Source organism: Leptodactylus fuscus, chromosome 2 (genome assembly GCF_031893055.1).
Source record: "Leptodactylus fuscus isolate aLepFus1 chromosome 2, aLepFus1.hap2, whole genome shotgun sequence".
Lineage (NCBI taxonomy): Eukaryota > Metazoa > Chordata > Amphibia > Anura > Leptodactylidae > Leptodactylus > Leptodactylus fuscus.
Genome location: NC_134266.1, coordinates 159384738 through 159528916, shown reverse-complemented (window position 1 = coordinate 159528916; position 144179 = coordinate 159384738). Strand labels below are relative to the sequence as shown.

Genomic DNA, 144179 nt, shown 5'->3' with positions numbered 1-144179 from the left:
TCCATTCTAGCTGTCTCACTACAGAATTGGCTAGAATGGAGTTGCTGCTGGTAGGTTCGTGGTCTGGGTATATTCTGTAGTTGCTATAGGTATGTCCTCCCTACAGCAACTCCATTCTAGCTGTCTCACTACAGAATTGGCTAGAATGGAGTTGCTGCTGGTAGGTTCGTGGTCTGGGTATATTCTGTAGTTGCTATAGGTAGGTCCTCCCTACAGCAACTCCATTCTAGCTGTCTCACTACAGAATTGGCTAGAATGGAGTTGCTGCAGGTAGGTTCATGGTCTGGGTATATTCTGTAGTTGCTATAGGTAGGTCCTCCTTACAGCAACTCCATTCTAGCTGTCTCACTACAGAATTGGCTAGAATGGAGTTGCTGCAGGTAGGTTCATGGTCTGGGTATATTCTGTAGTTGCTATAGGTAGGTCCTCCTTACAGCAACTCCATTCTAGCTGTCTCACTACAGAACTGACTAGAATGGAGTTGCTGCAGGTAGGATCATGTTCTGGGTATATTCTGTAGTTGCTATAGGTAGGTCCTCCCTACAGCAACTCCATTCTAGCTGTCTCACTACAGAATTGGCTAGAATGGAGTTGCTGCTGGTAGGTTCGTGGTCTGGGTATATTCTGTAGTTGCTATAGGTAGGTCCTCCCTACAGCAACTCCATTCTAGCTGTCTCACTACAGAATTGGCTAGAATGGAGTTGCTGCAGGTAGGTTGATGGTCTGGGTATATTCTGTAGTTGCTATAGGTAGGTCCTCCCTACAGCAACTCCATTCTAGCTGTCTCACTACAGAATTGGCTAGAATGGAGTTGCTGCAGGTAGGTTCATGTTCTGGGTATATTCTGTAGTTGCTATAGGTAGGTCCTCCCTACAGCAACTCCATTCTAGCTGTCTCACTACAGAACTGACTAGAATGGAGTTGCTGCAGGTAGGTTCATGGTCTGAGTATATTCTGTAGTTGCTATAGGTAGGTCCTCCTTACAGCAACTCCATTCTAGCTGTCTCACTACAGAATTGGCTAGAATGGAGTTGCTGCAGGTAGGTTCATGGTCTGGGTATATTCTGTAGTTGCTATAGGTAGGTCCTCCTTACAGCAACTCCATTCTAGCTGTCTCACTACAGAATTGGCTAGAATGGAGTTGCTGCAGGTAGGTTCATGGTCTGGGTATATTCTGTAGTTGCTATAGGTAGGTCCTCCTTACAGCAACTCCATTCTAGCTGTCTCACTACAGAATTGGCTAGAATGGAGTTGCTGCAGGTAGGTTCATGGTTTGGGTATATTCTGTAGTTGTTATAGGTAGGTCCTCCCTACAACAACTCCATTCTAGCTGTCTCACTACAGAACTGACTAGAATGGAGTTGCTGCAGGTAGGTTCATGGTCTCAGTATATTCTGTAGTTGCTGTAGGTAGGTCCTCCTTGCAGCAACTCCATTCTAGCTGTCTCACTACAGAACTGACTAGAATGGAGTTGCTGCAGGTAGGTTCATGGTCTCAGTATATTGTGTAGTTGCTATAGGTAGGTCCTCCCTACAGCAACTCCATTCTAGCTGTCTCACTACATAATTGGCAGGAATGGAATTGCTGCAGGTAGGTTCATGGTCTCAGTATATTGTGTAGTTGCTGTAGGTAGGTCCTCCCTACAGCAACTCCATTCTAGCTGTCTCACTACAGAACTGACTAGAATGGAGTTGCTGCAGGTAGGTTCATGGTCTGTGTATATTGTGTAGTTGCTATAGGTAGGTTCTCCTTGCAGCAACTCCATTCTAGCTGTCTCACTACAGAACTGACTAGAATGGAGTTGCTGCAGGTAGGTTCATGCTCTGGGTATATTCTGTAGTTGCTATAGGTAGGTCCTCCCTACACCAACTCCATTCTAGCTGTCTCACTACAGAATTGGCTAGAATGGAGTTGCTGCAGGTAGGTTCATGGTCTGGGTATATTCTGTGGTTGCTATAGGTAGGTCCTCCCTACAGCAACTCCATTCTAGCTGTCTCACTACAGAGCTGACTAGCATGGAGTTGCTGCAGGTAGGTTCATGCTCTGGGAATATTCTGTAGTTGCTATAGGTAGGTCCTCCCTACAGCAACTCCATTCTAGCTGTCTCACTACAGAGCTGACTAGCATGGAGTTGCTGCTGGTAGGTTCGTGGTCTGGGTATATTCTGTAGTTGCTATAGGTAGGTCCACTCTACAGCAACTCCATTCTAGCTGTCTCACTACAAAACTGACTAGAATGGAGTTGCTGCAGGTAGGTTCATGGTCTCAGTATATTCTGTAGTTGCTATAGGTAGGTCCTCTTTGCAGCAACTCCATTCTAGCTGTCTCACTACAGAATTGGCTAGAGTGGAGTTGCTGCAGGTAGGTTCATGGTCTGGGTATATTCTGTAGTTGCTATAGGTAGGTCCTCCTTACAGCAACTCCATTCTAGCTGTCTCACTACAGAGCTGACTAGAATGGAGTTGCTGCAGGTAGGTTCATGTTCTGGGTATATTCTGTAGTTGCTATAGGTATGTCCTCCCTACAGCAACTCCATTCTAGCTGTCTCACTACAGAATTGGCTAGAATGGAGTTGCTGCTGGTAGGTTCGTGGTCTGGGTATATTCTGTAGTTGCTATAGGTATGTCCTCCCTACAGCAACTCCATTCTAGCTGTCTCACTACAGAATTGGCTAGAATGGAGTTGCTGCTGGTAGGTTCGTGGTCTGGGTATATTCTGTAGTTGCTATAGGTAGGTCCTCCCTACAGCAACTCCATTCTAGCTGTCTCACTACAGAATTGGCTAGAATGGAGTTGCTGCAGGTAGGTTCATGTTCTGGGTATATTCTGTAGTTGCTATAGGTAGGTCCTCCCTACAGCAACTCCATTCTAGCTGTCTCACTACAGAACTGACTAGAATGGAGTTGCTGCAGGTAGGTTCATGGTCTGAGTATATTCTGTAGTTGCTATAGGTAGGTCCTCCTTACAGCAACTCCATTCTAGCTGTCTCACTACAGAATTGGCTAGAATGGAGTTGCTGCAGGTAGGTTCATGGTCTGGGTATATTCTGTAGTTGCTATAGGTAGGTCCTCCTTACAGCAACTCCATTCTAGCTGTCTCACTACAGAATTGGCTAGAATGGAGTTGCTGCAGGTAGGTTCATGGTCTGGGTATATTCTGTAGTTGCTATAGGTAGGTCCTCCTTACAGCAACTCCATTCTAGCTGTCTCACTACAGAACTGACTAGAATGGAGTTGCTGCAGGTAGGATCATGTTCTGGGTATATTCTGTAGTTGCTATAGGTAGGTCCTCCCTACAGCAACTCCATTCTAGCTGTCTCACTACAGAATTGGCTAGAATGGAGTTGCTGCTGGTAGGTTCGTGGTCTGGGTATATTCTGTAGTTGCTATAGGTAGGTCCTCCCTACAGCAACTCCATTCTAGCTGTCTCACTACAGAATTGGCTAGAATGGAGTTGCTGCAGGTAGGTTGATGGTCTGGGTATATTCTGTAGTTGCTATAGGTAGGTCCTCCCTACAGCAACTCCATTCTAGCTGTCTCACTACAGAATTGGCTAGAATGGAGTTGCTGCAGGTAGGTTCATGTTCTGGGTATATTCTGTAGTTGCTATAGGTAGGTCCTCCCTACAGCAACTCCATTCTAGCTGTCTCACTACAGAACTGACTAGAATGGAGTTGCTGCAGGTAGGTTCATGGTCTGAGTATATTCTGTAGTTGCTATAGGTAGGTCCTCCTTACAGCAACTCCATTCTAGCTGTCTCACTACAGAATTGGCTAGAATGGAGTTGCTGCAGGTAGGTTCATGGTCTGGGTATATTCTGTAGTTGCTATAGGTAGGTCCTCCTTACAGCAACTCCATTCTAGCTGTCTCACTACAGAATTGGCTAGAATGGAGTTGCTGCAGGTAGGTTCATGGTCTGGGTATATTCTGTAGTTGCTATAGGTAGGTCCTCCTTACAGCAACTCCATTCTAGCTGTCTCACTACAGAACTGACTAGAATGGAGTTGTTGCAGGTAGGTTCATGGTCTCAGTATATTGTGTAGCTGCTATAGGTAGGTCCTCCTTACAGCAACTCCATTCTAGCTGTCTCACTACAGAACTGACTAGAATGGAGTTGCTGCAGGTAGGTTCATGGTCTCAGTATATTCTGTATTTGCTATAGGTAGGTCCTCCCTACAGCAACTCCATTCTAGCTGTCTCACTACAGAATTGGCTAGAATGGAGTTGCTGCCGGTAGGTTCATGGTCTGGGTATATTCTGTAGTTGCTATAGGTAGGTCGTCCCCTACATCAACTCCATTCTAGCTGTCTCACTACAGAATTGGCTAGAATGGAGTTGCTGCAGGTAGGTGCATGGTCTGGGTATATTCTGTAGTTGCTGTAGGCAGGTCCTCCCTACAGCAACTCCATTCTAGCTGTCTCACTACAGAACTGACTAGAATGGAGTTACTGCAGGTAGGTTCATGGTCTGGGTATATTCTGTAGTTGCTATAGGTAGGTCCTCCCTACAGCAACTCCATTCTAGCTGTCTCACTACAAAATTGGCTAGAGTGGAGTTGCTGCCGGTAGGTTCATGGTCTCAGTATATTCTGTAGTTGCTATAGGTAGGTCCTCCTTGCAGCAACTCCATTCTAGCTGTCTCCCTACAGAATTGGCTAGAATGGAGTTGCTGATGGTAGGTTCGTGGTCTGGGTATATTCTGTAGTTGCTATAGGTAGGTCCTCCCTACAGCAACTCCATTCTAGCTGTCTCACTACAGAATTGGCTAGAATGGAGTTGCTGCAGGTAGGTTCATGGTCTGGGTATATTCTGTAGTTGCTCTAGGTAGGTTCTCCTTGCAGCAACTCCATTCTAGCTGTCTCATTACAGAACTGACTAGAATGGAGTTGCTGCAGGTAGGTTCATGGTCTCAGGGTATTCTGTAGTTTCTACAGGTAGGTCCTCCTTGCAGCAACTCCATTCTAGCTGTCTCACTACAGAACTGACTAGAATGGAGTTGCTGCAGGTAGGTTCATGGTCTGGGTATATTCTGTAGTTGCTGCAGGTAGGTTCTTGGTCTCGGTATATTCTGTAGTTGCTATAGGTAGGTCCTCCCTACAGCAACTCCATTCTAGCTGTCTCACTACAGAATTGGCTAGAATGGAGTTGCTGCAGGTAGGTTCATGGTCTGGGTATATTCTGTAGTTGCTGCAGGTAGGTCCATGGTCTGGGTATATTCTCTATAGGTTAGTCAGTATAGGACCTATATCTTATGATAAGCTCCACCTACAGTAATATTACTAAAACAAACATACATTTTAAAAAATATATATTTTATTGAAATAAAACCATCTGCGCAATCCTCGTCCATTTTAAAAAACAAAACAATAAACAAACAAAATCCCACCTCCACTAGTTATCAACCCCCCCCCCCCACACACACACACACTTACCTGTCCTGGTCTAGTATTACCTGCTCTCATGGAAAAAAACAGCCACTGTCGTCTCATGTGATGGTGTTACTAGAGGTAAGATAGGATCACATGTGCGCCAGGCTGTACGTTGTTTAAGGAGGAACTTTCACAGAATCTCGCGCTCTATCGGCTTTCCCGTTCTGTGTCACCAGTGAAGAGCTATCAGTGCTGGTACCGTAGCTCTTCACTGTCAGAAGGGCGTTTATGACAGTCAGGAACGCCCTTCCTCCCATCAGCGCCTATAGTGCTGGACTGCGAGAGCGGGCAGGAACGCCCCCCCCCCCCCACTACTAGTCTATGGACGAGTATTATCCCCAGGAACCTTCTCCACCATCACATAGATGACAATCAGGGATCTGACCCCATTCAGACAGGTGGCAGCCTGCCCAGAGACCTATGGACAAGTACTATTAGGAGAGGGAGGGGGCGTTCCTCCCCGCTCTCATAGTACAGCGCTATAGACGCTGCTGTGAGGAAGGGCGTTCCTGACAGTGTCAGAAACGCCCTTCTGACTATGAAGAGCTACGGTACCGGCAGTGATAGCTCTTCACCGGGGGCACAGATCGGGAAAGCCGATAGAGCGCTGAATCCAGCACACTGTCGGCTTTCTAGCAGTATATAAAACCGCATGTGCCCCAAGTGACGAAAGGTCCTCTTTAAACACTGTGGAGAGTGAGCAGTGCAGAATGTTTATGCATACAGCTCACACCCTGGCTATAAAGGCTGGGACAGTAGGATGTGGGGGCCATTCTATTTATAATGCAGGAGGAGTGAGAATATATTTAACACAGGGGCACTACTGTATGTTATAACTTCAGCATCCCTGTGTTATGTAACCAGAGATACGTGATTTACTCTGCTTACACCCAAGCAGCCCCCTTCCCCAACCACCTACTTCACACATGCAGAAACACCCCAGGGACTCCACACACACTAGAAAAGTGGCACTCCCCAAGAACCCCCTCCACCAACACACAGATGACAACCGACCAGGGACCTGACCCCATGCACACAGGTGGCAGCCTGCCCAGGGACACCCACAGCCTCCCCTCACATAGAGGCAGCACCCCCCACTTACATGAAGATAGCACCCCACACCAGACAGCAACCTCTAAGGGATCCCCCTTCCCAAGGCACAGACGGCAGCCCCTAGGGACTGGAACCCAAATCATACAGGCAGCCCCCCAGGGTCCAGATCACAACAGCTCACAGACAGCAGTCTCCCAAGTACCGGAGATCCTAGCACACAGATGCAGGCCCCCAGCATACAGGTGGCAGCCCCCCCCAAGGACCGGACCACCACCCTCCCCTAGCACACAGGCAGCAGCCGCCCATGGACCGGACCCTCCCCCCAACATACAAGTGGTAGCCTCCCAGTGTCTGGATCACCTCAGCACACAGGCAGCAGCTCCCCAGGGTCCAGATCACAACAGCACACAGGAGGCAGCCCCCACGTCCTGGATCCCCCTACCTTACAGACGGCAGCCCCTGCGCCCCTCTCAGGATACAGATGGTAGCCCCCCAGGGACTGAAGCCCCCATCCCCCTCAGCATACAGCAGAAGCACTCTAACACATAGGTGGCAACACCTCAGGTGCCGGACCCCTCCAACTCACAGGTAGCATCCCCACACGCACACCGGTGGTAGCATCTCAGAGCCCATCAACAACCCCCGCCCACATACAGGCAGTATTGCAGGAATCCCCCATTTACATGAAGGCATCACCCACATGACCTAAACACTACAAAGCAGTACCTCGGAACCTCTGCCACATGCCCACAGGTGGAAGTACCCAAGGGGCCAGCACGCCCTCACACACACAGGTAGCATCCCAGGGACCTCCAAACAAGGACACAGGTGGCAGCACCCTGGGACCATCTCCAGAACTCCCTCTCACACACAAGCAGTGCCCCAGGAACCCAACACACAAATTCAATACCCCTGGGATCCCATACAAACGCATGCAGCAGGTCCCCTGCCCACCATTACATGCAAGCAGCACCCCAGGGATGTTTACTCCCCCTTTAGATGCCAGCAGAACCCCAAAGGCCCCGCCCCTCCTTCAGATGCAAGCCGTACCCCAAAGACCCCCTGCTCCCCTTAGATGCCAGCAGTACCTCAAAGACCCACTGCCAGGGGCGTAACTATCGTGACCAGCTAGAGATAGCCGGGGTCCAGTACCACTATGACAGCGGTCGAGGAAAGCCTGGTTCCCCGACCACTATATATATTGTAAATGAAAAGGGGCACCGGCATGTTGCCAGGCCCTTTTTCTTTTTTTCTATGTAGATTGTGCGCCCCACATAGGGCTCACAATGTACATTTTTTTCCCTATCAGTATTGCTTTGGAATATGGGATGGAAATCCATGCACACACAGGGAGAACAACATACAAACTCCTTGCAGATGTTTTTTTTTGCCCTTGGCAGGATTTGAACACCAGGACTCCAGCGCTGCAAGGCTGCAGTGCTAACCACTGAGCCACCGTGTGGCCACCCGTCAGGCCCTTTTTCAATAGATACTAACCCAGGGGAGGTGACTTAAAATAATAAATAGATATACTCACCTCTCATGGGCTCTGCATACTCTCTGGCGTCTTCCATCATGTGCATGAGAATAGGCCCCAGCAGTCGGATGGAGCGCAGCGGTGTAATGACGTCAGTGTCCCCCCACATGACTGCTGATGACCAATCACAGGCCTGAACAGAGACGTCGGGAAGATGCTGAAGACAGCCAGAGACAGGATGCCCAGGAAAGGCGAGGATTACTGATTGTTATTTTTATTCACCTTCCCTGGGCCTCCGATTATTATACTCTGGGGTCTGAGGAGACCACGGTGTAGAATAATATCACCAGAGCGGAGGGGGGCTGTTGGGAGCATATAATACTGTGGGGGAGAGGCACTGCTGGAGATATAATACTGTGTGTGTGTGTTTGTGTGGGGGAACACACTACTGGGCATGTAATACTGTGGGGGGGGACGGGACACTGCTGGGCATGTAATACTGTGGGGGGGGGGCACTGCTGGGCATGTAATACTGTGGGGGGGGCACTGCTGGGCATGTAATACTGCGGGGGGGGGGGGACACTGCTGGGCATGTAATACTGTGGGGGGGCACTGCTGGGCATGTAATACTGTGGGGGGGGCACTGCTGGGCATGTAATACTGTATGGGGGGACACTGCTAGGCATGTAATACTGTGGGGGGGGCACTGTTGGGCATGTAATACTGTATGGGGGGGACACTGCTGGGCATATAATACTGTGGGTGGTGGGAACTTCTGGGCATATAATAAATACTGCGTGTGTGTGTGTTTGTGTGTGGGGGGGACACTGCTGGGCAAGTAATACTGTGGGGGGTGGGAACTTCTGGGCATATGATACTGTGCGGGGGAAGGACACTGCTGGGCATGTAATACTGTGGGGGGGGCACCGCTGGGCATGTAATACTGTGTGTGGGGAGGGACACTGCTGGGCATATAATACTGTTTGGGGGTGGGGGACACTGCTGGGCATATAATACTGTTTGGGGGTGGGAGACACTGCTGGGCAGTGGCGTAACTAGGAATGGCGGGGCCCCATGGCGAATATTTGACATGCCCCCCCCCCCTTCCTGACCGACGACCCCCCGCCGCATTCCTGCACGCGCTATTATGCCCCATAGTGGTCCCTGCACACAGTATTATGCCCCATAGTGGCCCCTGCACACAGTATTATACCCCATAGTGGCCCCTGCACACAGTATTATACCCCATAGTGACCCCTGCACACAGTATTATGTCTCTTAGTGGCCCCTGCACACAGTATTATGTCCCATAGTGGCCCCTGCACGCAGTATTATGTCCCATAGTGGCCCCTGCACACAGTATTATGTCCCATAGTGGCCCCTGCACACAGTATTATGTCCCATAGTGGCCCCTGCACACAGTATTATGTCCCATAGTGGCCCCTGCACACAGTATTATGTCCCATAGTGGCCCCTGCACACAGTATTATGTCCCATAGTGGCCCCTGCACACAGTATTATGTCCCATAGTGGCCCCCGCACACAGTATTATGTCCCATAGTGGCCCCCGCACACAGTATTATGTCCCATAGTGGCCCCTGCACACAGTATTATGTGCCATAGTGGCCCCTGCACACAGTATTATGTGCCATAGTGGCCCCTGCACACAGTATTATGTCCCATAGTGGCCCCTGCACACAGTATTATGTCCCATAGTGGCCCCTGCACACAGTATTATACCCCATAGTGGCCCCTGCACACAGTATTATGCCCCATAATGACCACCCATGAACAATTATTATACTCTGGTGTCTTTTCAGACCCCAGAGTATAATAATTGGAGACCAAGGGTGATACAAACATAAAAACCACTGTAACTTACCTATCACCCACTCCGCTGCGGTCTTCGGTGGTGTCGGCCACCTTTAATGACGTATGGACGTCACATGACCCGGGCCTAGTTGTGTGACGTTTATTATGTTCGCTTACCTTTCCGGGGCCTCCGATCATTATACTTGGGGTTCTGAAAATGGTATAATAGTAGTATTAAAAAAAAATAGTATAATAATAGTGCTTGGGGGCCCCGCGGTGTCACTTACCGATCCCGGCCCCTGCCGGTAACAGCCTATTAAAAAAAGAAAAAAAAAGGCAGGGGTAGCGGCTGTCGTCAGGCCCCTAATGTCCTATAATACTGTGGCGGGGGGGAGGCACTGCTGAGCATAGATGCAACCCATGCAAATACAAGAAGTATATACAAACTCTTTGCAGATGTTGTCAATGGCAGGATTTGAACCCAGGACTTCAACGCTGCAAGGCTACAGTGTTTACAACTGAGCCACCATGTTGCTCCTCTTATCTAATATAGTGGTATTGTCTTTGGTGCAGCAGGACCAATGCATGAGGCCATGTCAGGTGCATAACAAGGGCACAATGCATGGGAGCTGAGTACAAGGGGGCATTAGGAACAATGCATGGGAGCTGAGACTAAGGCAGCATTAGGCACAATGCATGGGAGCTGAGTACGAGGGGGCATCAGGCACAATGCATGGAAGCTGAGTCTAAGGCGGCATTAGGCACAATGCATGAGAGCTGAGTCTAAGGCGGCATTAGGCACAATGCATAAGAGCTGAGTATAAGGGGGAATTAGGCGCAATGCATAGAAGCTGAGTACAAGGGGGCAATAGGCACAATGCATGGGAGCTGAGTACAAGGGGGCATTAGGCACAATGCATGGGAGCTGAGTACAAGGGGGCATTAGGCACAATGCATGGGAGCTGAGTACAAGGGGGCATTAGGCACAATGCATGGGAGCTGAGTACAAGGGGGCATTAGGCACAATGCATGGGAGCTGAGTACAAGGGGGCATTAGGCAAAATGCATGAGAGCTGAGTACAAGGGGGCATTAGGCACAATGCATGGGAGCTGCGTACAAGGGGGCATTAGGCACAATGCATGGGAGCTGAGTACAAGGGGGCATTAGGCACAATGCATGGGAGCTGAGTACAAGGGGGCATTAGGCACAATGCATGGGAGCTGAGTACAAGGGGGCATTAGGCACAATGCATGAGGGCACAGTGTAGCTAGACAAGGTGTAGCATTGGAGGGGCATGTAACTTTGCCCTGTGATCTCTATCTGTCCCTCTGGATTGAAGACAATCATTTTTAGGTAACATATTGTGATGCCACTTCCATGTAACACATTTCAATGACAATTTCCAGATGTTTAAAGAGGACCTTTCATCAGATTGGGCACAGGCTGTTCTATATACTGCTGGAAAGCCGACAGTGCGCTGAATTCAGCGCACTATCGGCTTTCCCGATCTGTGCCCCGGGTAAAGCGCTATCGGTCCTGGTACCGTAGCGCTTAACAGTCAGAAGGGCGTTTCTGACACTTAGCCAGGGATGCCCTTCTGCCCTGCAGCGCCTATCGCGCTGAACAGTGTAAGCGGGTGAGTGAGCAGAGGGAGGGGGCGTTCCTCTCCGCTCACACAGCACAGCGCGATAGGCGCTGCTGGGCAGAAGGGCCTCCCTGGCTAAGTGTCAGAAACGCCCTTCTGACTGTAAAGCGCTACGGTACCGGGACCGATAGCTCTTTACCCAGGGAACAGATCGGGAAAGCCGATAGTACGCTGAATTCAGCGCACTGTCAGCTTTCCAGCAGTATATAGAACTGCCTGTGCCCAATCTGATGAAAGGTCCTCTTTAAGAGTGGTTAGCGCAGTTTACAAATCTTTCTGAAAAGCTTTTTATTTTTATTAACACTGCATCAATCTTAAATCTAAATAATATCTCTTGTGAATTCATAAGATTTTTTAAGGACCAAAAAAATAAACTTACTTTTTGTGGTGTCTACTAGAGTTTTTTTCCATTTCTCCTTAGATGAACCGAGTGTTGAAAAAGAAAGAAGAATCAATTATACCAGCCCACGATATAATACGTTATCGCTGTGAGCTGAGAAACGGTATTAACTCATCCTCATACAGATTGGCTGAACAGAAATGACACTTTCTTGTGTTTCTGAACGCCAACATTAATTAGAAATGATAATGGGATGAGGGGGCCTGGACAAAAGACAAAATAAACACTCACCGGCCACTTTATTAGGTACACCATGCTAGTAACGGGTTGGACCCCCTTTTGCCTTCAGAACTGCCTCAATTCTTCGTGGCATAGATTCAACAAGGTGCTGGAAGCATTCCTCAGAGATTTTGGTCCATATTGACATGATGGCATCACACAGTTGCCGCAGATTTGTCGGCTGCACATCCATGATGCGAATCTCCCGTTCCACCACATCCCAAAGATGCTCTATTGGATTGAGATCTGGTGACTGTGGAGGCCATTGGAGTACAGTGAACTCATTGTCATGTTCAAGAAACCAGTCTGAGATGATTCCAGCTTTATGACATGGCGCATTATCCTGCTGAAAGTAGCCATCAGATGTTGGGTACATTGTGGTCATAAAGGGATGGACATGATCAGCAACAATACTCAGGTAGGCTTTGGCGTTGCAACGATGCTCAATTGGTACCAAGGGGCCCAAAGAGTGCCAAGAAAATATTCCCCACACCATGACACCACCACCACCAGCCTGAACCGTTGATACAAGGCAGGATGGATCCATGCTTTCATGTTGTTGACGCCAAATTCTGACCCTACCATCCGAATGTCGCAGCAGAAATCGAGACTCATCAGACCAGGCAACCTTTTTCCAATCTTCAATTGTCCAATTTCAATGAGCTTGTGCAAATTGTAGCCTCAGTTTCCTGTTCTTAGCTGAAAGGAGTGGCACCCGGTGTGGTCTTCTGCTGCTGTAGCCCATCTGCCTCAAAGTTCGACGTACTGTGCGTTCAGAGATGCTCTTCTGGCTACCTTGGTTGTAACGGGTGGCTATTTGAGTCACTGTTGCCTTTCTATCAGCTCGAACCAGTCTGGCTATTCTCGTCTGACCTCTGGCATCAACAACGCATTTCCGCCCACAGAACTGCCGCTCACTGGATGTTTTTTCTTTTTCGGACCATTCTCTGTAAACCTTAGAGATGGTTGTGCGTGAAAATCCCAGTAGATCAGCAGTTTCTGAAATACTCAGACCAGCCCTTCTGGCACCAACAACCATGCCACGTTCAAAGGCACTCAAATCACCTTTCTTCCCCATACTGATGCTCGGTTTGAACTGCAGGAGATTGTCTTGACCATGTCTACATGCCTAAATGCACTGAGTTGCCGCCATGTGATTGGCTGATTAGAAATTAAGTGTTAACGAGCAGTTGGACAGGTGTACCTAATAAAGTGGCCGGTGAGTGTATGTTTCTATGAAGGCATGCCATTTCATTGTAATATTACAAAGACTCAGTAGTAGTCAGATTTTACAGAAACAATCACACATTTTGTGCTGTTTCTGTAACTGCCATAGAAGTGAATTAGTTATGATAACAGTGTATAACAGTGACGTATGCCGTTTACTTAAAGGAGTTGTCCAGGCAAAAATTGACAACCTTTTTAATTTTTAAATCAGCTGGGGGTCACGTAAGCGCTGAAGCTGACCAGCGGCTTCAGCGGAGCTCCGGAAGAGACCTGTTCAGCAGAAGGACTGGACTGCATCGGGAGGACACCTGTGCTTCGGGGACAGGTGAGTGAGAAATTTTTTTATATATATTTTTCACTGCCTCAGTTGATATAAAACTTAAAGGCTAGCGTTCACAAATTGATTGTTCAGATCTTTCAGATTCCTCTACCCTGTAAGCCGGCTCTCTTCCTGCTCCATCTCTCGGACCTCCCTCTGCGGTCTTATCGCAGATCTGCCCCGCGACACATGATTAACGCTGCTAGGACTTGTATTCTGGCTCTCTGGAAATCGTCTCGCCCGTCTTCTATCTATCACTGGGTCCGTAAGGTGGATGAAATTCAGTGTATGGGGAGGGGTGGGGGCAACACGGTGGCTCAGTGGTTATCGCTGCAGCCTTGCAGCGCTGGAGTCCTGGCTTCAACTCCCACCAGGAACAACAGCTACAAGGAGTTTGTATGTTCTCCCCTTGTTTGCATAAATTTCCTCCCATTCTACAAAACGTACGTTATGATCCCTGTATGGGGCTCACAATCTACATTTAAAAAAAAAAAAACCCGAATCCAGTGTATGGAGGACCTTACGGGGTCCCTGAGGGACGCACGTGACGCCTTTATGGAGGTTTGGACGCCATGGATCCTCTTCCAGGGTACTCGACCCTACTGAGACCTGGTGGGTGGAGGCCGTGCTGACGACCTTGCTCCCATGTTTGGAGCCGTGGCCACTTATTGACCCCTGTACACCTCCTCCCTCCCCCCCGGTTTTTTATTTTTTTTTATTTCTTTGTTTGGCTGAACGTGGTTTTTATTTGCAATGCGTATACTGATTTGCCCTTTAAGGGTGCATTCACACTGAGTATATGCTCGCTGATTCTGAACGTGTAAACTCGTTCGGAATCAGCAGCGTTAAAATAGATCCCATTGCTTTCTATGGAAGCCGGCATACATTCGCTCCCCATAGAAATGAATAGGCTGCTTTTTTCCCTATTGCTTTCAATGTAATACGCGCGTAAACAGGAGCATGCCTTGAGCATGTCTCGAGCCATGGACGCTGGCTCGAGCCAGTGAGCCATAGATGCTGCCTCAAGCCATGGACGCTGTGGCTGAATCAGCGCGGAATCCGCTTCTTTTGTACGCCACTAGTTAGCAGAAAAAAAAAGTGAGCAGCTCCCATTGAAGTCAATATGAGCCATTTTTGCTGGCAGATTTTGAGGCGGATTCTGCATCAAAATCCACTGACAAAAAACTCCATGTGAACATACCCTAAGTCACGCATGCAGTCTCTTTACAAAATAAAAGAAACATGATTCTGTTATGTTATTTACCTCACTTCCCGCCAAGAGCAGCTGCTAGCGCCCTCCTCTCACCTCCTGTTCTTTCCAGCTGCAGTCAAAGAAGAGTTTTTAGACTCCACCTCCAGTCCTTGCTCTTCCCATTCTGTGTCTGTAGCACACCAAGAGCGAGGAGAGATCAAGTAATTCTGCACTTGACTCACTTTATTAACAGACAGAACAGTCCAGGGTGGGCCCTACTGGGTGAGTGGTCCCTCCTGCTTCTCCCACTTTAGCTAGCCTATGGTCTAGGGCAGGGGTGCCCAATACGTTGATCGAGATCTACTGGCCGATCACAAAGGACGTATGGGTCGATCGCGGCCGCCAGGGATCGCCGGTGTCTGCTTGTTCACAGTGCAGGCTGAGAGTCGACTCTCAGCCCGGAGATAGGTAAGTAAGAGTGTTTTTTTATGTTTGTATCCCCCAGAGTCTCCGATTATTATACAATTAATAATTGTTCATGGGTGCTCATTATGGGGTATAATACTGCGTTCAGGGGCCACTATGGGGCATAATATTGTGTGCAGAGGCCACTATGGGGCATAATAGAGAGCGCAGGGGGGTCAGTTGGTCGAGGTCTTCGGTGTCGGTGAGGAAGGGAGGGGGCCCAGTATCAATAGTTTGCCATTCCTAGTTATGTCACTGGACAGTACCCAACAGATTGCTCTGTCCCTTTCGCTGACACAGTAAACTAACATCAGTCAAACCATCTAATAAGTGTTCCAGCAGATATCACAGACAAAAGAATGAGGCATATTAAATCTCAACATGCCCAATCGTTTGTTCTTAGGTAAGATAAGAAGCAGCCAGAGGAGTCTAGTAATGGCTCATTCCCCTCTCACTATTGAGAACACATGTATGGTGGTGAGGTCAGGAGGAATAGCTGTTGCTCAAACAAGTATTTGGCTATTGAAGTTGCATGGCTAGCTTCAGCATTTGAATACAGATTGTGGGGATAACGTCTATCCTTAGGGAGAGACCACCTTCTCAGGTGTGTGGAGACTTATACAGCCATAGTTGCTCCACTGCAAGGGAACATGGGAAGAATATGCAAATCTGTCTCCCAAGATGTAAACAGGGAGAAAGTGCCTCTGTTATGCTGCCCTCTATAGCAAGCACCCTGAACAACATGGGAAGTCGGGCATGTTGTTCAGGGTGCTTGCTATAGAGGGAAGCATAACAGAGGCACTGTCTCCCTGTTTACATCTTGGGAGACAGATTTGCATATTCTTCCCACATTTGAATACAAGCATGAATTCTGCAACACAGGATTCATTCCTTGATGAACTTAAACTTCGCACCAAGCCTGTCTAAATGTATTCCATTATCCATATTCCTTACATAAATGTTTATGATTTATTTTACAGTACCAAATCTTAAAAGTGCTATTTTTTTGTTGTGAGGCTGATAACAGGCAAATCTCACTCTTAATACAGTATATTGGATTATAAATATGTATTCCTCCAAGGTTATGTCGAAGACTTCTGAGTAAGGGAGCCTTCACACGGACTTTATGCTCGTTCATTCTGAACGTAAACTCGTAAACGGCGTAAAAAACAGATCCCATTGACTTAAATGGGTGCCTGCATACGCGGGCTACCCATTGAAATCAATGGGAGGCTTTTTTACCTATTGCTTTCAATGTGATACGCGCGTATCACATTGAAAGCAATAGGTAAAAAAGCCTCCCATTGATTTCAATGAGTAGCATGCGTATTCCAGCACCCATTGAAGTCAATGGGATCTGTTTTTTAATATAGAAAACAAATTATGTGGTAGTTAGCTAGAAAGGATGGATGGATGGATGGATGGATAGATAGATAGATAGATAGATAGATAGATAGATAGATAGATAGATAGATAGATAGATAGATAGAATTACGTTTTAAGGCCTTAAAAAATGTAACTCTTTGAAAAATATAAATTTTTGGAGTCCCCATATTCTGACACCTGTAATTTTTTATATTTCTATATATGGGCTGAATGAGGCATTGTTTTTTGCAGGGCTAGAAGTACTTTTTATTTATACTGTTATGGGGAATGTCTGATGTTTTGATCACCTCTTATTCTAATGTTTATAAGAGGTGAAATGGCAAAAAATGGCAGTTCAACTCTTTAGATTTTTCTTCAAACTATGGCATTTACTACATGGAAAAATATTTTTTTTTATAGTTTTATAAGGCATTTTCAGACTCAGGGCTACCTAATGTTTATGTGATTTACATTGTCTGTGTATTTACATATGTGTTCAAAGAAAAGAGGGGGGTCCCGAATCCCAGGAAATCCCTAGGGGTCCTGAACCCCAGGAGGTTCGATCTCCAGTACAATACACTACAATGCTATTGCATTGCACAGTAATATAAAATAGATAGTCTGCCTAGGGCTTGTGAGCCTTCAATAGGCCTCCAGCTGTCTAGGAAAGAGATGGCTGCACCCAGGTCTTGTCATGGGGGCAATAATTCTAGCCAAAAGGGCAATGAATCTATAGGGCTAATGCCCATGATCAGTGCAGGCACTGAGCAAGAGAGATTGATAACAGGCAAATTTTACTCTTGAAATATATTGGATGATAAATATGTATTCATCCAAGGTTAGATCGAAGAATTCTAAGCAACAATGAAATAAAATGCGACTCAAGGATATAAAATACCACATTGTTAATAGATAAAACAAATTATGTGATAGCTAACTAGAAAGACGGAGGGATGGATGGATGGATGGATGGATGGATGGATGGATAGACAGACCGACCGACAGACAGACAGACAGACAGATAGATAGATAGATAGATAGATAGATAGATAGATAGTTTAGATTATCATAAGATCATCTTTGCTACACTAATATGACTAAAAGCAAGCAATTTAAAATATATTTAATCATCATCCCCAATCCCTTACGTGTTGTGCATAATTTAGTACATACTTCCTGCTAGCAATACCTTCTTTAATACCTTTGGGCTCATTCACACGGAGTAAACACCAGCTTATTCTGAATGTAAAACATGTTCAGAATCAGCGGCGTATAAAGCAGTTCCATTCATTTCTATGGGAGCCGGCATACGAGTGCTCCCCATAGAAATGAATGGGCTGCTTTTTTCACTACGAGCACTCCCATTGAAGTGAAGGGAAAGTGCCCGCGTGTACGGCTAGCTCTGCTCATGCCGAGCCGTACACGCGGGCACTTTGCCCGCTCGTATCCTGGCTCCCATAGAAATCAATGGAACTGCTTTATACGCCGCTGATTCTGTGTTTTACGTTCAGAATAAGCTGGCGTTTACTCCGTGTGAATGAGCCCTTACTTTGTAAATGTTCGAAATTTAGCTAGAAATTAAAATGTGTCGACCTATACTTCTCTCACCGCTCCATTCACCAAGAACCCTGTGATTAGCTAATAGCCAAAATGTTAGTGCTGTACACTGTAGTTGGGTGTAACAACACTATACATATCAGGTATGAGCTGTCCTGCTCCACCTCATTATAGGTTAAACACACTTGTCTGATTTCTCTTTATCAGTTTGCCTTGTTACTATTTGTAATGGTTTGGTGTGAATATAACCTAATATGGATATGGAGTGTCTTTTCTAAAATAAAATTTGATCTGTCACACTAGTGTGTATACACATACATATATATATATATATATATATATATATATATATATATATATATATATATGTAATGGATGTACATTTTATAAAAATAGTGATTGTTCATAAACAGTTCCCCATTATAAATAATAGCACCTGCTTATTAATAGTTATCACCTTATAAACAGTAGTCTGTCCTTAATAGTTGCTGCTTAATACTTATTAATACTATTCCCTTAGAGCAGGTTCACATCTGCGCACATTCTCCGCGTTGTCGGCAGAAGACGGAAACCCGGCAGTCAGTGTCTGCCCGTGAGTGCCCATGAGCGTCTTCTGTTCTCCGTGGCGAAACCGTCGACTTTGTGTCTGCTTAAAAAAAACGGTTTCACCGCGGAGAGGCAGAAGATGGTCACGGGCGGACACTTTGCAAACCCATTCAAATAAATGGGTTTGAAAACTGACTGCTGGTTTCCGTCTCCTGTCCAGTTTCTCGGGCAGAAGACGGAAACTTGAAAGCAGAGACCGGGCGCAGGTGTGAACCCGCCCTCATAAGTATTTCCATCTTATAAATAATAGCTCCCACATCCATATAAATAATAGTTCCCTTTATATATGATAGCCCGTGGTTAAAATAACTGCCCAATTAAAAATAACAGTCTTCTCTTATAAATAGCCCCCCTTACAAATAATAGTTGCCTGGTCTTATAAATAATATCTTGCCCTTACAATTAATAGCCCCAGTTATAAATAATAGATCATGGTTATAAATAACCATCCCCTCATTATAAATAGTAGTCTCCCTTATAAAAAACAAAACAAAACATAGCCCCTTATAATTAATATCCCTTTATAATAAGTAATAAGTAATAGTTTCTCCTTATAAATTACAGTCACTCATAAAAAATAATAGCGCCGCCTTATAAATAGAACCCCTTATTATTAAGAGTTCCACCTTATAAAAAGTCCCCCTTAATAACACCTTCCCACTCCAGCCATTTTTTTGGTTTTCGCCTTTTAATCCCAGCCTTCTAAAAGACTTCGTACAAGTCGTACAAAATTTTTGTGGGACAAATTGTATTTCATAATGAAACCATTAAATATTCCACACATTTTGATATTGGGAAGTTGGCAAAAAATTCTGAATTGGTTAAATTTAGAGGAAAAACTGCATTTGTGCAGCTTTCTTAGGGCAAGTTCAAACGGGGTTTTTTGGACCAAATTTTGATCTGGGAATCCACCTCAGAATCCGATCCAAAAAAACGGCTACCACGGCTAGCTGCGACTGTCATGGCATTCCGCTCCAGATTAGGCCCAAATGAATGGGCTTATTTGGGAGGGAGCATCGCGCTGCGGACACCTGCGGCTGATTCAGCCGTGGAATCCGTGGCAAGAGCAGGGCAGGGCAGCTCACTTCTTTTTTCTGCAAGCGGAAAGAAACTGCTCACGGAAAAAGGAAGTGAACAGCTCCCATTGAAGTCAATGGGAAGCGTTTTTTTGAGCCGGATTCTCAGGCAGATTCCGCTTCAAAATCCGGTCCAAAAAACCCCATGTGAACTCACCCTTATTTTGTTTTTAAGGAATTTTGTGCAGCCAAAATGGTATATTACATACCTGCCTTTCCCTATACCAGATCAAAAAAATAAATAAATACTAACCATACACACATAAGTTATTCCTGTCTTCTAAAATGTATGAGTACAAACTCATAAAAATATTTTTATGATATGATAAACACCATAGCACTGTTTCCTCTACCATGAAAATTGGAGATCCAGGGCATGGTAGTGACTTCTCCCGCTGTATCCCCTATAGCTACACCCTCATAACATCAGCTATTATGGTACCCAATAATAAAGAGATCTGCTGTGTGTCACAGTGCCCCCCAAATACTGTACTGTACTAAGAGACAATATATAGTGCCCAAACAGCGGATCACCTCTCCTGAGATATATATATATATATATATATATATATATATATATATATATATATATATATATATATATAGTTAGAAGGTGACAGGCAGGGTTCTAGAATCACGTTATGTATCCTCCAGGTTCTTCACATAAGTCTGGTGATAGTATGGTTCAGTGCTGCTGGGGAGTAGGCCTTAGCAAGTGAGAGCTTTTTTTAGGGATTTTTGGGTACCATCGCAGGTTTATACCAATTTTGAAACCATTGCAGCTCTTTTTACAGATTTCAGGGAAGTAAAGGGAAATAAATTTGACGTGGACTATTGGAGTAAAGAGCGGATATTCCACCAGTTAAAATCGGTCCTTTGTAAACAGACAGTTTTGGTTACACCTGAATTTACTAAAGAGTTTATGGTCTGATGTGGGGTTAAGTGCAGAATTGTCACAGGTGGTTGGGGGTGAAGAACATCCAGTCACCTAATTGAGCAAGAAGCTTACAGTCCCTCATACTCCTTCCCGAGAAAAACTGGGTGACAGGCAGGGTGCTGGAATCAAGTTATATATCCCCAGGTTCCTTCACTCTGGGCAGGTCCTGGGAGAGTGTGGAGCACCTGGGTCTGTGCAGGAGTACTATAGTCTGGTGAGAACTGTGGAACTGTGTGTTATCTTATTGTATTCGTGTGGCAAGCCACATGTATAGTTAGGTCTGGTTTTGTATTAGCTAGAGCTGAGACAAGAAAGTTTTGATTGGTGTTTTGCCTTAAGTTAAAGGGGTTGTCCGGGATAAAATGATCTTTCTAATCTAAGCACCTGGCACTCCAGCTCTATTGCGCAGGTGTGGGCACCAGACAGACATCAAGAAGAGGAGGTGCCAACTGCCCAGAATAAGTGAAGTCCTGTGCCTAGAAGATCCTGCCTGGAAGACAGGTAAATATGGTGGGGTGGGATGATTGAGTTAGTTAAGAAGGGCTAGTACTGGGCAAGCTATCTAAGGAAACAGGGAGGGGGTGCGAGTGAAAAAGGGAGGGAGAGAGAGAGGGAGGGAAGTGGTGTGAGTCAGCTTTGAGTGAAGCGCAAGACATTATGGTAGATGTAGGAAAACAGAACAGGAAGCTACCCATATAAAGAAATGCAGAAGATGAAAGGAACTCCCACAGAAACCCAGAAATCACTCAAAACACTGCTAAAGGTATTTGGTTGCACTTATTAAACTATTAGCAGTAACAGACCTTTTTTGCTCAGAAATCATTTGAATGGGAGCCGCACGTTTTTTTTCCCCTGCTAGTGTTTGTTTCCGCTAGCGGGAATAAGAAGCGAGATGTCCCTTCTTCCCACGGATTCCACGGTTGAGACAGCCGCAGAGTCCACGGCACGAGACTCCTTCCTGATTAGGCCCATTCATTCGGGCCTAATCATGAGCGGAATGCCGCGACTGAATGCTGGTGCAAGGCATCGGCATCCCGTCGTGGCTAGCCGTACAGAATTCACGCGACGGAATTTGGTTTTTGCTGTGTTAACATACCCTAAGCGTTCAACTGGTGTTATTCATTAAATGGAGTCTACCACTTCCACAAGTGTATTCAGCTGTCACCACTGTTACAGAGTACAATACAGTGAGAAACAATATATCCTTGTTATGAATGTAACTTTTGTAAAATTGGAGACAAATAACTTTAGGCCCGGGGCCCCCTGTAGAATAAATATATCTGATGCGGACAGAAACCACCTTGTTTTTGTAAATTGGAGCATGTCAATTATTCCTACGGAAACAATGGTAAAAACAACAACAGGTACATGCTGGGGTTACTAACTATTCTTATTAATGTCAGGCATTTGGGGTTATTAATTTAGTTTTAGTAACTCCATATGTCTCACATTAATAGCAATTAACTCCATCATGTCCCTCACATTAATCCCTGTGTGGCTCACATAAGGGTTACTGATATGTGAGACATATGGAGGTACTAATAAACGACCTATTAAGATATTTACTTAATTATTGCTTCCATATGTCTCACATATCAGTATCCCATATGTAAAGCACATGGGTTAATGTGAGGGACACAATGGGGTTAACTGCTATTAATATGAGGCACATGGAGTTGCTAACCTGTAATGCACATGACCACGATTTTTATCCACAACTGTGGATAAAAGTACAGACCTATACATTTCAATTGACCCATATATACAGCCATTTTTTTGTGGTTGTGTATCTGGGCCAAATTGAAGAGCTGAAAATTATGGAGCAGGTCCTATATCTGTCCTATACATACCCTATATCTGTCTGTATTTGTGGCCCTGTCAATTCATTTTGATGAGGTTTATTTCAACCAAAGCTAAAAATGGCTACAGAAGGAATGGGAAATATATAGGAAGCTTCTTATATGTCTACCTTCTGCTCAATGTACTCCTAACTTAAGCTCAGAAAAACGCAGCAAAATATGCAACAAAAAAGCTGTGTTTCCACAATGTGGGGGCCTCAGCCTTAGGCTAAAGACCCACATTGCAGAAACAGCTTTTTTCGTTGCAGATTTTGCTGTGTTTTTCGAGCCGGAGCCAGGAGTGGATTGATCAGAAGGGAGACATATAACAAGCTTCCTATATATTTACCATTTCTTTTGTAGCCATTCTTGGCTTTGACGGAAAAAAAAAAACGCAGCTAAATCTGCAACAAAAAAAGCTGCATTTTTGCAATGTGGTGCCTCAGCCTTAGTGTGATTCTATTGGGTGGTGACACTGTAACCAGATGCAATTATAGCCAAATCCAGTTCCTGGGCACCAGTGACCAGTCACATTCGTGTAAGTATGACACCCATTAATTCCTGGCTGGGGTTTTGCTGTTACTGCACCGCCAAGAATTAAATGTCAGTTAAAAAAAAAAAAAAAAAATCCGGCCTCCTCCACCCCTTAATAGCCGGCCAACTCGCACCTTTTCCTCTCACCCATGACAGTTCTGTAATGGACAAGAGGAAATCCTAATACCGGCAAGATTTTTTCTTTAATGACTGTATAGAGAGTATAACTCTGTATACAGTATTAAAATTACCATAGGCATGTGATCATCTGACTTCTTCCAACTCATGACAGCATCATAAGGCGCTATCATAAATTTGAGGAAATCCACTTACCGGTGTAGTACACATGCCCATGATTAGACAGGTCCTACTACTGCTCCTACTTACCACCGTCAGCTGTGCAGGTCTTCTACTAGCTGGGTCCATTAGCGATGTCCAGTGGTGTCTTCCTTAGCTGTGTCCTCTTCCTTGAAGATGATTCTCTTCAATCCAGTGCCAGTCTTCGGTATTTTTGAAGAAGATTCCTGTCTTCGGTCTGTCTGTCCGTCTTCTGCCAGGAGCTCAGGGGAAATTTGCTCTGGTGACACTAGAGCCGGTGTCTTGCAGAGGATTCATCAGGTGATGAATGAGAATCCTCTGAATTTGGCTTGATCTTTTGCTGGTATTCGTCTTTTCTTAGCCTCTGCTTTCTCCATTTTGGCCAAGTTGAAGCTTTTGGCGTCGCCACGAGCTACTGTTGGCTCTGGGATGTATGGTGGGGGCATCCGGAGCGCTTCCACAGAGGCCCAATGAATATCCTGAAAGAACTGATGGCTACGGATGTTGCCATTCACTCCTAAGCGCCTTGCAGGATCTTTCAGGAGGAGCTGAAAATGAGAAATAATATTATGAATATCTACAAATATCTTGCACACAAAAAAAATACAATCTCATTTATTAATACAATGATGGTATAATGACCAGTGTGATGATATTTGTGCATAATACAATGGTGGCATACTGACCTGTGTAATGATGTCTTCAGCGCCGGAGGGCATTGAGGTGTACTGTGTGGGATTGTACGTACACTCACTGGTAAGCATCATATTTAGGATGATGCCAAATGAATACCAGTCCACTCCGGCGCCATATTTCTCCTCTGCGAGCATCTCAGGAGCGATGAAGCCTTCAGTTCCAGCAAGTTCGGTGGCTGTGCAGTCTTCAAACATGTTCTCCAATGCGAGACCGAAATCCGTGATCTTTATGTGGCCCGACTCAGCCACCAAGATGTTCTCGGGCTTGAGGTCTCTGTGGATGACGCCTTTGTGATGTAGAAATTGGATTCCACAGACGAGCTCGGCAGCGTAGAATCTTGCACTGGGGATGTCAAGCCGCCCCTTCAGCTGCAGGAGTTGATCGAAGTCTCCGCAGCGCATATACTCCAGGCCTAGTAGAATAAGCATCTTCGTCTGAAATGCAAAGGCCGGATGGATGAGGAAGGGGCTCCCAGCTGCCAGCCGTAGTACTCTATGCTCAACCCACAAATCCTCCTCGTTGCTAGAAGACAGGAGGGATCTTTTGCTGATGATCTTCACAGCATACATGTGTTGGTTCGAAGCATCCTCAGCCAGAACGACTTTTCCAAAACTTCCTTGCCCGAGTATACGATGGAATATCAATCTGTCTCTGATGTTACCGGAGATTGCACTTCTAGAGCAGGTTGGCCGGACGCCGCTGTCGTCTGTTAGAGGGGAAAATAATAGGAAAAATAAGAAGACAATTAAAACATGGTAACAGAAATTCTTTATTTATATCTCTGTTAATATTAGTGGAACCATCTTATTCTGATTTCAAAACCTGGGGATTATACAGAGAAGCGCTCTGCTAAATAGACAATACTAATCTATTAATGCAGATGGGCCCATGGGGATTTGAACCTCCGGTCTTTTAACCTACAACTCCACATAACCAGACAAATGTCATTTTTAACTGTATCTGTGTCCTCAAAACCTGGATGTAAGGACATTATTGTACTATAAGGGAGTATTAGCTTGCTCAAAGGTATGGCACTATTTTACTCTCCATGCGCATTATCCTACCTCCATGTACTACACCACTGTCCTCCCTCCATGTACCACACCACTGCCCCCCCCCCTCCATGTACCACATCGCTATCCTCCCTCTGTGTACCACACCACTTTCTTCCTTCCATGTACCACACCATAGTCCTCCCTCCATGAACCAAATCGCTGTCCTCCCTCCATGTACCACACCGCAGTCTTCCCTCCTTGTACCACACTACTCACTTTTATCTTTCTACTATATCACTGTCTTCCTTCCATGTACCACACCGCTGTCCTCCCAACATTTACGACACCACAGTCCTCTTTCCATGTATTACACCACTGTCTTCCCTCTCTGTACCACACCATGGTACTCCTTCCATATACTACACCACTGTCCTCTTTCCATGTACCACAACGCTGTCCTCCCTCCTTGTACCACAACACCATTTTTAGCTTGGAAAATTCACTTCATCACTGAAAAAAGCACTGTATACCTGAAGCCACCACTACGGGGAGCTCAGTCCATAGGATTTAATACAGCTGTCATAGAGCTCTATAGAAAGTGTAAAATTTCTGTGCCGTGAGCTCCCTCTCCTGGTGGCTACTGGAAAACAATTTCATTCTGTTGGGAAGCTGGAGAAGGTGGCCTGTGCCATGTGTCAAACTGTTTTTAGAACAAGCGGGTTAAATCCATTGAGAATAACAGTGAAGGCAGACACATTCCCTACTACAGTCATTTCAAAAGGAGTGCTGGTGATAGCTAAGTGCTATATTTCCGGAATTCCTATTGAAATGAATGGAGTGTGGGTGAGTCTGCATGTAATGCTATATGCTCGATGGGAGTGAAACATCCCCCATTCTCAGCATTGAAAGGGCAGGGGGGTTCTGACTGCAGTGATCAACAGTTTATGCTCTCTCCTATGGAAAGCAGATATACCTATACACACAGCTATATACATATACACACTTATACATAGAGACACATATACAAATGCACACATACATATACATACACACAAACACATATACACACATACATATACATATATACACAGACACATATACACACAGACAAATCTTCATGTGACTCTTCTCATTCAGTAAGCAGTATTGTTACCTATTATCAAACAATTGTGGGTTTTATTCACATACATAACATTACTTTGTGTAAGTGATATTTTAAATAAAGTTAATAAAAAAAAACCCTGACAACTGTTACTAGATGATATTGTCATTTTGTCAATAAAGTTTACTATTAGAAATAAAAAAAAAGCAAAGCATCCATAGAGGAGACATGGAGGAGATTGTGGAGCTGTTAGGCCACAGACATGGTGAGGTGTTGTAGTGATATATTGTGGATGTTCTGCCCCTCAAATTACTATTCACCTGTCACATACCTGGACAGCACTAACTGGATACCAGAGGTCACATGATGTGTCTGGTGGGTCATGACTGAGACTATGACTGATCATAGGGGACTTGTAAGTGAACATGAAGTTAACAAGAGGGCTGTTTAAACTATAGTTGCCAATCCACCCAGGAAATGGGCATGGTCAGACACAAGGGGGCATAGTTGGTGGGCATTCCTGGGTGTGTAAAGGTGTTGTCAGTTGGTTTGTGGTTGGGCCAGGGGGAGGGGCTAAAGTCTCCCAGAATTTTGTTGGCAACATAAAGGGGTTTCTAGGCCTATGATATTGAGCTCACCTCCTCTTCTCAGAAAGTGACATCATATCTATGCTGCAGCTCAGTCCCATTCAAATGAGTAGGGCTCAGCAGTAGCATGGCTATGTGACCAACAGATATGATACCACTGCCTAAGAAGAGGAAGTGGAGATCAGTATCCTAGTCCTGGACAACCCCTTTTAGACACTTATTTGTCTTAATAAGTTATATGGCTGAGGTAACATGCACAGGGTCGGACTGGGATGTCTAGGGCCCACCAGTGGAATTGTTTCTAGGGGCCCACCGCCAGGACCCTGCAGATCAGCGGTACCGAGACAGGGCGGTTAAAGGTAATAACATGTTGGGAGCCATGCTACTCACGCACTATACCATGCGCACTACATATACCTACTGCTACAGCCTGTATGGCAAGTGAACAGCATGGCTCCTAGAAATGTTACCATTACTAGTAGCTAAAGTGTCCTGGAAGAGCTGATCTGCAGAGGTCCTGGCTGTTGTATCATCACAGATGTAATATTGATGGCCTATCCTAAGGACAGACAATCAATATTAGAAAGATGGATAAATCCTTTAAAGTGGTTGTCCAGGAATTGGAGCAACTCATGTGGTGGGCGTGAGGTGTAAAATAAAAAACAAATAAATAAAAAAAGAATACTCACCTGTCCCCGGTGCTCCGTTGTCCGCCAGTAGTGTCCATTCAGTCTCGTACTGGCACTACTTTCTGGGAGTCCTGCACCTCATGTGATCGCTGAGACCAATTAGGTACAGGATTTCTAGAAATGAAGCCATGAGACCAAACAGACACTACCGGCGGACAACGGGGTGCTGGGGACAGGTGAGAAGGCTTTTTTTTTTTTTTTTTTTTTTTTTTTTACACCTCCCCGGCAGCTACGACAGTGATCACTCCAGTTTATAGACAACCTGTTTTAAGGGGTTGTCTGGGCCAAATATTTTATGGCCACTTCACTGGTCCCCCATAATGTATGGGGTACAGAGATGGGGCCATTATATTGTGTGGGAGCAGTGATGGGGTAACATCCTGTGCAGAAGGGGGATGTTAAACTGTGTGGGGCATATTAAAGGGGTTGTGCAGGGTTAAACTTTTTTATGGCCTATACTCAGGATAGGCCATAAATACCTGAAACCTCACATTGCAGAAACACAAGGTCTTTGGCTACTACAGAAAAAAAAAAAAAGTGTTTTACGGAACCAGCAAAGTGAATGAAATTTAATCAAATTTACCTCATCTGCACACTGCAGGAAAAAAAGATGTGGAACAGCCACAAACTCTAAAATGTGCGCGCTTCTAAAAACATGGCCGGTTACTTTCAGCTGCGCAAATGGGTGAACGTGCAGGGAAAATGCATCAAAAGCTCAATAAAAAAATGCTGTGGAAAAAATACATTGAGATTCGCCGCTTTTTTTTTTCCACAGCTATTTTTTTTAGCTGTGTCTCGCTGTTGGGCCTCATCCTTATTATCTCAATATACTGAGCATCCTACTAATATTATAAATGTGAAAGTTTGTGTGTTTGGATGTTTGTGAGTTTGGATGTTTGTTCCTCAATCACGCTAAAACGCCTGGACGGATTTGCACATAGTTTTCCCTTGGGATTGAAACATAGGCTACTTTTGGTGCCAATAAACCAGGAGACTCACAAAAGCAGGACTCCTAGTCCTCAACAGTTTTGGAAATTGCAGTGTGTCCGCTGTGTGTGTTTTTCTGCAATGTGTGGATGGGATTGCACTCACTATACACCTACATACTCAGGCCTGGTTCACATCTGCTTCCAGTAATGCATTTGGGGAGTCCGCATAGGGACCCTCCCAAACAGACTACCAAAGAACCATAGAACTACCATAGAACATGCGGATAGAAAAGTGCTTCACAATCTACTTTCCTGTCCACATGACTCGTGCGGACACCGCACGGAAAGCACACGGACCCTATTATAGTCCGCATACTTTCACTGCACACCGCTTGCTAATGCGTTTGGTAATCCGTTCGGGGGGGGTTCTCATGCAGACTCCCCAAACAGATCACCGAGCGCAGATGTGAACCAGGTCTTATACATATACCATATATACAATACTATAGCACATATACATTAATATACATTCATATACCATATATAAGTCATATATATACTTGTGTGAATACTATATATATACAAATATATACATACACATTATTATAGCATACTGTATACACTCACACATACCTGTATACAAACATACAGAACTCACTCAGTATACAAGACACATACTTTACACAAATGTACACACATATACATATTAAACATACAGATTTTACCAAAAGAATTTACTCACATATTCCATTGCAGCAGATGGCTCCTGTCTTCCCCACACGCTGCAATGTGTGTGAGGAGGAGGGGGAGGGGGGAGAGAGGGAGGAAGTGCATGCGGGCAGCAGGGGAGACCTCATAGGAAAGCAGCTGCAGGTAAGTGAAGGAAGAGGCCATTAGCTGATGCTGAAGCTATACATGCTGTCCTCCGATATATACAGCTTTAGCATCAGTTAATTGGGGCCCCTGTGTGTGGAGGCAGATGCATTGGCCAGGTGCCCGGTTGGGGGCCCCTGGCCATCCCGATCGGGCCCCGACCAATGCATCTGCATTGATAAAATGAAAACTTTCAGTCAGGGCTCGGGGCCCATCGGGGAATTCCCCGGTTACCCGGCGGGCCAGTCCGACCCTGAACATGCACCTTGAAGGGGATGTCCAGGCCTATGATAGTGAGCTCCACTTCATCTTTTCAGGAAATGACATCACACTCATGCTGTAGCTCAGTCCCATTCAAATGAATAGGGCTCAGCTTCAGCATTGTCATATGACGAACAGACGTAATGTCATTGCCTGAGAAGAGGAAGTGAAGATCACTATCCTAGTCCTAGACAACCCCTTTAAGATGAATGCTACCTCACCTATATAACTTATTAAGTCCAGGTATATGATATTGAGCTCCAGTTACTCTTCTCAGGCAGTGACATCATAACCATTTGATACGTGACCCTGCAATCGCTGAGCCACATTCATTTGAATGGGACTGAGCTGCAGCTTGGCCATGTGAACAAAGGACATGATGTCAATTCCTGAGAAGAGGAAGTGGGGCTCAGTATCATATACCTGGATAACCACTTTAAATTGTAGGCAAAAAATATGGAGTCATTGAAATAAAGCATTATGTGAACAGACATCTAACATTCCTATTAAGTTGCATGTACAGACAGCTGAAATTTCAGTCATATAAACCAGTCACTATAAGTATAACCATACAGTCAGTAATATTAGTGAGTGATGCATCATGTGAACAGGCACTTAGTATCCTCCACTATATTGCATGCACTTACTGCTGGATTTCCATCAAAGTGACCAGCATGGATATACGTACAATGACATGAGTACATGACGCGTTGTGTGAACAAATACCGAGTGTCCTCTACAGTCTGCATGCACAGAAAGGGAAAACTTCAACCAAATAAAATATTTATTATAAACAGAAAAATATACATGCAATGCCTTGTGTGAACAGCTGCTTAGAATCCATACACAGGTAACGCAAAACTTCAATCAATTAAAACAGTCATTCTAAGCATAAATATACATGGAGTAGCATCAATAAATAACTTGTCATGTGAACGTGCACCTAAAACCACCACAAAATTGCATCAAACTAGCAAGTAGGCCCAAAAGGCAGTTCATAATGTATCACAGATTATAAAATGTTTTAGTCCAGGAAACCCCTATAAATGGAGTCGGTCCAGTCCTAAATGTCTCCAAACCAATATGCACGTGTCAGATGATTTGTATGGCCATGAGAAGATGATCATCTCTGCATCACTTTACTGGTTTGTGGACCATATTATAAGGCCCTTCTTGGCTCTGTTATTGTGTTTTGGAAATGATAGATTTTATTTCATGGTGAATGCCCTAGTACCCCTAGTATCTAAATACCCTGACCAAGGCAGAATGCCATGTTACTACCGCCAGTTAACTTAGCCCCCAGGGTACATGCCCCGCTAGCACTCTTCCTCCTTACCCACTAGTCACTGTACAGCTGTAAAGGTGAAGTGTAAATCTAGAATATTCTTACTTCTGGTTGTATCAGTGCAATAGAAATGGAGAGGTGCTAACCTGATACTACGAAAATAGCCCTATAAATAAATTATATGTATGTATGTATGCATGTATGTATGCATGTATGTATGTGTGTATGCACCTACCTGAGGCTCTCTGGTCTTCGGGCCGGTCTTGGGGCTTCTGGATATCTTCACCGGCCTTCTGTGCTTCAGTTGAAGAGGTCTTGATAAATCTTCTCTTCTTGGCACATTTCCGGTGGGTAGTCACATCTTCCTTCTCATCCTGAATGGTAGCAGACATCTTGGAGGAGCTGGGTGGGACGGTTCTTTTCCTCTTCTTAGATGTCTTCGTATCTTCATCCAGTAGGGTCAGGACGGTACATCGCTTCTTCTTTCCCTCCTTCCTGATGATGAAGTCCTTTTCTTCATCCTTCATGTCCTGCTCATCAGCCGATGAGGACAGGACAGCACGCCGTTTTTTTGGTGCTTTATCCATGACGCTCTGTACATCAGCCGATGAAACAGAGGTAGGTCTTCTTCTCTTCACTCTTCTCCTCCTCAAAACAATCGCCGCTTCCTCCAAATCCATGAAAACGCTTTCGAAATAGTCAGTCGATCCTCCAACGTCGCCAGTCAAATCCAACTGTCACTGTCACCTGCCAGTCACCGTTCATGCACATACATCAGAATGGCCGCACGGCTGGCACTGGTCAGGTGATCAGTAACTGACCATTACAGCTCAGCCATTGACTTATATTATACATTATACATGAACTGATATGTTCTAATACATTGTAATGGATTTCATTTTAATTCATAGCAAAGTAAATGTGGCACAAACATCTGCCATATTTATGTAAGATGTGTTCTGTGACATGTATGACAACTGTAATACAAATACATTACATGGGAGACCAAACAACATGTAATGGTTACGCTAAGTACAATGCGGTGAGAAATGGCCAATATATTATCTAGCATGCACGATGGGGTGAAATTTGGTGGGATTTGCTCCACAATTTGCTTTGTGAAATATAATTCTATACACTATTGATTTATGAGCCCATTTTATCTCTTTTACTGAGATTTGGGGTAAGGGGTTGGAAATGTAGACGGCTATCCAGGATACCAGGGGGTGTAAACACCTAAGTGTAGGCCATGAATAATTGATTGTGGGGGCCAAGATACAATGCATGGTATCAGAAGCAGATGCTCCAGGCCCTCTATAGTGCTGGGGAACCATTACTGCAGCTCATAGACATCAATAGGAACTGAGCTATATGTAGTAAGGGCTCGTTCACACGGGCACAGAGGGGGAGGATTATGGTGTGGAATCCACGTCATAATCCGCCCCCTCACAATGGTGGTCTATGTAGACAGCTAGCGTTAGTTTTTCTGTTAGTGGTTTTTTGCCGCTAGAAGAAAAAAGAAGTGTCATGACCTTTCTTGAGGCGGATTCTGCTCCAGGAAGTCAATACAAGTGAATGGGAGGCAGAAACCGCAATGCGGTTTTTGGCACAGTTTTTTAAGGTCCATTCACTGTCCATTCACTGGGAGAACCGCCTGGCGTTTTTTGAGGTGGTTTTACCAAAAACCGCTCCAAAAAACACCTCAGTGTCCAAAAACGGCTTCCTAATTCCTGAAGTGTTTTTTTTCTGAACCAAATTACACCGAACCAAATTACGCTACACAGTATTCACATGCAAACTAACCCTAACAGCGCCTGCTTCAGCTCCTTGCACTGTATAGTACAGGAACTAGACCTTAGCCCCTGACCAATAAGATATTTAAAAAATCTCTCTTAGGCTGGGGTCTCACATTGCGAAATCGCCACAATTTTTAGTACTTGCAGAATGGAAGGGATTCTGACTAGAGAGGACACGGGACACTCATTTTTATGATTGTAATGGTGGAACTCCAGCAGTCAGACACTTATCTCCTATCCCGGTGATAAGATGCATAGACGATGAATCAAGGTGAGAATTCTCAGGCAGTTCTCTTCCATGACTCTATGGGCAGTATTTCCATGACATACTGTCTATCCATGCAATTACAGAACTTCTTGAGGAGTGGGGATAGGGGCCATTTATCTAGAAGACCAGAACCAGTGAACTGATAATGGAACATGTCAAAGGGGAGGGAAAGATTGAAAAGGAAATGGCAAGAACTACAATGAACAGAAAGAGAATAGAAGGTTCCAGACAAAACCAGCAGTTTATGTATAATATCTATTACACCCCTATTCCCTGATGGGAGTACAAATAGCTAAGGAACCCCTCCCCAGATTTTGCCATGGGGCCCCACTATAAATTATTATGCCCCATTTTCTGGGGTATTTCAAGCCATCAAAGATCACAGAAGAAACAGCGCACACTAGACCTTCCTGCAGTGCTATCATCAGGTATGAGCACATCAATGTAGCAGAGCTGAGCTGGTCATTTGGCACAATGTGCTGTGGTGTTCCCTTAGGTTCCTGAATAATAATAGCACAGCCATATCTGTATTTAGTGTAGCATTAACAGACACTATGAACACTCTCTCCTTAGACTCTGCTACATGTTTTCTGGGGCCACTCCGGGCTCAGGTGGTTCTGGACTGAGGTGCAGACGATTATCCAAGACATCATGGATTAGTTCCTGACTGACAATCCCTCTTGGATACTCCTTCATCGCCACAACATTTTCCTTGACAGGTACAAACACTCTCTCCTTAGACACCTCCTAAATACAACGAAGGCCTGTATTCCTGTGAGATGGAGATCCTCTGAGCCTTTCTGAGCATGTGTCACTTTATATGGGCCTCTGACGATTCCACAATGGTTTGATAGAGTGAATCAGATCTATCATGTGGAGAATCTTCTCCACATCTCCCCTGAGCGTGCAGCTCACTTTGAGAGGATATAGCACTACAGAATCGCCTTTGTCTCTTCATCAAGGTACAGGGACTTGCTGGGTCTTACCAAGAACCCCCTTTAATGGTTTGGGGTTTGTATCAGGCTCTGGGACAACCTAGCCCCCCTTCTCTTCTACTTCTACATTTTTGCCCTCCCACTTTTTTTTTCTTCTTTTCTTCTTCCTTTTTTGCTCTCCAATCATTATTGCTTATTACAAGCATATAGTTTTTCCTACTGACCCCTGTTGTGCAGTTGGGAGGGAAGTCCAGAGGCTGAACCGCATCTATCATTTCTTAAGATAAGATAATCCTTAAGATAAGATAATCCTTTAATAGTCCTACAGTGGGGAAATTTCAGTATTACAATATTTTGTGACTCTAGCAGACTGCCCATTTGAGACGTACTCATGAGACGGGTTCGAGCCGCTTGGGTTCCTGCTCCGACTACCTTTCTGTCCTGTCTTTCTGTGCTTCATGGCTTTTATTGCACTGTTGTACTGAAATTGAAATATTTCACGGAAAAAAAAAAAAAAAAAAGTTTGTTAACCGATTAACCATTTCAGCAGAATTAAAATAATATGGAGGTGAAATTTGGACCTTTTTTTTTTTTCTCAATTAAACATTTAATTAGCCCTAAAATTAACACAATCACGAGGTTAAAGGAGAAAATGTTTGGGCACAAGGCAGCATGAGGAAGGGAAAGAGCGCTACTGGGTGTTTGAAAAGCAGATTTTTTGGGAATAGTTTTTAAGTGCCATGTCTCATTTGCAGAGGCCCTAGCGTACCAATAGAATGGAAACCCAAAAAGGTGAAATTACACCCCTCACAAAATGTATGAATGGGTATTTTGGCCCCACAGCTGTTTTACAGATTTTATTAACACTGAGATATGTTAATGAAAAATTACTAAAACGTCACTTTATCCCCCAAAGTCTTCATTTTTGCAAGAGCATAAAGGAGAAAAAGCTCTTCAAAGTTTGTTACACAATTTCTCCTGAACACAGGAATACCCCATATGTGGTCGTAAACTGCTGTATGGGTATATGGTGGGTCTCAGATTGGAAAGAGCGCTATTTGGGTTTCAGAGGGCAGATTTTGCTGGAATAGTTTTCAGGGGCCATGTCATATTTGCAGAGCCCCTAAAGTATCAGTACAATGGAAATTCCCCAAGTGTAATTCCATTTTAGAAACTACACTCCTCAAGGAATTTTTCAAGGAGTATTTTCATTTTGAGCCCAAGAGTGCTTCCCAAAAATTAATGTACAAAGTCAATATTGAAATTTTTAAAGAAATCTGCCATGTCAGTGTCCAACGTATTGTGCCCACTTTGGGCACACAGCAGGGCTCAGAAGGGAAGAAGAAATGCGATTTTTAGCTTTTGGATATAGATTAAGACTAAGGGCCCCTTCACACGGAGAATACGCTGGCTGATTCTGCGTTTAAAACGGATCCATTGCTTTCTATGGGAGCCGGCATATGTGCGCTCCCCATAGAAATGAATGGAAAAAAGCAGCCCATTAATTTCTATGGGGGGCACACGTATGCTGGCTCCCATAGAAACCAATGGGATCTGTTTTAAATGCCGCTGATTCGGAACGTTTACACGTTCAGAATCATCCAGCGTATCCTCTGTGTGAAGGGGCCCTAAGGCACCCAGGTTCCTTCTATTAATTTGTACTTTAGTGTAGTTCTGAACTCAAATCATTTGTGTTGGATTGCTGTATCATTGACCATTGGCCTGTTGCTTTAAATTTGCTTATCTTCTGATTTTGACTCTGACGATACCTCTTGGATTGACCTTTTGGCATGGATATGTTCACTCTTCTGAGTCATTCCTCTGGTTTAGATGTCCCTTCTGAGTTTGCTGTGGGTTCTGGTTTGACTTGAGTTTGTAAAATGTTTATTTCTTATACTAGTTTCTGTAGAGATAACTTGGGTCCAGATTCAGCACAAGCCACATAAAATATGTGGCTCTAAGTCCCCGTTCATACAAAGAGCGGATTTTGACCCTGAGAGTGACACAGTAAGCCACGTCACAATAGGGCCAAAATGCGCCTGCTCCGACTGTCGCGGCTTCCGACAGTCGTGGCTTGCCCCTCCGGAGTAGGCTCAAATGAATGGACCCAGTCCGGAGGGTGCTGCCGTGAGGCAGACGCTGGGGCTGAATAAGCCGCGGAGTCCGCCTGAAGAATGGACAGCTCGTTTCTTTTTTCCGTGAGCGACAACATGCTGCTCACGGAAAAAAGTAAACTAGCGGTCTACATAGACCTCCATTGTGAGGGGGCGGATTATGATGTGGATTCAGCGCCATAATCCGCCCCTTCTTGCCCCATTTGAACGGGGTCTAACATATAAGTGTTTGAATTGGCCTCTCCTCCAGCCTCAGCTTCTATGAATTAAATACATATTCCTCTGTACTCATAGTCTGAAGCAGTGAGGAGTGTATGCATAGAGAACAGAAAGTAGAATTCAGTGCAGAATTTACAGAAAGGAGCCAACATCTGCTAATAAAGTATATTACAAAAATTATCAATGATATAAATACTGTCAGAAAATGTTTTGAATATTTAGGTAAAATTTAAAGGAGATGGGTAGTAATTATACAATAGGATAATTGAGAACATGTCATTAAAAAATCTGGTCTACATATAGTCTTTTTTCTCCTTCAATATGATTATTTACTAAGTTTAATACTAAAGTATTGGCTATTGCTTAAAAATATATTTTAACATGAAAACCCATATTTTGAATTCTTATACTGTATGAAACTTGCCATAGAACATATAGACAAAATCAGCTGATAAGAATCTGTTGTATGCTTCAATTTATATTAGATACGGATAAGCATGGCCGCTGATAGGCCAGTATTACTGCTACCGGCGTCAGGGGCCCGGTCAAATTGAAAAACGGGGGGGCCCGGTTTCCGTGACCCACAGCAGTCATTGTGCCCAGTGAGCAGCGCCGAGCTCCAGCTCCTCGCACAGGCGCAGTACTACCCGTATTGAAGCCGGCGAGCGGGTAATACTGCAGGCTCACGCCTCACACAGGTGCAGTACTACCCGTTTTGAAGCCGGCGAGCGGGAGTACTGCACCTGTGCGAGGAGCTGGAGCTCGGCGCTGCTCACTGGGCATACCTCCCAACCGTCCCGATTTCCGCTGGACATTCACAATTCCGGTGACGTGTCCCGCGGTCCCGGTTGGTGGGAGGTACGTCCCGATTTCAACTCAGATCTGCGTCTGGAGGACGCAGATCTGAGTTGAATACATATGCGGCTAAAGCAAGGAGCTGTCACAGTTCAGCTCCTTGCTTTGCCTCGTCCTCCGGCTACAGGCTGTGTAAACGCGATGTGATGACGTCACATCGCACCTACAACAGTATTAGCGAGACTGCGGAAAGAGCGGCGGGGGAGCGAGGAGAAGGTAAGTGTAATATGTGTACACATTGAGGTGGAACATGAAACTGGGGGCAGATGAAGGAGAGGACGGCATGACACTGGGGCAGAGATGGAGGGACATGAATCTGGGGGCAGAGATGGAGAGGACATGAATCTGGGGACAGAGATGGAGGAACATAAATCTGGGGGCAGAGATGGAGGGACATGAATCTGGAGGCAGAGATGGGGGACATGAATCTAGGGGCAGAGATGGAGGGACATGAATCTGGAGGCAGAGATGGAGGGACATGAATCTGGGGGCAGAGATGTGGGGACATGAATCTGGGGGCAGAGATGGAGGGACATGAATCTGGGGGCAGAGATGGAGAGACATGAATCTGGGGCAGAGATGGAGAGACATGAATCTGGGGCAGAGATGGAGAGACATGAATCTAGGGGCAGAGATGGAGGGGACATGAATCTGGGGGCAAAGATGGAGGGGACATGAATCTGGGGGCAGAGATGGGGGGACATGAATCTGGGGGCAGAGATGTGGGGACATGAATCTGGGGGCATAGATGGAGGGACATGAATCTGCTGGCAGAGATGTGGGGACATAAATCTGGGGGCAGAGATGGAGGGACATGAATCTGGGGGCAGAGATGGAGGGGACATGAATCTGGGGGCAGAGATGGAGGGGACATGAATCTGGGGGCAGAGATGGAGGGACATGAATCTGGGGGCAGAGATGGAGGGACATGAATCTGGGGGCAGAGATGTGGGGACATAAATCTGGGGCAGAGATGGAGGGACATGAATCTGGGGGCAGAGATGGAGGGACATGAATGTGGGGCAGAGATGTGGGGACATGAATCTGGGGGCAGAGATGGAGGGACATGAATCTGGGGGCAGAGATGTGGGGACATGAATCTGGGGGCAGAGATGGAGTGGACATGAATCTGGGGGCAGAGATGTGATGACATGAATCTGGGGGCAGAGATGTGGGGAAATGAATCTAGGGCAAAGATGGAGGGACATGAATCTGGGGGCAAAGATGAAGGGGACGGGGCAACACGGTGGCTCAGTGGTTAGCACTGCAGCCTTGCAGCGCTGGAGTCCTGGTGTTCAAATCCCGCCAAGGGCATAAAACCATCTGCAAGGAGTTTGTATGTTCTCCCCGTGTTTGCATTGATTTCCATCCCATATTCCAAAGACATACTGATAGGGAAAAATGTACATTGTGAGCTCTGTTTGGGGCTCACAATCTACATTAAAAAAAAAAAAAAGATGAAGGGGGCATAAATCTGGGGGCAGAGATGGGGGGACATGAATCTGGGGCAGAGATGGGGGGACATGAATCTGGGGGCAGAGATGGAGGGACATGAATCTGGGGGCAGAGATGTGGGGACATGAATCTGGGGCAGAGATGTGGGGACATGAATCTGGGGGCAGAGATGGAGGGACATGAATCGACTCATTGCCTAAAGATGTAGAGAAAAATTTAAATTTAATACATAATTGGTATGTCGCAAAATAAAGTAGTTTTAAAATGGGGGGGGGGCCCAGACACTTAGGCTGTATGGGGCCCCAAAATTCCCGATGGCGGCCCTGCGGATAAGGCTGCTTACTTGATGGGCATCAGCTCCTCTGAGTTGGTGAAGGGGCTGTTGCATCCCAGGGTGAAAGTGGGCAATGAATATTAGACCAAAGGACAAACTGTGGAACAGGTAAGATCACCACTTAAAGGGGTTGTCCCGTCACAAGGATCCTATCTATAATGCTTATTAATGTGAATGTAAGACTTTTCCTAAATACACTGCTTCAGCAAAACTGCTTTGTTTGGCCACTATCTCACTTTATTCATTTTTTTGTGGCCACAGCCCTGACCTAGCTGCTCCTGAGTCAAGTGATGTGTCAGCCTGCTCTGAGGGGGGAGGGAGGAGGGGCTAACTGCAGGGGAGAGAGCTTGGAGGGGAGGGGGGGGGGGGGTAGTTTACCCTTTGGGGGAAGGGGCCGCCAATACAGGGTTAGACGCCGGCACAGGTGAAGCCAGCAACATCGCTATGCTTCTGCCCTGCATGAAGCCAGCAGCGGCAGAAGCGATGCTGCTATTCCGGGGGGAGGGGGGGGCGGAGTAGCGGAATAACAGCATCGCTTCTGCCGCTGCTGGCTTCATGCAGGGCAGAAGCATAGCGATGTTGCTGGCTTCACCTTTACCGGCATCTAACTCCCCGGCATCCGCTGTAATAGGCGGATGCTGGGGACTGTTAGATGCCGGCACAGGCACATCGCTATGCTTCTGCCCGGCATGAAGACAGCAGCAGCAGAAGCGATGCTGTTCCGCTCTGCGGTCACATATGCAAAACCAAGCGGCGAGATGCCACCGGCCCTGCGTGCAAGCTCATACACCAGACTAACCTTCACAATGCGAATACCGACCCGCAGGGTGTCGGGTCTGTATTTGCATTGTGAAGGCTAGACTGGTATATGAGCGCGCACGCAGGGCCGGCGGCATCTCGCCGCTTGGTTTTTGCATATGTGACCCCGCCCACCAATGACGAAACAAAGCCGGAAGACAGAAGATTTTAGAGGAACGAAGACGGGTGAGTATGCGACGTGGGAGTACCCCTTTAAATTTGTACACATTAAAACTGTAGACATAGATGCCACATGCTTTGTACATTTCTTTGTGTGTGTCAGCACAAACAGCAGTTATAAACTAGACACGCTGGGGGAATTTATCAAGCCTCTTGCACCAATGTACTATAAATTCTGCCCCCAGTAAGGAGGAATTTATTATTTGTGTCTTGTTACCCCTTTTTTAGCTGCATGCACGTTTTTTCCATGTATATTTCCATGAGCCTAATTTACTAAAAAAAAGTAGTGGCACCATTTTTAATTCTGACCCAATGCTGAGAAAATTAAGCTTTTTCAGAAGTATGCAAATGAATCCGCAAGTGCTACTTAAAGTGTTACTTTAAGTACTTACTTGTTGAAGTGCCTTGGCTCTCATCAGTTGTGGCTATCACCAGGAAGGGTACACATACCCCCTCTAGCAGATCTCCATCTCTCCACTCTTATGCCTTCATACAGCAGAATGGGTCTTTGAAAGGATGAAGAATGATTTTTTTTTTTGCTATGGTCTGATTTTATTTTAATGTGTTATGAAGGGTTTGATGTCTGTGCCACTACCCTTTTGCCATAACCCACTGCTTTGTTATCACCCTGTAATGGAGTCCCCCTGGTTGATGTCTCTGCATTTTGTGTACACTTGTTCATATACTTCCTACTAGAATAAGACATCCTTTGATGTACTTTGCTCATTAAACATGGCATTGAAAATGATTAAAGCTTTGTTTCCTAAAATCTTTCTTACATAGGTTAATTATGCAGTCAGTGCATTGGCCAAAGGTATCTATGACCGAATGTTTAAGTGGCTTGTAGTCCGTATAAACAAAACACTGGATACAAAGTTGCCCAGACAGTTCTTCATCGGTGTGCTTGACATTGCTGGATTTGAAATTTTTGATGTAAGTCATGTATTCCAAGAATCAAAATACGGTAAATCAAAAATCTAAGTTTCCATGAGCACTTATAAATGTAAAGATGATTCATCCTCAATGAATACCCTATTATGTTTCTAGTGCTTAGGTTTCTGATTCTAGGTTTGCACATTATTGTTTAGGATTGTCTCACAATATATGCTAGGTGTTCATGTGCGGCATACCTATTTCATTGTTAAGCACTCTTTTCATAAGCAGTATATTATATCTTTACCACTACACATATAGATGAAGTAACTTAAACTAAGTAAACTAATTAGCACAGTCAAATAATTTATTTTTATTCAGTTTAACAGCTTTGAACAACTTTGCATCAATTTCACAAATGAAAAACTGCAACAGTTTTTCAACCACCATATGTTTGTGATGGAACAAGAGGAATATAAGAAAGAAGGAATTGACTGGGAGTTCATTGACTTTGGCCTTGACTTACAGGCCTGCATTGACCTAATCGAAAAGGTAATGACAATACTTTAAAGTTACACTTTAAAAAATAATAATAATAAATTATGTGACGTTATTATGCACAGAAAATATACATTTTTAATTTATTTGGCTATATACATATATATATGTACATATATCTTATCATATCTTTTACCTGATAGCCCATGGGGATTTTGTCAATCCTTGAAGAGGAGTGCATGTTTCCTAAGGCTACAGACATGTGAGAGTCAAATCCTCTAATCTTGTATTTTGGCAGCCATCTTGTACTCTTTCACATATAAACTGTATAAGTATGTATTTTTCTGCTTAAGTCAAGGAGGCCCTTTGTTAGACTTTAAGGAATGTGATAATGAACGTTAATGCATAGGTTGCTAATCCTTATCTCTCAAGGGCCTCATTTTGAGAAGATGCAGCTGACTTTGTATATCTCTTATCTCCTTTACATGATGTATGGACACATAACCAACAAAAGTATTAATCTTATGGTATCTGGGCACTTTGTCATATTTTATGGTATATGAAGGTCACTTAGAGTGTGTACAGACACAGAATCTATGTAGCTCATTGTTAATTAAGTTGCAACATGTCATCTTATATCTTTTGCCATGATATATACATATAGACAGTCTGGGATGTTGGCTCACACATAAGTATTTTGAATCCTTCTTTGTTTCATGGGAAAGTCCATCCCAGTGTGGAAAATTATAATGAGATGCAGATTATAATGAGCCTCAGCCAATAGTCATGTGCCAGGCTTATCTTATATCTCTATGACCAATCATGTTGTATTGATTAGAATAGCCAAGCCAGCTCTTTGTCTGTAATGTGTTTAAACTACCTTTTTCTTACAATAAAATTAGAATTCACTTGGTACACCATCAGCTGTGTGCGTGTGACTTCTGTAGGCCTGCGATCTAATCTCTAATTAGGACCTCTACAACATACGGAGGGATCCATTGCTGTCCCTATCAAATCTGGCGTCCCTGGGTGGGCTTGAGAGATAAGGAGAAGGTTTGCTGATCTCCCGGACAACCAATGATTACAGTAGTTCTTGGAACCACAGATTCACAAAGTCAGCGCTGCAAGGTAAGAGCTTTTATCTTACCAATTTGATCTGTGTTTCTAAGGACTTTGTTTTCCTGTCCGAGTGTGAGGTAAACACATATGTTCCTTATATAAATATCTCAAGCTTTTTTTGCAAGAACCTAAGAGCAGTATGTTGTATGAGTGTTAAGTAGATGGAAAATTGGGCTGAAATTGTTCTGCTGACTTGTTGTGGTTGTGCATTCGTTGTATTTCTCATTTGGGTTTTGTGGAAATTGACTAGTCACGTGATAAAGGGAAATAGTGATCCCTGGAATCCTCTAACTGATCTTTAAAGTCTCCATTGAATAAGATACAGTATATGTTGTACTGAGGAAGTCTTATAGGAATTTGGGGCAGGATAAGACAGTGGGAAGGAGGAGAGGAAAGAATTCACGCAGAACAGAATGGGAGGAGTGCAAAGTCAGTCAGTGTGGAAGTCAGCCCAAGAGATAGTTGTAGAAAGAGCAGGGAAGAGAGCAGTTGGAAGAGGATGCAATAAATTGTTGAAGAAAGCAAAATGTAGTACAACTGGGCTGCTAAACAGCAGTCATTGGGAAGAATTTGCCTCTCAATACAGAGGCTGGGTTCAGGATCACAAGTTGGGTGAGATATTGGATAGTTGGATGCAGGTAAGCAGGGAAATAGAAAGGGAGGGTTATAGGAGTAAGGAAAATAAGGGAGTCATGTATTATGCTCCCCCGGAGAAAAGTCCGCCTCCCTATGGGGAAAACCCTGCACCATTTGCTTCAGGTAATCCTGACAGATGGACATGTATTAGATGTGGTCAGAAAAATCCTGATTGTCAAGAGGATTGTTTCAATTGTGAAATACCCCGTCCCAAGCCACAAAAAGGCTTATACCCTGTTATAACTAGAACTGTGTATGTCCCAGGGGATGTAGTGCCACAACAGGAGGAGGAGGCAAATGTGGCTGCAGAACAAGCCGACTCCACTGAGGCAACCCCTTCTCGTCCCCCCAGGCTTCAAAGTCCTAGAAGGACCGGAGCCCAGGCTAGACTTGTTGTTGATTATAAACCCTGGTCTCCTTCTGAGCAAACTAGCCTGATCTCCCAGTTACCTGACCCTGTCACTAGACCAATGCCTTTTTACCGACATATGGTACAGATTCAGGCCACATATAGTGCCACTTGGAGTGATCTCGCCCCCCTTATAGCTCTTAAAGCTGGGGAAGCCATGGGTAAAATTATAATGGATGCCATTACAAGCACTGAAGTTGAACCTTCTGAAGCCATGATAAGAACTATTGCTTCTGGTAACAACCTCTGTAGAGGACTTGGGCGATGGGCATTGGATAAATTAAAAGAAACGTCCATAGCTCTCACTGATGTGACCCAAGAGAAAGGAGAGTCTGTGGAGCAGTATTTTGCTAGATTGCAGCAAAGGTGGAGTGATCTAGGCTATGATGACATGGGTGGGATGGGAGAATCCCTTATGGCTACTGCTTTTGTTGAAGGTCTTAAACAACCCTTGCAATCAAAGTTAAAAGCTTGTAAACCAGAATGGCGGCATAGTGCATCCCCTCCCCTATTACAAGCTGCCAAGAGCCTTGAGTTAGATCACAGGTCCGAGAAGGAGAAAAAGGTATTGTTTGCCTCCAATAATCAAAACTCTGGCCAAAGAAAGTGCAATAAACAAGGAGGCAAACAAAAACACATTTATAAGTGTCATCATTGTGGGAAACCAGGTCACTTCAGAAAGGACTGTAGGTCCTTCAAGGCTGGAAACCCCCCAGCTCAGGGCACTGACCAATGTGCTAACACCCCTCAATGAAACATTGGCAACCCTGTACCAGTCCTCCCTGCAAAAACATCAGAAGAAGGTGTGGCAATATACATGAAAGGGGAGGTATTGGGGGAAGAAATCCCCTTCTTAGTGGATACAGGGGCTGCCATTTCTGTTATTAAAGGATGCCACATACCTTATGATCTGAGGACTGGTCAATCTCAATCTTGTGTTGGATTAGGGGGAAAAAGAATTGTTTTAAAGGAAACAGTGTCACTCAATCTGAAGTTTAGAGGGCAAAATGTTGTCACCAAATTGCTTGTTAGTGATGATGTACCAACTTCTCTCATTGGTACTGATGTGTTAAAGGTGCTTGGTGCCAATATCAAATTTGATCCTAGTGGGGAGGTACAAGTAGAAACATCAGCTACTGCCACTGATGAATTTTGTATGCTGGCTGCCTCATTGTCTGAGTCATTTCCTGTTTTTGTACTAACTGAGGAGGAATCCACCCAGCTTTTCCAGGTGCCAGAAAAACTATGGGCTTTGTCCAAAACTGATATCGGCAGGCTGCAAGTGCCTCCGCAGATGGTACATTTGAAACCTGGTTGCACTCCTCCTAGAATTAAACAATACCCTCTGAGCATTGCCCAAGAGGATGCTATAGGTGAACAAGTGGATGAGTTAGTACGACTGGAAGCTTTAAAGGAAACAAGGTCCCCTGCAAATACACCTTTGTTTCCTGTAAAGAAAAAGACTCCGAAAGGTGCCCCAGATACATACCGCATGGTTCATGATCTAAGGGAAATCAATAAGGTGACAGTGCTAGACACACCTGTGGTCCCAAATCCACACACATTGCTAGCACAGGTACCCCCCGATGCTACCCACTTCTCTGTCATCGATCTCGCAAATGCATATTTCAGTGTCCCTTTGGATCCTAAATGTCAATATTTGTTTGCATTCACATTCAGGGGTAAACAATACACGTGGACTGTCTTACCACAAGGGGCACAAAACTCTCCCAACATGTACACACAAGCATTGCAGTCTGTCCTGCAGTTCTGGGACCAGCCACTAGGTGTCGTACTTCTACAGTATGTTGATGATTTGCTTCTTTGTGCAGACACGCTGGCAAAACAGCTACGATCAGCCTGCTTACATTCCTAGCGGACAGCGGGTGTAAGGTATCAAAGGATAAGCTGCAGTTTTGTAAAACTAAGGTTGTATTTTTGGGTCACTGTTTGTCTCATGGTGCTAAACATCTCACTGAGGAACGCAAACACGCTATTCAAATGTTACCTGTACCCAGTGGCGTAACTAGGAATGGCGGGGCCCCGTGGCGAACTTTTGACATGGGGCCCCCCCCCATCCCAACTGACGCCGAAGACCTCGACTGACCCCCTCCTCCGCACTCTATTATGTCCCTTACTTACTTGCCCCTGCACACAGTATTTACCCCAATAGTGTCCCCTGCACACACAGTATTAACCCCAATAGTGTCCCCTGCACACACAGTGTTAACCCCAATAGTGTCCCCTGCACACACAGTGTTAACCCCAATAGTGTCCCCTGCACACACAGTATTAACCCCAATAGTGTCCCCTGCACACACAGTGTTAACCCCAATAGTGTCCCCTGCACACACAGTGTTAACCCCTATAGTGTCCCCTGCACACACAGTGTTAACCCCTATAGTGTCCCCTGCACACACAGTGTTAACCCCTATAGTGTCCCCTGCACACACAGTATTAACCCCTATAGTGTCCCCTGCACACACAGTGTTAACCCCTATAGTGTCCCCTGCACACACAGTGTTAACCCCTATAGTGTCCCCTGCACACACAGTGTTAACCCCTATAGTGTCCCCTGCACACACAGTGTTAACCCCTATAGTGTCCCCTGCACACACAGTGTTAACCCCTATAGTGTCCCCTGCACACACAGTGTTAACCCCTATAGTGTCCCATGCACACACAGTGTTAACCCCTATAGTGTCCCCTGCACACAGTGTTAACCCCAATAGTGTCCCTCTGTGTACACCCATAAACAATTATTATACTCTGGGGTCTTTTCAGACCCCAGAGTATAATAATCAGAGACTAAATCGGGAATAAAAACATTAAAAAAAAACCCCACTGTTGCTTCTTACCTGTTCCCCGGCTCCTGTGCTGTGCTGTCCTCCTCTCGCGTCCTTCGTTAATGACGTCGGACGTCACATGACCCGGGAAGCATGCCGGGTTCATGTGACGTCAGAGACGTCAGACAGCAGTAGGACGGAGGCCTGGCAGGATCGCGGAGAGGTAAGTAACAGTTTTTTATGTTTATTACCTCTCCCGATCCGCCGGTCATTATACTCGGGGGTCTGCAAAGACCCCCGAGTATAATGATAGCCTCTGTGGGGCCCGCGGTGTCACTTGCCGATCCCGGCCCAGCCAGGATCGGCAAGTGAATAGGGCCCGTAACTGCCTATTGAAAAAAACCGCAGCGGTAGCGGCTGTCACCGGGCCCCCTAATGGCCCGGGCCCTGTGGCAGCCGCTACTGCTGCTACCACGGTAGTTACGCCCCTGCCTGTACCTACTTCTGTGGCAAAACTCAGAACTTTCCTTGGACTGGTTTCATACTGCAGACGTGGATCAGGTCTGCCTCTCTTCTAATGCAGCCACTGTATGACTGTCTCTCATCTACTCCTTTCTCCTTATCACTCCAAGCTGAGGAGAATTTTCACTCTTTGAAGCTCTCCATTCTTTCTTCTCCAGCTCTTGGAACTCCTAACTATTCTATTCCTTTTTCCCTTTTCTGTACTGAACTGTCTGGTCATGCCTCAGGCGTCCTCACACAGCGGCACGGTGGTAGACCCAGACCTCTGGGATACTACTCTGTGCGACTGGACACTGTAACCCGAGGAGCCCCCTCATGTGTCAGGGCTATAGCTGCTGTGCAGGCGCTGGTGGAAAAATCCTAAGCTTTATGATAATCATCTTGGAAAGTCACCTAATCTTCAAAAGCCAAGACCCGACAAGAAAAGAAAATATGAAGCTCATTTTGAGCTTGTCCATTACGCTGGAGTGGTAAGTAAAACAGCGCAAACAATCTACATGATAAATATCATGGCTATAGATGAGTGAATATACACGATCGAATACCTCCGACACATAGCTTCCGGCGCCAGAGAAGGTGGGTGGGGCAGTAAACATTCGATGCCCCGAAAGTGTTTATCAACTGGGCGTTATGCGGCGGAGGTATTCCAACAAGTATATTCGCTCGTCTCTAATCATGGCACCATATATAAATAGATTTTTAATTGATTTTCATCTGCAGGTTCCATATAACATCATTGGTTGGCTGGAAAAAAATTAGGATCCACTTAATGAAACCGTAGTGCAACTCTTCCAAAAGTCATCCAACAGACTTCTAGCCTGTCTTTTTGAAAATTACATCAGCTCCGATAGTGGTTAGTATTATACATCATAATTTTGTTCTGCTAATAATGAGGTATGTGATGTAATGGCAGAATATTTTAACATAGGAGTTCATAACATCATTTATCCTTACTCATAGGAAATCACTATAAATTATGGAATATTTCATATATGGTGTAATTTTACAACATTGCCTTTTCTGTTTTATTGCCTATTCCCCTTATAATATACTTGTCACGGAGCAAAGGTATACGTCTTCCTCCGGATGGTCTTTTGAATCAACACGGACGCAAGAGGTCGGGAGACAACAGCAATTTATTGTAATCCACAAAGTTAGTAGCCGGCGGCGGTCACATCAACCGTAATAACAATAAGTCCACAGAAGTCACAATCCAATGATAACTTTGGTTCCTTGGTCCTGTAACTATATCCTGGCTCTCTGCAGAGCTGTGCACAGGCCGGCTAACTCATACTAACTCCAGCTACAACTATATACTAAGACTGTTACACCTATATCTGTGGGTGGGAAGGGCTGAGTCACAGATCCTTCCCCCCTCACCTATACCAAGGAGAGCAGACTCCCTGTCTACTATGGACAATGCACCATCCAACATCTTCTTGGAGACACTGATCAGATTATCTCCACCCATTGTCCTCACTGGTCTTCACTAGTTAGAGGTATTTGCATACAATGTGCTAACACACTAGACCCTAATCAGCCAACTACACATTGATGTATACAACAGGTTAGAGAATACATTCCACATGAAATATATATTACACATTGCCTATAGTATAGACTCTAACCATCCCGTGACAACCCCTCCCCCTCTCAAAACATGTGCATGACACAATTGGCCTACACAGGTAAATTGGGGAATGCACATCAGTCTCTATAGCTCATATGTCCTCCTGCCGGGATAACCCATCTGCGTTCTGGTGTTGGTTCCCTCGGCGGTACTGAATGGTAAAGTTGTAGGTTTGAAGGGCTGGCATCTGGCAGAAAATCCGGTCGATCCATGTTGGCGTCTCTCTGAGCTTGGCTTCGGGTCACTGCTCCCACAAAGTGGCACTGTAGATTTCCAACATCGTTGCCTAACAGAACATCGGCCGGCAGCCCGCTCATCACGCCAATTGTGCATCGTTTTGGTCCATAACCATAGTCGAGTTCCACGGTAGCTTTAGGAATACATCTTTGAGTACCCCCTGCCAACTTGATAGAAATGCCAGGGCCCTCCTCTAGGGCCTCGGGTCGCACAACTCGGGGGTCCGCTACTGTTAGGAAAGCTCCCGAGTCCCGGAATCCAACAACTGTTCGGCCATCCAGTAGGACCTCCTGCAAGTGCTTCCTCTGAAGGTTTGCGGGATGTGTGGCGGAAGGCTGAATCCCATAGACCCCTGGAGGTGGAACAGATGGGTCATTCATGGAGTCATCTGGAAATGGGGCCAAACTTTCTGTCCTAGGGGTGGTTCCCAGGTAGTGAATAGGCCGGGATGCCACGGTGGCCCGTGCCCCCATGTTAGCAGGGCAACTAGCTTGCAAATGTCCAGGCCTCCCGCACCCAAAACATCTGCGCTCTAGCATTCTTCCAGTGGGTCGTTGTCTAGGGACAGGGTTGTTCATAGCTGGAGGCCGATGGGCTGGGGCAGGGGTAGAGGGGGAATTGTAATCCTGAGGCCGGACACGAAAGGTGGGTGGCTGGCTGAAGGGTGTCTGGCGGACTGTGGTAGTTTTCCGCTCCTCTGCAAACAACCTCTTCCACTGCGGCTTGATGGTCAGGCCCTCATCTGCAAGAGAAGCAGCTTGCTCAACTGTGGCTGGGTTCCGTTCCAGCACCCACTCACGGATCTCAGTGGGGCACTGGGAAAAGAACTGTTCCTTAAGTATAACTTGGAGGATCTTATCGACTGTGACAGCCTCCTCTCCTTCTAGCCAGCGCTTGCATGCTTGCTTCAACTTGTGGGCGAACATGTGGAAGGAGCTTCCCCCATTGTAAGACAAAGAGCGGAACTGAACTCGGTAGGTCTCTGGAGTGACTGCATAATACTTCTGCACCGCTCTTTTAATGGCCTCATAGTCCCGCTGATCACTAGGGTCCATGGCTCTGAGAGCTTCCGCAGCCCCATCTCGTAGGTGCCCCACCAGATACCGGACCCAATCCTTCTCTGGGACTTCCATCAGGCGGCACTGGTGTTCGAAGTCCTGAAAATATCTATCAACATCCCCAGCCGCTTCATCAAAGGTCTTGAAGTGTTTATGGGAGACATATGGTGGTTCTCTCACTGTTGGGCTGGGGGTCGGCGTTTGATTATAATTCCTCGTAGTTATCTCAGCCATTCGCCTTTCATGCGCCATTCTTTCCTTTTCATGCGCCATTCTCTGTTCCTCCTTCTCCGTTTCCTGAGCCCTCTGTAATGCTCTACTCCTTTGCTCTGCAGTTGCTCCTAGCCCCAGCACTGCCAATTCCTCCTCATACAAAACAACCCATCTGCTCTTTTGGGTCTGTACCTGCCACTCCCGTATCTCTCCAGTCTCCTGGGGGCAGCCCTCCTCATGGTCGCTTTGCAGGGTCATCTCCTCCAGTGCCTCGATCAGTTGATCTTTCGTTCTTCCCTGGTAACTCAGGTTTAGTTCCCGGGCCCTTAATTGTAGACTTGCCATAGTCCAGTTCCTGTATTCTGAGGTTGTGGCTCCATTAATCGCTGAGCTGCTGTAGTCCATCTCGCTGTCCGCTGTTGATCCCACCGCTACCACCAGTTGTCACGGAGCAAAGGTATACGTCTTCCTCCGGATGGTCTTTTGAATCAACACGGACGCAAGAGGTCGGGAGACAACAGCAATTTATTGTAATCCACAAAGTTAGTAGCCGGCGGCGGTCACATCAACCGTAATAACAATAAGTCCACAGAAGTCACAATCCAATGATAACTTTGGTTCCTTGGTCCTGTAACTATATCCTGGCTCTCTGCAGAGCTGTGCACAGGCCGGCTAACTCATACTAACTCCAGCTACAACTATATACTAAGACTGTTACACCTATATCTGTGGGTGGGAAGGGCTGAGTCACAGATCCTTCCCCCCTCACCTATACCAAGGAGAGCAGACTCCCTGTCTACTATGGACAATGCACCATCCAACATCTTCTTGGAGACACTGATCAGATTATCTCCACCCATTGTCCTCACTGGTCCTCACTAGTTAGAGGTATTTGCATACAATGTGCTAACACACTAGACCCTAATCAGCCAACTACACATTGATGTATACAACAGGTTAGAGAATACATTCCACATGAAATATATATTACACATTGCCTATAGTATAGACTCTAACCATCCCGTGACAATACTTTTTATACAACATATTTATTTTGTAAAGGATGACATATACATTGAACGTGACTGACTGTCCCTTATGACTTATAATAGAGTTTAATGAGAATATTACGAGATTTCCTGGGTTATCCACGGTCAACTGAAAATTTAGAAATAATTATGGTTGGAGATTTGGATCACAGTATGTATAACAGATGTAATACCTATTGGCCAACAAAACCACTAAAACTTCTGAAAAGATTTTTCCATCACTCAGGAAAAATCAAATGTATCAGTAGGACTAAGGGAGTTTGACCTAAGTAGCACTACTAATAGTACTTTCATCATCATGGGAGGCAACCTGCCCTCTTTAACTCATAATAGAGTCAGTCTGGGTTTCATTGAGGGTTATATCATTTTGACATCAAGGATACATGCTGTACTATTCAAAAGTGACAGAAACCCTGATGGAATCTTCAACAGAGTCTTTAAAAGCAGATATGAACATACTCTTAATTTCAAAAGTATTTATTGAAATATTGCTGTAACGTAAAACAGAAAAGATCGAGACAATCGTAATATCTGTACAAAAATGCAAGGCAATGCAGCCAAAAAATGTGGAAACTGCTATGCAGTCGATGTCAGCATAGTCAAAGAATAAGGAAGTGAGGCAAAAAGGTACAAAAACCTAAAACTGACATAGGCAGGAATGTGGGAGTAGTGTGTAGCGCTAAAGTGCAAAAGGAAGGGGTGTGAGAAGTACACTCAATCCTACTAGCCAATCATAGCTGAACACTGTATGGCAGACCTGGGATATTAGACCTATTGATCTACAGTACCCAAAGCCTATCAAAGAGTGAGTGAGTGAGTGTCAGAGATAGTGGCATAAATTTTTTTCGTGTCAATTCACCGAACATCAGTCAACCAGAGAAAAGGTCTCCTCCAGTTGAAGGTGATATGGATCTGTGCAACCGTCAGAATATACTAAAATAATTTATGATGGACATATTTGAGCCTGCTAGGGCTTAAGATTAAGAAGAAAAATGGGAGCCGACAATGGGAAAGCTATCCAAAAGTGACGGGTGAGGAGGAAAGTAGCGCCTAAGGCATTGAAACCCCTAAAACAAAGGGGTGAGACTGTTGGGTAAAAGCTATGTAGTCAATGAGGAACCAAATAGGTCCTATGAAGGACTTTCATAAGAAGGTTCTATAAAGGTGACCTGCCACTGTCATTGCTAATAGATGTATAGCAGTCAATCCATTGAGATGAGATCAGGGTAGAAGCAAGGTCTTATTCCCATGCCACCATAAAGTCCAGCTTGATGTCAGGGGGTTGGACGTTCAGCAAACTGTTAATGAAAGAGACAGCCCGTATCTGCTTCTATAAACATACATAATCTCTGAAAGCTGGGGAAATCTCCAGATTGAGCAGGGTGAGAAAACGGAGGAAATAAAAGATCTGTGCAGTCCTAAATGCCTCTGAGGGAGGCTGGGAATGTGTATTAGTAAAATATTCTTTGGTGAAGACCTGCCGGTTACAGAGGAAATTATTGAAGTAGCATAACTAAGCGTCTCTCTACCAAACAAACACCTCAGGGGATAGGCCAAGAGGGAAGAGGGGGGTAAAAAACAGTGGTATTAAGGGCCAAATTGTGCTTTGCAATCTATACTTAAAATGATTTGCCTGCCACAATTGATATATGTTATCAATGACCTTAGCAACTGTCAGAATAGTTTGGGCCACTGACCAAAGTAACTGACCATTGTTGCAAAGTAAAGTTTGCAGAGAAGTCAGGGCTACCAGTGCCGATTCCAGTGTGACCCACTTATGGCAGTCAGTTACGTTATGGATAGAACTAAGTTGGGAGAACCTAGCAGCAACATAGTATTAGTGGAGGGACTGATAGCCCGCCTAATCTCTTATGCGAATATGCATATAAGCCCATATAAAATTAAAGAGTTCTTTCTGAAGGAAGACTAAGGAGGAGGAGGTCCCTAGGGTCAGGAGAGCATAAAAGTAGTAGAGAATGTGGGGTTAGGTATCCATCTTAACTGAATGAACTGGGGAAATGCCAAGCAACAAGATACTTTAAAATCTTTGGGATCAATGTGGCATAGTTCGGTTTTGAATGGTCATCTAAAGAATTACAGAGATTAATGCCAAGTAATATTTATCCTTGGTCTGGTAGACATAATTCAGGGCAATCAACTTAGCGGTAGCTGAAGGTACAAAACATTATAGAATTTTCAATTTAGATTTACTAAGCTTAAGGCCTGACAGTTGCGCAAAATGGGAGAGTGTTAATCAGGTTCTGACGAGAAACTAAAGCGTTTGTGATAGTTAAAAGCACGTCATCTGCAAAAAGGCTAGATTTGCATTTGAAACCTCCAATCCGCACACCCTTAAAGGGGCTCTATCAGCAAAATCATGCTGATATAGCCCCACATATGCGTGAATAGCCTTTAAAAAGGCTATTCAGGCACCATAAATGTTATAATAAACTACCCCCCAGTTTTAAAATAAAACCCTAAAAAAGAATGTGATCTACTTACGGATCGTGCACGCTGGGCGGGCATTTAGGGTGCGCCGTCTTCTTCATCCACGCCTCCTCTTCCTTTGATGTCTTCGGGTCCCGTCCTCCTCCGGCGCTCACAAACTGACATTGATATAAAAAAATGGCCTGGGCGCATTCGCAGTAGCATGCGGCTTCTACTACGGCTACTGCGCATGCGCCCAGGCCATTTTTTTTATATCAATGTCAGTTCGCGAGCGCCGGAGGAAGACGGGATCGGAGGAAGAAGATGGCGCACCCTAAATGCTCGTCCAGCGTGCACGATCCGTAAGTAGATCACATTCTTTTTTAGGGTTTTATTTTAAAACTGGGGGGTAGTTTAATATAACATTTACAGTGCCTGAATAGCCTTTTTAAAGGCTATTCACGCATATGTGGGGCTCTATCAGCATGATTTTGCTGATAGAGTCCCTTTAAGATCAGGGTGAGAGCAGATAGCCATTGACAGTGGCTCTATTGCAAGGGCGAACAAGACAGGGGCAGGAGGGTCACAGGAGAGAAAGTCTGTTTTGATGCAATCAAATCAAGATGGCAGCCGCTCCGGTAGGTGATTTGGAGTGCAGGTGTCAGCAGGCTTTTAGACCACATGGTTGTACCAGCAGGATCTGAAAGCAGTTAGCAATAGAGAGGACCTCAATTCAACTAACTAGAAAGTCCTGCCAAGATGTTGGACCACATAAAACATGCATCCAGCCAGTTACTGTTAGGTTATGCCCCCTGTGAACATAGTTTTGTCTGGGTCGTAATCGACAACACCGGGTCAATCAGTCAGATCCGAATTAGTATTAGCATGTGTGCACCGTCACTTTAAGAAATGAATCAGACTCAATCGGTTTCAGAACTTTAGCTCATGCTATATCGCCTCGGCTAGCACTGAACTTCCTTTATTTCACGTCACACATAGTTATACAGGAAAGGAAAGGGTTAATGCATCATATAACATGAAATTCTTCTGACGTCCCAGAACTGCACTCTCATGATTTGCTCTTGATCTTGACGCATAGCAGGTTGTAGTCTTGGTTACAATGTAAGGAATTCAGCAAACCAGGGAGTCGGCGCCATCTTAGATACACTCTTTGTTCCAAAGCTGATTTCTTTAGTAGCAAGGAAAAATTAGTATTTGTAACACACAACATGCATAATATAAAAGTATAAAAATATTTATTCATGATCTCAGATCTGACATTCCCCCCTAAATACTAATATTATTGATTTAGAAGTATAGCAATAGTTGAAAGAAAAGGTGATGATTGTTTTTTGTAAAAAAAAAAAAAAAACTACTTTCTTAACCTAGTCCTGTAGCTGCCTTGTATACTGACAAACTCTTGCTTCTTTTCCTTTTTTTACCCATTATAATATTGCAATATTGTACATTTGTATATCCAGTGAGCAATATGTAGAATGTTACAACTTGAAATGATAGGAAGGGCAGGTCAGATGGCAGTCATGTAAGTTCTCGAAACATTCACCGTTCTCTCATATTTTGGTTTCATTCACAGCTGATCAAGGTGGAGAAAAGAAGCGCAAAAAGGGAGCTTCATTCCAAACCGTGTCCTCTATGCACAAAGTAATTTTTATTTTTACTTTCATAATTTTGTTGTACAAAGTACATAATGTATAGAGTGTGTAACATAAGGTAGCCATAACAGAAAAGAATGACTGGAATATCTCAGCCTGTCTGATGTTTAGGGAACAATTAGTCCAACGCTATTATTATATTGAATAATGATACAGATGCATGGTGTATCATCCAGAACATTTTACTTTTTATACTACCTGGGACAGACATCCATGTTGCAATCAGTAACGCTTTAATTGTAGTAATAATAACTTTGTATATACTGCTAACATATTCCACAGCACTTTATGTATATATTGCTAACATATTCCACAGCACTTTATGTATATACTGCTAACATATTCCACAGCACTTTATGTATATATTGCTAACATATTCCACAGCACTTTATGTATATACTGCTAACATATTCCACAGCACTTTATGTATATATTGCTAACATATTCCACAGCACTTTATGTATATACTGCTAACATAGTCCACAGCACTTTATGTATATATTGCTAACATATTCCACAGCACTTTATGTATATACTGCTAACATATTCCACAGCACTTTATGTATATACTGCTAACATATTCCACAGCACTTTATGTATATACTGCTAACATATTCCACAGCACTTTATGTATATACTGCTAACATATTCCACAGCACTTTATGTATTTACTGCTAACATATTCCAAAGCACTTTATGTATATACTGCTAACATATTCCACAGCACTTTATGTATATCCTGCTAACATATTCCACAGCACTTTATGTATATACTGCTAACATATTCCACAGCACTTTATGTATATACTGCTAACATATTCCACAGCACTTTATGTATATACTGCTAACATATTCCACAGCACTTTATGTATATACTGCTAACATATTCCACAGCACTTTATGTATATACTGTTAACATATTCCACAGCACTTTATGTATTTACTGCTAACATATTCCAATGCACTTTATGTATATACTGCTAACATATTCCACAGCACTTTATGTATATCCTGCTAACATATTCCACAGCACTTTATGTATATACTGCTAACATATTCCACAGCACTTTATGTATATACTGCTAACATATTCCAAAGCACTGTATGTATATACTGCTAACGCTAGGTTCACACCTGCGTTCTGGTCTCCGTTCTGTGCTTTCCGTCTTCTGCATGCCAGAAGACGGAAAGCACAGACTGGGTCCGGCCGTGAGCGGCGGTGAGCATTTTATGCTCTCCGCCGCGAAACCGGATTTTTTAATCCGGACACAGAGTACTGCATGTCCGACTCTGTGTCCGGATTAAAAAACCCGGTTTCGCGGCGGAGAGCGCAAAACGCTCACTGCCGCTCACGGCCGGACAGCTTTCTCACCCATTCAAATGAATGGGTATGAAAGAGTCCTGCAGGTTTCCGTTTCCTGCCTCTGTTTTATACAGGAAACGGAAACCTGCAGAACGGACACCTGGGCGCAGATGTGAACGAGCCCTAACATATTCCACAGCACTTTATGTATATACTGCTAACATATTCCACAGCACTTTATGTATATACTACTAACATATTCCAAAGCACTTTATGTATATACTGCTAACATATTCCACAGCACTTTATGTATATACTGCTAACATATTCCACAGCACTTTATGTATATACTGCTAACATATTCCACAGCACTTTATGTATATACTGCTAACATATTCCACAGCACTTTATGTATATACTACTAACATATTCCACAGCACTTTATGTATATACTACTAACATATTCCACAGCACTTTATGTATATACTGCTAACATATTCCAAAGCACTTTAGAAATCAGAGAGTACATGAACAGACAGTATTTCACAGAAAAATGTGGCAAAGAATTAAAGTATCAAACAATGGGATTGAGGGCCCTGGTCACAAGTGCTTACAATCTATGAGGAAAACGGGAGACACAAGAGGTCAGAGGGCTTGTTTGATACAATAATCGAGCCCTCTTTTAATAAATAAGGTCATATAACTGAAGCCCATCACAGCCAGTATTTGTGAATAGATAGATACTAAGTGCGTGAAGTGCAGGGTAAGGCCTAGATGGAGGGGACGGGTTCTAAGGAATAGAAAGGATAACTTAGGATAAGAAATGTTGGCTTAGTGTGCAGACGCGTAGAACAATGTGATTAGGTTATGTGATAAGCCTGATGTTTGTAGGAATAATATATCATACAATAGTTTGTATCTGAAAATATATTTTCTAACTTTAATACAAGTGACTGAAGTTGAAAATTAGTGAACATGATAACCCATCCCCAAAGTTGGAGTAAGGATGCATTCACACGGAGTAACGTGCCGCGTGACCTGGCACGTATACGCCGTGTGAGATTTTGAGCGCCGTATACCCTCCCATTGATTTCTATGGGAGCCTGGATCGTATACGCCGCGTTATTTTACGGCCGCAAAATCACAGCCGCAAAATAACGCGGCGTATACGAGACTAACTCCCATTGAAATCAATGGGAGTGTATACGGCGCTCAAAATCTCACACGGCGTATACGTGCCAGGTCATACGGCACGTTACGCCGTGTGAATGCACCCTAACCTGTTACCCACCATTCTGAAGCTGTATGGGGGTTTTCAGAGTGGAGTATCTTCCACCATGGTTGCCTGTCCCGGTCCCAAACAGCGGCCGTTAGATTATCCTGATTTCTGCAATGGTGGGGACCTGGTCAAACCCCAATGTTTACTGTAGCTCTGGAATGTAATGAACACCTTTTCGCTAGACAAAGCAGCATCTTCAACTTTTTTCCAGGGGGTAAGTTTAATTTGCTATCTGGACAAATACACCACTGTTGACTATTATATTTCTTATTACAAACCAATAAAAATGATTCCACATAGTCACAGTGTATTTATTATTAACATAAATTATTTTTACTTCAGGAAAATCTGAACAAATTAATGACCAATCTTAGATCAACAGCACCACATTTTGTGCGTTGTATCATTCCCAATGAAACCAAAACTCCAGGTAATTTTTCATATCTTATGTCGATATTTTAAATCATAGGGGAGAATTTTATCGATACCTGTTTTCTATGCTAGTTTAGATCTAAACTTGTTGGCATCAGATATAATTATAGAATGGTATACTACCCTTAAACATTGTGATGCACCAGAAAGTTGTCATAGTTCTCATATGTAACTTCTACTTAATTTCTGTCTTAAATTATAATAAACTTGTCAGACGTGTTAAGTCTCATCCAAGTGTTAAAAAAGAGGCCAAGTGGTGCCTAACCCCCAAAATGTTGCCTGGCGTGTGCCAAAATTTGCCACATTTTGAGTAAAAAAGGTTAATAAATTCCTGCTATAATGATCTGGAGATATGAATGTACACTGTATTTTATGTTACTTGCAGGTGCTATGGACCCATTCCTAGTACTACATCAGCTCCGTTGTAATGGTGTCTTGGAGGGAATACGTATTTGCTGCAAAGGCTTTCCAAACAGAGTTTTGTATGCTGACTTCAAACAGAGGTATGTCACTAATCATACAGAGTTCCTTATGTTCATTATCTACCAGTAGACGACGTTAATATAGATACTTCAGAGTAATATATTTCTAAATGATCTATAAAACATAGCCTGTTAGGCATAGATGCAGCGTACATCATTTGTTTCAGTTTAAAGCGTAACAAACTTTCCGACAACTCTTGATTTTCTGGCATTATTTCTGTCATTAACAAATTTTATAATATACTTTATTAACAAATGTTGTCTCTATACAGAAAAAAAAAAATGTGTATATTCTAACATTTTTTAATGACATAAATAAATGCTGCCAGAAAATCAAAGGTTTTCCAAAAGTTTAGTTACAGTACAAAGCGAAGACAAAAATCGGTTACAAAAATAGAACAAATGTTAACTAGGCTACCATAACATCAAGTCATTATAAATAACTTACTTATAATTTACTCAACTTACAGACAAAATTAGTATTCTTACATTAAAGTCAATCTAATAGTTCACCACCCAGGAGAATGCTTACATTTGAGAGCTTTGTGCACGGTAGCATCACTTGCCGGACTGCAAAGGGTTAGTTTCTGACTGATACACAGTCCATCCCTGCAGTTCTCATCCGTAATTGGGGGAGGACATACACTCACTGGCCACTTTATTAGGTACACCATGCTAGTAACGGGTTGGACCCCCTTTTGCCTTCAGAACTGCCTCAATTCTTCATGGCATAGATTCAACAAGGTGCTGGAAGCATTCCTCAGAGATTTTGGTCCATATTGACATGATGGCATCACACAGTTGCCGCAGATTTGTTGGCTGCACATCCATGATGCGAATCTCCCGTTCCACCACATCCCAAAGATGCTCTATTGGATTGAGATCTGGTGACTGTGGAGGCCATTGGAGTACAGTGAACTCATTGTCATGTTCAAGAAACCAGTCTGAGATGATTCCAGCTTTATGACATGGCGCATTATCCTGCTGAAAGTAGCCATCAGATGTTGGGTACATTGTGGTCATAAAGGGATGGACATGGTCAGCAACAATACTCAGGTAGGCTTTGGCGTTGCAACGATGCTCAATTGGTACCAAGGGGCCCAAAGAGTGCCAAGAAAATATTCCCCACACCATGACACCACCACCACCAGCCTGAACGGTTGATACAAGGCAGGATGGATCCATGCTTTCATGTTGTTGACGCCAAATTCTGACCCTACCATCCGAATGTCGCAGCAGAAATCGAGCCTCATCAGACCAGGCAATGTTTTTCCAATCTTCAATTGTCCAATTTCGATGAGCTTGTGCAAATTGTAGCCTCAGTTTCCTGTTCTTAGCTGAAAGGAGTGGCACCCGGTGTGGTCTTCTGCTGCTGTAGCCCATCTGCCTCAAAGTTCGACGTACTGTGCGTTCAGAGATGCTCTTCTGGCTACCTTGGTTGTAATGGGTGGCTATTTGAGTCACTGTTGCCTTTCTATCAGCTCGAACCAGTCTGGCCATTCTCCTCTGACCTCTGGCATCAACAACGCATTTCCGCCCACAGAACTGCCGCTCACTGGATGTTTTTTCTTTTTCGGACCATTCTCTGTAAACCCTAGAGATGGTTGTGCGTGAAAATCCCAGTAGATCAGCAGTTTCTGAAATACTCAGACCAGCCCTCTGGCACCAACAACCATGCCACGTTCAAAGGCACTCAAATCACCTTTCTTCCCCATACTGATGCTCGGTTTGAACTGCAGGAGATTGTCTTGACCATGTCTACATGCCTAAATGCACTGAGTTGCCGCCATGTGATTGGCTGATTAGAAATTAAGTGTTAACGAGCAGTTGGACAGGTGTACCTAATAAAGTGGCCGGTGAGTGTAGGTTATACTTCACTTTTGCCCTAGGCTTCATAAAAGCTAGGGGTAACCATTGTATAACCATAAGAGTCTAATTTACTGATTTATTTTGGAAGGTATCGCATTCTGAATCCTAGCGCCATTCTAGAAGACAAATTTGTAGACAACAGGAAGGCGTCAGAAAAACTTTTAGGAAGTCTGGACATTGATCACACTCAGTATCGCTTTGGGCATACAAAGGTTATTAATATTTCAGTGTGTAAATATTAGTGCTAACAATTTATATTATGGATAATCAATCTCTGTAATCCTTCATTGATAAAATGTTTACGCTCAGAACCGTTCTTCTGAATTATAGTATAACATTTCTTTATGCACATGTTTCTAATATAGTGTAACGATGTTGGCAATATCACAAGACGTAAAACTTATCTATATCCAGGTCTGCCCAAAAACTACTCACACAATGGAGCACGCATTGTAAATATAAAACAGGCTTTTTTTGTATAATAGGTTTTTTTCAAGGCTGGTCTGCTAGGACATCTTGAAGAGATACGGGATGAAAGATTAGCTAAAGTTCTCACAATGATACAGGCAAGAGCCCGAATAAGACTAATGAGAATTGAATTCCAAAAGATTATTGAAAGAAGGTAAAAGTATAAGAATTAGTAATATGACAAGAATGTGAATTCAGGAACATAACATTTGATTTTGCTCATGTATCCTGAACTAAAAGCAAAACTTTGGTGCTTATAGTGCCTTATAGTATACTTAGGTCATTCTTATCAGAATGTTTTATGCAATCTTCATATTCTTTGGCTAACCTATAATAGACCAGAGTCATGTGACCAGGATGTCTTTTCCTTTTGGAAGAGATTTTCATGGTTTGGCCTGAATACCAAGTCATGCTGCAAGAACATTTTAAAGATGACCTTTCATGGGTTTGGGCACAGGCAGTTTTATATACCGCTGGAAAGCCGACAGTGCACTGAATTCAGCGCACTGTCTGCTTTCCCGATCTGTGCCCTGGGTGAAGAGCTATCAGTGCCAGTACCGTAGCTTTTCACAGTTACAAGGGCGTTCCTGACAGTCTGTCAGGAACGTCCTTTTCCACAGCAGCGCCTATCGCGCTGTACAGTGTGAGCGGGGAGGAACGTCCCCTCCCGTCCTGATAGTACTCGTCTATGGACGCATACTGTGAGCAGAGGGAGGGGGCGTTCCTCCCTGGTCTCACAGTATAGCGCGAGAGGCGCTGCTATGAAGAAGGACGTTCCTGACAGATTGTCAGAAATGCCCTTCTGACTGTGAAAAGCTACGGTATCGGCACCGATAGCTCTTCACCCGGGGCACAGATCGGGAAAGAAGACAGTGTGCTAAATTCAGCGCACTGTCAGCTTTCCAGCGGTATATAAAACTGCCTGTGCCCAATCCCATGAAAGGTCCTCTTTAAGGTCTAAAAATTGACTAGGGTTACTACTGTCTAATAGGTGGCACTTAAGCCATAATTTTCCTTTTTCAGCACAGAGAACTATAGAAATACTATCACATGACTAAAAGAGGACCTTTCACCACCATTTAACTCTTTACACCCATCAATAGACATCACTCCACTGATTCCAGCTCAGTTGGCATTTTTTTTTCTGCCCCAGCACTCCTGAGCAGTTGCTGCCATTTATTTCAGTTCCAAATACGCTAATTAGGCTCTCTATTGTCCGGTAGGCGGTTCCTGTCTGTATAGCATACCAGGTGTTGAAACTAACAGAAATTATTGCTTTAGAACAGATGGAGCTAAAGAAAAATTCCAGATGTCCTGGAATCAGTAGAAAAGTGCCTATTGAAGAAATAAAAGCGTTGGTGGAAGTAGTGAAAGGTCCTTTTAATGTGGCTGTGAACTTGACATAACTGTTGGCCACTATTACAAACATTTTTATTTGAAAATTGTAGCTTTTGTAGTTATATTTTGAGAGAACAAGATTTTTTTGTACCTAATACAGTTCCCCACTGGTGACTTACCTACGGGGTCCGACATCTGGACTCTGCCTCTGGGTGCCAAAAGCTACTGCAGTGGAGAGGGAGTGGAAATAGCCTGTTCCTTGTAATAGGAATAAAGCTGCATCCCCAGCCATTGTATGGTGGCATCAGGGAGCTGCAGCTTTGCTACTGTTCTGCTGCTCCCCATCCAAAGCAGTAGGTTCTGGTACCTGGATGCTGCCAGAACAGCTGATCTGTGTGGGGTCTGGGTGTCAAACTCGACAGAGTGTGTACTGATGACCTATCCTTGTGGATATTATTACACATACAACTACTGAAACTGAATTCACATATTATACTTTCATAAACATGTTTATATATATAATTATGTTATAGAGTAAGCCCAAACATGATTATTGACCGTGCCCCACAAGTTCTCCACATTTCTGTCCCTAAGTGTTGATTACTAGTAAAAATCAATATGTTTTCTTAGGGATGCATTGCTTGTTATCCAATGGAACATTCGTGCTTTTATGACTGTTAAAAATTGGCCTTGGATGAAGCTCTACTTCAAGATTAAGGGTGGGTTCACACAATGTCTTTTGGCTCGTAATCTGGCACGTCTACGCCGCGGGAGCTTTTGCAGGCCGTATACGTTCCCATTGATTTCAATGGGAGTCGGGATCGTATACGCGGCGCTATTTTGCGGCCGTGATAACAGGTCCCACTACCAACCTACCTGCCATTCCTAAAAATCCAGCCCAATGCTGAGCATTTACTAAAATGCTCAGCAGACGAAAGTTGTCTGCTGAGAACCAACATTCCTTCTGGAGTTTTCTCATCTCACGCACCTTAGTAGTCGAGGTGAGATGTACACCCCCTCCATTACCTGACCAGCCATCGGCTTACAATATTTGAAATGATATTTACTGACAAGTGCAATATACAGTAACAATGCAAACCATGATGAAGTTTAAAAATAAAGAATACAAAATGAGTATTACATAATATCTATCCTAACTATATACCAATTACTGATAATATAATAACATTGCTAATATAATAACTTATAATTTGATAATATACCATGTATTATCATTCCTGCCTTCCCAATTGCTATATACACCGCAATCAATGAGTACTATGTATACAACTATTGAACTTTTTTTTTTTTATGTAGATTGTGAGCCCCATATAGGGATCCCAATGTACAATTATTTATTTATTTATTTTTCCTATCAGTATGTTTTTGTAGAATGGGAGGAAATCCACGCAAACACAGGGAGAACATACAAACTCCTTGCAGATGTTGTTCCTGGCAGGATTCGAACCCAGGACTCCAGCGCTGCAACCCTGTATTGCTAACCACTGAGCCACCGTGTTGCCCCACTATTGAAGTATTTTAACCCCTTGAAAACATGCACCGTTATAATACAGCATTGCTACCAATGGGTTTGTGCGATTTGCAATATTATTACTGTGGGAACACAGAGCTCTCTCAGAAACTGAGCAGGCTCTATGGTGAACAAATGTCAGGTACAAATAACAGATCTGGGGTTAGAGCTAAGCTAAGCAATTACGGGTGTTAATCACTTGGATCAATCATAACTGCTGCATCTAAGGGATAGTAGAAACAAATGCCCTCCTTCCCTCACGCCACCTTCAGGGGGTGCTAATGAATACATTAAAGTGACCCTGGGCCTGTCCCTTACCTCTTCATTTGTGATCCTGCCTAAGGCAAGACCAATTAAATAAGCATAATGTATAGGCTGACAGCCCTAATACACAGAGTATTGCAGAGTATATTACTGAACCAGCAATCAGATGAAAAGCTCAAATATATCAAAGAAATAAATAAAAAAAATAAACAACCCAAAAATGCCCCTTTATTATATAAAATGTTTTATTTGTAAATTAATGAAAAAATAAATAAAAACCAATATATATTTGGCATTGCCATGTCCATACCAGCCCATACAATAAAAATAAATTTGAATCTCCACTGCAAACATTGTAACAAAAAAACAGCCAGAAATAATGATTTTTCACCATCTCACCTTATATAAAAAATTGTATGAAAAGTTAATGTAAAAGTTGTATATTCCCCATTTAAAAGTACATCTCATTCTAAAGTAAAAAAGCCTTCAACCAGCTCTAGTACATAGTTACATAGTTACATAGTTGATGAAGTTGGATAAAGACATCAGTCCATCAAGTCCAACCTATAACCCTACAATCTCTACAGTGTTGATCCAGGGGAAGGCAAAAAACCCCATGAGGCTCATGCCAATTGCCCTACTTCAGGGGAAAAAATTCCTTCCCAACTCCAATCTGGCAGTCAGTATAAAAACCCTGGATCAATGTGTCCTTAAAATCTAGAGTCCATAACCTGTTATATTTTTCTCTTCAAGAAAGGCTTCCAGGCCCTCTTTGAACTTGTTCAATGAATCCACCATCACTACTTCCTGGGGCAGAGTGTTATTGATAGGGGCAGAGATAGTTATTGTGGAGAAGAACTGGTGGAGGTGAAGGCGGACTTACTCACTTGGAGTCTGGCGACCAACATACTGCTTCAGCTCCTGGAAGAGGTTTATATGCTATCCTAACAGTTTTAAAGGGATTCTACCATTAAAACCTCTTTTTTTTGTGGATAAGACGTCAGAATAGCCTTTAGAAAGGCTATTCGTCTCTTACCGTTAGATGTGATCTCTGCCGCGCCGTTCCTTAGAAATACCGTTTTTTACCGGTATATAAATTAGTTCTCTGGCAGCGATGGGGGCGGGCCCCAGCACTGAAAATCCGATGGGGGCGTCCCCACTGCTGCTCGAGAATACGATCCTGCAACATCTCTATCTTTGGCTGGATCCTCCCCTTCTCTGTTGTCTTCCTCCTGCGTCACCTCTGACGCCTGCGCAGTTGGCTCTGCCAGTGAGACACTAGTAGAGTCGACTGCGCATGCTGGCCGGCGGCCATTTTTGGGAGGCCGCTCTTGCTCTTGTAGTTCAATGCAGAGCAGCCTCCCAAAAATGGCCACCTGCCTGCCATTTCAGCGCTCGGGCCGTCCCCATCGCTGCCAGAGAACTAATTTACATACCGGTAAAAACCGGTATTTCTGAGGAACGGCACGGCGGAGATCACATCTAAAGGTAAGAGACGAATAGCCTTTCTAAAGGCTATTCCGACGTCTTATCCACAAAAAAAGAGGTTTTAATGGTAGAATCCCTTTAACGTTTTAATTCCAAATAAAAGCTGTGGTTGAGCCCGTCCAAGAAAATAATTTGTGGTGTTATTTATAATAAGAGAGTGGACAGGCCATCATTGGTTTGCGGCTAATTGTGGTCTCTGCAGTCTCAGAATCACTACAGACATCCAAAACAATCCGCACACAGAAATTATAGAAAAAGCTCCTCGTAATGGAGACGATGACCAATACTGTATGTCATACTACAACAACTAAAAAAAAAATAGGACAATGCAGCCAAGGCCGGTTTTAGACAAAATGGGGCCCTGGGCGAAATTAAAAATAGGCCCCACTTATACATACAACATAGTCACATTCTGTTAATTCAATGTGCTGCAGTGCCTATCACTGGTACTTACAGGGGTGTTCTTAGGCTGTGTTCACACAGAGTTTTTTAGTCAGGAATCCACCTCAAAATCCTCCTACAAAAAATGCCTCACCGTACAGTCCTATGTAACCTGCTTTTTTTTCCGCTAGCGGAAAAATCCACTTGTAGCAGGTTACATAGGACTGTATGGTGAGGCGTTTTTTGTAGGAGGATTTTGAGGTGGATTCCTGACCAAATTCCAAAAAACGCTTCAGGAAACGCCTCAAAGAACCACCTCAGGAATTTTCCTGAGCGGATTTTTCCTGACCAAATTACTGACCCAAAAACTCTGTGTGAACGCAGCCTAATGTCTTTTAAGTGGTTGTTTGTAAGGTTTTTTTTTGCCTAGGCAAACTAGTTCCTTCTGTGCCTTATCTTTAAAGATCAGATGCAAAAGCAACAAAGCACATGCCCTTCCCCACAGTAAAAAATATTTATATACATACAAAGTTATCAAAAAGGACTGCTATACCAGGACTTATACTGTCACATCACCCGCTGACCGCTATACCAGGACTAATACTGTCACATCAACCGCTGACCGCTATACCAGGACTAAATACTGTCACGTCACCCGCTGACCGCTATACCAGGACTAATACTGTCACATCAACCGCTGACCGCTATACCAGGACTAAATACTGTCACGTCACCCGCTGACCGCTATACCAGGACTAATACTGTCACATCAACCGCTGACCGCTATACCAGGACTAAATACTATCACATCACCTGTTGACTGCTATACCAGGACTAAATACTGTCAGGTCACCCGCTGACCACTATACCAGGACTAAATTCTGTCACTTCACCCACTGACCGCTATACCAGGACTAAAAACTGTCACGCCAGCCACTGACAGCTATACCAAGACTAAATACTGTCACATCACCCGCTGACCACTATACCAGGATTAAATACTGTCACATCACACACTGACCGCTATACCAGGACTAAATACTGTCACGCCAGCCACTGACAGCTATACCAAGACTAAATACTGTCACATCACCCGCTGACCACTATACCAGGATTAAATACTGTCACATCACCCGCTGACCCCTATACCAGGACTAAATACTGTCACATCACCCGCTGACCCCTATACCAGGACTAAATACTGTCACATCACCCACTGACCCCTATACCAGGACTAAGCACTGTCACGCCAGCCACTGACAGCTATACCAGGACTAAATACTGTCACATCACCCGCTGACCACTATACCAGGACTAAATACTGTCACGCCAGCCACTGACAGCTATACCAGGACTAAATACTGTCACATCACCCGCTGACCACTATACCAGGACTAAATACTGTAACGACACCCGCTGACTGCTATTCCAGGACTAAATACTGTCACATTAGCCACTTACTGCCAAATTCCCTTCTGCTCACATAATACAATCCACAAAGTGCTGTTTTCACTGTATAATGTTCCCCTCACAGCACCAAACACTTCACGACTATCAGTTACCTCCATTCCCCATATGAAGAACATAACCAGACCCCTTTTATTTGCAGATACCCCCTCATAATGTCAGCCAGCATTTAACCTCTTCCTGCCCTGCACTGTAATAGGATGCTGCAGTAAGCAGGTTCTTCCTAGGAGCCATGTACTCCATGTACTTGTGAGCGCTGATGACTTACAATGACATAGACCGCACCTCTGCAGGTTGGACAATGGTCCCGAACAACCAGAGAACTGATGCAGACGTGTATTTAAAGAGAACCTTTCATGTCCTCAGAGATGTGCGGTATTATATACTGCTAGAAAGCTGACTGAGTTCAGTGCAGTAAGCTTTGCCGGTATTCGCCATGATGGAGATATTGGTGCATTTAGATTTGGCATCGATATCTCTCCACTGTTGGAAAGGTGGGCCTTCTAGCGTAGCGACATCACTGGGCGGTAGAGAACGCCCCTCTGACAGTACAAGGATATGGAAGAGTACAGTCAGGAGGGCGTTCCTCACAGCCCAGGAATGACGCTGAGCTATAAGACCCGCTCTTCTGACAGTGAGAGATATTGCTGCCAAAATGAATAGCACCAATCTCCAGCACAGGGGCATGTACCGTGACAGCTGGCAGTGCAGTGAATCCAGTGCATGGTCGTCTTTCTAGTGGTATATAATACCACCCAACTCTGAGGACATGACTGGTCTAGGTATAGGACAGCTATAGGACCTGCTCCATAATTTGCAGCTCTTCAATTTGGCCCGGGCACACAGCTACAAAAACAACGGCCATGTGTACGGGACCATTGAAATATAATATTCCACACTTTTATCCACAATTGAGGATAAAAAGAATGGTCATGTGCATTACAATTTAGTAAATCCATGTGCATGATATTAATAGGAGTTAACCCCATCATGTCCCTCACATTAACCCCTGTGCGCCTCACATAAGAGTTACTGATATGTGAGAGACATGGAGGTAATAATAAGGTATCTTCATTATCAGTATCCCCATATATCTCATATATTAGTAACCCCTATATGAAGCATACAAGGGTTAATGTGAGGGACATGATGGGGTTAACTGCTATTACTATGAGGCACATGGAGTTACTAAAACTAAATTAATCCCCCTGTACCTGTGTTTTTCCTTTTTTCCTTTCACTTTGCTGAGCTGTCCACTCCTACTTCTTTTCTGTGCAGGCTGTAATGGCAGGAGCTTGGCAGGGTCCATCTTCAGTATAGCGATAAGCCCCGCCTCCTTGACTCTCCTCTCCCCTCCCCTCTCATTGGTGGGCAGAGCTCAGACAGAGAAGGAAGGGGGGGGGGGTGAAGCCTCCTGAGAGCGCTGAGTGGAGCTTCCTCTGTCATACCTTCAGCTCCTGCGCTGGCTGCTATTAGCCGATGCTACAGCTACACACAGTGTGCTTGCGACTAGGGCCGGATTTACCATTAGGCTAACTAGGCTTCAGCCTAGGGCCTCAAGATTAAGAGGGGCCTACATTTAAATTGTTAGCAAAATTAAAATTACACTATTCTAAAAACAGTGAACACTAAAACACAGCCAAAAATAAGGAGTGGCCCCTGCACACAGTATTATGTCCCTTAGTGGCCCCTGCACACAGTATTATGTCCCTTAGTGGCCCCTGCACACAGTATTATGTCCCATAGTGGCCCCTGCACTCAGAATTATGCTCCACTGTGGACACCCATAACAATTATTATACTCTGGGGTCTTTTCAGACCCCAGAGTATAATAATCGGAGACCCGGGGGAATAAAAACATAAAAAACTGCTGGTATTTACTTGTCCCCCGGTTCCTATGCTGTCGGCCTCTGCCGTCAGCATTCTTCAATAGCGTCGGACGTCACATGACCCAGGACGCAGGGTGGGGTCATGGGACGTCAGAGACGTCAGACAACTAGGCCGAATCCTGCCCGGAGCCTGGAGAGGTAAGTAACACAGTTTTTTATGTTTCTTACCTCTCCTGGGCCTCCGATCATTATACTTGGTTGTCTGCAAAGACGCCCAAGTATAATAATAGTCTTTTCGGGGCCCGCGGTGTTACTTACCAATCCCGGCCCAGCCAGAATCGGTAAGTAAATAAGGCCCGTTGCCGGCTGGACTCCAGCCGGTAACGGTCTATTAAGAAAAAAGAAAAAAACGCAGCGGTAGCGGCTGTCACCGTGCCCTCTGATGTCCTGGGCCATGTGGCAGCTGCCTCCGCAGTAGTTACGCCACTGACTGCGCACTCGGGCACATTTGCACTTTTTTGGACTATCTAATTTATTTATCTATATCATTGATTTATTGTATATATATATTTTTTATATTAGGCTCGATTTGTATCGATCCTTCATACACACTATATGATGAATTATCTACATTTTAACACTTTATTATTACATGATCTTATTTGCGTCTTATGATTAGTACACTTTTTTATTCCCACTAGTACAATTGGTATATATGTTTTATCCATCTTTACCCATTTAATTTCTGTCGGTGGATCTGTTATTACTATTTGCCTTCTCAATCATTCTTTTAATAAAGTTTTAATGGTTTTGTATTAGAGCATGCACAATAGACTACAACGGTGGCCATGTTTTTGTAGTAGTAGTAAAGATCTCTAGTGATAGAATGGTCCGGGCATGCTCAGTAGCATTTTTGTTGGCCATTTTATTTGGATGCTTTCTGGCATTGGCAATACAACTATGGTTGCGTCTAGAATGGAGTTGCTCCTAGTAGGTCCTCCCTCCAGCAACTCCAATCTAGTCACCTCACTAGTGAACGGTCTAGAATGGAGTTGCTGGAGGGAGGACCTGCTAGAATCAACTCCAATGTAGACTGTTCAGTACTGAGGTGACTAGAATGGAGTTGCTTAGAGGAGCTACCGCCAGTAAACTCCAATCTAGTCACCTCACTACAGGAGCAGCTAGAGTGGAGTGTCTATAGGAAGGATCCAGAACTGGCCAAGAGAGACATTGTATATGTATATGATTATCAATAAGAATATAGGAAAGTCTCATCCCTGGACATATATACTGTACATATGGCACTGATAGAAATATATAAGATATAAATATATATAAATGTAACATATAGTCTGAACAGGGCACTGATGCTGCAGCCTGATGTATTTACTATAACTCGCGTCACTTTCTTATTGTAAGTGATAATGGAAATATATGGCAATTAATAACTGATATAGAGATAAATTCTAACGTATCGTTGTGCACCTGATTTATCAGTATATAGTTACTGCAGGTAGGTTCATGGTCTGGGAATATTCTGTAGTTGCTATAGGTAGGTCCTCCTTGCAGCAACTCCATTCTAGCTGTCTCACTACAGAACTGACTAGAATGGAGTTGCTGCAGGTAGGTGCATGGTCTGGGTATATTCTGTAGTTGCTATAGGTAGGTACTCCCTACAGCAACTCCATTCTAGCTGTCTCACTACAGAACTGGCTAGAATGGAGTTGCTGCAGGTAGGTTCATGGTCTCAGTATATTCTGTAGTTGCTGCAGGTAGGTACTCCCTACAGCAACTCCATTCTAGCTGTCTCACTACAGAATTGGCTAGAATGGAGTTGCTGCAGGTAGGTTCATGGTCTCGGTATATTCTGTAGTTGCTATAGGTAGGTCCTCCCTACAGCAACTCCATTCTAGCTGTCTCACTACAGAACTGGCTAGAATGGAGTTGCTGCAGGTAGGTTCATGGTCTCGGTATATTCTGTAGTTGCTATAGGTAGGTCCTCCCTACAGCAACTCCATTCTAGCTGTCTCACTACAGAATTGGCTAGAATGGAGTTGCTGCAGGTAGGTTCATGGTCTCGGTATATTCTGTAGTTGCTATAGGTAGGTCCTCCCTACAGCAACTCCATTCTAGCTGTCTCACTACAGAACTGGCTAGAATGGAGTTGCTGCAGGTAGGTTCATGGTCTCAGTATATTCTGTAGTTGCTGCAGGTAGGTACTCCCTACAGCAACTCCATTCTAGCTGTCTCACTACAGAACTGACTAGAATGGAGATGCTGCAGGTAGGTTCATGGTCTCTGTATATTCTCTAGTTGCTATAGGTAGGTCCTCCCTACAGCAACTCCATTCTAGCTGTCTCCCTACAGAATTGGCTAGAATGGAGTTGCTGCCGGTAGGTTCATGGTCTCAGTATATTGTGTAGTTGCTATAGGTAGGTCCTCCTTGCAGCAACTCCATTCTAGCTGTCTCACTACAGAACTGACTAGAATGGAGTTGCTGCAGGTAGGTTCATGGTCTCAGTATATTCTGTAGTTGCTGCAGGTAGGTACTCCCTACAGCAACTCCATTCTAGCTGTCTCACTACAGAATTGGCTAGAATGGAGTTGCTGCAGGTAGGTTCATGGTCTCGGTATATTCTGTAGTTGCTATAGGTAGGTCCTCCCTACAGCAACTCCATTCTAGCTGTCTCACTACAGAATTGACTAGAATGGAGTTGCTGCAGGTAGGTTCATGGTCTCGGTATATTCTGTAGTTGCTATAGGTAGGTCCTCCCTACAGCAACTCCATTCTAGCTGTCTCACTACAGAACTGGCTAGAATGGAGTTGCTGCAGGTAGGTTCATGGTCTCGGTATATTCTGTAGTTGCTATAGGTAGGTCCTCCCTACAGCAACTCCATTCTAGCTGTCTCACTACAGAACTGACTAGAATGGAGTTGCTGCAGGTAGGTTCATGCTCTGGGTATATTCTGTAGTTGCTATAGGTAGGTCCTCCCTACAGCAACCCCATTCTAGCTGTCTCACTACAGAACTGGCTAGAATGGAGTTGCTGCAGGTAGGTTCATGGTCTCAGTATATTCTGTAGTTGCTGCAGGTAGGTACTCCCTACAGCAACTCCATTCTAGCTGTCTCACTACAGAACTGACTAGAATGGAGATGCTGCAGGTAGGTTCATGGTCTCTGTATATTCTCTAGTTGCTATAGGTAGGTCCTCCCTACAGCAACTCCATTCTAGCTGTCTCCCTACAGGATTGGCTAGAATGGAGTTGCTGCCGGTAGGTTCATGGTCTCAGTATATTGTGTAATTGCTATAGGTAGGTCCTCCTTGCAGCAACTCCATTCTAGCTGTCTCACTACAGAATTGGCTAGAATGGAGTTGCTGCAGGTAGGTTCATGGTCTGGGTATATTCTGTAGTTGCTATAGGTAGGTCCTCCCTATAACAACTCCATTCTAGCTGTTTCACTACAGAATTGGCTAGAATGGAGTTGCTGCAGGTAGGTTCATGGTCTCAGTATATTCTGTAGTTGCTATAGGTAGGTCCTCCTTACAGCAACTCCATTCTAGCTGTCTCCCTACAGAATTGACTAGAATGGAGTTGCTGCCGGTAGGTTCATGGTCTCAGTATATTCTGTAGTTGCTATAGGTAGGTCCTCTTTGCAGCAACTCCATTCTAGCTGTTTCACTACAGAATTGGCTAGAATGGAGTTGCTTCAGGTAGGTTCATTGTCTTTGTGTATTATGTAGTTGCTATAGGTAGGTCCTCCCTACAGCAACTCCATTCTAGCTGTCTCACTACAGAATTGGCTAGAATGGAGTTGCTGCAGGTAGGTTCATGGTCTCGGTATATTCTGTAGTTGCTATAGGTAGGTCCTCCCTACAGCAACTCCATTCTAGCTGTCTCACTACAGAACTGGCTAGAATGGAGTTGCTGCAGGTAGGTTCATGGTCTCGGTATATTCTGTAGTTGCTATAGGTAGGTCCTCCCTACAGCAACTCCATTCTAGCTGTCTCACTACAGAATTGGCTAGAATGGAGTTGCTGCAGGTAGGTTCATGGTCTCGGTATATTCTGTAGTTGCTATAGGTAGGTCCTCCCTACAGCAACTCCATTCTAGCTGTCTCACTACAGAACTGGCTAGAATGGAGTTGCTGCAGGTAGGTTCATGGTCTCAGTATATTCTGTAGTTGCTGCAGGTAGGTACTCCCTACAGCAACTCCATTCTAGCTGTCTCACTACAGAACTGACTAGAATGGAGATGCTGCAGGTAGGTTCATGGTCTCTGTATATTCTCTAGTTGCTATAGGTAGGTCCTCCCTACAGCAACTCCATTCTAGCTGTCTCCCTACAGAATTGGCTAGAATGGAGTTGCTGCCGGTAGGTTCATGGTCTCAGTATATTGTGTAGTTGCTATAGGTAGGTCCTCCTTGCAGCAACTCCATTCTAGCTGTCTCACTACAGAACTGACTAGAATGGAGTTGCTGCAGGTAGGTTCATGGTCTCAGTATATTCTGTAGTTGCTGCAGGTAGGTACTCCCTACAGCAACTCCATTCTAGCTGTCTCACTACAGAATTGGCTAGAATGGAGTTGCTGCAGGTAGGTTCATGGTCTCGGTATATTCTGTAGTTGCTATAGGTAGGTCCTCCCTACAGCAACTCCATTCTAGCTGTCTCACTACAGAATTGACTAGAATGGAGTTGCTGCAGGTAGGTTCATGGTCTCGGTATATTCTGTAGTTGCTATAGGTAGGTCCTCCCTACAGCAACTCCATTCTAGCTGTCTCACTACAGAACTGGCTAGAATGGAGTTGCTGCAGGTAGGTTCATGGTCTCGGTATATTCTGTAGTTGCTATAGGTAGGTCCTCCCTACAGCAACTCCATTCTAGCTGTCTCACTACAGAACTGACTAGAATGGAGTTGCTGCAGGTAGGTTCATGCTCTGGGTATATTCTGTAGTTGCTATAGGTAGGTCCTCCCTACAGCAACCCCATTCTAGCTGTCTCACTACAGAACTGGCTAGAATGGAGTTGCTGCAGGTAGGTTCATGGTCTCAGTATATTCTGTAGTTGCTGCAGGTAGGTACTCCCTACAGCAACTCCATTCTAGCTGTCTCACTACAGAACTGACTAGAATGGAGATGCTGCAGGTAGGTTCATGGTCTCTGTATATTCTCTAGTTGCTATAGGTAGGTCCTCCCTACAGCAACTCCATTCTAGCTGTCTCCCTACAGGATTGGCTAGAATGGAGTTGCTGCAGGTAGGTTCATGGTCTCAGTATATTGTGTAGTTGCTATAGGTAGGTCCTCCTTGCAGCAACTCCATTCTAGCTGTCTCACTACAGAATTGGCTAGAATGGAGTTGCTGCAGGTAGGTTCATGGTCTGGGTATATTCTGTAGTTGCTATAGGTAGGTCCTCCCTATAACAACTCCATTCTAGCTGTTTCACTACAGAATTGGCTAGAATGGAGTTGCTGCAGGTAGGTTCATGGTCTGGGTATATTCTATAGTTGCTATAGGTAGGTCCTCCTTACAGCAACTCCATTCTAGCTGTCTCCCTACAGAATTGACTAGAATGGAGTTGCTGCCGGTAGGTTCATGGTCTCAGTATATTCTGTAGTTGCTATAGGTAGGTCCTCTTTGCAGCAACTCCATTCTAGCTGTTTCACTACAGAATTGGCTAGAATGGAGTTGCTTCAGGTAGGTTCATTGTCTTTGTGTATTATGTAGTTGCTATAGGTAGGTCCTCCCTACAGCAACTCCATTCTAGCTGTCTCACTACAGAACTGACTAGAATGGAGTTGCTGCAGGTAGGTTCATGGTCTCAGTATATTCTATAGTTGCTATAGGTAGGTCCTCCCTACAGCAACTCCATTCTAGCTGTCTCACTACGGAGCTGACTAGAATGGAGTTGCAGCAGGTAGGTTCATGGTCTGGGTATATTCTCTGGTGGTTATAGGTAGGTCCTCCCTACAGCAACTCCATTCTAGCTGTCTCACTACAGAATTGGCTAGAATGGAGTTGCTGCAGGTAGGTTGATGGTCTGGGTATATTCTGTAGCTGCTATAGGTAGGTCCTCCCTACAGCAACTCCATTCTAGCTGTCTCACTACAGAACTGACTAGAATGGAGTTGCTGAAGGTAGGTTCATGCTCTGGGTATATTCTGTAGTTGCTGTAGGTAGGTCCTCCCTACAGCAACTCCATTCTAGCTGTCTCACTACAGAATTGGCTAGAATGGAGTTGCTGCAGGTAGGTTCATGGTTTGGGTATATTCTGTAGTTGTTATAGGTAGGTCCTCCCTACAACAACTCCATTCTAGCTGTCTCACTACAGAACTGACTAGAATGGAGTTGCTGCAGGTAGGTTCATGGTCTCAGTATATTCTGTAGTTGCTGTAGGTAGGTCCTCCCTACAACAACTCCATTCTAGCTGTCTCACTACATAATTGGCAGGCATGGAATTGCTGCAGGTAGGTTCATGGTCTCAGTATATTCTGTAGTTGCTATAGGTAGGTCCTCCCTACAGCAACTCCATTCTAGCTGTCTCACTACAGAACTGGCTAGCATGGAGTTGCTGCAGGTAGGTGCATGGTCTGGGTATATTCTGCAGTTGCTATAGGTAGGTCCTCCCTACAGCAACTCCATTCTAGCTGTCTCACTACAGAACTGACTAGAATGGAGTTGCTGCAGGTAGGTTCATGGTCTCAATATATTCTGTAGTTGCTATAGGTAGGTCCTCCTTGCAGCAACTCCATTCTAGCCGTCTCACTACAGAATTGGCTAGAATGGAGTTGCTGCAGGTAGGTTCATGGTCTCAGTATATTGTGTAGTTGCTATAGGTAGGTCCTCCCTACAGAAACTCCATTCTAGCTGTCTCACTACAGAATTGGCTAGAATGGAGTTGCTGCAGGTAGGTTCATGGTCTGGGTATATTCTGTAGTTGCTATAGGTAGGTCCTCCTTACAGCAACTCCATTCTAGCTGTCTCACTACAGAGCTGACTAGAATGGAGTTGCTGCAGGTAGGTTCATGTTCTGGGTATATTCTGTAGTTGCTATAGGTATGTCCTCCCTACAGCAACTCCATTCTAGCTGTCTCACTACAGAATTGGCTAGAATGGAGTTGCTGCAGGTAGGTTCATGGTCTGGGTATATTCTGTAGTTGCTATAGGTAGGTCCTCCTTACAGCAACTCCATTCTAGCTGTCTCACTACAGAGCTGACTAGAATGGAGTTGCTGCAGGTAGGTTCATGTTCTGGGTATATTCTGTAGTTGCTATAGGTATGTCCTCCCTACAGCAACTCCATTCTAGCTGTCTCACTACAGAATTGGCTAGAATGGAGTTGCTGATGGTAGGTTCGTGGTCTGGGTATATTCTGTAGTTGCTATAGGTAGGTCCTCCTTACAGCAACTCCATTCTAGCTGTCTCACTACAGAGCTGACTAGAATGGAGTTGCTGCAGGTAGGTTCATGGTCTGGGTATATTCTGTAGTTGCTATAGGTAGGTCCTCCTTACAGCAACTCCATTCTAGCTGTCTCACTACAGAATTGGCTAGAATGGAGTTGCTGCAGGTAGGTTCATGGTCTCGGTATATTCTGTAGTTGCTATAGGTAGGTCCTCCCTACAGCAACTCCATTCTAGCTGTCTCACTACAGAATTGGCTAGAATGGAGTTGCTGCTGGTAGGTTCGTGGTCTGGGTATATTCTGTAGTTGCTAGAGGTAGGTCCTCCTTACAGCAACTCCATTCTAGCTGTCTCACTACAGAATTGGCTAGAATGGAGTTGCTGCAGGTAGGTTCATGGTCTCGGTATATTCTGTAGTTGCTATAGGTAGGTCCTCCTTACAGCAACTCCATTCTAGCTGTCTCTCTACAGAGCTGACTAGAATGGAGTTGCTGCAGGTAGGTTCATGTTCTGGGTATATTCTGTAGTTGCTATAGGTATGTCCTCCCTACAGCAACTCCATTCTAGCTGTCTCACTACAGAATTGGCTAGAATGGAGTTGCTGCTGGTAGGTTCGTGGTCTGGGTATATTCTGTAGTTGCTATAGGTAGGTCCTCCTTACAGCAACTCCATTCTAGCTGTCTCACTACAGAGCTAACTAGAATGGAGTTGCTGCAGGTAGGTTCATGTTCTGGGTATATTCTGTAGTTGCTATAGGTAGGTCCTCCCTACAGCAACTCCATTCTAGCTGTCTCACTACAGAATTGGCTAGAATGGAGTTGCTGCAGGTAGGTTCATGGTCTGGGTATATTCTGTAGTTGCTATAGGTAGGTCCTCCCTACAGAAACTCCATTCTAGCTGTCTCACTACAGAGCTGACTAGAATGGAGTTGCTGCAGGTAGGTTCATGGTCTGGGTATATTCTGTAGTTGCTATAGGTAGGTCCTCCCTACAGCAACTCCATTCTAGCTGTCTCACTACAGAATTGGCTAGAATGGAGTTGCTGCTGGTAGGTTCGTGGTCTGGGTATATTCTGTAGTTGCTATAGGTAGGTCCTCCTTACAGCAACTCCATTCTAGCTGTCTCACTACAGAGCTAACTAGAATGGAGTTGCTGCAGGTAGGTTCATGGTCTGGGTATATTCTGCAGTTGCTATAGGTAGGTCCTCCTTACAGCAACTCCATTCTAGCTGTCTCACTACAGAGCTGACTAGAATGGAGTTGCTGCAGGTAGGTTCATGTTCTGGGTATATTCTGTAGTTGCTATAGGTAGGTCCTCCCTACAGCAACTCCATTCTAGCTGTCTCACTACAGAGCTAACTAGAATGGAGTCGCTGCAGGTAGGTTCATGGTCTCAGTATATTCTGTAGTTGCTATAGGTAGGTCCTCCCTACAGCAACTCCATTCTAGCTGTCTCACTACAGAACTGACTAGAATGGAGTTGCTGCAGGTAGGTTCATGGTCTCAGGGTGTTCTGTAGTTGCTATAGGTAGGTCCTCCCTACAGCAACTCCATTCTAGCTGTCTCACTACAGAATTGGCTAGAATGGAGTTGCTGCAGGTAGGTTCATGGTCTCAGTATATTGTGTAGCTGCTATAGGTAGGTCCTCCCTACAGCAACTCCATTCTAGCTGTCTCACTACAGAATTGGCTAGAATGGAGTCGCTGCAGGTAGGTTCATGGTCTCAGTATATTCTGTAGTTGCTATAGGTAGGTCCTCCTTACAGCAACTCCATTCTAGCTGTCTCACTACAGAATTGACTAGGATGGAGTTTCTGCAGGTAGGTTCATGGTCTTGGTATATTCTGTAGTTGCTCTTGGTAGGTTCTCCTTGCAGCAACTCCATTCTAGCTGTCTCACTACAGAACTGACTAGAATGGAGTTGCTGCCGGTAGGTTCATGGTCTCAGGGTATTCTGTAGTTTCTACAGGTAGGTCCTCCTTACAGCAACTCCATTCTAGCTGTCTCACTACAGAATTGGCTAGAATGGAGTTGCTGCAGGTAGGTTCATGGTCTGGGTATATTCTGTAGTTGCTGCAGGTAGGTTCTTGGTCTCGGTATATTCTGTAGTTGCTATAGGTAGGTCCTCCCTACAGCAACTCCATTCTAGCTGTCTCACTACAGAATTGGCTAGAATGGAGTTGCTGCTGGTAGGTTCGTGGTCTGGGTATATTCTGTAGTTGCTATAGGTAGGTCCTCCTTACAGCAACTCCATTCTAGCTGTCTCACTACAGAATTGGCTAGAATGGAGTTGCTGCAGGTAGGTTCATGGTCTGGGTATATTCTGTAGTTGCTATAGGTAGGTCCTCCCTACAGCAACTCCATTCTAGCTGTCTCACTACAGAATTGGCTAGAATGGAGTTGCTGCAGGTAGGTTTGTGGTCTGGGTATATTCTGTAGTTGCTAGAGGTAGGTCCTCCTTACAGCAACTCCATTCTAGCTGTCTCACTACACAGCTGACTAGAATGGAGTTGCTGCAGGTAGGTTCATGGTCTGGGTATATTCTGCAGTTGCTATAGGTAGGTCCTCCTTACAGCAACTCCATTCTAGCTGTCTCACTACAGAGCTGACTAGAATGGAGTTGCTGCAGGTAGGTTCATGTTCTGGGTATATTCTGTAGTTGTTATAGGTAGGTCCTCCCTACAGCAACTCCATTCTAGCTGTCTCACTACAGAGCTAACTAGAATGGAGTTGCTGCAGGTAGGTTCATGGTCTCAGTATATTGTGTAGTTGCTATAGGTAGGTCCTCCCTACAGCAACTCCATTCTAGCTGTCTCACTACAGAATTGACTAGAATGGAGTTGCTGCAGGTAGGTTCATGGTCTGGGTATATTCTGTAGTTGCTATAGGTAGGTCCTACCTACAGCAACTCCATTCTAGCTGTCTCACTACAGAATTGGCTAGAATGGAGTTGCTGCAGGTAGGTTCATGGTCTGGGTATATTCTGTAGTTGCTATAGGTAGGTCCTCCTTGCAGCAACTCCATTCTAGCTGTCTCACTACAGAATTGGCTAGAATGGAGTTGCTGATGGTAGGTTCGTGGTCTGGGTATATTCTGTAGTTGCTATAGGTAGGTCCTCCTTACAGCAACTCCATTCTAGCTGTCTCACTACAGAATTGACTAGGATGGAGTTTCTGCAGGTAGGTTCATGGTCTTGGTATATTCTGTAGTTGCTCTTGGTAGGTTCTCCTTGCAGCAACTCCATTCTAGCTGTCTCACTACAGAACTGACTAGAATGGAGTTGCTGCAGGTAGGTTCATGGTCTGGGTATATTCTGTAGTTGCTATAGGTAGGTCCTACCTACAGCAACTCCATTCTAGCTGTCTCACTACAGAATTGGCTAGAATGGAGTTGCTGCAGGTAGGTTCATGGTCTGGGTATATTCTGTAGTTGCTGCAGGTAGGTCCATGGTCTGGGTATATTCTCTATAGGTTAGTCAGTATAGGACCTATATCTTATGATAAGCTCCACCTACAGTAATATTACTAAAACAAACATACATTTTAAAAAATATATATTTTATTGAAATAAAACCATCTGCGCAATCCTCGTCCATTTTAAAAAACAAAACAATAAACAAACAAAATCCCACCTCCACTAGTTATCAACCCCCCCCCCCCCCCCACACACTTACCTGTCCTGGTCTAGTATTACCTGCTCTCATGGAAAAAAACAGCCACTGTCGTCTCATGTGATGGTGTTACTAGAGGTAAGATAGGATCACATGTGCGCCAGGCTGTACGTTGTTTAAGGAGGAACTTTCACAGAATCTCGCGCTCTATCGGCTTTCCCGTTCTGTGTCACCAGTGAAGAGCTATCAGTGCTGGTACCGTAGCTCTTCACTGTCAGAAGGGCGTTTATGACAGTCAGGAACGCTCTTCCTCCCATCAGCGCCTATAGCGCTGGACTGCGAGAGCGGGCAGGAACGCCCCCCCCTTCACTACTAGTCTATGGATGAGTATTATCCCCAGGAACCTTCTCCACCATCACATAGATGACAGTCAGGGATCTGACCCCATTCAGACAGGTGGCAGCCTGCCCAGGGACCTATGGACAAGTACTATTAGGAGAGGGAGGGGGCGTTCCTCCCCGCTCTCATAGTACAGCGCTATAGACGCTGCTGTGAGGAAGGGCGTTCCTGACAGTGTCAGAAACGCCCTTCTGACTATGAAGAGCTACGGTACCGGCAGTGATAGCTCTTCACCGGGGGCACAGATCGGGAAAGCCGATAGAGCGCTGAATTCAGCACACTGTCGGCTTTCTAGCAGTATATAAAACCGCATGTGCCCCAAGTGACGAAAGGTCCTCTTTAAACACTGTGGAGAGTGAGCAGTGCAGAATGTTTATGCATACAGCTCACACCCTGGCTATAAAGGCTGGGACAGTAGGATGTGGGGGCCATTCTATTTATAATGCAGGAGGAGTGAGAATATATTTAACACAGGGGCACTACTGTATGTTATAACTTCAGCATCCCTGCGTTATGTAACCAGAGATATGTGATTTACTCTGCTTACACCCAAGCAGCCCCCTTCCCCAACCACCTACTTCACACATGCAGAAACACCCCAGGGACTCCACACACACTAGAAAAGTGGCACTCCCCAAGAACCCCCTCCACCAACACACAGATGACAACCGACCAGGGACCTGACCCCATGCACACAGGTGGCAGCCTGCCCAGGGACACCCACAGCCTCCCCTCACATAGAGGCAGCACCCCCCACTTACATGAAGATAGCACCCCACACCAGACAGCAACCTCTAAGGGATCCCCCTTCCCAAGGCACAGACGGCAGCCCCTAGGGACTGGAACCCAAATCATACAGGCAGCCCCCCAGGGTCCAGATCACAACAGCTCACAGACAGCAGTCTCCCAAGTACCGGAGATCCTAGCACACAGATGCAGGCCCCCAGCATACAGGTGGCAGCCCCCCCCAAGGACCGGACCACCACCCTCCCCTAGCACACAGGCAGCAGCCGCCCATGGACCGGACCCTCCCCCCAACATACAAGTGGTAGCCTCCCAGTGTCTGGATCACCTCAGCACACAGGCAGCAACTCCCCAGGGTCCAGATCACAACAGCACACAGGAGGCAGCCCCCACGTCCTGGATCCCCCTACCTTACAGACGGCAGCCCCTGCGCCCCTCTCAGGATACAGATGGTAGCCCCCCAGGGACTGAAGCCCCCATCCCCCTCAGCATACAGCAGAAGCACTCTAACACATAGGTGGCAACACCTCAGGTGCCGGACCCCTCCAACTCACAGGTAGCATCCCCACACGCACACCGGTGGTAGCATCTCAGAGCCCATCAACAACCCCCGCCCACATACAGGCAGTATTGCAGGAATCCCCCATTTACATGAAGGCATCACCCACATGACCTAAACACTACAAAGCAGTACCTTGGAACCTCTGCCACATGCCCACAGGTGGAAGTACCCAAGGGGCCAGCACGCCCTCACACACACAGGTAGCATCCCAGGGACCTCCAAACAAGGACACAGGTGGCAGCACCCTGGGACCATCTCCAGAACTCCCTCTCACACACAAGCAGTGCCCCAGGAACCCAACACACAAATTCAATACCCCTGGGATCCCATACAAACGCATGCAGCAGGTCCCCTGCCCACCATTACATGCAAGCAGCACCCCAGGGATGTTTACTCCCCCTTTAGATGCCAGCAGCACCCCAAAGGCCCCGCCCCTCCTTCAGATGCAAGCCGTACCCCAAAGACCCCCTGCTCCCCTTAGATGCCAGCAGTACCTCAAAGACCCACTGCCAGGGGCGTAACTATCGTGACCAGCTAGAGATAGCCGGGGTCCAGTACCACTATGACAGCGGTCGAGGAAAGCCTGGTTCCCCGACCACTATATATATTGTAAATGAAAAGGGGCACCGGCATGTTGCCAGGCCCTTTTTCTTTTTTTCTATGTAGATTGTGCGCCCCACATAGGGCTCACAATGTACATTTTTTTCCCTATCAGTATTGCTTTGGAATATGGGATGGAAATCCATGCACACACAGGGAGAACAACATACAAACTACTTGCAGATGTTTTTTTTTGCCCTTGGCAGGATTTGAACACCAGGACTCCAGCGCTGCAAGGCTGCAGTGCTAACCACTGAGCCACCGTGTGGCCACCCGTCAGGCCCTTTTTCAATAGATACTAACCCAGGGGAGGTGACTTAAAATAATAAATAGATATACTCACCTCTCATGGGCTCTGCATCCTCTCTGGCGTCTTCCATCATGTGCATGAGAATAGGCCCCAGCAGTCGGATGGAGCGCAGCGGTGTAATGACGTCAGTGTCCCCCCACATGACTGCTGATGACCAATCACAGGCCTGAACAGAGACGTCGGGAAGATGCTGAAGACAGCCAGAGACAGGATGCCCAGGAAAGGCGAGGATTACTGATTGTTATTTTTATTCACCTTCCCTGGGCCTCCGATTATTATACTCTGGGGTCTGAGGAGACCACGGTGTAGAATAATATCACCAGAGCGGAGGGGGGCTGTTGGGAGCATATAATACTGTGGGGGAGAGGCACTGCTGGAGATATAATACTGTGTGTGTGTGTGTGTTTGTGTGGGGGAACACACTACTGGGCATGTAATACTGTGGGGGGGGGGGACACTGCTGGGCATGTAATACTGTGGGGGGGGCACTGCTGGGCATGTAATACTGTGGGGGGGGGCACTGCTGGGCATGTAATACTGCGGGGGGGGACACTGCTGGGCATGTAATACTGTGGGGGGGGCACTGCTGGGCATGTAATACTGTGGGGGGGCACTGCTGGGCATGTAATACTGTGGGGGGGCACTGCTGGGCATGTAATACTGTATGGGGGGGACACTGCTGGGCATATAATACTGTGGGTGGTGGGAACTTCTGGGCATATAATAAATACTGCGTGTGTGTGTGTTTGTGTGTGGGGGGGACACTGCTGGGCAAGTAATACTGTGGGGGGTGGGAACTTCTGGGCATATGATACTGTGGGGGGGGGGGACACTGCTGGGCATGTAATACTGTGGGGGGGGGCCCCGCTGGGCATGTAATACTGTGTGTGGGGAGGGACACTGCTGGGCATATAATACTGTTTGGGGGTGGGGGACACTGCTGGGCATATAATACTGTTTGGGGGTGGGGGACACTGCTGGGCAGTGGCGTAACTAGGAATGGCGGGGCCCCATGGCGAATATTTGACATGCCCCCCCCCCTTCCTGACCGACGACCCCCCGCCGCATTCCTGCACACAGTATTATGCCCCATAGTGGCCCCTACACACAGTATTATACCCCATAGTGGCCCCTGCACACAGTATTATACCCCATAGTGACCCCTGCACACAGTATTATGTCTCTTAGTGGCCCCTGCACACAGTATTATGTCCCATAGTAGCCCCTGCACACAGTATTATGTCCCATAGTGGCCCCTGCACACAGTATTATGTCCCATAGTGGCCCCTGCACACAGTATTATACCCCATAGTGGCCCCTGCACACAGTATTATGTCCCATAGTGGCCCCTGCACACAGTATTATGTCCCATAGTGGCCCCTGCACACAGTATTATGTCCCATAGTGGCCCCTGCACACAGTATTATGTCCCATAGTGGCCCCTGCACACAGTATTATGTCCCATAGTGGCCCCTGCACACAGTATTATGTCCCATAGTGGCCCCTGCACACAGTATTATGTCCCATAGTGGCCCCTGCACACAGTATTATGTCCCATAGTGGCCCCTGCACACAGTATTATGTCCCATAGTGGCCCCTGCACACAGTATTATGTCCCATAGTGGCCCCTGCACACAGTATTATGTCCCATAGTGGCCCCTGCACACAGTATTATACCCCATAGTGGCCCCTGCACACAGTATTATGCCCCATAATGACCACCCATGAACAATTATTATACTCTGGTGTCTTTTCAGACCCCAGAGTATAATAATTGGAGACCAAGGGTGATACAAACATAAAAACCACTGTAACTTACCTATCACCCACTCCGCTGCGGTCTTCGGTGGTGTCGGCCACCTTTAATGAAGTACGGACGTCACATGACCCGGGCCTAGTTGTGTGACGTTTATTATGTTCGCTTACCTTTCCGGGGCCTCCGATCATTATACTTGGGGTTCTGAAAATGGTATAATAGTAGTATTAAAAATAAATAGTATAATAATAGTGCTTGGGGGCCCCGCGGTGTCACTTACCGATCCCGGCCCCTGCCGGTAACAGCCTATTAAAAAAAGAAAAAAAAAAGGCAGGGGTAGCGGCTGTCGCCAGGCTCCTAATGTCCTATAATACTGTGGCGGGGGGGAGGCACTGCTGAGCATAGATGCAACCCATGCAAATACAAGAAGTATATACAAACTCTTTGCAGATGTTGTCAATGGCAGGATTTGAACCCAGGACTTCAACGCTGCAAGGCTACAGTGTTTACAACTGAGCCACCATGTTGCTCCTCTTATCTAATATAGTGGTATTGTCTTTGGTGCAGCAGGACCAATGCATGAGGCCATGTCAGGTGCAGAACAAGGGCACAATGCATGGGAGCTGAGTACAAGGGGGCATTAGGAACAATGCATGGGAGCTGAGACTAAGGCAGCATTAGGCACAATGCATGGGAGCTGAGTACGAGGGGGCATCAGGCACAATGCATGGAAGCTGAGTCTAAGGCGGCATTAGGCACAATGCATGAGAGCTGAGTCTAAGGCGGCATTAGGCACAATGCATAAGAGCTGAGTATAAGGGGGAATTAGGCGCAATGCATAGAAGCTGAGTACAAGGGGGCAATAGGCACAATGCATGGGAGCTGAGTACAAGGGTCATTAGGCACAATGCATGGGAGCTGAGTACAAGGGGGCATTAGGCACAATGCATGGGAGCTGAGTACAAGGGGGCATTAGGCACAATGCATGGGAGCTGAGTACAAGGGGGCATTAGGAACAATGCATGGGAGCTGAGTACAAGGGGGCATTAGGCAAAATGCATGAGAGCTGAGTACAAGGGGGCATTAGGCACAATGCATGGGAGCTGCGTACAAGGGGGCATTAGGCACAATGCATGGGAGCTGAGTACAAGGGGGCATTAGGCACAATGCATGGGAGCTGAGTACAAGGGGGCATTAGGCACAATGCATGGGAGCTGAGTACAAGGGGGCATTAGGCACAATGCATGAGGGCACAGTGTAGCTAGACAAGGTGTAGCATTGGAGGGGCGTGTAACTTTGCCCTGTGATCTCTATCTGTCCCTCCGGATTGAAGACAATCATTTTTAGGTAACATATTGTGATGCCACTTCCATGTAACACATTTCAATGACAATTTCCAGATGTTTAAAGAGGACCTTTCATCAGATTGGGCACAGGCTGTTCTATATACTGCTGGAAAGCCAACAGTGCGCTGAATTCAGCGTACTATCGGCTTTCCCGATCTGTGCCCCGGGTAAAGCGCTATCGGTCCTGGTACCGTAGCGCTTAACAGTCAGAAGGGCGTTTCTGACACTTAGCCAGGGATGCCCTTCTGCCCTGCAGCGCCTATCGCGCTGAACAGTGTAAGCGGGTGAGTGAGCAGAGGGAGGGGGCGTTCCTCTCCGCTCAAATAGCACAGCGCGATAGGCGCTGCTAGGCAGAAGGGCCTCCCTGGCTAAGTGTCAGAAACGCCCTTCTGACTGTAAAGCGCTACGGTACCGGGACCGATAGCTCTTTACCCAGGGAACAGATCGGGAAAGCCGATAGTGCGCTGAATTCAGCGTACTGTCAGCTTTCCAGCAGTATATAGAACTGCCTGTGCCCAATCTGATGAAAGGTCCTCTTTAAGAGTGGTTAGTGCAGTTTACAAATCTTTCTGAAAAGCTTTTTATTTTTATTAACACTGCATCAATCTTAAATCTAAATAATATCTCTTGTGAATTCATAAGATTTTTTAAGGACCAAAAAAATAAACTTACTTTTTGTGGTGTCTACTAGAGTTTTTTTCCATTTCTCCTTAGATGAACCGAGTGTTGAAAAAGAAAGAAGAATCAATTATACCAGCCCACGATATAATACGTTATCGCTGTGAGCTGAGAAACGGTATTAACTCATCCTCATACAGATTGGCTGAACAGAAATGACACTTTCTTGTGTTTCTGAACGCCAACATTAATTAGAAATGATAATGGGATGAGGGGGCCTGGACAAAAGACAAAATAAACACGCACCGGCCACTTTATTAGGTACACCATGCTAGTAACGGGTTGGACCCCCTTTTGCCTTCAGAACTGCCTCAATTCTTCGTGGCATAGATTCAACAAGGTGCTGGAAGCATTCCTCAGAGATTTTGGTCCATATTGACATGATGGCATCACACAGTTGCCGCAGATTTGTTGGCTGCACATCCATGATGCGACTCTCCCGTTCCACCACATCCCAAAGATGCTCTATTGGATTGAGATCTGGTGACTGTGGAGGCCATTGGAGTACAGTGAACTCATTGTCATGTTCAAGAAACCAGTCTGAGATGATTCCAGCTTTATGACATGGCGCATTATCCTGCTGAAAGTAGCCATCAGATGTTGGGTACATTGTGGTCATAAAGGGATGGACATGATCAGCAACAATACTCAGGTAGGCTTTGGCGTTGCAACGATGCTCAATTGGTACCAAGGGGCCCAAAGAGTGCCAAGAAAATATTCCCCACACCATGACACCACCACCACCAGCCTGAACCGTTGATACAAGGCAGGATGGATCCATGCTTTCATGTTGTTGACGCCAAATTCTGACCCTACCATCCGAATGTCGCAGCAGAAATCGAGACTCATCAGACCAGGCAACCTTTTTCCAATCTTCAATTGTCCAATTTCAATGAGCTTGTGCAAATTGTAGCCTCAGTTTCCTGTTCTTAGCTGAAAGGAGTGGCACCCGGTGTGGTCTTCTGCTGCTGTAGCCCATCTGCCTCAAAGTTCGACGTACTGTGCGTTCAGAGATGCTCTTCTGGCTACCTTGGTTGTAACGGGTGGCTATTTGAGTCACTGTTGCCTTTCTATCAGCTCGAACCAGTCTGGCTATTCTCGTCTGACCTCTGGCATCAACAACGCATTTCCGCCCACAGAACTGCCGCTCACTGGATGTTTTTTCTTTTTCGGACCATTCTCTGTAAACCCTAGAGATGGTTGTGCGTGAAAATCCCAGTAGATCAGCAGTTTCTGAAATACTCAGACCAGCCCTTCTGGCACCAACAACCATGCCACGTTCAAAGGCACTCAAATCACCTTTCTTCCCCATACTGATGCTCGGTTTGAACTGCAGGAGATTGTCTTGACCATGTCTACATGCCTAAATGCACTGAGTTGCCGCCATGTGATTGGCTGATTAAGTGTTAACGAGCAGTTGGACAGGTGTACCTAATAAAGTGGCCGGTGAGTGTATGTTTCTATGAAGGCATGCCATTTCATTGTAATATTACAAAGACTCAGTAGTAGTCAGGTTTTACAGAAACAATCACACATTTTGTGCTGTTTCTGTAACTGCCATAGAAGTGAATTAGTTATGATAACAGTGTATAACAGTGACGTATGCCGTTTACTTAAAGGAGTTGTCCAGGCAAAAATTGACAACCTTTTTAATTTTTAAATCAGCTGGGGGTCACGTAAGCGCTGAAGCTGACCAGCGGCTTCAGCGGAGCTCCGGAAGAGACCTGTTCAGCAGAAGGACTGGACTGCATCGGGAGGACACCTGTGCTTCGGGGACAGGTGAGTGAGAAATTTTTTTATATATATTTTTCACTGCCTCAGTTGATATAAAACTTAAAGGCTAGCGTTCACAAATTGATTGTTCAGATCTTTCAGATTCCTCTACCCTGTAAGCCGGCTCTCTTCCTGCTCCATCTCTCGGACCTCCCTCTGCGGTCTTATCGCAGATCTGCCCCGTGACACATAATTAACGCTGCTAGGACTTGTATTCTGGCTCTCTGGAAATCGTCTCGCCCGTCTTCTATCTATCACTGGGTCCGTAAGGTGGATGAAATTCAGTGTATGGGGAGGGGGGGGGGGGCAACACGGTGGCTCAGTGGTTATCGCTGCAGCCTTGCAGCGCTGGAGTCCTGGCTTCAACTCCCACCAGGAACAACAGCTACAAGGAGTTTGTATGTTCTCCCCTTGTTTGCATAAATTTCCTCCCATTCTACAAAACGTACGTTATGATCCCTGTATGGGGCTCACAATCTACATTTCAAAAAAAAAAACCCCGAATCCAGTGTATGGAGGACCTTACGGGGTCCCTGAGGGACGCACGTGATGCTTTTATGGAGGTTTGGACGCCATGGATCCTCTTCCAGGGTACTCGACCCTACTGAGACCTGGTGGGTGGAGGCCGTGCTGACGACCTTGCTCCCATGTTTGGAGCCGTGGCCACTTATTGACCCCTGTACACCTCCTCCCTCCCCCCCGGTTTTTTATTTTTTTTTATTTCTTTGTTTGGCTGAACGTGGTTTTTATTTGCAATGCGTATACTGATTTGCCCTTTAAGGGTGCATTCACACTGAGTATATGCTCGCTGATTCTGAACGTGTAAACTCGTTCGGAATCAGCAGCGTTAAAATAGATCCCATTGCTTTCTATGGAAGCCGGCATACATTCGCTCCCCATAGAAATGAATAGGCTGCTTTTTTCCCTATTGCTTTCAATGTAATACGCGCGTAAACAGGAGCATGCCTTGAGCATGTCTCGAGCCATGGACGCTGGCTCGAGCCAGTGAGCCATAGATGCTGCCTCAAGCCATGGACGCTGTGGCTGAATCAGCGCGGAATCCGCTTCTTTTGTACGCCACTAGTTAGCAGAAAAAAAAAGTGAGCAGCTCCCATTGAAGTCAATATGAGCCATTTTTGCTGGCAGATTTTGAGGCGGATTCTGCATCAAAATCCACTGACAAAAAACTCCATGTGAACATACCCTAAGTCACGCATGCAGTCTCTTTACAAAATAAAAGAAACATGATTCTGTTATGTTATTTACCTCACTTCCCGCCAAGAGCAGCTGCTAGCGCCCTCCTCTCACCTCCTGTTCTTTCCAGCTGCAGTCAAAGAAGAGTTTTTAGACTCCACCTCCAGTCCTTGCTCTTCCCATTCTGTGTCTGTAGCACACCAAGAGCGAGGAGAGATCAAGTAATTCTGCACTTGACTCACTTTATTAACAGACAGAACAGTCCAGGGTGGGCCCTACTGGGTGAGTGGTCCCTCCTGCTTCTCCCACTTTAGCTAGCCTATGGTCTAGGGCAGGGGTGCCCAATACGTTGATCGAGATCTACTGGCCGATCACAAAGGACGTATGGGTCCATCGCGGCCGCCAGGGATCGCCGGTGTCTGCTTGTTCACAGTGCAGGCTGAGAGTCGACTCTCAGCCCGGAGATAGGTAAGTAAGAGTGTTTTTTTATGTTTGTATCCCCCAGAGTCTCCGATTATTATACAATTAATAATTGTTCATGGGTGCTCATTATGGGGTATAATACTGCGTTCAGGGGCCACTATGGGGCATAATATTGTGTGCAGGGGCCACTATGGGGCATAATAGAGAGCGCAGGGGGGGTCAGTTGGTCGAGGTCTTCGGTGTCGGTGAGGAAGGGAGGGGGCCCAGTATCAATAGTTTGCCATTCCTAGTTATGTCACTGGACAGTATCCAACAGATTGCTCTGTCCCTTTCGCTGACACAGTAAACTAACATCAGTCAAACCATCTAATAAGTGTTCCAGCAGATATCACAGACAAAAGAATGAGGCATATTAAATCTCAACATGCCCAATCGTTTGTTCTTAGGTAAGATAAGAAGCAGCCAGAGGAGTCTAGTAATGGCTCATTCCCCTCTCACTATTGAGAACACATGTATGGTGGTGAGGTCAGGAGGAATAGCTGTTGCTCAAACAAGTATTTGGCTATTGAAGTTGCATGGCTAGCTTCAGCATTTGAATACAGATTGTGGGGATAACGTCTATCCTTAGGGAGAGACCACCTTCTCAGGTGTGTGGAGACTTATACAGCCATAGTTGCTCCACTGCAAGGGAACATGGGAAGAATATGCAAATCTGTCTCCCAAGATGTAAACAGGGAGAAAGTGCCTCTGTTATGCTGCCCTCTATAGCAAGCACCCTGAACAACATGGGAAGTCGGGCATGTTGTTCAGGGTGCTTGCTATAGAGGGAAGCATAACAGAGGCACTGTCTCCCTGTTTACATCTTGGGAGACAGATTTGCATATTCTTCCCACATTTGAATACAAGCATGAATTCTGCAACACAGGATTCATTCCTTGATGAACTTAAACTTCGCACCAAGCCTGTCTAAATGTATTCCATTATCCATATTCCTTACATAAATGTTTATGATTTATTTTACAGTACCAAATCTTAAAAGTGCTATTTTTTTGTTGCGAGGCTGATAACAGGCAAATCTTACTCTTAATACAGTATATTGGATTATAAATATGTATTCCTCCAAGGTTATGTCGAAGAATTCTGAGTAAGGGAGCCTTCACACGGACTTTATGCTCGTTCATTCTGAACGTAAACTCGTAAAAGGCGTAAAAAACAGATCCCATTGACTTAAATGGGTGCCTGCATACGCGGGCTACCCATTGAAATCAATGGGAGGCTTTTTTACCTATTGCTTTCAATGTGATACGCGCGTATCACATTGAAAGCAATAGGTAAAAAAGCCTCCCATTGATTTCAATGAGTAGCATGCGTATTCCAGCACCCATTGAAGTCAATGGGATCTGTTTTTTAATATAGAAAACAAATTATGTGGTAGTTAGCTAGAAAGGATGGATGGATAGATAGATAGGTAGATAGATAGATAGATAGATAGATAGATAGATAGATAGATAGATAGATAGATAGATAGATAGAATTACGTTTTAAGGCCTTAAAAAATGTAACTCTTTGAAAAATATAAATTTTTGGAGTCCCCATATTCTGACACCTGTAATTTTTTATATTTCTATATATGGGCTGAATGAGGCATTGTTTTTTGCAGGGCTAGAAGTACTTTTTATTTATACTGTTATGGGGAATGTCTGATGTTTTGATCACCTCTTATTCTAATGTTTATAAGAGGTGAAATTGCAAAAAATGGCAGTTCAACTCTTTAGATTTTTCTTCAAACTATGGCATTTACTACATGGAAAAATATTTTTTTTTATAGTTTTATAAGGCATTTTCAGACTCAGGGCTACCTAATGTTTATGTGATTTACATTGTCTGTGTATTTACATATGTGTTCAAAGAAAAGAGGGGGGTCCCGAATCCCAGGAAATCCCTAGGGGTCCTGAACCCCAGGAGGTTCGATCTCCAGTACAATACACTACAATGCTATTGCATTGCACAGTAATATAAAATAGATAGTCTGCCTAGGGCTTGTGAGCCTTCAATAGGCCTCCAGCTGTCTAGGAAAGAGATGGCTGCACCCAGGTCTTGTCATGGGGGCAATAATTCTAGCCAAAAGGGCAATGAATCTATAGGGCTAATGCCCATGATCAGTGCAGGCACTGAGCAAGAGAGATTGATAACAGGCAAATTTTACTCTTGAAATATATTGGATGATAAATATGTATTCATCCAAGGTTAGATCGAAGAATTCTAAGCAACAATGAAATAAAATGCGACTCAAGGATATAAAATACCACATTGTTAATAGATAAAACAAATTATGTGATAGCTAACTAGAAAGACGGAGGGATGGATGGATGGATGGATGGATGGATAGACAGACCGACCGACAGACAGACAGACAGACAGATAGATAGATAGATAGACAGATAGATAGATAGATTAGATTATCATAAGATCATCTTTGCTACACTAATATGACTAAAAGCAAGCAATTTAAAATATATTTAATCATCATCCCCAATCCCTTACGTGTTGTGCATAATTTAGTACATACTTCCTGCTAGCAATACCTTCTTTAATACATTTGGGCTCATTCACACGGAGTAAACACCAGCTTATTCTGAATGTAAAACATGTTCAGAATCAGCGGCGTATAAAGCAGTTCCATTCATTTCTATGGGAGCCGGCATACGAGCGCTCCCCATAGAAATGAATGGGCTGCTTTTTTCACTACGAGCACTCCCATTGAAGTGAAGGGAAAGTGCCCGCGTGTACGGCTAGCTCTGCTCATGCCGAGCCGTACACGCGGGCACTTTGCCCGCTCGTATCCTGGCTCCCATAGAAATCAATGGAACTGCTTTATACGCCGCTGATTCTGTGTTTTACGTTCAGAATAAGCTGGCGTTTACTCCGTGTGAATGAGCCCTTACTTTGTAAATGTTCGAAATTTAGCTAGAAATTAAAATGTGTCGACCTATACTTCTCTCACCGCTCCATTCACCAAGAACCCTGTGATTAGCTAATAGCCAAAATGTTAGTGCTGTACACTGTAGTTGGGTGTAACAACATTATACATATCAGGTATGAGCTGTCCTGCTCCACCTCATTATAGGTTAAACACACTTGTCTGATTTCTCTTTATCAGTTTGCCTTGTTACTATTTGTAATGGTTTGGTGTGAATATAACCTAATATGGATATGGAGTGTCTTTTCTAAAATAAAATTTGATCTGTCACACTAGTGTGTATACACATACATATATATATATATATGTAATGGATGTACATTTTATAAAAATAGTGATTGTTCATAAACAGTTCCCCATTATAAATAATAGCACCTGCTTATTAATAGTTATCACCTTATAAACAGTAGTCTGTCCTTAATAGTTGCTGCTTAATACTTATTAATACTATTCCCTTAGAGCAGGTTCACATCTGCGCACATTCTCCGCGTTGTCGGCAGAAGACGGAAACCCGGCAGTCAGTGTCTGCCCGTGAGTGCCCATGAGCGTCTTCTGTTCTCCGTGGCGAAACCGTCGACTTTGTGTCTGCTTAAAAAAAACGGTTTCACCGCGGAGAGGCAGAAGATGGTCACGGGCGGACACTTTGCAAACCCATTCAAATAAATGGGTTTGAAAACTGACTGCTGGTTTCCGTCTCCTGTCCAGTTTCTCGGGCAGAAGACGGAAACTTGAAAGCAGAGACCGGGCGCAGGTGTGAACCCGCCCTCATAAGTATTTCCATCTTATAAATAATAGCTCCCACATCCATATAAATAATAGTTCCCTTTATATATGATAGCCCGTGGTTAAAATAACTGCCCAATTAAAAATAACAGTCTTCTCTTATAAATAGCCCCCCTTACAAATAATAGTTGCCTGGTCTTATAAATAATATCTTGCCCTTACAATTAATAGCCCCAGTTATAAATAATAGATCATGGTTATAAATAACCATCCCCTCATTATAAATAGTAGTCTCCCTTATAAAAAACAAAACAAAACATAGCCCCTTATAATTAATATCCCTTTATAATAAGTAATAAGTAATAGTTTCTCCTTATAAATTACAGTCACTCATAAAAAATAATAGCGCCGCCTTATAAATAGAATTCCTTATTATTAAGAGTTCCACCTTATAAAAAGTCCCCCTTAATAACACCTTCCCACTCCAGCCATTTTTTTGGTTTTCGCCTTTTAATCCCAGCCTTCTAAAAGACTTCGTACAAGTCGTACAAAATTTTTGTGGGACAAATTGTATTTCATAATGAAACCATTAAATATTCCACACATTTTGATATTGGGAAGTTGGCAAAAAATTCTGAATTGGTTAAATTTAGAGGAAAAACTGCATTTGTGCAGCTTTCTTAGGGCAAGTTCAAACGGGGTTTTTTGGACCAGATTTTGATCTGGGAATCCACCTCAGAATCCGATCCAAAAAAACGGCTACCACGGCTAGCTGCGACTGTCATGGCATTCCGCTCCAGATTAGGCCCAAATGAATGGGCTTATTTGGGAGGGAGCATCGCGCTGCGGACACCTGCGGCTGATTCAGCCGTGGAATCCGTGGCAAGAGCAGGGCAGGGCAGCTCACTTCTTTTTTCTGCAAGCGGAAAGAAACTGCTCACGGAAAAAGGAAGTGAACAGCTCCCATTGAAGTCAATGGGAAGCGTTTTTTTGAGCCGGATTCTCAGGCAGATTCCGCTTCAAAATCCGGTCCAAAAAACCCCATGTGAACTCACCCTTATTTTGTTTTTAAGGAATTTTGTGCAGCCAAAATGGTATATTACATGCCTGCCTTTCCCTATACCAGATCAAAAAAATAAATAAATACTAACCATACACACATAAGTTATTCCTGTCTTCTAAAATGTATGAGTACAAACTCATAAAAATATTTTTATGATATGATAAACACCATAGCACTGTTTCCTCTACCATGAAAATTGGAGATCCAGGGCATGGTAGTGACTTCTCCCGCTGTATCCCCTATAGCTACACCCTCATAACATCAGCTATTATGGTACCCAATAATAAAGAGATCTGCTGTGTGTCACAGTGCCCCCCAAATACTGTACTGTACTAAGAGACAATATATAGTGCCCAAACAGCGGATCACCTCTCCTGAGATATATATATATATATATATATATATATATATATATATATAGTTAGAAGGTGACAGGCAGGGTTCTAGAATCACGTTATGTATCCTCCAGGTTCTTCAGATAAGTCTGGTGATAGTATGGTTCAGTGCTGCTGGGGAGTAGGCCTTAGCAAGTGAGAGCTTTTTTTAGGGATTTTTGGGTACCATCGCAGGTTTATACCAATTTTGAAACCATTGCAGCTCTTTTTACAGATTTCAGGGAAGTAAAGGGAAATAAATTTGACGTGGACTATTGGAGTAAAGAGCGGATATTCCACCAGTTAAAATCGGTCCTTTGTAAACAGACAGTTTTGGTTACACCTGAATTTACTAAAGAGTTTATGGTCTGATGTGGGGTTAAGTGCAGAATTGTCACAGGTGGTTGGGGGTGAAGAACATCCAGTCACCTAATTGAGCAAGAAGCTTACAGTCCCTCATACTCCTTCCCGAGAAAAACTGGGTGACAGGCAGGGTGCTGGAATCAAGTTATATATCCCCAGGTTCCTTCACTCTGGGCAGGTCCTGGGAGAGTGTGGAGCACCTGGGTCTGTGCAGGAGTACTATAGTCTGGTGAGAACTGTGGAACTGTGTGTTATTTTATTGTATTCGTGTGGCAAGCCACATGTATAGTTAGGTCTGGTTTTGTATTAGCTAGAGCTGAGACAAGAAAGTTTTGATTGGTGTTTTGCCTTAAGTTAAAGGGGTTGTCCGGGATAAAATGATCTTTCTAATCTAAGCACCTGGCACTCCAGCTCTATTGCGCAGGTGTGGGCACCAGACAGACATCAAGAAGAGGAGGTGCCAACTGCCCAGAATAAGTGAAGTCCTGTGCCTAGAAGATCCTGCCTGGAAGACAGGTAAATATGGTGGGGTGGGATGATTGAGTTAGTTAAGAAGGGCTAGTACTGGGCAAGCTATCTAAGGAAACAGGGAGGGGGTGCGAGTGAAAAAGGGAGGGAGAGAATGAGAGAGAGAGAGGGAGGGAAGTGGTGTGAGTCAGCTTTGAGTGAAGCGCAAGACATTATGGTAGATGTAGGAAAACAGAACAGGAAGCTACCCATATAAAGAAATGCAGAAGATGAAAGGAACTCCCACAGAAACCCAGAAATCACTCAAAACACTGCTAAAGGTATTTGGTTGCACTTATTAAACTATTAGCAGTAACAGACCTTTTTTGCTCAGAAATCATTTGAATGGGAGCCGCACGTTTTTTTTCCCCTGCTAGTGTTTGTTTCCGCTAGCGGGAATAAGAAGCGAGATGTCCCTTCTTCCCACGGATTCCACGGTTGAGACAGCCGCAGCGTCCACGGCACGAGACTCCTTCCTGATTAGGCCCATTCATTCGGGCCTAATCATGAGCGGAATGCCGCGACTGAATGCTGGTGCAAGGCATCGGCATCCCGTCGTGGCTAGCCGTACAGAATTCACGCGACGGAATTTGGTTTTTGCTGTGTTAACATACCCTAAGCGTTCAACTGGTGTTATTCATTAAATGGAGTCTACCACTTCCACAAGTGTATTCAGCTGTCACCACTGTTACAGAGTACAATACAGTGAGAAACAATATATCCTTGTTATGAATGTAACTTTTGTAAAATTGGAGAGAAATAACTTTAGGCCCGGGGCCCCCTGTAGAATAAATATATCTGATGCGGACAGAAACCGCCTTGTTTTTGTAAATTGGAGCATGTCAATTATTCCTACGGAAACAATGGTAAAAACAACAACAGGTACATGCTGGGGTTACTAACTATTCTTATTAATGTCAGGCATTTGGGGTTATTAATTTAGTTTTAGTAACTCCATATGTCTCACATTAATAGCAATTAACTCCATCATGTCCCTCACATTAATCCCTGTGTGGCTCACATAAGGGTTACTGATATGTGAGACATATGGAGGTACTAATAAACGACCTATTAAGATATTTACTTAATTATTGCTTCCATATGTCTCACATATCAGTATCCCATATGTAAAGCACATGGGTTAATGTGAGGGACACAATGGGGTTAACTGCTATTAATATGAGGCACATGGAGTTGCTAACCTGTAATGCACATGACCACGATTTTTATCCACAACTGTGGATAAAAGTACAGACCTATACATTTCAATTGACCCATATATACAGCCATTTTTTTGTGGTTGTGTATCTGGGCCAAATTGAAGAGCTGAAAATTATGGAGCAGGTCCTATATCTGTCCTATACATACCCTATATCTGTCTGTATTTGTGGCCCTGTCAATTCATTTTGATGAGGTTTATTTCAACCAAAGCTAAAAATGGCTACAGAAGGAATGGGAAATATATAGGAAGCTTCTTATATGTCTACCTTCTGCTCAATGTACTCCTAACTTAAGCTCAGAAAAACGCAGCAAAATATGCAACAAAAAAGCTGTGTTTCCACAATGTGGGGGCCTCAGCCTTAGGCTAAAGACCCACATTGCAGAAACAGCTTTTTTCGTTGCAGATTTTGCTGTGTTTTTCGAGCCGGAGCCAGGAGTGGATTGATCAGAAGGGAGACATATAACAAGCTTCCTATATATTTACCATTTCTTTTGTAGCCATTCTTGGCTTTGACGGAAAAAAAAAACGCAGCTAAATCTGCAACAAAAAAAGCTGCATTTTTGCAATGTGGTGCCTCAGCCTTAGTGTGATTCTATTGGGTGGTGACACTGTAACCAGATGCAATTATAGCCAAATCCAGTTCCTGGGCACCAGTGACCAGTCACATTCGTGTAAGTATGACACCCATTAATTCCTGGCTGGGGTTTTGCTGTTACTGCACCGCCAAGAATTAAATGTCAGTTAAAAAAAAAAAAAAATCCGGCCTCCTCCACCCCTTAATAGCCGGCCAACTCGCACCTTTTCCTCTCACCCATGACAGTTCTGTCATGGACAAGAGGAAATCCTAATACCGGCAAGATTTTTTCTTTAATGACTGTATAGAGAGTATAACTCTGTATACAGTATTAAAATTACCATAGGCATGTGATCATCTGACTTCTTCCAACTCATGACAGCATCATAAGGCGCTATCATAAATTTGAGGAAATCCACTTACCGGTGTAGTACACATGCCCATGATTAGACAGGTCCTACTACTGCTCCTACTTACCACCGTCAGCTGTGCAGGTCTTCTACTAGCTGGGTCCATTAGCGATGTCCAGTGGTGTCTTCCTTAGCTGTGTCCTCTTCCTTGAAGATGATTCTCTTCAATCCAGTGCCAGTCTTCGGTATTTTTGAAGAAGATTCCTGTCTTCGGTCTGTCTGTCCGTCTTCTGCCAGGAGCTCAGGGGAAATTTGCTCTGGTGACACTAGAGCCGGTGTCTTGCAGAGGATTCATCAGGTGATGAATGAGAATCCTCTGAATTTGGCTTGATCTTTTGCTGGTATTCGTCTTTTCTTAGCCTCTGCTTTCTCCATTTTGGCCAAGTTGAAGCTTTTGGCGTCGCCACGAGCTACTGTTGGCTCTGGGATGTATGGTGGGGGCATCCGGAGCGCTTCCACAGAGGCCCAATGAATATCCTGAAAGAACTGATGGCTACGGATGTTGCCATTCACTCCTAAGCGCCTTGCAGGATCTTTCAGGAGGAGCTGAAAATGAGAAATAATATTATGAATATCTACAAATATCTTGCACACAAAAAAAATACAATCTCATTTATTAATACAATGATGGTATGATGACCAGTGTGATGATATTTGTGCATAATACAATGGTGGCATACTGACCTGTGTAATGATGTCTTCAGCGCCGGAGGGCATTGAGGTGTACTGTGTGGGATTGTACGTACACTCACTGGTAAGCATCATATTTAGGATGATGCCAAATGAATACCAGTCCACTCCGGCGCCATATTTCTCCTCTGCGAGCATCTCAGGAGCGATGAAGCCTTCAGTTCCAGCAAGTTCGGTGGCTGTGCAGTCTTCAAACATGTTCTCCAATGCGAGACCGAAATCCGTGATCTTTATGTGGCCCGACTCAGCCACCAAGATGTTCTCGGGCTTGAGGTCTCTGTGGATGACGCCTTTGTGATGTAGAAATTGGATTCCACAGACGAGCTCGGCAGCATAGAATCTTGCACTGGGGATGTCAAGCTGCCCCTTCAGCTGCAGGAGTTGATCGAAGTCTCCGCAGCGCATATACTCCAGGCCTAGTAGAATAAGCATCTTCGTCTGAAATGCAAAGGCCGGATGGATGAGGAAGGGGCTCCCAGCTGCCAGCCGTAGGACTCTATGTTCAACCCACAAATCCTCCTCGTTGCTAGAAGACAGGAGGGATCTTTTGCTGATGATCTTCACAGCATACATGTGTTGGTTCGAAGCATCCTCAGCCAGAACGACTTTTCCAAAACTTCCTTGCCCGAGTATACGATGGAATATCAATCTGTCTCTGATGTTACCGGAGATTGCACTTCTAGAGCAGGTTGGCCGGACGCCGCTGTCCTCTGTTAGAGGGGAAAATAATAGGAAAAATAAGAAGACAATTAAAACATGGTAACAGAAATTCTCTATTTATATCTCTGTTAATATTAGTGGAACCATCTTATTCTGATTTCAAAACCTGGGGATTATACAGAGAAGCGCTCTGCTAAATAGACAATACTAATCTATTAATGCAGATGGGCCCATGGGGATTTGAACCTCCGGTCTTTTAACCTACAACTCCATATAACCAGACAAATGTCATTTTTAACTGTATCTGTGTCCTCAAAACCTGGATGTAAGGACATTATTGTACTATAAGGGAGTATTAGCTTGCTCAAAGGTATGGCACTATTTTACTCTCCATGCGCATTATCCTACCTCCATGTACTACACCACTGTCCTCCCTCCATGTACCACACCACTGCCCCCCCCCTCCGTGTACCACATCGCTATCCTCCCTCTGTGTACCACACCACTTTCTTCCTTCCATGTACCACACCATAGTCCTCCCTCCATGAACCAAATCGCTGTCCTCCCTCCATGTACCACACCACTGTCTTCCCTCCTTGTACCACACTACTCACTTTTCTCTTTCTACTATATCCCTGTCTTCCTTCCATGTACCACACCGCTGTCCTCCCAACATTTATGACACCACAGTCCTCTTTCCATGTATTACACCACTGTCTTCCCTCTCTGTACCACACCATGGTACTCCTTCCATATACTACACCACTGTCCTCTTTCCATGTACCACAACGCTGTCCTCCCTCCTTGTACCACAACACCATTTTTAGCTTGGAAAATTCACTTCATCACTGAAAAAAGCACTGTATACCTGAAGCCACCACTAGGGGGAGCTCAGTCCATAGGATTTAATACAGCTGTCATAGAGCTCTATAGAAAGTGTAAAATTTCTGTGCCGTGAGCTCCCTCTCCTGGTGGCTACTGGAAAACAATTTCATTCTGTTGGGAAGCTGGAGAAGGTGGCCTGTGCCATGTGTCAAACTGTTTTTAGAACAAGCGGGTTAAATCCATTGAGAATAACAGTGAAGGCAGACACATTCCCTACTACAGTCATTTCAAAAGGAGTGCTGGTGATAGCTAAGTGCTATATTTCCGGAATTCCTATTGAAATGAATGGAGTGTGGGTGAGTCTGCATGTAATGCTATATGCTCGATGGGAGTGAAACATCCCCCATTCTCAGCATTGAAAGGGCAGGGGGGTTCTGACTGCAGTGATCAACAGTTTATGCTCTCTCCTATGGAAAGCAGATATACCTATACACACAGCTATATACATATACACACTTATACATAGAGACACATATACAAATGCACACATACATATACATACACACACACACACATATACACACATATATACACAGACACATATACACACAGGCAAATCTTCATGTGACTCTTCTCATTCAGTAAGCAGTATTGTTACCTATTATCAAACAATTGTGGGTTTTATTCACATACATAACATTACTGTGTGTAAGTGATATTTTAAATAAAGTTAATAAAAAAAAACCCTGACAACTGTTACTAGATGATATTGTCATTTTGTCAATAAAGTTTACTATTAGAAATAAAAAAAGCAAAGCATCCATAGAGGAGACATGGAGGAGATTGTGGAGCTGTTAGGCCACAGACATGGTGAGGTGTTGTAGTGATATATTGTGGATGTTCTGCCCCTCAAATTACTATTCACCTGTCACATACCTGGACAGCACTAACTGGATACCAGAGGTCACATGATGTGTCTGGTGGGTCATGACTGAGACTATGACTGATCATAGGGGACTTGTAAGTGAACATGAAGTTAACAAGAGGGCTGTTTAAACTATAGTTGCCAATCCACCCAGGAAATGGGCATGGTCAGACACAAGGGGGCATAGTTGGTGGGCATTCCTGGGTGTGTAAAGGTGTTGTCAGTTGGTTTGTGATTGGGCCAGGGGGAGGGGCTAAAGTCTCCCAGAATTTTGTTGGCAACATAAAGGGGTTTCTAGGCCTATGATATTGAGCTCACCTCCTCTTCTCAGAAAGTGACATCATATCTATGCTGCAGCTCAGTCCCATTCAAATGAGTAGGGCTCAGCAGTAGCATGGTTATGTGACCAACAGATATGATACCACTGCCTAAGAAGAGGAAGTGGAGATCAGTATCCTAGTCCTGGACAACCCCTTTTAGACACTTATTTGTCTTAATAAGTTATATGGCTGAGGTAACATGCACAGGGTCGGACTGGGATGTCTAGTGCCCACCAGTGGAATTGTTTCTAGGGGCCCACCGCCAGGACCCTGCAGATCAGCGGTACCGAGACAGGGCGGTTAAAGGTGATAACATGTTGGGAGCCATGCTACTCACGCACTATACCATGCGCACTACATATACCTACTGCTACAGCCTGTATGGCAAGTGAACAGCATGGCTCCTAGAAATGTTACCATTACTAGTAGCTAAAGTGTCCTGGAAGAGCTGATCTGCAGAGGTCCTGGCTGTTGTATCATCACAGATGTAATATTGATGGCCTATCCTAAGGACAGACAATCAATATTAGAAAGATGGATAAATCCTTTAAAGTGGTTGTCCAGGAATTGGAGCAACTCATGTGGTGGGCGTGAGGTGTAAAATAAAAAACAAATAAATAAAAAAAGAATACTCACCTGTCCCCGGTGCTCCGTTGTCTGCCGGTAGTGTCCATTCAGTCTCGTACTGGCACTACTTTCTGGGAGTCCTGCACCTCATGTGATCGCTGAGACCAATTAGGTACAGGATTTCTAGAAAAGAAGCCATGAGACCAAACAGACACTACCGGCGGACAACGGGGTGCTGGGGACAGGTGAGAAGGCTTTTTTTTTTTTTTTTTTTTTTTTTTACACCTCCCCGGCAGCTACCACAGTGATCACTCCAGTTTATAGACAACCTGTTTTAAGGGGTTGTCTGGGCCAAATATTTTATGGCCACTTCACTGGTCCCCCATAATGTATGGGGTACAGAGATGGGGCCATTATATTGTGTGGGAGCAGTGATGGGGTAACATCCTGTGCAGAAGGGGGATGTTAAACTGTGTGGGGCATATTAAAGGGGTTGTGCAGGGTTAAACTTTTTTATGGCCTATACTCAGGATAGGCCATAAATACCTGAAACCTCATATTGCAGAAACACAAGGTCTTTGGCTACTACAGAAAAAAAAAAAAAAAGTGTTTTACGGAACCAGCAAAGTGAATGAAATTTAATCAAATTTACCTCATCTGCACACTGCAGGAAAAAAAGATGTGGAACAGCCACAAACTCTAAAATGTGCGCGCTTCTAAAAACATGGCCGGTTACTTTCAGCTGCGCAAATGGGTGAACGTGCAGGGAAAATGCATCAAAAGCTCAATAAAAAAATGCTGTGGAAAAAATACATTGAGATTCGCCGCTTTTTTTTTTCCACAGCTATTTTTTTTAGCTGTGTCTCGCTGTTGGGCCTCATCCTTATTATCTCAATATACTGAGCATCCTACTAATATTATAAATGTGAAAGTTTGTGTGTTTGGATGTTTGTGAGTTTGGATGTTTGTTCCTCAATCACGCTAAAACGCCTGGACGGATTTGCACATAGTTTTCCCTTGGGATTGAAACATAGGCTACTTTTGGTGCCACTAAACCAGGAGACTCACAAAAGCAGGACTCCTAGCCCCAGCTATAGACTCACACACACTGACTTGCATTTCCTGCCACAAACTGCCTGCACACTCCTTACTGTCACCTCAGGAGTAGCCCTCACTCTACTCACTCACATTTACATATAGCTTTCCACTACACAAGGAGGCCAGTTGCTCCTGCCTGCAATTAAAATGAACTGGGATTGCAGGCATTAACACTTGACCCCCCTCTCCCTCAAACACCCCTTCCCCTTGCCTTCAACGTTGCAGACCGGCTCCTGCCTGCTGACCTCACAGGAGCCGACCTGTTCCGCTGCCAGCCGGGAGCATACTGAATGCTCCCACACCTGTGTTTACAATCCTACTGTGTTTACAATCTGCACTGTCCAGCTGGGCTATGGACAGCCGCGATAGTAAGGCACACAAACTCTCATAGACGGCAATACACTTGGATTGCCATCTATGGAGGCTTGCAATCAAATGATTGCAGGTTCACACCCCTCAGTGGAACGAAGAAAAAAGTTAAAAAAAAAGAAAACAATCAAAAAATCCTCCAACAACACATATAAAACTCCAAACTACTGTGATGCATATACATATTAGTTACCATTCCGCCCAAAAATGCCCCGTCTACTAATAAAATATTTGCCCTACTCCCTCAACGTCACACTCACACGTAACAAACCACCATTTTGGTTCACACTTTGGACTATCATTTCAATAAAAGCTCATCTAACCAATACACATTCCCCAGAATGCTATAGCTACCATTAATCTAGACCCGCCATATTGTGGTTGCATAAAAAACCCTTAGGGAGCCTTCACACGGCGTAAACGCGCGTGTATTTTGCCAAGATACATGTGTAAAAATACACATGTCAAAATAAGACTCCCATTCACTTCAATGATATTTTTACAGGCCTGTAAAATGTAATTGAAGTCAATAGGAGGCTTAATTTTACACGTGTATTTTGCACAAATACACACGCGTTCACTCCGTGTCAAGGCTCCCGTAGACTCAGTTCACACCACCGTCTGCTCTCCGTTCTTGCGGTTCCATCTTCTGTTGTCACACAGTTCGCCCCTAAGCGCGGCTGACGCTGGGTCTACACTACCGTTCAGCACTCCGTATTAGGTTTCCACCTTCTGCATGCAGAAGTCGGAAACCTGTCAGACCGGGTCCGGACATGAACGGCGGTGAGCGTTTTATGCTCTCCGCCGCAAAACCGTTTTTTTTTTTTAACAGACACAGAGTACTGCATGTCCGACTCTGTGTCTGGTTTAAAAAAAAAAGGTTTGCAGTGGAGAGCATAAAAAAGGTACAGTATGTACAGGTCTACTTTACCATAGACCAACTAAAAATAACAAAATAAAAATCCTCTGAAAATAACAACAAATTGTCTGTATTACTACATACACAATATAAAATATCACATTTGCTATCCCACTGAAATTTTTAAAGCACTTTTACAGTTTCACACGTCTGTGTCCGCCCAATTCTCAAATCACCGCAGACGAAGTCGCGGGTAAAAGCTAGTCATACTATAAGGCTGAGTTCACACGGAGTTTTCTGGTCAGGAATTTGGTTCGTTTGGGAGGCTTTTTTGGAGGCTGATTTTAGAGGTGGACTCCTGACCAAATAACTCCGTGTGAACTCAGCCTTAGGCTAAAGCCCCATGTAGCAAGATAAAGCAAAAAGTGCTGCGGGAAAAACCCCGGCGGCAACATATCAGTTTTTCCTGCAGCGCTTATTGCAGAAACTCCGCAGAGGTTTCCTCTGAGGACTTTGTTTCCTCAGTACTTTTGAGGCGGATATGGCCTCACAATCCTGACTAGAGATGAGCGAACACTGTTCGGATCAGCCGATCCGAACAGCACGCTCCCATAGAAATGAATGGAAGCACGCCGCAGCCGGCCCCTTAACCCCCCACGTGCCAGCCGCTGAAATCAATGGGAGCCGGTCAGTTCTTTTTTCTGGGAGCCGGTTCCAGCTCCCGGAAAAAGAAGCGAGGTGCTCATTCTTCAGGTCGTTTCGCCTCGCGATTCAGCCTGAAGACACACCCTTCTCCCATCTAGGCCCATTCATTGGGCCTAATCTGGAGCAGAGTGCGTGACTGGATGCAGTGCACCGGAATTCAGTCGCGGCTACCCGTTTTTTGGTCCGGAACCTGAGGCGGCCTCCGTCTCAGGTTCCGGAGCAAAAAACCCTGTTTGAACTTAGCCTTATACCTATAGGGAAACTGCAGGTGTTTCTGCAGATATAAGTGACATGCTGCGATTTCCAAAACCTCAACAGTTTTGGAAATTGCAGTGTGTCCGCTGTGTGTGTTTTTCTGCAATGTGTGGATGGGATTGCACTCACTATACACCTACATACTCAGGCCTGGTTCACATCTGCTTCCAGTAATGCATTTGGGGAGTCCGCATAGGGACCCTCCCAAACAGACTACCAAAGAACCATAGAACTACCATAGAACATGCGGACAGAAAAGTGCTTCACAATCTACTTTCCTGTCCACATGACTCGTGCGGACACCGCACGGAAAGCACACGGACCCTATTATAGTCCGCATACTTTCACTGCACACCGCTTGCTAATGCGTTTGGTAATCCGTTCGGGGTGGGTGGGGTTCTCATGCAGACTCCCCAAACAGATCACCGAGCGCAGATGTGAACCAGGTCTTATACATATACCATATATACAATACTATAGCACATATACATTAATATACATTCATATACCATATATAAGTCATATATATACTTGTGTGAATACTATATATATACAAATATATACATACACATTATTATAGCATACTGTATACACTCACACATACCTGTATACAAACATACAGAACTCACTCAGTATACAAGACACATACTTTACACAAATGTACACACATATACATATTAAACATACAGATTTTACCAAAAGAATTTACTCACATATTCCATTGCAGCAGATGGCTCCTGTCTTCCCCACACGCTGCAATGTGTGTGAGGAGGAGGGGGAGGGGGGAGAGAGGGAGGAAGTGCATGCGGGCAGCAGGGGAGACCTCATAGGAAAGCAGCTGCAGGTAAGTGAAGGAAGAGGCCATTAGCTGATGCTGAAGCTATACATGCTGTCCTCCGATATATACAGCTTTAGCATCAGTTAATTGGGGCCCCTGTGTGTGGAGGCAGATGCATTGGCCAGGTGCCCGGTTGGGGGCCCCTGGCCATCCCGATCGGGCCCCGACCAATGCATCTGCATTGGTAAAATGAAAACTTTCAGTCAGGGCTCGGGGCCCATCGGGGAATTCCCCGGTTACCCGGCGGGCCAGTCCGACCCTGAACATGCACCTTGAAGGGGATGTCCAGGCCTATGATAGTGAGCTCCACTTCATCTTTTCAGGAAATGACATCACACTCATGCTGTAGCTCAGTCCCATTCAAATGAATAGGGCTCAGCTTCAGCATTGTCATATGACGAACAGACGTAATGTCATTGCCTGAGAAGAGGAAGTGAAGATCACTATCCTAGTCCTAGACAACCCCTTTAAGATGAATGCTACCTCACCTATATAACTTATTAAGTCCAGGTATATGATATTGAGCTCCAGTTCCTCTTCTCAGGCAGTGACATCACAACCATTTGATACGTGACCCTGCAATCGCTGAGCCACATTCATTTGAATGGGACTGAGCTGCAGCTTGGCCATGTGAACAAAGGACATGATGTCAATTCCTGAGAAGAGGAAGTGGGGCTCAGTATCATATACCTGGATAACCACTTTAAATTGTAGGCAAAAAATATGGAGTCATTGAAATAAAGCATTATGTGAACAGACATCTAACATTCCTATTAAGTTGCATGTACAGACAGCTGAAATTTCAGTCATATAAACCAGTCACTATAAGTATAACCATACAGTCAGTAATATTAGTGAGTGATGCATCATGTGAACAGGCACTTAGTATCCTCCACTATATTGCATGCACTTACTGCTGGATTTCCATCAAAGTGACCAGCATGGATATACGTACAATGACATGAGTACATGACGCGTTGTGTGAACAAATACCGAGTGTCCTCTACAGTCTGCATGCACAGAAAGGGAAAACTTCAACCAAATAAAATATTTATTATAAACAGAAAAATATACATGCAATGCCTTGTGTGAACAGCTGCTTAGAATCTATACACAGGTAACGCAAAACTTCAATCAATTAAAACAGTCATAAATAGCATAAAAAGCATAAATATACATGGAGTAGCATCAATAAATAACTTGTCATGTGAACGCGCACCTAAAACCACCACAAAATTGCATCAAACTAGCAAGTAGGCCCAAAAGGCAGTTCATAATGTATCACAGATTAAAAAATGTTTTAGTCCAGGAAACCCCTATAAATGGAGTCTGTCCAGTCCTAAATGTCTCCAAACCAATATGCACGTGTCAGATGATTTGTATGGCCATAAGAAGATGATCATCTCTGCATCACTTTACTGGTTTGTGGACCATATTATAAGGCCCTTCTTGGCTCTGGTATTGTGATTTGGAAATGATAGATTTTATTTCATGGTGAATGCCCTAGTACCCCTAGTATCTAAATAACCTAACCAAGGCAGAATGCCATGTTACTGCCGCCAGCTAACTTAGCCCCCAGGGTACATGCCCCGCTAGCACTCTTCCTCCTTACCCCCTAGTCACTGTACAGCTGTAAAGGTGAAGTGTAAATCTAGAATATTCTTACTTCTGGTTGTATCAGTGCAATAGAAATGGAGAGGTGCTAACCTGATACTACGAAAATAGCCCTATAAATAAATTATATGTATGTATGTATGCATGTATGTATGTGTGTATGCACCTACCTGAGGCTCTCTGGTCTTCGGGCCGGTCTTGGGGCTTCTGGATATCTTCACCGGCCTTCTGTGCTTCAGTTGAAGAGGTCTTGATAAATCTTCTCTTCTTGGCACATTTCCGGTGGGTAGTCACATCTTCCTTCTCATCCTGAATGGTAGCAGACATCTTGGAGGAGCTGGGTGGGACGGTTCTTTTCCTCTTCTTAGATGTCTTCGTATCTTCATCCAGTAGGGTCAGGACGGTACATCGCTTCTTCTTTCCCTCCTTCCTGATGATGAAGTCCTTTTCTTCATCCTTCATGTCCTGCTCATCAGCCGATGAGGACAGGACAGCACGCCGTTTTTTGGGTGCTTTATCCATGACGCTCTGTACATCAGCCGATGAGACAGAGGTAGGTCTTCTTCTCTTCACTCTTCTCCTCCTCAAAACAATCGCCGCTTCCTCCAAATCCATGAAAAACGCTTTCGAAATAGTCAGTCGATCCTCCAACGTCGCCAGTCAAATCCAACTGTCACTGTCACCTGCCAGTCACCGTTCATGCACATACATCAGAATGGCCGCACGGCTGGCACTGGTCAGGTGATCAGTAACTGACCATTACAGCTCAGCCATTGACTTATATTATACATTATACATGAACTGATATGTTCTAATACATTGTAATGGATTTCATTTTAATTCATAGCAAAGTAAATGTGGCACAAACATCTGCCATATTTATGTAAGATGTGTTCTGTGACATGTATGACAACTGTAATACAAATACATTACATGGGAGACCAAACAACATGTAATGGTTACGCTAAGTACAATGCGGTGAGAAATGGCCAATATATTATCTAGCATGCACCATGGGGTGAAATTTGGTGGGATTTGCTCCACAATTTGCTTTGTGAAATATAATTCTATACACTATTGATTTATGAGCCCATTTTATCTCTTTTACTGAGATTTGGGGTAAGGGGTTGGAAATGTAGACGGCTATCCAGGATACCAGGGGGTGTAAACACCTAAGTGTAGGCCATGAATAATTGATTGTGGGGGGCCAAGATACAATGCATGGTATCAGAAACAGAGTCTCCAGGCCCTCTATAGTGCTGGGGAACCATTACTGCAGCTCATAGACATCAATAGGAACTGAGCTATATGTAGTAAGGGCTCGTTCACACGGGCACAGAGGGGGAGGATTATGGTGTGGAATCCACGTCATAATCCGCCACCTCACAATGGTGGTCTATGTAGACAGCTAGCGTTAGTTTTTCTGTTAGTGGTTTTTTGCCGCTAGAAGAAAAAAGAAGTGTCATGACCTTTCTTGAGGCGGATTCTGCTCCAGGAAGTCAATACAAGTGAATGGGAGGCAGAAACCGCAATGCGGTTTTTGGCACAGTTTTTTAAGGTCCATTCACTGTCCCGGAGGGGAGAACCGCCTGCCGTTTTTTGAGGTGGTTTTACCAAAAACCGCTCCAAAAAACACCTCAGTGTCCAAAAACGGCTTCCTAATTCCTGAAGTGTTTTTTTTCTGAACCAAATTACACCGAACCAAATTACGCTACACAGTATTCACATGCAAACTAACCCTAACAGCGCCTGCTTCAGCTCCTTGCACTGTATAGTACAGGAACTAGACCTTAGCCCCTGACCAATAAGATATTTAAAAAATCTCTCTTAGGCTGGGGTCTCACATTGCGAAATCGCCACAATTTTTAGTACTTGCAGAATGGAAGGGATTCTGACTAGAGAGGACACGGGACACTCATTTTTATGATTGTAATGGTGGAACTCCAGCAGTCAGACACTTATCTCCTATCCCGGAGATAAGATGCATAGACGATGAATCAAGGTGAGAATTCTCAGGCAGTTCTCCTCCATGACTCTATGGGCAGTATTTCCATGACATACTGTCTATCCATGCAATTACAGAACTTCTTGAGGAGTGGGGATAGGGGCCATTTATCTAGAAGACCAGAACCAGTGAACTGATAATGGAACATGTCAAAGGGGAGGGAAAGATTGAAAAGGAAATGGCAAAAACTACAATGAACAGAAAGAATAGAAGGTTCCAGACAAAACCAGCAGTTTATGTATAATATCTATTACACCCCTATTCCCTGATGGGAATACAAATAGCTAAGGAACCCCTCCCCAGATTTTGCCATGGGGCCCCACTATAAATTGTTATGCCCCTTTTTCTGGGGTATTTCAAGCCATCAAAGATCACAGAAGAAACAGCGCACACTAGACCTTCCTGCAGTGCTATCATCAGGTATGAGCACATCAATGTAGCAGAGCTGAGCATTTGGCACAATGTGCTGTAGTGTTCCCTTAGGTTCCTGAATAATAATAGCACAGCCATATCTGTATTTAGTGTAGCATTAACAGACACTATGAACACTCTCTCCTTAGACTCTGCTACATGTTTTCTGGGGCCACTCCGGGCTCAGGTGGTTCTGGACTGAGGTGCAGACGATTATCCAAGACATCATGGATTAGTTCCTGACAGACAATCCCTCTTGGATACTCCTTCATCGCCACAACATTTTCCTTGACAGGTACAAACACTCTCTCCTTAGACACCTCCTAAATACAACGAAGGCCTGTATTCCTGTGAGATGGAGATCCTCTGAGCCTTTCTGAGCATGTGTCACTTTATATGGGCCTCTGACGATTCCACAATGGTTTGATAGAGTGAATCAGATCTATCATGTGGAGAATCTTCTCCACATCTCCCCTGAGCGTGCAGCTCACTTTGAGAGGATATAGCACTACTGAATCACCTTTGTCTCCTCATCAAGGTACAGGGACTTGCTGGGTCTTACCAAGAACCCCCTTTAATGGTTTGGGGTTTGTATCAGGCTCTGGGACAACCTAGCCCCCCTTCTCTTCTACTTCTACATTTTTACCCTCCCACTTTTATTTTCTTCTTCCTTTTTTGCTCTCCAATCATTATTGCTTATTACAAGCATATAGTTTTTCCTACTGACCCCTGTTGTGCAGTTGGGAGGGAAGTCCAGAGGCTGAACCGCATCTATCATTTCTTAAGATAAGATAATCCTTAAGATAAGATAATCCTTTAATAGTCCTACAGTGGGGAAATTTCAGTATTACAATATTTTGTGACTCTGGCAGACTGCCCATTTGAGACGTACTCATGAGACGGGTTCGAGCCGCTTGGGTTCCTGCTCCGACTACCTTTCTGTCCTGTCTTTCTGTGCTTCATGGCTTTTATTGCACTGTTGTACTGAAATTGAAATATTTCACGGAAAAAAAAAAAAAAAAAAGTTTGTTAACCGATTAACCATTTCAGCAGAATTAAAATAATATGGAGGTGAAATTTGGACCTTTTTTTTTTTTCTCAATTAAACATTTAATTAGCCCTAAAATTAACACAATCACAAGAGGTTAAAGGAGAAAATGTTTGGGCACAAGGCAGCATGAGGAAGGGAAAGAGCGCTACTGGGTGTTTGAAAAGCAGATTTTTTGGGAATAGTTTTTAAGTGCCATGTCTCATTTGCAGAGGCCCTAGCGTACCAATAGAATGGAAACCCAAAAAGGTGAAATTACACCCCTCACAAAATGTATGAATGGGTATTTTGGCCCCACAGCTGTTTTACAGATTTTATTAACACTGAGATATGTTAATGAAAAATTACTAAAACGTCACTTTATCCCCCAAAGTCTTCATTTTTGCAAGAGCATAAAGGAGAAAAAGCTCTTCAAAGTTTGTTACACAATTTCTCCTGAACACAGGAATACCCCATATGTGGTCGTAAACTGCTGTATGGGTATATGGTGGGTCTCAGATTGGAAAGAGCGCTATTTGGGTTTCAGAGGGCAGATTTTGCTGGAATAGTTTTCAGGGGCCATGTCATATTTGCTGAGCCCCTAAAGTATCAGTACAATGGAAATTCCCCAAGTGTAATTCCATTTTAGAAACTACACTCCTCAAGGAATTTTTCAAGGAGTATTTTCATTTTGAGCCCAAGAGTGCTTCCCAAAAATTAATGTACAAAGTCAATATTGAAATTTTTAAAGAAATCTGCCATGTCAGTGTCCAACGTATTGTGCCCACTTTGGGCACACAGCAGGGCTCAGAAGGGAAGAAGAAATGCGATTTTTAGCTTTTGGATATAGATTAAGACTAAGGGCCCCTTCACACGGAGAATACGCTGGCTGATTCTGCGTTTAAAACGGATCCATTGCTTTCTATGGGAGCCGGCATATGTGCGCTCCCCATAGAAATGAATGGAAAAAAGCAGCCCATTAATTTCTATGGGGGGCACACGTATGCTGGCTCCCATAGAAACCAATGGGATCTGTTTTAAATGCCGCTGATTCGGAACGTTTACACGTTCAGAATCATCCAGCGTATCCTCTGTGTGAAGGGGCCCTAAGGCACCCAGGTTCCTTCTATTAATTTGTACTTTAGTGTGGTTCTGAACTCAAATCATTTGTGTTGGATTGCTGTATCATTGACCATTGGCCTGTTGCTTTAAATTTGCTTATCTTCTGATTTTGACTCTGACGATACCTCTTGGATTGACCTTTTGGCATGGATATGTTCACTCTTCTGAGTCATTCCTCTGGTTTAGATGTCCCTTCTGAGTTTGCTGTGGGTTCTGGTTTGACTTGAGTTTGTAAAATGTTTATTTCTTATACTAGTTTCTGTAGAGATAACTTGGGTCCAGATTCAGCACAAGCCACATAAAATATGTGGCTCTAAGTCCCCGTTCATACAAAGAGCGGATTTTGGCCCTGAGAGTGACACAGTAAGCCACGTCACAATAGGGCCAAAATGCGCCTGCTCCGACTGTCGCGGCTTCCGACAGTCGTGGCTTGCCCCTCCGGAGTAGGCTCAAATGAATGGACCCAGTCCGGAGGGTGCTTCCGTGAGGCAGACGCTGGGGCTGAATAAGCCGCGGAGTCCGCCTGAAGAATGGACAGCTCGTTTCTTTTTTCCGTGAGCGACAACATGCTGCTCACGGAAAAAAGTAAACTAGCGGTCTACATAGACCTCCATTGTGAGGGGGCGGATTATGATGTGGATTCAGCGCCATAATCCGCCCCTTCTTGCCCCATTTGAACGGAGTCTAACATATAAGTGTTTGAATTGGCCTCTCCTCCAGCCTCAGCTTCTATGAATTAAATACATATTCCTCTGTACTCATAGTCTGAAGCAGTGAGGAGTGTATGCATAGAGAACAGAAAGTAGAATTCAGTGCAGGATTTACAGAAAGGAGCCAACATCTGCTAATAAAGTATATTACAAAAATTATCAATGATATAAATACTGTCAGAAAATGTTTTGAATATTTAGGTAAAATTTAAAGGAGATGGGTAGTAATTATACAATAGGATAATTGAGAACATGTCATAAAAAAATCTGGTCTACATATAGTCTTTTTTCTCCTTCAATATGATTATTTACTAAGTTTAATACTAAAGTATTGGTTATTGCTTAAAAATATATTTTAACATGAAAACCCATATTTTGAATTCTTATACTGTATGAAACTTGCCATAGAACATATAGACAAAATCAGCTGATAAGAATCTGTTGTATGCTTCAATTTATATTAGATATGGATAAGCATGGCCGCTGATAGGCCAGTATTACTGCTACCGGCGTCAGGGGCCCGGTCAAATTGAAAAACGGGGGGGCCCGGTTTCCGTGACCCACAGCAGTCATTGTGCCCAGTCAGCAGCGCCGAGCTCCAGCTCCTCGCACAGGCGCAGTACTACCCGTATTGAAGCCGGCGAGCGGGTAATACTGCAGGCTCACGCCTCACACAGGTGCAGTACTACCCGTTTTGAAGCCGGCGAGCGGGAGTACTGCACCTGTGCGAGGAGCTGGAGCTCGGCGCTGCTCACTGGGCATACCTCCCAACCGTCCCGATTTCCGCTGGACATTCACAATTCCAGTGACGTGTCCCGCGGTCCCGGTTGGTGGGAGGTACGTCCCGATTTCAACTCAGATCTGCGTCTGGAGGACGCAGATCTGAGTTGAATACATATGCGGCTAAAGCAAGGAGCTGTCACAGTTCAGCTCCTTGCTTTGCCTCGTCCTCCGGCTACAGGCTGTGTAGACGCGATGTGATGACGTCACATCGCACCTACAACAGTATTAGCGAGACTGCGGAAAGAGCGGCGGGGGAGCGAGGAGAAGGTAAGTGTAATATGTGTACACATTGAGGTGGAACATGAAACTGGGGGCAGATGAAGGAGAGGACGGCATGACACTGGGGCAGAGATGGAGGGACATGAATCTGGGGGCAGAGATGGAGAGGACATGAATCTGGGGACAGAGATGGAGGAACATAAATCTGGGGGCAGAGATGGAGGGACATGAATCTGGAGGCAGAGATGGGGGACATGAATCTAGGGGCAGAGATGGAGGGACATGAATCTGGAGGCAGAGATGGAGGGACATGAATCTGGGGGCAGAGATGTGGGGACATGAATCTGGGGGCAGAGATGGAGGGACATGAATCTGGGGGCAGAGATGGAGAGACATGAATCTAGGGGCAGAGATGGAGGGGACATGAATCTGGGGGCAAAGATGGAGGGGACATGAATCTGGGGGCAGAGATGGGGGGACATGAATCTGGGGGCAGAGATGTGGGGACATGAATCTGGGGGCATAGATGGAGGGACATGAATCTGGGGGCAGAGATGTGGGGACATAAATCTGGGGGCAGAGATGGAGGGACATGAATCTGGGGGCAGAGATGTGGGGACATGGATCTGGGGGCAGAGATGGAGGGACATGAATCTGGGGGCAGAGATGGAGAGACATGAATCTGGGGGCAGAGATGGAGAGACATGAATCTGGGGGCAGAGATGGAGAGACATGAATCTAGGGGCAGAGAAGGAGGGGACATGAATCTGGGGGCAGAGATGGAGGGGACATGAATCTGGGGGCAGAGATGGAGGGACATGAATCTGGGGGCAGAGATGGAGGGACATGAATCTGGGGGCAGAGATGTGGGGACATAAATCTGGGGCAGAGATGGAGGGACATGAATCTGGGGGCAGAGATGGAGGGACATGAATGTGGGGCAGAGATGTGGGGACATGAATCTGGGGGCAGAGATGGAGGGACATGAATCTGGGGGCAGAGATGTGGGGACATGAATCTGGGGGCAGAGATGGAGTGGACATGAATCTGGGGGCAGAGATGGAGGGGACATGAATCTGGGGGCAGAGATGTGATGACATGAATCTGGGGGCAGAGATGTGGGGAAATGAATCTAGGGCAAAGATGGAGGGACATGAATCTGGGGGCAAAGATGAAGGGGACGGGGCCACACGGTGGCTCAGTGGTTAGCACTGCAGCCTTGCAGCGCTGGAGTCCTGGTGTTCAAATCCCGCCAAGGGCATAAAACCATCTGCAAGGAGTTTGTATGTTCTCCCACGTGTTTGCATTGATTTCCATCCCATATTCCAAAGACATACTGATAGGGAAAAATGTACATTGTGAGCTCTGTTTGGGGCTCACAATCTACATTAAAAAAAAAAAAAAAAAAAAAAGATGAAGGGGACATGAATCTGGGGGCAGAGATGTGGGGGCATAAATCTGGGGGCAGAGATGGGGGGACATGAATCTGGGGCAGAGATGGGGGGACATGAATCTGGGGGCAGAGATGGAGGGACATGAATCTGGGGGCAGAGATGTGGGGACATGAATCTGGGGCAGAGATGTGGGGACATGAATCTGGGGGCAGAGATGGAAGGACATGAATCGACTCATTGCCTAAAGATGTAGAGAAAAATTTAAATTTAATACATAATTGGTATGTCGCAAAATAAAGTAGTTTTAAAATGGGGGGGGGGGGCCCAGACACTTAGGCTGTATGGGGCCCCAAAATTCCCGATGGTGGCCCTGCGGATAAGGCTGCTTACTTGATGGGCATCAGCTCCTCTGAGTTGGTGAAGGGGCTGTTGCATCCCAGGGTGAAAGTGGGCAATGAATATGAGACCAAAGGACAAACTGGGGAACAGGTAAGATCACCACTTAAAGGGGTTGTCCCGTCACAAGGATCCTATCTATAATGCTTATTAATGTGAATGTAAGACTTTTCCTAAATACACTGCTTCAGCAAAACTGCTTTGTTTGGCCACTATCTCACTTTATTCATTTTTTTGTGGCCACAGCCCTGACCTAGCTGCTCCTGAGTCAAGTGATGTGTCAGCCTGCTCTGAGGGGGGAGGGAGGAGGGGCTAACTGCAGGGGAGAGAGCGGGGAGGGGGGGGGGGGTAGTTTACCCTTTGGGGGAAGGGGCCGCCAATACAGGGTTAGACGCCCGCACAGGTGAAGCCAGCAACATCGCTATGCTTCTGCCCTGCATGAAGCCAGCAGCGGCAGAAGCGATGCTGCTATTCCGGGGGGAGGGGGGGGGGCGGAGTAGCGGAATAACAGCATCGCTTCTGCCGCTGCTGGCTTCATGCAGGGCAGAAGCATAGCGATGTTGCTGGCTTCACCTTTACCGGCATCTAACTCCCCGGCATCCGCTGTAATAGGCGGATGCTGGGGACTGTTAGATGCCGGCACAGGCACATCGCTATGCTTCTGCCCGGCATGAAGACAGCAGCAGCAGAAGCGATGCTGTTCCGCTCTGCGGTCACATATGCAAAACCAAGCGGCGAGATGCCACCGGCCCTGCGTGCAAGCTCATATACCAGACTAACCTTCACAATGCGAATACCGACCCGCAGGGTGTCGGGTCTGTATTTGCATTGTGAAGGCTAGACTGGAATATGAGCGCGCACGCAGGGCCGGCGGCATCTCGCCGCTTGGTTTTTGCATATGTGACCCCGCCCACCAATGACGAAACAAAGCCGGAAGACAGAAGATTTTAGAGGAACGAAGACGGGTGAGTATGCGACGTGGGAGTACCCCTTTAAATTTGTACACATTAAAACTGTAGACATAGATGCCACATGCTTTGTACATTTCTTTGTGTGTGTCAGCACAAACAGCAGTTATAAACTAGACACGCTGGGGGAATTTATCAAGCCTCTTGCACCAATGTACTATAAATTCTGCCCCCAGTAAGGAGGAATTTATTATTTGTGTCTTTTTACCCCTTTTTTAGCTGCATGCACGTTTTTTCCATGTATATTTCCATGAGCCTAATTTACTAAAAAAAAGTAGTGGCACCATTTTTAATTCTGACCCAATGCTGAGAAAATTAAGCTTTTTCAGAAGTATGCAAATGAATCCGCAAGTGCTACTTAAAGTGTTACTTTAAGTACTTACTTGTTGAAGTGCCTTGGCTCTCATCAGTTGTGGCTATCACCAGGAAGGGTACACATACCCCCTCTAGCAGATCTCCATCTCTCCACTCTTATGCCTTCATACAGCAGAATGGGTCTTTGAAAGGATGAAGAATGATTTTTTTTTTTGCTATGGTCTGATTTTATTTTAATGTGTTATGAAGGGTTTGATGTCTGTGCCACTACCCTTTTGCCATAACCCACTGCTTTGTTATCACCCTGTAATGGAGTCCCCCTGGTTGATGTCTCTGCATTTTGTGTACACTTGTTCATATACTTCCTACTAGAATAAGACATCCTTTGATGTACTTTGCTCATTAAACATGGCATTGAAAATGATTAAAGCTTTGTTTCCTAAAATCTTTCTTACATAGGTTAATTATGCAGTCAGTGCATTGGCCAAAGGTATCTATGACCGAATGTTTAAGTGGCTTGTAGTCCGTATAAACAAAACACTGGATACAAAGTTGCCCAGACAGTTCTTCATCGGTGTGCTTGACATTGCTGGATTTGAAATTTTTGATGTAAGTCATGTATTCCAAGAATCAAAATACGGTAAATCAAAAATCTAAGTTTCCATGAGCACTTATAAATGTAAAGATGATTCATCCTCAATGAATACCCTATTATGTTTCTAGTGCTTAGGTTTCTGATTCTAGGTTTGCACATTATTGTTTAGGATTGTCTCACAATATATGCTAGGTGTTCATGTGCGGCATACCTATTTCATTGTTAAGCACTCTTTTCATAAGCAGTATATTATATCTTTACCACTACACATATAGATGAAGTAACTTAAACTAAGTAAACTAATTAGCACAGTCAAATAATTTATTTTTATTCAGTTTAACAGCTTTGAACAACTTTGCATCAATTTCACAAATGAAAAACTGCAACAGTTTTTCAACCACCATATGTTTGTGATGGAACAAGAGGAATATAAGAAAGAAGGAATTGACTGGGAGTTCATTGACTTTGGCCTTGACTTACAGGCCTGCATTGACCTAATCGAAAAGGTAATGACAATACTTTAAAGTTACACTTTAAAAAATAATAATAATAAATTATGTGACGTTATTATGCACAGAAAATATACATTTTTAATTTATTTGGCTATATACATATATATATGTACATATATCTTATCATATCTTTTACCTGATAGCCCATGGGGATTTTGTTAATCCTTGAAGAGGAGTGCATGTTTCCTAAGGCTACAGACATGTGAGAGTCAAATCCTCTAATCTTGTATTTTGGCAGCCATCTTGTACTCTTTCACATATAAACTGTATAAGTATGTATTTTTCTGCTTAAGTCAAGGAGGCCCTTTGTTAGACTTTAAGGAATGTGATAATGAACGTTAATGCATAGGTTGCTAATCCTTATCTCTCAAGGGCCTCATTTTGAGAAGATGCAGCTGACTTTGTATATCTCTTATCTCCTTTACATGATGTATGGACACATAACCAACAAAAGTATTAATCTTATGGTATCTGGGCACTTTGTCATATTTTATGGTATATGAAGGTCACTTAGAGTGTGTACAGACACAGAATCTATGTAGCTCATTGTTAATTAAGTTGCAACATGTCATCTTATATCTTTTGCCATGATATATACATATAGACAGTCTGGGATGTTAGCTCACACATAAGTATTTTGAATCCTTCTTTGTTTCATGGGAAAGTCCATCCCAGTGTGGAAAATTATAATGAGATGCAGATTATAATGAGCCTCAGCCAATAGTCATGTGCCAGGCTTATCTTATATCTCTATGACCAATCATGTTGTATTGATTAGAATAGCCAAGCCAGCTCTTTGTCTGTAATGTATTTAAACTACCTTTTTCTTACAATAAAATTAGAATTCACTTGGTACACCATCAGCTGTGTGCGTGTGACTTCTGCAGGCCTGCGATCTAATCTCTAATTAGGACCTCTACAACATACGGAGGGATCCATTGCTGTCCCTATCAAATCTGGCGTCCCTGGGTGGGCTTGAGAGATAAGGAGAAGGTTTGCTGATATCCCGGACAACCAATGATTACAGTAGTTCTTGGAACCACAGATTCACAAAGTCAGCGCTGCAAGGTAAGAGCTTTTATCTTACCAATTTGATCTGTGTTTCTAAGGACTTTGTTTTCCTGTCCGAGTGTGAGGTAAACACATATGTTCCTTATATAAATATCTCAAGCTTTTTTTGCAAGAACCTAAGAGCAGTATGTTGTATGAGTGTTAAGTAGATGGAAACTTGGGCTGAAATTGTTCTGCTGACTTGTTGTGGTTGTGCATTCGTTGTATTTCTCATTTGGGTTTTGTGGAAATTGACTAGTCACGTGATAAAGGGAAATAGTGATCCCTGGAATCCTCTAACTGATCTTTAAAGTCTCCATTGAATAAGATACAGTATATGTTGTACTGAGGAAGTCTTATAGGGATTTGGGGCAGGATAAGACAGTGGGAAGGAGGAGAGGAAAGAATTCACGCAGAACAGAATGGGAGGAGTGCAAAGTCAGTCAGTGTGGAAGTCAGCCCAAGAGATAGTTGTAGAAAGAGCAGGGAAGAGAGCAGTTGGAAGAGGATGCAATAAATTGTTGAAGAAAGCAAAATGTAGTACAACTGGGCTGCTAAACAGCAGTCATTGGGAAGAATTTGCCTCTCAATACAGAGGCTGGGTTCAGGATCACAAGTTGGGTGAGATATTGGATAGTTGGATGCAGGTAAGCAGGGAAATAGAAAGGGAGGGTTATAGGAGTAAGGAAAATAAGGGAGTCATGTATTATGCTCCCCCGGAGAAAAGTCCACCTCCCTATGGGGAAAACCCTGCACCATTTGCTTCAGGTAATCCTGACAGATGGACATGTATTAGATGTGGTCAGAAAAATCCTGATTGTCAAGAGGATTGTTTCAATTGTGAAATACCCCGTCCCAAGCCACAAAAAGGCTTATACCCTGTTATAACTAGAACTGTGTATGTCCCAGGGGATGTAGTGCCACAACAGGAGGAGGAGGCAAATGTGGCTGCAGAACAAGCCGACTCCACTGAGGCAACCCCTTCTCGTCCCCCCAGGCTTCAAAGTCCTAGAAGGACCGGAGCCCAGGCTAGACTTGTTGTTGATTATAAACCCTGGTCTCCTTCTGAGCAAACTAGCCTGATCTCCCAGTTACCTGACCCTGTCACTAGACCAATGCCTTTTTACCGACATATGGTACAGATTCAGGCCACATATAGTGCCACTTGGAGTGATCTCGCCCCCCTTATAGCTCTTAAAGCTGGGGAAGCCATGGGTAAAATTATAATGGATGCCATTACAAGCACTGAAGTTGAACCTTCTGAAGCCATGATAAGAACTATTGCTTCTGGTAACAACCTCTGTAGAGGACTTGGGCGATGGGCATTGGATAAATTAAAAGAAACGTCCATAGCTCTCACTGATGTGACCCAAGAGAAAGGAGAGTCTGTGGAGCAGTATTTTGCTAGATTGCAGCAAAGGTGGAGTGATCTAGGCTATGATGACATGGGTGGGATGGGAGAATCCCTTATGGCTACTGCTTTTGTTGAAGGTCTTAACCCTTGCAATCAAAGTTAAAAGCTTGTAAACCAGAATGGCGGCATAGTGCATCCCCTCCCCTATTACAAGCTGCCAAGAGCCTTGAGTTAGATCACAGGTCCGAGAAGGAGAAAAAGGTATTGTTTGCCTCCAATAATCAAAACTCTGGCCAAAGAAAGTGCAATAAACAAGGAGGCAAACAAAAACACATTTATAAGTGTCATCATTGTGGGAAACCAGGTCACTTCAGAAAGGACTGTAGGTCCTTCAAGGCTGGAAACCCCCCAGCTCAGGGCACTGACCAATGTGCTAACACCCCTCAATGAAACATTGGCAACCCTGTACCAGTCCTCCCTGCAAAAACATCAGAAGAAGGTGTGGCAATATACATGAAAGGGGAGGTATTGGGGGAAGAAATCCCCTTCTTAGTGGATACAGGGGCTGCCATTTCTGTTATTAAAGGATGCCACATACCTTATGATCTGAGGACTGGTCAATCTCAATCTTGTGTTGGATTAGGGGGAAAAAGAATTGTTTTAAAGGAAACAGTGTCACTCAATCTGAAGTTTAGAGGGCAAAATGTTGTCACCAAATTGCTTGTTAGTGATGATGTACCAACTTCTCTCATTGGTACTGATGTGTTAAAGGTGCTTGGTGCCAATATCAAATTTGATCCTAGTGGGGAGGTACAAGTAGAAACATCAGCTACTGCCACTGATGAATTTTGTATGCTGGCTGCCTCATTGTCTGAGTCATTTCCTGTTTTTGTACTAACTGAGGAGGAATCCACCCAGCTTTTCCAGGTGCCAGAAAAACTATGGGCTTTGTCCAAAACTGATATCGGCAGGCTGCAAGTGCCTCCGCAGATGGTACATTTGAAACCTGGTTGCACTCCTCCTAGAATTAAACAATACCCTCTGAGCATTGCCCAAGAGGATGCTATAGGTGAACAAGTGGATGAGTTAGTACGACTGGAAGCTTTAAAGGAAACAAGGTCCCCTGCAAATACACCTTTGTTTCCTGTAAAGAAAAAGACTCCGAAAGGTGCCCCAGATACATACCGCATGGTTCATGATCTAAGGGAAATCAATAAGGTGACAGTGCTAGACACACCTGTGGTCCCAAATCCACACACATTGCTAGCACAGGTACCCCCCGATGCTACCCACTTCTCTGTCATCGATCTCGCAAATGCATATTTCAGTGTCCCTTTGGATCCTAAATGTCAATATTTGTTTGCATTCACATTCAGGGGTAAACAATACACGTGGACTGTCTTACCACAAGGGGCACAAAACTCTCCCAACATGTACACACAAGCATTGCAGTCTGTCCTGCAGTTCTGGGACCAGCCACTAGGTGTCGTACTTCTACAGTATGTTGATGATTTGCTTCTTTGTGCAGACACGCTGGCAAAACAGCTACGATCAGCCTGCTTACATTCCTAGCGGACAGCGGGTGTAAGGTATCAAAGGATAAGCTGCAGTTTTGTAAAACTAAGGTTGTATTTTTGGGTCACTGTTTGTCTCATGGTGCTAAACATCTCACTGAGGAACGCAAACACGCTATTCAAATGTTACCTGTACCCAGTGGCGTAACTAGGAATGGCGGGGCCCCGTGGCGAACTTTTGACATGGGGCCCCCCCCATCCCAACTGACGCCGAAGACCTCGACTGACCCCCTCCTCCGCACTCTATTATGTCCCTTACTTACTTGCCCCTGCACACAGTATTAACCCCAATAGTGTCCCCTGCACACACAGTATTAACCCCAATAGTGTCCCCTGCACACACAGTATTAACCCCAATAGTGTCCCCTGCACACACAGTGTTAACCCCAATAGTGTCCCCTGCACACACAGTGTTAACCCCTATAGTGTCCCCTGCACACACAGTGTTAACCCCTATAGTGTCCCCTGCACACACAGTGTTAACCCCTATAGTGTCCCCTGCACACACAGTATTAACCCCTATAGTGTCCCCTGCACACACAGTGTTAACCCCTATAGTGTCCCCTGCACACACAGTGTTAACCCCTATAGTGTCCCCTGCACACACAGTGTTAACCCCTATAGTGTCCCCTGCACACACAGTGTTAACCCCTATAGTGTCCCCTGCACACACAGTGTTAACCCCTATAGTGTCCCCTGCACACACAGTGTTAACCCCTATAGTGTCCCCTGCACACACAGTGTTAACCCCTATAGTGTCCCCTGCACACACAGTGTTAACCCCTATAGTGTCCCCTGCACACAGTGTTAACCCCTATAGTGTCCCCTGCACACACAGTGTTAACCCCTATAGTGTCCCCTGCACACACAGTGTTAACCCCTATAGTGTCCCCTGCACACACAGTGTTAACCCCTATACTGTCCCCTGCACACAGAGTGTTAACCCCTATAGTGTCCCCTGCACACACAGTGTTAACCCCTATAGTGTCCCATGCACACACAGTGTTAACCCCTATAGTGTCCCCTGCACACAGTGTTAACCCCAATAGTGTCCCTCTGTGTACACCCATAAACAATTATTATACTCTGGGGTCTTTTCAGACCCCAGAGTATAATAATCAGAGACTAAATCGGGAATAAAAACATTAAAAAAAAACCCCACTGTTGCTTCTTACCTGTTCCCCGGCTCCTGTGCTGTGCTGTCCTCCTCTCGCGTCCTTCGTTAATGACGTCGGACGTCACATGACCCGGGAAGCATGCTGGGTTCATGTGACGTCAGAGACGTCAGACAGCAGTAGGACGGAGGCCTGGCAGGATCGCGGAGAGGTAAGTAACAGTTTTTTATGTTTATTACCTCTCCCGATCCGCCGGTCATTATACTCGGGGGTCTGCAAAGACCCCCGAGTATAATGATGGCCTCTGTGGGGCCCGCGGTGTCACTTGCCGATCCCGGCCCAGCCAGGATCGGCAAGTGAATAGGGCCCGTAACTGCCTATTGAAAAAAACCGCAGCGGTAGCGGCTGTCACCGGGCCCCCTAATGGCCCGGGCCCTGTGGCAGCCGCTACTGCTGCTACCACGGTAGTTACGCCCCTGCCTGTACCTACTTCTGTGGCAAAACTCAGAACTTTCCTTGGACTGGTTTCATACTGCAGACCTTGGATCAGGTCTGCCTCTCTTCTAATGCAGCCACTGTATGACTGTCTCTCATCTACTCCTTTCTCCTTATCACTCCAAGCTGAGGAGAATTTTCACTCTTTGAAGCTCTCCATTCTTTCTTCTCCAGCTCTTGGAACTCCTAACTATTCTATTCCTTTTTCCCTTTTCTGTACTGAACTGTCTGGTCATGCCTCAGGCGTCCTCACACAGCGGCACGGTGGTAGACCCAGACCTCTGGGATACTACTCTGTGCGACTGGACACTGTAACCCGAGGAGCCCCCTCATGTGTCAGGGCTATAGCTGCTGTGCAGGCGCTGGTGGAAAAATCCTAAGCTTTATGATAATCATCTTGGAAAGTCACCTAATCTTCAAAAGCCAAGACCCGACAAGAAAAGAAAATATGAAGCTCATTTTGAGCTTGTCCATTACGCTGGAGTGGTAAGTAAAACAGCGCAAACAATCTACATGATAAATATCATGGCTATAGATGAGTGAATATACACGATCGAATACCTCCGACACATAGCTTCCGGCGCCAGAGAAGGTGGGTGGGGCAGTAAACATTCGATGCCCCGAAAGTGTTTATCAACTGGGCGTTATGCGGCGGAGGTATTCCAACAAGTATATTCGCTCATCTCTAATCATGGCACCATATATAAATAGATTTTTAATTGATTTTCATCTGCAGGTTCCATATAACATCATTGGTTGGCTGGAAAAAAATTAGGATCCACTTAATGAAACCGTAGTGCAACTCTTCCAAAAGTCATCCAACAGACTTCTAGCCTGTCTTTTTGAAAATTACATCAGCTCCGATAGTGGTTAGTATTATACATCATAATTTTGTTCTGCTAATAATGAGGTATGTGATGTAATGGCAGAATATTTTAACATAGGAGTTCATAACATCATTTATCCTTACTCATAGGAAATCACTATAAATTATGGAATATTTCATATATGGTGTAATTTTACAACATTGCCTTTTCTGTTTTATTGCCTATTCCCCTTATAATATACTTTTTATACAACATATTTATTTTGTAAAGGATGACATATACATTGAATGTGACTGACTGTCCCTTATGACTTATAATAGAGTTTAATGAGAATATTACTAGATTTCCTGGGTTATCCACGGTCAACTGAAAATTTAGAAATAATTATGGTTGGAGATTTGGATCACAGTATGTATAACAGATGTAATACCTATTGGCCAACAAAACCACTAAAACTTCTGAAAAGATTTTTCCATCACTCAGGAAAAATCAAATGTATCAGTAGGACTAAGGGAGTTTGACCTAAGTAGCACTACTAATAGTACTTTCATCATCATGGGAGGCAACCTGCCCTCTTTAACTCATAATAGAGTCAGTCTGGGTTTCATTGAGGGTTATATCATTTTGACATCAAGGATACATGCTGTACTATTCAAAAGTGACAGAAACCCTGATGGAATCTTCAACAGAGTCTTTAAAAGCAGATATGAACATACTCTTAATTTCAAAAGTATTTATTGAAATATTGCTGTAACGTAAAACAGAAAAGATCGAGACAATCGTAATATCTGTACAAAAATGCAAGGCAATGCAGCCAAAAAATGTGGAAACTGCTATGCAGTCGATGTCAGCATAGTCAAAGAATAAGGAAGTGAGGCAAAAAGGTACAAAAACCTAAAACTGACATAGGCAGGAATGTGGGAGTAGTGTGTAGCGCTAAAGTGCAAAAGGAAGGGGTGTGAGAAGTACACTCAATCCTACTAGCCAATCATAGCTGAACACTGTATGGCAGACCTGGGATATTAGACCTATTGATCTACAGTACCCAAAGCCTATCAAAGAGTGAGTGAGTGTCAGAGATAGTGGCATAAATTTTTTTCGTGTCAATTCACCGAACATCAGTCAACCAGAGAAAAGGTCTCCTCCAGTTGAAGGTGATATGGATCTGTGCAACCGTCAGAATATACTAAAATAATTTATGATGGACATATTTGAGCCTGCTAGGGCTTAAGATTAAGAAGAAAAATGGGAGCCGACAATGGGAAAGCTATCCAAAAGTGACGGGTGAGGAGGAAAGTAGCGCCTAAGGCATTGAAACCCCTAAAACAAAGGGGTGAGACTGTTGGGTAAAAGCTATGTAGTCAATGAGGAACCAAATAGGTCCTATGAAGGACTTTCATAAGAAGGTTCTATAAAGGTGACCTGCCACTGTCATTGCTAATAGATGTATAGCAGTCAATCCATTGAGATGAGATCAGGGTAGAAGCAAGGTCTTGTTCCCATGCCACCATAAAGTCCAGCTTGATGTCAGGGGGTTGGACGTTCAGCAAACTGTTAATGAAAGAGACAGCCCGTATCTGCTTCTATAAACATACATAATCTCTGAAAGCTGGGGAAATCTCCAGATTGAGCAGGGTGAGAAAACGGAGGAAATAAAAGATCTGTGCAGTCCTAAATGCCTCTGAGGGAGGCTGGGAATGTGTATTAGTAAAATATTCTTTGGTGAAGACCTGCCGGTTACAGAGGAAATTATTGAAGTAGCATAACTAAGCGTCTCTCTACCAAACAAACACCTCAGGGGATAGGCCAAGAGGGAAGAGGGGGGTAAAAAACAGTGGTATTAAGGGCCAAATTGTGCTTTGCAATCTATACTTAAAATGATTTGCCTGCCACAATTGATATATGTTATCAATGACCTTAGCAACTGTCAGAATAGTTTGGGCCACTGACCAAAGTAACTGACCATTGTTGCAAAGTAAAGTTTGCAGAGAAGTCAGGGCTACCAGTGCCGATTCCAGTGTGACCCACTTATGGCAGTCAGTTACGTTATGGATAGAACTAAGTTGGGAGAACCTAGCAGCAACATAGTATTAGTGGAGGGACTGATAGCCCGCCTAATCTCTTATGCGAATATGCATATAAGCCCATATAAAATTAAAGAGTTCTTTCTGAAGGAAGACTAAGGAGGAGGAGGTCCCTAGGGTCAGGAGAGCATAAAAGTAGTAGAGAATGTGGGGTTAGGTATCCATCTTAACTGAATGAACTGGGGAAATGCCAAGCAACAAGATACTTTAAAATCTTTGGGATCAATGTGGCATAGTTCGGTTTTGAATGGTCATCTAAAGAATTACAGAGATTAATGCCAAGTAATATTTATCCTTGGTCTGGTAGACATAATTCAGGGCAATCAACTTAGCGGTAGCTGAAGGTACAAAACATTATAGAATTTTCAATTTAGATTTACTAAGCTTAAGGCCTGACAGTTGCGCAAAATGGGAGAGTGTTAATCAGGTTCTGACACAAAACTAAAGCGTTTGTGATAGTTAAAAGCACGTCATCTGCAAAAAGGCTAGATTTGCATTTGAAACCTCCAATCCGCACACCCTTAAAGGGGCTCTATCAGCAAAATCATGCTGATATAGCCCCACATATGCGTGAATAGCCTTTAAAAAGGCTTTTCAGGCACCATAAATGTTATAATAAACTACCCCCCAGTTTTAAAATAAAACCCTAAAAAAGAATGTGATCTACTTACGGATCGTGCACGCTGGGCGGGCATTTAGGGTGCGCCGTCTTCTTCATCCACGCCTCCTCTTCCTTTGATGTCTTCGGGTCCCGTCCTCCTCCGGCGCTCACAAACTGACATTGATATAAAAAAATGGCCTGGGCGCATTCGCAGTAGCATGCGGCTTCTACTACGGCTACTGCGCATGCGCCCAGGCCATTTTTTTTATATCAATGTCAGTTCGCGAGCGCCGGAGGAAGACGGGATCGGAGGAAGAAGATGGCGCACCCTAAATGCTCGTCCAGCGTGCACGATCCGTAAGTAGATCACATTCTTTTTTAGGGTTTTATTTTAAAACTGGGGGGTAGTTTAATATAACATTTACAGTGCCTGAATAGCCTTTTTAAAGGCTATTCACGCATATGTGGGGCTCTATCAGCATGATTTTGCTGATAGAGTCCCTTTAAGATCAGGGTGAGAGCAGATAGCCATTGACAGTGGCTCTATTGCAAGGGCGAACAAGACAGGGGCAGGAGGGTCACAGGAGAGAAAGTCTGTTTTGATGCAATCAAATCAAGATGGCAGCCGCTCCGGTAGGTGATTTGGAGTGCAGGTGTCAGCAGGCTTTTAGACCACATGGTTGTACCAGCAGGATCTGAAAGCAGTTAGCAATAGAGAGGACCTCAATTCAACTAACTAGAAAGTCCTGCCAAGATGTTGGACCACATAAAACATGCATCCAGCCAGTTACTGTTAGGTTATGCCCCCTGTGAACATAGTTTTGTCTGGGTCGTAATCGACAACACCGGGTCAATCAGTCAGATCCGAATTAGTATTAGCATGTGTGCACCGTCACTTTAAGAAATGAATCAGACTCAATCGGTTTCAGAACTTTAGCTCATGCTATATCGCCTCGGCTAGCACTGAACTTCCTTTATTTCACGTCACACATAGTTATACAGGAAAGGAAAGGGTTAATGCATCATATAACATGAAATTCTTCTGACGTCCCAGAACTGCACTCTCATGATTTGCTCTTGATCTTGACGCATAGCAGGTTGTAGTCTTGGTTACAATGTAAGGAATTCAGCAAACCAGGGAGTCGGCGCCATCTTAGATACACTCTTTGTTCCAAAGCTGATTTCTTTAGTAGCAAGGAAAAATTAGTATTTGTAACACACAACATGCATAATATAAAAGTATAAAAATATTTATTCATGATCTCAGATCTGACATTCCCCCCTAAATACTAATATTATTGATTTAGAAGTATAGCAATAGTTGAAAGAAAAGGTGATGATTGTTTTTTGTAAAAAAAAAAAAAAAACTACTTTCTTAACCTAGTCCTGTAGCTGCCTTGTATACTGACAAACTCTTGCTTCTTTTCCTTTTTTTACCCATTATAATATTGCAATATTGTACATTTGTATATCCAGTGAGCAATATGTAGAATGTTACAACTTGAAATGATAGGAAGGGCAGGTCGGATGGCAGTCATGTAAGTTCTCGAAACATTCACCGTTCTCTCATATTTTGGTTTCATTCACAGCTGATCAAGGAGGAGAAAAGAAGCGCAAAAAGGGAGCTTCATTCCAAACCGTGTCCTCTATGCACAAAGTAATTTTTATTTTTACTTTCATAATTTTGTTGTACAAAGTACATAATGTATAGAGTGTGTAACATAAGGTAGCCATAACAGAAAAGAATGACTGGAATATCTCAGCCTGTCTGATGTTTAGGGAACAATTAGTCCAACGCTATTATTATATTGAATAATGATACAGATGCATGGTGTATCATCCAGAACATTTTACTTTTTATACTACCTGGGACAGACATCCATGTTGCAATCAGTAACGCTTTAATTGTAGTAATAATAACTTTGTATATACTGCTAACATATTCCACAGCACTTTATGTATATACTGCTAACATATTCCACAGCACTTTATGTATATACTGCTAACATATTCCACAGCACTTTATGTATATACTGCTAACATATTCCAAAGCACTTTACTGCTAACATATTCCACAGCACTTTATGTATATACTGCTAACATATTCCACAGCACTTTATGTATATATTGCTAACATATTCCACAGCACTTTATGTATATACTGCTAACATAGTCCACAGCACTTTATGTATATATTGCTAACATATTCCACAGCACTTTATGTATATACCGCTAACATATTCCACAGCACTTTATGTATATACTGCTAACATATTCCACAGCACTTTATGTATATATTGCTAACATATTCCACAGCACTTTATGTATATACTGCTAACATAGTCCACAGCACTTTATGTATATATTGCTAACATATTCCACAGCACTTTATGTATATACTGCTAACATATTCCACAGCACTTTATGTATATACTGCTAACATATTCCACAGCACTTTATGTATATATTGCTAACATATTCCACAGCACTTTATGTATATACTGCTAACATAGTCCACAGCACTTTATGTATATATTGCTAACATATTCCACAGCACTTTATGTATATACTGCTAACATATTCCACAGCACTTTATGTATATACTGCTAACATATTCCACAGCACTTTATGTATATACTGCTAACATATTCCACAGCACTTTATGTATATACTGCTAACATATTCCACAGCACTTTATGTATATACTGCTAACATATTCCACAGCACTTTATGTATTTACTGCTAACATATTCCAAAGCACTTTATGTATATACTGCTAACATATTCCACAGCACTTTATGTATATACTGCTAACATATTCCACAGCACTTTATGTATATACTGCTAACATATTCCAAAGCACTGTATGTATATACTGCTAACGCTAGGTTCACACCTGCGTTCTGGTCTCCGTTCTGTGCTTTCCGTCTTCTGCATGCCAGAAGACGGAAAGCACAGACTGGGTCCGGCCGTGAGCGGCGGTGAGCATTTTATGCTCTCCGCCGCGAAACCGGATTTTTTAATCCGGACACAGAGTACTGCATGTCCGACTCTGTGTCCGGATTAAAAAACCCGGTTTCGCGGCGGAGAGCGCAAAACGCTCACTGCCGCTCACGGCCGGACAGCTTTCTCACCCATTCAAATGAATGGGTATGAAAGAGTCCTGCAGGTTTCCGTTTCCTGCCTCTGTTTTATACAGGAAACGGAAACCTGCAGAATGGACACCTGGGCGCAGATGTGAACGAGCCCTAACATATTCCACAGCACTTTATGTATATACTGCTAACATATTCCACAGCACTTTATGTATATACTACTAACATATTCCAAAGCACTTTATGTATATACTGCTAACATATTCCACAGCACTTTATGTATATACTGCTAACATATTCCACAGCACTTTATGTATATACTACTAACATATTCCAAAGCACTTTATGTATATACTGCTAACATATTCCACAGCACTTTATGTATATACTGCTAACATATTCCACAGCACTTTATGTATATACTGCTAACATATTCCACAGCACTTTATGTATATACTGCTAACATATTCCACAGCACTTTATGTATATACTGCTAACATATTCCACAGCACTTTATGTATATACTACTAACATATTCCACAGCACTTTATGTATATACTACTAACATATTCCACAGCACTTTATGTATATACTGCTAACATATTCCAAAGCACTTTAGAAATCAGAGAGTACATGAACAGACAGTATTTCACAGAAAAATGTGGCAAAGAATTAAAGTATCAAACAATGGGATTGAGGGCCCTGGTCACAAGTGCTTACAATCTATGAGGAAAACGGGAGACACAAGAGGTCAGAGGGCTTGTTTGATACAATAATCGAGCCCTCTTTTAATAAATAAGGTCATATAACTGAAGCCCATCACAGCCAGTATTTGTGAATAGATAGATACTAAGTGCATGAAGTGCAGGGTAAGGCCTAGGTGGAGGGGACGGGTTCTAAGGAATAGAAAGGATAACTTAGGATAAGAAATGTTGGCTTAGTGTGCAGACGCGTAGAACAATGTGATTAGGTTATGTGATAAGCCTGAACATGTTTGTAGGAATAATATATCATACAATAGTTTGTATCTGAAAATATATCTTCTAACTTTAATACAAGTGACTGAAGTTGAAAATTAGTGAACATGATAACCCATCCCCAAAGTTGGAGTAAGGGTGACCTGGCACGTATACGCCGTGTGAGATTTTGAGCGCCGTATACCCTCCCATTGATTTCTATGGGAGCCTGGATCGTATACGCCGCGTTATTTTACGGCCGCAAAATCACGGCCGCAAAATAACGCGGCGTATACGAGACTAACTCCCATTGAAATCAATGGGAGTGTATACGGCGCTCAAAATCTCACACGGCGTATACGTGCCAGGTCATACGGCACGTTACGCCGTGTGAATGCACCCTAACCTGTTACCCACCATTCTGAAGCTGTATGGGGGTTTTCAGAGTGGAGTATCTTCCACCATGGTTGCCTGTCCCGGTCCCAAACAGCGGCCGTTAGATTATCCTGATTTCTGCAATGGTGGGGACCTGGTCAAACCCCAATGTTTACTGTAGCTCTGGAATGTAATGAACACCTTTTCGCTAGACAAAGCAGCATCTTCAACTTTTTTCCAGGGGGTAAGTTTAATTTGCTATCTGGACAAATACACCACTGTTGACTATTATATTTCTTATTACAAACCAATAAAAATGATTCCACATAGTCACAGTGTATTTATTATTAACATAAATTATTTTTACTTCAGGAAAATCTGAACAAATTAATGACCAATCTTAGATCAACAGCACCACATTTTGTGCGTTGTATCATTCCCAATGAAACCAAAACTCCAGGTAATTTTTCATATCTTATGTCGATATTTTAAATCATAGGGGAGAATTTTATCGATTCCTGTTTTCTATGCTAGTTTAGATCTAAACTTGTTGGCATCAGATATAATTATAGAATGGTATACTACCCTTAAACATTGTGATGCATCAGAAAGTTGCCATAGATCTCATATGTAACTTCTACTTAATTTCTGTCTTAAATTATAATAAACTTGTCAGACGTGTTAAGTCTCATCCAAGTGTTAAAAAAGAGGCCAAGTGGTGCCTAACCCCCAAAATGTTGCCTGGCGTGTGCCAAAATTTGCCACATTTTGAGTAAAAAAGGTTAATAAATTCCTGCTATAATGATCTGGAGATATGAATGTACACTGTATTTTATGTTACTTGCAGGTGCTATGGACCCATTCCTAGTACTACATCAGCTCCGTTGTAATGGTGTCTTGGAGGGAATACGTATTTGCTGCAAAGGCTTTCCAAACAGAGTTTTGTATGCTGACTTCAAACAGAGGTATGTCACTAATCATACAGAGTTCCTTATGTTCATTATCTACCAGTAGACGACGTTAATATAGATACTTCAGAGTAATATATTTCTAAATGATCTATAAAACATAGCCTGTTAGGCATAGATGCAGCGTACATCATTTGTTTCAGTTTAAAGCGTAACAAACTTTCCGACAACTCTTGATTTTCTGGCATTATTTCTGTCATTAACAAATTTTATAATATACTTTATTAACAAATGTTGTCTCTATACAGAAAAAAAAAAATGTGTATATTCTAACATTTTTTAATGACATAAATAAATGCTGCCAGAAAATCAAAGGTTTTCCAAAAGTTTAGTTACAGTACAAAGCGAAGACAAAAATCGGTTACAAAAATAGAACAAATGTTAACTAGGCTACCATAACATCAAGTCATTATAAATAACTTACTTATAATTTACTCAACTTACAGACAAAATTAGTATTCTTACATTAAAGTCAATCTAATAGTTCACCACCCAGGAGAATGCTTACATTTGAGAGCTTTGTGCACGGTAGCATCACTTGCCGGACTGCAAAGGGTTAGTTTCTGACTGATACACAGTCCATCCCTGCAGTTCTCATCCGTAATTGGGGGAGGACATACACTCACTGGCCACTTTATTAGGTACACCATGCTAGTAACGGGTTGGACCCCCTTTTGCCTTCAGAACTGCCTCAATTCTTCGTGGCATAGATTCAACAAGGTGCTGGAAGCATTCCTCAGAGATTTTGGTCCATATTGACATGATGGCATCACACAGTTGCCGCAGATTTGTCGGCTGCACATCCATGATGCGAATCTCCCGTTCCACCACATCCCAAAGATGCTCTATTGGATTGAGATCTGGTGACTGTGGAGGCCATTGGAGTACAGTGAACTCATTGTCATGTTCAAGAAACCAGTCTGAGATGATTCCAGCTTTATGACATGGCGCATTATCCTGCTGAAAGTAGCCATCAGATGTTGGGTACATTGTGGTCATAAAGGGATGGACATGGTCAGCAACAATACTCAGGTAGGCTTTGGCGTTGCAACGATGCTCAATTGGTACCAAGGGGCCCAAAGAGTGCCAAGAAAATATTCCCCACACCATGACACCACCACCACCAGCCTGAACGGTTGATACAAGGCAGGATGGATCCATGCTTTCATGTTGTTGACGCCAAATTCTGACCCTACCATCCGAATGTCGCAGCAGAAATCGAGCCTCATCAGACCAGGCAATGTTTTTCCAATCTTCAATTGTCCAATTTCGATGAGCTTGTGCAAATTGTAGCCTCAGTTTCCTGTTCTTAGCTGAAAGGAGTGGCACCCGGTGTGGTCTTCTGCTGCTGTAGCCCATCTGCCTCAAAGTTCGACGTACTGTGCGTTCAGAGATGCTCTTCTTGCTACCTTGGTTGTAATGGGTGGCTATTTGAGTCACTGTTGCCTTTCTATCAGCTCGAACCAGTCTGGCCATTCTCCTCTGACCTCTGGCATCAACAACGCATTTCCGCCCACAGAACTGCCGCTCACTGGATGTTTTTTCTTTTTCGGACCATTCTCTGTAAACCCTAGAGATGGTTGTGCGTGAAAATCCCAGTAGATCAGCAGTTTCTGAAATACTCAGACCAGCCCTTCTGGCACCAACAACCATGCCACGTTCAAAGGCACTCAAATCACCTTTCTTCCCCATACTGATGCTCGGTTTGAACTGCAGGAGATTGTCTTGACCATGTCTACATGCCTAAATGCACTGAGTTGCCGCCATGTGATTGGCTGATTAGAAATTAAGTGTTAACGAGCAGTTGGACAGGTGTACCTAATAAAGTGGCCGGTGAGTGTAGGTTATACTTCACTTTTGCCCTAGGCTTCATAAAAGCTAGGGGTAACCATTGTATAACCATAAGAGTCTAATTTACTGATTTATTTTGGAAGGTATCGCATTCTGAATCCTAGCGCCATTCCAGAAGACAAATTTGTGGACAACAGGAAGGCGTCAGAAAAACTTTTAGGAAGTCTGCACATTGATCACACTCAGTATCGCTTTGGGCATACAAAGGTTATTAATATTTCAGTGTGTAAATATTAGTGCTAACAATTTATATTATGGATAATCAATCTCTGTAATCCTTCATTGATAAAATGTTTACGCTCAGAACCGTTCTTCTGAATTATAGTATAACATTTCTTTATGCACATGTTTCTAATATAGTGTAACGATGTTGGCAATATCACAAGACGTAAAACTTATCTATATCCAGGTCTGCCCAAAAACTACTCACACAATGGAGCACGCATTGTAAATATAAAACAGGCTTTTTTTGTATAATAGGTTTTTTTCAAGGCTGGTCTGCTAGGACATCTTGAAGAGATACGGGATGAAAGATTAGCTAAAGTTCTCACAATGATACAGGCAAGAGCCCGAATAAGACTAATGAGAATTGAATTCCAAAAGATTATTGAAAGAAGGTAAAAGTATAAGAATTAGTAATATGACAAGAATGTGAATTCAGGAACATAACATTTGATTTTGCTCATGTATCCTGAACTAAAAGCAAAACTTTGGTGCTTATAGTGCCTTATAGTATACTTAGGTCATTCTTATCAGAATGTTTTATGCAATCTTCATATTCTTTGGCTAACCTATAATAGACCAGAGTCATGTGACCAGGATGTCTTTTCCTTTTGGAAGAGATTTTCATGGTTTGGCCTGAATACCAAGTCATGCTGCAAGAACATTTTAAAGAGGACCTTTCATGGGTTTGGGCACAGGCAGTTTTATATACCGCTGGAAAGCCGACAGTGCACTGAATTCAGCGCACTGTCTGCTTTCCCGATCTGTGCCCTGGGTGAAGAGCTATCAGTGCCAGTACCGTAGCTTTTCACAGTTACAAGGGCGTTCCTGACAGTCTGTCAGGAACGTCCTTTTCCACAGCAGCGCCTATCGCGCTGTACAGTGTGAGCGGGGAGGAACGTCCCCTCCCGTCCTGATAGTACTCGTCTATGGACGCATACTGTGAGCAGAGGGAGGGGGCGTTCCTCCCTGGTCTCACAGTATAGCGCGAGAGGAGCTGCTGTGGAAAAGGACGTTCCTGACAGATTGTCAGAAATGCCCTTCTGACTGTGAAAAGCTACGGTATCGGCACCGATAGCTCTTCACCCGGGGTACAGATCGGGAAAGAAGACAGTGTGCTAAATTCAGCGCACTGTCAGCTTTCCAGCGGTATATAAAACTGCCTGTGCCCAATCCCATGAAAGGTCCTCTTTAAGGTCTAAAAATTGACTAGGGTTACTACTGTCCAATAGGTGGCACTTAAGCCATAATTTTCCTTTTTCAGCACAGAGAACTATAGAAATACTATCACATGACTAAAAGAGGACCTTTCACCACCATTTAACTCTTTACACCCATCAATAGACATCACTCCACTGATTCCAGCTCAGTTGGCATTTTTTTTTCTGCCCCAGCACTCCTGAGCAGTTGCTGCCATTTATTTCAGTTCCAAATACGCTAATTAGGCTCTCTATTGTCCGGTAGGCGGTTCCTGTCTGTATAGCATACCAGGTGTTGAAACTAACAGAAATTATTGCTTTAGAACAGATGGAGCTAAAGAAAAATTTCAGATGTCCTGGAATCAGTAGAAAAGTGCCTATTGAAGAAATAAAAGCGTTGGTGGAAGTAGTGAAAGGTCCTTTTAATGTGGCTGTGAACTTGACATAACTGTTGGCCACTATTACAAACATTTTTATTTGAAAATTGTAGCTTTTGTAGTTATATTTTGAGAGAACAAGATTTTTTTGTACCTAATACAGTCTCTGATACAGTTCCCCACTGGTGACTTACGTACGGGGTCCGACATCTGGACTCTGCCTCTGGGTGCCAAAAGCTACTGCAGTGGAGAGGGAGTGGAAATAGCCTGTTCCTTGTAATAGGAATAAAGCTGCATCCCCAGCCATTGTATGGTGGCATCAGGGAGCTGCAGCTTTGCTACTGTTCTGCTGCTCCCCATCCAAAGCAGTAGGTTCTGGTACCTGGATGCTGCCAGAACAGCTGATCTGTGTGGGGTCTGGGTGTCAAACTCCACAGAGTGTGTACTGATGACCTATCCTTGTGGATATTATGACACATACAACTACTGAAACTGAATTCACATATTATACTTTCATAAACATGTTTATATATATAATTATGTTATAGAGTAAGCCCAAACATGATTATTGACCGTGCCCCACAAGTTCTCCACATTTCTGTCCCTAAGTGTTGATTACTAGTAAAAATCAATATGTTTTCTTAAGGATGCATTGCTTGTTATCCAATGGAACATTCATGCTTTTATGACTGTTAAAAATTGGCCTTGGATGAAGCTCTACTTCAAGATTAAGGGTGGGTTCACACAATGTCTTTTGGCTCGTAATCTGGCACGTCTACGCCGCGGGAGCTTTTGCAGGCCGTATACGCTCCCATTGATTTCAATGGGAGTCGGGATCGTATACGCGGCGCTATTTTGCGGCCGTGATAACAGGTCCCACTACCAACCTACCTGCCATTCCTAAAAATCCAGCCCAATGCTGAGCATTTACTAAAATGCTCAGCAGACGAAAGTTGTCTGCTGAGAACCAACATTCCTTCTGGAGTTTTCTCATCTCACCCACCTTAGTAGTCGAGGTGAGATGTACACCCCCTCCATTACCTGACCAGCCATCGGCTTACAATATTTGAAATGATATTTACTGACAAGTGCAATATACAATAACAATGCAAACCATGATGAAGTTTAAAAATAAAGAATACAAAATGAGTATTACATAATATCTATCCTAACTATATACCAATTACTGATAATATAATAACATTGCTAATATAATAACTTATAATTTGATAATATACCATGTATTATCATTCCTGCCTTCCCAATTGCTATATACACCGCAATCAATGAGTACTATGTATACAACTATTGAACTTTTTTTTTTATGTAGATTGTGAGCCCCATATAGGGATCCCAATGTACAATTATTTATTTATTTATTTTTCCTATCAGTATGTTTTTGTAGAATGGGAGGAAATCCACGCAAACACAGGGAGAACATACAAACTCCTTGCAGATGTTGTTCCTGGCAGGATTCGAACCCAGGACTCCAGCGCTGCAACCCTGTATTGCTAACCACTGAGCCACCGTGTTGCCCCACTATTGAAGTATTTTAACCCCTTGAAAACATGCACCGTTATAATACAGCATTGCTACCAATGGGTTTGTGCGATTTGCAATATTATTACTGTGGGAACACAGAGCTCTCTCAGAAACTGAGCAGGCTCTATGGTGAACAAATGTCAGGTACAAATAACAGATCTGGGGTTAGAGCTAAGCTAAGCAATTACGGGTGTTAATCACTTGGATCAATCATAACTGCTGCATCTAAGGGATAGTAGAAACAAATGCCCTCCTTCCCTCACGCCACCTTCAGGGGGTGCTAATGAATACATTAAAGTGACCCTGGGCCTGTCCCTTACCTCTTCATTTGTGATCCTGCCTAAGGCAAGACCAATTAAATAAGCATAATGTATAGGCTGACAGCCCTAATACACAGAGTATTGCAGAGTATATTACTGAACCAGCAATCAGATGAAAAGCTCAAATATATCAAAGAAATAAATAAAAAAAATAAACAACCCAAAAATGCCCCTTTATTATATAAAATGTTTTATTTGTAAATTAATGAAAAAATAAATAAAAACCAATATATATTTGGCATTGCCATGTCCATACCAGCCCATACAATAAAAATAAATTTGAATCTCCACTGCAAACATTGTAACAAAAAAACAGCCAGAAATAATGATTTTTCACCATCTCACCTTATATAAAAAATTGTATGAAAAGTTAATGTAAAAGTTGTATATTCCCCATTTAAAAGTACATCTCATTCTAAAGTAAAAAAGCCTTCAACCAGCTCTAGTACATAGTTACATAGTTACATAGTTGATGAAGTTGGATAAAGACATCAGTCCATCAAGTCCAACCTATAACCCTACAATCTCTACAGTGTTGATCCAGGGGAAGGCAAAAAACCCCATGAGGCTCATGCCAATTGCCCTACTTCAGGGGAAAAAATTCCTTCCCAACTCCAATCTGGCAGTCAGTATAAAAACCCTGGATCAATGTGTCCTTAAAATCTAGAGTCCATAACCTGTTATATTTTTCTCTTCAAGAAAGGCTTCCAGGCCCTCTTTGAACTTGTTCAATGAATCCACCATCACTACTTCCTGGGGCAGAGTGTTATTGATAGGGGCAGAGATAGTTATTGTGGAGAAGAACTGGTGGAGGTGAAGGCGGACTTACTCACTTGGAGTCTGGCGACCAACATACTGCTTCAGCTCCTGGAAGAGGTTTATATGCTATCCTAACAGTTTTAAAGGGATTCTACCATTAAAACCTCTTTTTTTTGTGGATAAGACGTCAGAATAGCCTTTAGAAAGGCTATTCGTCTCTTACCGTTAGATGTGATCTCTGCCGCGCCGTTCCTTAGAAATACCGTTTTTTACCGGTATATAAATTAGTTCTCTGGCAGCGATGGGGGCGGGCCCCAGCACTGAAAATCCGATGGGGGCGTCCCCACTGCTGCTCGAGAATACGATCCTGCAACATCTCTATCTTTGGCTGGATCCTCCCCTTCTCTGTTGTCTTCCTCCTGCGTCACCTCTGACGCCTGCGCAGTTGGCTCTGCCAGTGAGACACTAGTAGAGTCGACTGCGCATGCTGGCCGGCGGCCATTTTTGGGAGGCCGCTCTTGCTCTTGTAGTTCAATGCAGAGCAGCCTCCCAAAAATGGCCACCTGCCTGCCATTTCAGCGCTCGGGCCGTCCCCATCGCTGCCAGAGAACTAATTTACATACCGGTAAAAACCGGTATTTCTGAGGAACGGCACGGCGGAGATCACATCTAAAGGTAAGAGACGAATAGCCTTTCTAAAGGCTATTCCGACGTCTTATCCACAAAAAAAGAGGTTTTAATGGTAGAATCCCTTTAACGTTTTAATTCCAAATAAAAGCTGTGGTTGAGCCCGTCCAAGAAAATAATTTGTGGTGTTATTTATAATAAGAGAGTGGACAGGCCATCATTGGTTTGCGGCTAATTGTGGTCTCTGCAGTCTCAGAATCACTACAGACATCCAAAACAATCCGCACACAGAAATTATAGAAAAAGCTCCTCGTAATGGAGACGATGACCAATACTGTATGTCATACTACAACAACTAAAAAAAAAATAGGACAATGCAGCCAAGGCCGGTTTTAGACAAAATGGGGCCCTGGGCGAAATTAAAAATGGGCCCCACTTATACATACAACATAGTCACATTCTGTTAATTCAATGTGCTGCAGTGCCTATCACTGGTACTTACAGGGGTGTTCTTAGGCTGTGTTCACACAGAGTTTTTTAGTCAGGAATCCACCTCAAAATCCTCCTACAAAAAACGCCTCACCGTACAGTCCTATGTAACCTGCTTTTTTTTCCGCTAGCGGAAAAATCCACTTGTAGCAGGTTACATAGGACTGTATGGTGAGGCGTTTTTTGTAGGAGGATTTTGAGGTGGATTCCTGACCAAATTCCAAAAAACGCTTCAGGAAACGCCTCAAAGAACCACCTCAGGAATTTTCCTGAGCGGATTTTTCCTGACCAAATTACTGACCCAAAAACTCTGTGTGAACGCAGCCTAATGTCTTTTAAGTGGTTGTTTGTAAGGGTTTTTTTTGCCTAGGCAAACTAGTTCCTTCTGTGCCTTATCTTTAAAGATCAGATGCAAAAGCAACAAAGCACATGCCCTTCCCCACAGTAAAAAATATTTATATACATACAAAGTTATCAAAAAGGACTGCTATACCAGGACTTATACTGTCACATCACCCGCTGACCGCTATACCAGGACTAATACTGTCACATCAACCGCTGACCGCTATACCAGGACTAAATACTGTCACGTCACCCGCTGACCGCTATACCAGGACTAATACTGTCACATCAACCGCTGACCGCTATACCAGGACTAAATACTATCACATCACCTGTTGACTGCTATACCAGGACTAAATACTGTCAGGTCACCCGCTGACCACTATACCAGGACTAAATTCTGTCACTTCACCCATTGACCGCTATACCAGGACTAAAAACTGTCACGCCAGCCACTGACAGCTATACCAAGACTAAATACTGTTACATCACCCGCTGACCACTATACCAGGATTAAATACTGTCACATCACACACTGACCGCTATACCAGGACTAAATACTGTCACGCCAGCCACTGACAGCTATACCAAGACTAAATACTGTCACATCACCCGCTGACCACTATACCAGGATTAAATACTGTCACATCACCCGCTGACCCCTATACCAGGACTAAATACTGTCACATCACCCGCTGACCCCTATACCAGGACTAAATACTGTCACATCACCCACTGACCCCTATACCAGGACTAAGCACTGTCACGCCAGCCACTGACAGCTATACCAGGACTAAATACTGTCACATCACCCGCTGACCACTATACCAGGACTAAATACTGTCACGCCAGCCACTGACAGCTATACCAGGACTAAATACTGTCACATCACCCGCTGACCACTATACCAGGACTAAATACTGTAACGACACCCGCTGACTGCTATTCCAGGACTAAATACTGTCACATTAGCCACTTACTGCCAAATTCCCTTCTGCTCACATAATACAATCCACAAAGTGCTGTTTTCACTGTATAATGTTCCCCTCACAGCACCAAACACTTCACGACTATCAGTTACCTCCATTCCCCATATGAAGAACATAACCAGACCCCTTTTATTTGCAGATACCCCCTCATAATGTCAGCCAGCATTTAACCTCTTCCTGCCCTGCACTGTAATAGGATGCTGCAGTAAGCAGGTTCTTCCTAGGAGCCATGTACTCCATGTACTTGTGAGCGCTGATGACTTACAATGACATAGACCGCACCTCTGCAGGTTGGACAATGGTCCCGAACAACCAGAGAACTGATGCAGACGTGTATTTAAAGAGAACCTTTCATGTCCTCAGAGATGTGCGGTATTATATACTGCTAGAAAGCTGACTGAGTTCAGTGCAGTAAGCTTTGCCGGTATTCGCCATGATGGAGATATTGGTGCATTTAGATTTGGCATCGATATCTCTCCACTGTTGGAAAGGTGGGCCTTCTAGCGTAGCGACATCACTGGGCGGTAGAGAACGCCCCTCTGACAGTACAAGGATATGGAAGAGTACAGTCAGGAGGGCGTTCCTCACAGCCCAGGAATGACGCTGAGCTATAAGACCCGCTCTTCTGACAGTGAGAGATATTGCTGCCAAAATGAATAGCACCAATCTCCAGCACAGGGGCATGTACCGTGACAGCTGGCAGTGCAGTGAATCCAGTGCATGGTCGTCTTTCTAGTGGTATATAATACCACCCAACTCTGAGGACATGACTGGTCTAGGTATAGGACAGCTATAGGACCTGCTCCATAATTTGCAGCTCTTCAATTTGGCCCGGGCACACAGCTACAAAAACAACGGCCATGTGTACGGGACCATTGAAATATAATATTCCACACTTTTATCCACAATTGAGGATAAAAAGAATGGTCATGTGCATTACAATTTAGTAAATCCATGTGCATGATATTAATAGGAGTTAACCCCATCATGTCCCTCACATTAACCCCTGTGCGCCTCACATAAGAGTTACTGATATGTGAGAGACATGGAGGTAATAATAAGGTATCTTCATTATCAGTATCCCCATATATCTCATATATTAGTAACCCCTATATGAAGCATACAAGGGTTAATGTGAGGGACATGATGGGGTTAACTGCTATTACTATGAGGCACATGGAGTTACTAAAACTAAATTAATCCCCCTGTACCTGTGTTTTTCCTTTTTTCCTTTCACTTTGCTGAGCTGTCCACTCCTACTTCTTTTCTGTGCAGGCTGTAATGGCAGGAGCTTGGCAGGGTCCATCTTCAGTATAGCGATAAGCCCCGCCTCCTTGACTCTCCTCTCCCCTCCCCTCTCATTGGTGGGCAGAGCTCAGACAGAGAAGGAAGGGGGGGGGGGGGTGAAGCCTCCTGAGAGCGCTGAGTGGAGCTTCCTCTGTCATACCTTCAGCTCCTGCGCTGGCTGCTATTAGCCGATGCTACAGCTACACACAGTGTGCTTGCGACTAGGGCCGGATTTACCATTAGGCTAACTAGGCTTCAGCCTAGGGCCTCAAGATTAAGAGGGGCCTACATTTAAATTGTTAGCAAAATTAAAATTACACTATTCTAAAAACAGTGAACACTAAAACACAGCCAAAAATAAGGAGTGGCCCCTGCACACAGTATTATGTCCCTTAGTGGCCCCTGCACACAGTATTATGTCCCTTAGTGGCCCCTGCACACAGTATTATGTCCCATAGTGGCCCCTGCACTCAGAATTATGCTCCACTGTGGACACCCATAACAATTATTATACTCTGGGGTCTTTTCAGACCCCAGAGTATAATAATCGGAGACCCGGGGGAATAAAAACATAAAAAACTGCTGGTATTTATTTGTCCCCCGGTTCCTATGCTGTCGGCCTCTGCCGTCAGCATTCTTCAATAGCGTCGGACGTCACATGACCCAGGACGCAGGGTGGGGTCATGGGACGTCAGAGACGTCAGACAACTAGGCCGAATCCTGCCCGGAGCCTGGAGAGGTAAGTAACACAGTTTTTTATGTTTCTTACCTCTCCTGGGCCTCCGATCATTATACTTGGTTGTCTGCAAAGACCCCCAAGTATAATAATAGTCTTTTCGGGGCCCGCGGTGTTACTTACCAATCCCGGCCCAGCCAGAATCGGTAAGTAAATAAGGCCCGTTGCCGGCTGGACTCCAGCCGGTAACGGTCTATTAAGAAAAAAGAAAAAAACGCAGCGGTAGCGGCTGTCACCGTGCCCTCTGATGTCCTGGGCCATGTGGCAGCTGCCTCCGCAGTAGTTACGCCACTGACTGCGCACTCGGGCACATTTGCACTTTTTTGGACTATCTAATTTATTTATCTATATCATTGATTTATTGTATATATATATTTTTTATATTAGGCTCGATTTGTATCGATCCTTCATACACACTATATGATGAATTATCTACATTTTTACACTTTATTATTACATGATCTTATTTGCGTCTTATGATTAGTACACTTTTTTATTCCCACTAGTACAATTGGTATATATGTTTTATCCATCTTTACCCATTTAATTTCTGTCGGTGGATCTGTTATTACTATTTGCCTTCTCAATCATTCTTTTAATAAAGTTTTAATGGTTTTGTATTAGAGCATGCACAATAGACTACAACGGTGGCCATGTTTTT

At 44.2% G+C, this 144179-nt stretch overlaps 1 protein-coding gene and 1 pseudogene across 1 annotated transcript; both read left to right on the top strand.

Annotated features, from left to right (window-relative positions):
- Nucleotides 1-32940: 32940 nt before the first annotated feature.
- LOC142194094 (myosin-7B-like) lies at nucleotides 32941-95398 on the top strand (annotated as a pseudogene).
- A 14421-nt stretch (nucleotides 95399-109819) lies between these two features.
- LOC142194093 (myosin-7B-like) lies at nucleotides 109820-135250 on the top strand. Its single transcript, XM_075263120.1, is given in 13 exon segments — nucleotides 109820-109829; nucleotides 112649-112755; nucleotides 115880-115987; nucleotides 117637-117786; nucleotides 118108-118278; nucleotides 118428-118486; nucleotides 124232-124358; nucleotides 124609-124741; nucleotides 128974-129041; nucleotides 132183-132270; nucleotides 132658-132775; nucleotides 134713-134836; nucleotides 135110-135250. Coding segments are annotated over 13 exon segments (1404 nt in total).
- Nucleotides 135251-144179: the final 8929 nt, after the last annotated feature.